Raw genomic sequence first — 126,524 nt, forward strand, 5'->3', positions numbered from 1 at the left:
CCTTCCTTCCTTCCTTCCTTCCTTCCTTCCTTCCTTCCCTTCCCTTCCCTTCCCTTCATTATTTTTATAAAACAACTCATGACAGCAAACATCTAACATACCTTCCTCTTCCTATCTTCCCCACAACAACCCCATGAGATGAGTTGGGCTGAGACAGAGACCCTCCCCCAAGGATACCAGCTGGCCTTCATGTCTAATGTGGAACTAGATCTCACAGTCGCCCGGTGATTGGGGCCCAGGAGACCCAGCTGGTTTTCATGCCTAAGGAAGGATTAGCACGGACAGTCCCCTGGTGATTGGACCAAGGGCACCCAACCAGCTTTCATGGCTAAGGTGGAACTAGAACTCAACATCTCCTGGTGATTGACCCAGTTTCGCCCAGTGGGCTTTCATGCCTAAGGCAGGACTAGAACTCATGATGGCTTGCTTTCTAGCTTGGCGCCTTAACCAGCTGACCAGACTATCTATCTTTTCATCAGGAAATGGAAACCAGTCTTTTTGCTCAAAATTGGAGGAACAAGGAAACCCCAACGGAAGAAGAGATCCTGCATAAAATTCTAATATGTGCTGAGATGGACAGGCTTACAATGATTATGAAAGACAAAACGGAACACGAATACTTCGAAATCTGGGGCAAATTTTACCGCTGGGATGAATTAAGAACTGCTCGGACTTCAAACTAATGGTAGAATTAAAAGATATACATAACTGTACATATAATTGTATATATAATTGTATTGTATAAAAGATGAGGTTTATATAGAGGTTAAGAACAATGTATAAATTTTTTGTACTATGATAGGAACTGATAGAAAAATTCACTCTGGAATGTCATGTTTGTCCATTGTTGTTTTAATTGTATTATGAATAAAAATTAAAAAAAAAAAAAAAAGGAAATGGAAACCAGTCCAATCTCCAGGTATCCTGGTGGACCGTGACTTCTTAATACGAGTTGTCACAGGATGAATCCAATTTGTCTTGCTTTCCTAAATTCTCAGCCTCTCCCGGCTGTCCCTTCCTAACCACCATCCAGAATGCTCATGTTGATGGGATAAAACAATCAAACCTGCAGGGTGAAAAAAATCTGTATAGAGTTATTCACAATAGCACACCATTGTTGTGGTGGGTACATAACCACTAAGTTGAATGAAAAGTACACCCCTCTGAGCCCTATTTTCCCCCTCCCCCTTCAACTTCCAGGAATATTTAATAAAGGTGAGTCTCTGAAGCAGCCCAAATAAGACCAGATGTTTCCGGAAATGCCGAGTTTATAAAATTTAAGCATCAACCGATGCTACGATATCGGCATTTCCACCAATATCTCCGACCTTATCAGGCTTCTGCCCCACTACTTTCATTATAAGCAGTAGTAATTGTTTGGAAATCTTAAAACTTACAGACACAGAGAGAGAGAGAGGGAGAGAGAGACAGAGACAGAGAGACAGAGAGAAAGAGAAAGAGAGACAGAGAGAAGAGAGAGAGAGAAAAGAGACAGAAAAAAGAGAAAGAGAAGAGAGAGAGAAAAAAAGAGAGAGAGAAGGGAGAGGGAGAGAGAGAGAGAGAGAGAGAGAGAAATTAGAGAGAAGAGAGGGAGAGGGAGGGAGGGAGGGAGGGAGGGAGGGAGAGAGAGAGAGAGAGAGAGAGAGATTCAAACTGAAACAAGAAGAAATTTCCTGACTGTAAGAACAATTAATCAATGGGACAGCTTGGCTTCTGGGTGCTCCTTTGCTAGGTGTCTTCATGAAAAAATTGGGCTGTTCATTTGTCTGGGATAGAATAAGGTGTCTTGCCTTGCACAGGAACTTGGACTAGAAGACCTCTAAGGTCCCTTCCAACTCTATGATTTTATCCAATGTGTAAAAAGGTTCAAGTCTGATTCGGAGACTCATCTTGAAGTTTTCAATCATTTAAGTGGCCACCCCCCGCCCCACGCGATGGCAATGCAGCCTAGCACTGAATTGGGGTAATGATTTTGTGAAGGGGGACACACCCTTCCCTACAGCAGTCCTGTTGTGATAACACCTGCAAACACGCTCTGAAAAATCTCAGCAGTTCACCCAAGCTTGCTCTAGGTGGTAAGTGCACTTTTGCAAAGTGTTCATTGATCATTCGGGCCCTAGGTCCCCATTGCTCACTTTTGCGGCGGCCACACTAATCGCCTTAAGAGCTATTTTGAAGGGATTGTTTCCTGTAAGTCTCATTAAATCCAAACACCTCTTTGAAGCTTTATACAGCCCTGCTTTTTAAAATCTATTTGTACTGAGCTTACAAAAGATGCCTTCTGAAACAGCTCCAGTACAGCTAGGTGATTATGCCTCCAGAGCCTACAGTAGTTCCATCCCCTTCCCTTCCTTGATTTCTGCCTTGCCATGACTGTGATCTCCTTCTCTGAAAGCTTCAGCCAATTTCTAAAAAAAAAGTTAGATATGGCTTTGTGTTGCCAAAAAAAAAAAAAAAAAAAACCCAGAATACAAAAAAGGGGAAATCACTTTAGCTGGGATTGTACCCAAATCTACATTTCCAACCAAGCTGGATCTGGTTCCTTGTCTTCTTGCTGGGTGGTCTTGAGAGTTAAGTGGTTCATCTAAAGCCACAAGGAGATTATTGCGTATCCTCAGTCAGGGCAAATTATAGATAAGCTGTGCCAAAATGTTGTGATTAGAGGGTTCAAACAGCAATGGAAGTGGGGACCCAAAAATGGAATAAGAATTCATAAAGAATAACAAGGGAGGAGGAGGAGGAAAAGGAAGGAGGAGAAGGAGGAGGAGGAAAAAGGAAGGAAAAAGAAGGGAAGAAGAAGGAGGAGGAGGAGGGAGGAGGAGGAAGGAGGAGGAGGAGAAGAGGAGGAGGAGAAGAAGAAGAAGAAGAAGAAGAAGAAGAAGAAGAAGAAGAAGAAGAAGAAGAAGAAGAAGAAGAAGAAGAAGAAGAAGAAGAAGGAAGAAGAAGAAGAAGAAGAAGAAGAAGAAGAAGAAGAAGAAGAAGAAGAAGAAGAAGAAGAAGAAGAAGAAGAAGAAGAAGAAGAAACAACAAAATTATTCAACTTTCAACATCTTCTCCACAATGGTACATCACCTTGACAAACATAAATCTCTCTAATTTCTATACTTCCAAACTTGGCTGACTCCCTCTAATAAAAAAAAAAATGACTCTAAAGATAAGGAGAAATCGGAGGTGGTTTGTGCCATTATTATTTTTTGGGTAACCTCCCAATTCTTGTAGCAGATGCCTCCATACCCATTGGGAGGAAGAGTTGGAGAGAAAGGCTAGAGAAAAAGAAGGGGAAAAGGAAATCCGACTTTATTTAGCCAAGTCTGGTTAGACACACGAGAAATAATAGGATGCTGCTGAAAAACAGTTTGTTTCCACGTGCTGGAACTGGGTAGTTTTCCTCCCTATCCTGGATTGCCTTGTCTTTTTTAAAACCAGTCCTCTCTCTCTCTCTCTCTCTCTCTCTCTCTCTCTCTCTCTCTCTCTCTCTCTCTCTCTCTCTCTCTCTTTCTCTCTCTCTCTCTCTCTCACCTCGGAATTCCAAGAAAAAGATATTATCCTGGTGAGCAAACACCTGGGCATATCATCAACTTTTACCAGTATCAGGGGAGAACGCTAAATTGTCTTCAGCTTCAGATTCCTCATTAGCTATCATTTGGCTTCATTAAGACATAAAATGGAAGATTAAAGGCTTTGCAAAGGAATTTGTAAGGATGCCGTGCATATTGAACAGTTGGTTGTGCCAGGAAGAAATAAGGCTGTTGCACGCTCCAGGTTGGATATCTCTGGGGTGACTTTTCTGTGGATTTCATCTGTGGATTATTATTTTTTTAAAACAAGAATAATATTCTTGCAGAAGTGGCCCCTGGATACTGCAGGCCACTTGCATATATTTGAGAGACTTGCTCAGCTTCAAAATGCAACAGAGGATGTCAAGTAAATAAATTAGTCCAGAGCAGGCAGGCCCTTGTGCAATGTTTTGTTGTTGTTTTTTTAAATAAACCAAACAGAATTTGCTTTTCAAATTCCGTTAAAAAGACCCTTTGGGGGGGGGGGAAGTCCTCAGGGCTGGATAGCCACGGCCTTCCACTTACCAAGTTACAAGGTGACCAACAGTCCAGAAATTTGGAGATGGACTTGGAGAAGGAATGAAGATGTCAAGGAATTGCATAGTCCAGAGACTGAAACAAGGGTGAGAAAGAAGCTCAAAATACATCCATTTTGTTTAGAATCAAATAGAACAGACAGAAATTTGGATAGGCTTTCAAAAGTGTGTTACCTACAACAATAAAGCATTATTCCTGGAATTGTTGTCAGGTCTGTTTTTTTAAACCTGCCCTATCTCAAAGAGTAATAGTAAACATAAAGATGCTGAGGTCACAATTGTGATGGTCCAGCAGAGCTTTCCTACCAAGGATAACCTATTGTCTCTATTCCAGAATGAAGCACAAAATATTATATAGTCCACTCTCAACTCTTAAAGATTAATTTGAGACATGAATGTAGGTATGCTATGGAAGGTAGGTTTTCTCAATGCTATATCTGTCTTTGGCAATATCATTGAACTACAGCTGAACACAACATGATTGAACTATAGCTCAACCTTGTAATCTGTTACCAACTTTGTGGGCAGAAAAACTGGGTGGACAATTATTACAAACTTTACAGGATTACGAGACTGCCACAGGACTTCTACATTTGGCAACACGCTGTAAGAGAAGGAGTGGCAGAAGCAAAGGTTGGAGTAAAAAGAGGCATTTGCCTAGAAACCCTACATAACCACAAGCAGATTAAATCCAACCCGCCTTGAATTCCATGGACTCGTATCTAACTCCAAGCAAGTGCTAACATTTAGTTGATTCCTGTGCATAGGCTGTTTGGTTGTTTAGTTTTTCTAAACTTATTAAACTATTTACTTTTAATTGGACCTTCATGGGTGAACCTCGACTTTTCCACCTGATGCATACTGGACAAAACAAGCTTTGGATACATCACAGAGAAACTGGGTGGACAATGAACGTCTACAGAACAAGCAGTATCTGTTCCCATTTCTAATGGACAAGACCTATTTAATTTTTTTAAGGAAGACACATTTCGATTTCCCTAACTTGCAAGTGTTCTTTCCTGGCGTGTTTTCTTGAGCCTGGTATCAAATATCTGGAGAGAGGATTGTAGAATGAAAAGCAGGACATTCACACCCACACCCAGCATTTTTGACACCAGAAAGGTGAAGGGACACCACTTTCTACCAGTAAGAATGTCTCCAACTGTCTCTCTTCTTTGAAATAATTTTTAAAGCCAATTTTCTTTCCCCAAACCAGATGGCAGCTGTCAGCCTGATTGGATACTTGTCTTTACTAATATAAGTATGTAAAAATACCAGTATGTCAGATGCAGTTACATAAACTAAAGTATATCTTAGAGAAAATGACAAAGACAGGCTCTTCCACAAACCATGAAAATGTGTATTTGTATTGATCTGTTGTTTTCTTTTAGCCAGTTGTTCTCTGTACACTGCTCGCAGCTATATAACTCCAACAAATAACAAAATGAAGATAGAGTAGGATAACAAATGGAGATGTTGGTAACTTCAGAACTGGGATTGGATCCTTTTTTTTCCCCATAATTTTTCATGACAGATTCAGATTACCACATTTAATGTACCTCTGAATTTTATTGCCATGTTTTTGTTGGAGAGAGACTAGCCAAGCCAGGGGGAGGAGTCAAATGGGCAATTAGTCTAGAATCCTTATATTGACACCGGATGGTAAAGCCTGACTTGAATGACTTGAACCTTATCTTATACTAATCAAGGAGAGAAGCAACCTAGAATTAAGGAGAAATTTCCCAACAGTGAGAACAATTCACCAGTGGGATGGCTTGGTTCCCGAAGTTGTGAATGCTCCATCACTGGAGACTTTTAAGAAGAGACTGAACATTTGTCTGGAGTGGTGTAGGGTCTCCCGCTTGAGTGGGAAAAGCTCCAAGGTCCCTTCCAACTTTGCTATTCTGTTACCTAGTCTGGCCCAGGTGCAAATTTACAGTCTGGAAAAATTCCTGTGAAACAGCCATGAATAATAAAGTTCAGGTAGTCCTTGACTTAAGACTGAACCCAAAATTTCTGTTGCTACGTGAGTTTTGCCCCCCATTACGGTCTTTCTTCCCACCGTTGTTAAATGAATCACTGCAGTTGTTCAATTAGGAACACGGTCGTTAAATGACTCTGACGTCCCCATTGATTTTGCAAAAGCAGATCACGTGAACCCCCGGTACACTGCAACCGTCATAAAGACGAGTCAGTTGCCAAGCATCCGAATTTCGATCCACGGGGATGCTGCAGTGGACGCAAGGGTGAAAAAACCGGTGATAAGTCACTCTTTTCGATGCCGTTATAACAGTCACTCAATGAATAGTCCTAAGTGACTGTTGTTCATTGAGTTTTTCATCCTGAATCAGGTTGTCTGGTTGTCCATGCCTGACAGATTTCAACCTCCCCGTGGGTTTTCTTTGCAGTCCTTTCAATGCATCCGTTGAGCCACGTTCTTTCTTCCTGGCTGTATCTATTCTTTCCTCGGTCAAGCAAAAGATAAATGAGGAAAGGAAAAAAACCCTTTGAGGAATTTGTTTTTTTTTTTTTTACTGCTGTTGGAACTGGAAGGATGCCTCCCTTCCGTGTGTATTTGAAACAAATAGATACAAACGTCCTTTGATGGGGGAGAGAAAGGGGGAGGCGGGAAAAATCAATCAGGGCATAGTCCGCTAAACAAAAACAAATGATTGCAATGTCGTGGGGGGGTTTGGGTGTGTGTGTGTCTCATTGTTATATGAAACATGTATTAATCTCGAAACTGGGTGGAAAGGAGGAGGGAGGGAGGGAGGGAGGACGTGTGACACCAAACGATCAACTTTCCGTGACATTTTTCGCTCCCACAGCAGCCTTCTTGGAAGTTTATTCTTCTAATTGATTTATTCTGCTAGTAGGTGGCGTGTTACATTTGTTTGAAATGCCTCTAGTGGGTTCATCCAACAGCGTCCAGGCGTGAAAGAAACCAGACACGTTTGCTGGGCACAGTTAGGTGGGGAATGGACTTAAATTCTGCAGGCAAAGTTCACTGGGTTTGGGGTTTTTTTTAATTTTATTTTTTTTATAAGGCTCCCGGGAATCAGGAAAAATTGGATGGGCCTTCCCTTTACATACCTGTCAATGCATTTCCTAAATATGCCTGTTATTTATAGTTTAGGAGCCCCTCTGTAACTTTTCATGGTGCAACAGTCTTTGCTTTCCTAGTCCTGGAGTGGCTGTTGGGTGTTTCCAGATGTGGCCTTGCTGCAACATTTTAGAATAGAATATAGAAAAGAGTATTCGTTATTGGCCAAGAAGGATGGGACACACAAGGAATTTGTCTGTGGTGTGCAGAAGCTCTCAGTGTACATGCAAACTACACAAGGATAAATCATAAGATGCCAATAGGAGAAGATAGTAGGAAAGATGAGAAGGATAATAACAATACAGCCCTATTACCTGGCTGAATGTCTTTAGGCCTAAGACAGTGTTGTGTGAATTAGGTGTTTAACAGAGGGATGGCATTGGAGCAAAATCTGTCCTTGTGTCTAGTTGTTTGGGCATGCAATGCCCTTTTAGCAGCATCCTGAAGGGAGGGTTGAAACAATTTGTGTCCAGGATATGAAGGGTCTGTAGATATTTTCTCGGCCCTCTTTCTGACCTGTGCAGTATACAAGTCTTCAGTGGAAGGTAGGCTGGTTGAGATTGTTTTTTCTGCAGTCCTAACTATCCGTTGAAGTCTGAATTTGTCCTGTTTCAGTTGCTGTACCGAACCAGACAATTATAGAGGTGCAAATAACAAACTCAGTAATTCCTCCATGGAACTGTATCAGCATCTCCTGGGGCAGTCTATATATTTGGGTAGTCTATTTATATTATATTATTATATAGAATAGAATAGAATAGAATAGAATAGAATAGAAAAAAGGAATAGAATAGAATAGAATAGAATAGGAATAGAATTGAATAGAATAGAATAGAATAGAAAAGAATAGAATAGAATAGAATATGGAGAGGAGGGGAGGGGAGGGGAGGGGAGGGGAGAGGAGAGGAGAGGAGAGGAGAGAAGAGAAGAGAAGAGAAGAGAAGAGAAGAGAAGAGAAGAGAAGAGAAGAGAAGAGAAGAGAAGAGGATCTGGTATAAACAGGAAGACTTTAGCAACTGAGAAAAAAATATCTTTTTTTTATTGCTTATTTTGAACAAGAGCCATTCTGGACAGGCAGAAGATAAAATGGATCGCTGCATACTTCCAGGGAGATATTTGTCTTAGATGAATATCGAGCCCACTGAAGGTGGGAGTACGTTCAAGAAAAGAGCAGGATGCAGCCCCAAAGGAAGAGTGAATAGCTGAAAAGATTTATCACCATCAGAGGTCACTTTCAGGAATTGCATTGCAACTTGGAGCCTTAGAAGCATGAAATAGACAAAGGACACCGTGTAGTGAGGTTTACTTAACCATTCAGAAATCAGGCCAAGAGTTGGGTGGTCCTACTTCAAGACAGCCTTGGTGGCCTCATATCTTCTCAGTCGCTTTTTATGGGGAGGGCTTATCCTTTCAAATAGACTTCTGCAGAGATTCTAGACAAATAAAAGTAATTAAACAAAGGTCTCTCAGCCAACATCAGCGAGAAGCTGCTGCTGGTGGTTTGTTCTCCAAACTTGTTCAGTTTCCGAACGTCTTGTCACCAGGCCAGGTGACAAAGCCATTGAGAAGCTTTAGATGATACAGAAGATAGCAATCTGGTGACACTCGTGTTCTTGAGCCCATGATGCCTGTGTTTTGACTCCTGAGCTGGCCAACCTTACCTTCCAACGGCAATTGCTTTGGACCTAAAAAGAGACCAGTGGGACATGTAGTTCCTAGGGAGAACTGTGGATAGTTCCCACATACTTTTTCTTTTTTAAAAAATGATTAATCCAATAATTGTCTAGGAACAGACAGTGTCCCTGTGCGTCAGGTGCAAACAACCAGAAAATCTCCATAGACTTTCCATGTTGATTTTTCTTTCATCTACCCGGATAGCTCTCTCTGCGTCTTTTTACTATCACCTCTACCCCATCCCCATCCCCACACTTCTCAGTTGCCTTTTCCCTCTTTTCTTTTCATGTTTTTTGCCATCGGTGGATAAACTTTCACCTTGATTCCATCTCCTGCCGGGCAATGTCCCTTGGGGATCAGTCAAATATTTGTCTCCCACCAACCTCTGCCTTGAAAGACAGGAGCAACGGAGCAAAGAGGGGGCAAAACAGGGTGTGGGGACAGAGTCAAATGGTGTGAAGTTAGCACACTGGAGGCTGATGCCATCAGCTGTGGATTCTCAGCTGCCTCTTGAAGAAGGAAGGATGATACATATTTTATATATAACAGAACAATTGAGTTCGAAGGGATTGTGGAGGTCTTCTAGTCCAACCCCCTACTCCAGCAAGAGACCCTATACCATGGCAGACAAATAGCTGTCCAGTCTCTTCTTAAAAACCACCAGTGTGGAGTTAGGGGCCCTTGGTGCTCTCTGAGCTCGCTTGTTTTCTTGCAGACATTTCATTGCCCAACTAGGTAACATCATCAGTGCTAGAGAAGTTGTTACAGGGAGACTTGGTTTCCCCTCTCTCTTGATTCTTCAGTCGATGGGTACAGTACCCTAACCAACTGTCCTGCCTCAAGTTCACACCAGGCAACCTTCTTTCCAAAGAGAGAACATGTCACCTTTCAAAACAAGGGGTCATCCCCATTGTCAATATGACTATCAGTCAAGAGGAACAATGGCTCCCATCCAGGGATTGAGCGGCCAGCGCAAGCAGCCTTTGATAATGGCACACATGTTTTGTTTGTACAAGGCCAAGAGGGGAACAGAAGGGGAGGCTTTAAAAGAAACCACAGGCAGGCAGCCTCAAACTAGAAAAGAGAACACTGTAAAATGAGCAAACAGATCAAAAACAGGGAAAGACGTGACCCTTACTCCAATTCAAACACGAAAAGCAAATCAAGGGAAGTCCAATAAATGGACAATTCAGAAGCAAAGTGAGGTGATATAGATATAATGGTGGGACCAAATAAACTTCTCTATTTAGGAAAGGGCTGGATATCGAGAGAGTGGTCTTTATAGAACGTAGGATAATAAGGTAGGAAGGGACCTTGGGGGGTCTTCTAGTCCAACCCCCTGCTCAAATAGGAGACCCTATACCTTTCTTGACAAATGGCAGTCCAATCTCTTTTTGAAAACCTCCAGAGATGCAGCACCTACAACAGGGGTCTTCAAACTTGGCCCTTTGATGACTTGTGGATTTCAACTCCCAGAATTCCTCAGCCAGCATGCCTGGCTGAGGAATTCTGGGAGCTGAAGCCCACAAGTCATCAAAGGGCCAAGTTTGAAGACCCCTGACCTACAACATTGTTAATTATTGGTGGTTAATTGTTTTTACTGTCAGGAAATTTCTCTCTAGTTCTTTAATGATCTTCCACCTGTTACTTCCTCAGGTCCTTTGGAGGTCAACCCTGTGGCTGTCCCTTAAGTAATGGAAGATAGTCATCATGTCCCCTGCCTAATTCTTCTCTTGGACAAGCTAGATATATCTAGCTCCCTCAACCATTCATCATACAATTTAGCCTTCAGACCCTTTATCATCTTTATTGCTCTTCTCTGTACTCATCTTTTTTATATTATGGTGACCAGAACACAACACAATATTGTAAATGGGTCGTTCATCCATCTAACTGTAAAATCCAGGTATCAAAAACTGGCACTCCAAGTGACCAAGTGCCTTAGAGGATCATCATAACAGATATTGGGAGACCAGGAAATGAAAACATTATGGAGCTGGAGTTTCTAGTTTTCTCTTTCTTCTGACTTATTCAACTCTCTCTCAGATTCTGGAGAGATTTTTTTTGTTTTGTTTTTGTTTTCTCTCTTTGTGCATAGGTAGCAAAAGCTTTCCCTCTGATGTGGCCACCACTATATCTAAAATATTTTCAGAAAGGGAGAGAGGAGAAGATATGGAGCATCACAAAACCACAGGGTACTATTTAGGTGAAAAAAAATGGGCACGTTCTCAGATGAAGGACAGGCTCCGTACTCAGTTAAAGAGACCACTTTTCCATTTAAGATAAATGCATATTTTAAGTGATTGTTCTTATGGAAAAACACTCTGTGATTTGGATGACTGCTGCTCAGGTATTCCAAAGTTAATCTAAATACTAATTTTGCTGGGCAGACTCAATACTTCTGTTTCTTTCTTTCTTTCTTTCTCTTTCTTTCTTTCTCTTCCTTTCTTCCTTCCTTTCTTCCTTCCTTCCTTCCTTTCTTTCTTTTTTCTTTCTTTCTTTCTTTCTTTTCCTTTCTTCTTTCTTTCTCTCTCTCTTTCTTTCTTTCTTTCTTTCTTTCTTTCTTTCTCGTATTTCACTTTTCAATCAGACCTGAAAATGATAATGTTTCCAAGAGGGAATGCTTCAGGAGGGACAGAGATAGTCATCCCAGTAGAACCTAGAATCTAGAATCATAGGGCTGGAAGGGAGCTGGGAGATCTACTAGTCCAACCCACTGCTCATGGCAAAAGCTTTATATCATCCCAATCAAATAGCTGTCCGCTTCATTTTTGAAAACCTCCCGTGATGAAGCATCCGCAACTCCAGGAGGCAAGCTGTTCAATTGGTTAATTGTTCTCACAGTCAGAAAACTTCTCCTTACTTCTAAGTGGGATCTCTCTTTAATGCTCTTGCATTCATTGCTTCTTGTTCTACCTTCAGGTGCTTTGGAGAATAAATCAACCCCCCCCCCTTCTCTGTGACAGCTCCTTAGATATTGGAATACAGCCATCATGTTCTCCCCTAGCCTTTTCTTTGATAGGGTAGATATACCTAGCTCCCTCAACCATTCATCAAGGCTATCTTGATGGAATAGCTAACCTGGCCACTCTCTGCACTGGGCATTACAGCTGTTGAAGATTTGATTTTCTGGCAAGTGACTTTGTTCCTAACTTTGTGAGAAAAGGCCCTATTGCCTGCAAAAACTAAGGATATCAGAAGAGATCAGCTTGATGACACCCTAGACTTAAGTAGTTCACGTTTATGTATCACATCGTGGATACTTTTAGGAAGTATCCTGTTGGGAGCCCATAGTCCCAATCTCTTGTCAATCCCCACCAATGGATTGAAAAACGTTATTTCCTGAAGGAGAGCCGACTTGAGGTAGTGGTTAAGGCATCAGGATAGAAATCTGCAAGACCCTGAGTTCTAATCTTGCTATAGGCATGAAATCAGCCAGTTGACTTTGAGTGAGATAACGGGTTACTCTCCATCAGCCTTAGGAAGAAGCAAGCAAGGGCAAACCACTTGTCCAGTGCTGTCTAGGCAATCACCAGGAGTCCACACCGATTTGAAGAGAGAGAGATAGATAGAGAGAGAGAGAGAGAGGGGGAGAGGGAGAGAGAGAGAGAGAGAGAGAGAGAGAGAGAGACAGAGAGAGAGAGAAAGAGAGAGACAGAGAGACAGAGAAGCAGAGAGACAGAGAGAAAGAGAGACAGACAGAGAGAGAGAGAGGCAGAGAGAGACAGACAGACAGAGACAGAGAGAGAGACAGAGAGAGACAGAGAGAAAGAGAGAGAGACAGAGAGAGAGACAGAGAGACAGAGAGAGAGAGAAGCAGAGAGACAGAGAGAGAGAGAGAGAGAGAGAGGCAGAGAGACAGAGAGAAAGAGAGACAGAGAGAGAGGCAGAGAGACAGAGAGAGACAGAGACAGAGAGAGAGACAGAGAGACAGAGAGAGAGAGGCAGAGAGACAGAGAGAGACAGAGAGAAAGAGAGAGAGAGAGAGACAGAGAGAAAGAGAGAGAGAGACAGAGAGAGAGACAGAGAGAGAGAGAAGCAGAGAGACAGAAAGAGAGAGAGAGAGAGAGAGAGGCAGAGAGACAGAGAGAGACAGAGACAGAGAGAGAGACAGAGAGACAGAGAGAGAGAGAAGCAGAGAGACAGAGAGAAAGAGAGACAGACAGAGAGAGAGAGGCAGAGAGACAGAGAGAGACAGAGAGAAAGAGAGAGAGAGAGAGGCAGAGAGAGAGAGAGAGAGAGATTTCCTTAAATCCAGCAGAACATAAGATGGTCTTACATCCATTCTCAAAGGATACAGGATAGAGTTGGAAGACTTTGGAGGTCTTCTAGTCCAACCCCCTGCTCAGTCAGGAGACCTGTATATCATGCCTCCTGTCATGAAGCACCCACCACTTCTGGAGGCTTCCACTGACAAGTTCCACTGGTTAATTGTCCTCACTGTTAGGAAGTTTCTCCTTAGTTCCAGGTTGCTTCTCTCCTCCAGTGATTCCTCTGGAGAGATTCTTCGGTGTCCCCCCCCCCCCCCGGGACTGCCAAACTGCAAGTTTAGGAGGAAATCACGAAAGGCTCTCCCCGATAATCACCCTCAATCATCCCAAAAGTGAGATGGCAAGCTGAGATGCTGGCACTACTCAGAAAGACACCATCGCCTCCTCTTCCTCCTACTCAGCCATTCCATGAAATCAGCTGCTGACCAAGAATATACAAATCTGCCACGTAGGAGCGCAAAGGTTATCGCCATTAAGTTAGTGGCTTTTGATGGGTGGGGGGTCTTTACATGCCTTGCACCACCTTTCCCTGCACATTTTCTCAGCTCCAATTCCCTCCCTTGCTAATGCAGCAACTAAGAACTTCCTGCCTGATTGGTAGGAAACAGGCCGGGTTAAGTGTGCTAAGATTTATTTCATTGTCCGGCTATTAGAGATAAAGGCCCAACTTAAGCAGATGGTCTGTTGGAGTGAAAGCTTTTATGCTTTTAACAGAGGTGTTGGTGCACGCCAGCGCTGATTAGAATTTAAATAGCAAGGATGTCTTAAAATGTAGGCTGGAAATAAAGGCTGGACGTGTTTGGTGGCTTAAAATGACCTCTCTCCTGTTGAGAAACACAGTGCAATCACCAGAACCGTGATTATAACTGTTCTGTAGTTGCCCCTCCACATCTATGTACTCACCACAACATCCATTCATTATGTTGCAAATAAAGCGTTAAGGAACCAAATCTTCTAAACTAGAAAGCAAACCAGCTGTTTGGAAGAGAGTCTCTAGAGTCATGGGCTTAAATTTGCAGAAAAGTTCATGCAGGCCATTTGGATGGCCTGGCTCCAAACTTGTCAGGCTGTTCAGCTAGTCCTCGAATTGCAGAGGTTCATTTAGCAACCGTTCAAAGTTACAATGGCACTGGAAAATGTGACTTATGACCGTTCTTCACAGTTACGACCTTTGCAGAATCCCCGTGGGCACGTGATCAAAATCCAGATGCTTGGCAAATGGTTCGTATTTACGATGGATACCGTGTCCCGGGGTCACATGATTCCCCCTTTGTGACTTTCTGACACACAAAGTCCATGTGGAAGCCGGATTCACTTAACATCTGGGTTACTGATTTAGTTCTCATCAGAATGTCAGCTGTTACATCAGCGTGCTTAAGAGCCTGTTGATTGACACTTGTCAATCCAAGCCAAGGTAGGGGAGATCAAGGAGGAACATGTAGCTCCATCGGGATCAAGGAATAAACTTACCTGATCATTTATTTTAAGGTAATCCTGCACTGTATTACCTATTAATATTTCTATGTATAGCCAAAGACCCGTGTGTGTGTGTGTGTGTGTGTGTGTGTGTGTGTGTGTGTGTGTAATGTAAAGGCCAAAGTGGTCCCAGTTTTAGTAAGAGTACTTGGGGCTGGGACCCCTAAGCAGGAAGAAGGGATCCAACAGATCCCAGGAAAGAATGTCAGAGCCCTTTGTGAAGAAGAGTGCACAAAGGAACAGACAAAACAAAATTAGACATGTGTGTTAGTTAAAAAGACATGGTCTTTCGTGGTTCTTGATGGCAGCTTCCAAAATTCATATCCTCCTGGACGGAAGGGGGAAGGCAACCGGAATGATTTACTGACCGTCAGAGGTAGGATAGGAAACCAGATTGAGGAGGAGGGAGGGAGGGTGGGAGGAAAGGAAGTGGCTTGGGAGTTTGAGAATTTGAGCAGACGGGTACAAATGGAACTCCTCAAAATCTGGCACGTGGGAGGAAGCAAAATGACCCCCTAGACCTCCTGCTCCAAAGACACCTTCCTTTCTAGCTACCTCTTCTTTCATAGGGTTCCCAATATGTCCACAAAAGTGTCTGTTACAAGCAGGTCCTTTGCAACACGCTCCTTTCTTTCCACGACACTGAAATTTTCATTCTTTCGGTCAAGAATGGGTTCCCTTGCACTAATTGCTAGTGAAAGGACAAATAGTATTGTCAGTAACATTTTGCAAGGGCATTTTTTGCATTTTCTTCGGGATTCTCACCTCATCTTTTAGGATCTCTTTGATATATTTTCAATCAGTTATCCGTGATCATTGATATAACTATTCATAACCAAGCAGTCTAGTGGTCAAGGCATCAAGCTAGAAAGCAGGAGATGGTGAGTTCTAGTTTCACTTTAGGCGCAAAAGCCAGTTGGATGGCTTTGAGCCAATAACCAGAAGACACTGAATTCTAGTTCTGCCTCAAGCATGAAAGCCAACTGGGTGACTTTGGGCCAATCACCAGGAGACAGGCATGACTTATTGAATTGACCAGGTTCCGTTTACCTGAACTTCAAGCAAGGGTAAGCATAAGGCAAGGTGGACAACCTTTGAAGAGGTCTCTTCTGCTGCTTCTGGAATGAAGGAGAGTTTTCGATAGACATGTGCAGGGAAGGAGCTAAGAAAGGATTTTTAAAAAATGAAAAAAGGCTGAACTGGTGTGTCCAATCCACTCTGAATAGCCGATCAGAGCAGGAGTGCTGCAGGGCGGTGTCAACAGCAATTTGTTGTTGGTTAGCTTGTGTCTCCATGAGAGAATCAGGCTGCTTCAGAGTGGGTCGACCACCCAGAAAAAGCCATTGCAAAGAAGATTGCAACTATGAGGGGGAGCAGCAGATAAACGTTTAGGCGATGCAGAGTTAACACAGGGGGCAGATCTTCCGTGCACATTTCATCCAACTTCTTGAATGGATCATAAAATGGGTTCAGCCAAACTAATTTTGAAATCAGATTCTAAACTTAGCAAACAATCAGGAACAGTTATATAGATTTTTGTCATGAGATGCATTTTGGCTGGTGTTTTATTTAGCATGGAAATAATTGCATCCCAGGTCTTCCTTGATTCACGAACACCACGGCTCGCTTAGCAACATAAATTTTGGGCTCATAAGTTGAGGACTGTTTTTCAGTAAATGGTCGATCCTTTTCAACAACAAGGCAAATAAAGTAAGATTAGCCACAGTGATGCTATGGAAGTCTGTCCTGCCAATGTTTGAGGCCTTGACTTGATTTATCTTGAAGTCTGGTTGAGTTCCTTGCGTTTGGAGTAACCTTTTCACCTCATTCCACCCGTTTTTTTCTTTTTTAAGGTGACTGACTGGTTGTTATAATTTATCAGAGTGCATCTTGTTGCGTTCCTCTCTCCTCTGAGCAGAGCAGCCGGTCTTCAGGAGGTCAACCACATTATTCCCTTTCCACCTTTCTCAGTTTCCAAAATAGATTTGTCACTTTCAAAGACCGTGAATTCGGGATTTGATGCCCTTTAATTGATTTCACCCTCAACAAGTCAGACTGTCCATCACCCGTTTCCTTCATTTGGCTGGCGTGTGTGTGTGTGTGTGTGTGTGTGTGTGTGTGTGTGTGTGTGTGTTTTCCCTTCTTCTTCTTCTTTTGTCCTTTTATTTTGGGGTCATGTTTTTTCACATAAAATCCATGGCCCAAGCTAGGAGCTGTCCCTAATGGTCTAATCCCATTTGGGTAACTTTCAACTTTCAGTCTTTTGCCCTGAGAATTATTTCCACGTTGTTGTTGTTTTTGCCAGTGATCTAGGAGTGGATTAGGGAGGGTTAGTGCTCCAAAATTAGTGTGCTAGAATTCTCCCATTTTCAGAAATCAGTCATAGGGAGTTTATCTATTTAGCAATAGCACTTGGAGGTATATACCACCTCACAGTGTTTTTACAGCACTCTCTAAGCAGTTTACAAATGCCAGCATATTGCCTCCAACAATCTGGATCCTGGTTTTTTTTTTTTTTTGCTGACCTTGGAATGATGGAAGGCTGAGTCAACCTTGAGCCAGTCAAGATGGAACTGCTGGCGGTGGGCTATGAGTTAGCCTGGAATACTACATTCTAACCACTTAAAACATTTACAAACAGTCCTTGACTTACAATCACTTTTCTGGTCATAAGGTGTTGTGGTTGTTAGTTGGGGCACCATGGGATAGGATCAGAATTGTTCAATGCCTTTTTTGTGATGGCTGTTAAGCAGATCTCATGGTCGTAAGTCGAATCCGCTCTCCTGAATGGGCATTTATTGTGTAAATGAAAAGCAGGAGTTAAAAAAGGGGGGAAAGAGAAAGAATAACAGAATAAGAGAGTTGGAAGGGACCTTGAAGGTCTTCTAGTCCAACCCCCTGCTCAGGCAGGAAACCCTACACCATTTCAGACAGATGGCTGTCCAGTCTCTTCTTAAAAACCTCCAATGTTGGAGCATCCACAACTTCTGGAGGCAATTTGTTCCATTGGTTAATTGTTCTCACTCTCAGGAAATTTCTCCTTAGTTCCAGGTTGCTTCTCTCCTTGGTTAGTTTCCACCCGTTGCTTCTTGTCCTGCCTCCAGTCCACTAATTATCTTTGTTGCTCTTCTCAATGTGTGTGTGTGTGTGTGTGAGAGAGAGAGAGAGAGAGAGAGAGAAAGGGAGGGAGAGAGAGAGAGAGAGGGAGAGGGAGAGAGAGAGAATAGGCACCCATCATGGAGGGAGGAATTGAAATAATCAGAAGTTTGTGTGTGTGTGTGTGTGTGAGAGAGTCTCTTTCTCTCTGTGTGGGGAATGACTGCATCAGATATCCTGCTCAATTTGAGATGTCCCATTTGGCCAAAGGCAGTTTTAATAACCAATCTAAACCAAATGTTCTCATATCAGCACCCCGGGAGGGACTCTGACCCTTTCTGTTGTAACAAATTGGATGCCATGTAGGTTCCAGGTGCCCCAGGAAGGAGCCCGGAGGAGGCAGCGGGGTGAGCAATGAAATGGGGCTAACATTACACAATTGTTCTTTGAAACCCGCAGCCTCAAGGGCAGACAGTTACTCTAGGATTCCAGGTCAACCCAGCAGCAGAAGCTGGCTTTGGTTTGTAAGGAAATCAGAACAAGCCAAGCCCCAAAGTCCACGGGACAGCCAGAAAACTGAGAGGGCGGTGAGGATGTAGAATTGTTTCCACATTGGACCAAACACTACGGTGAGGCTTTGATTTCAATTTTCCATAATTTAGCCTTCAGGGCAAGTTGGTAGAAAATCTGTGTCACACACACACACACACACACACACACACAGGCACACACAAAAGAGGGCTGGAGAGGGGTAAACCTCAGCTTTTCTCTTTAAACGAGGCTGAATCTTTAGCTTCTTGATCTTCAGATCTGCTGGACTGCAGTCTTCATGTTGGCTGAGAGAATGAAAGATGGAGTAGATGACCTTGGATCCCTGAAATGAAGAAAGGAACAATCATGATTGGCTGTTGGACACAGGCGACAACTCTAGCTTTTGGCCATTGGTTGAAAAGCTCGGAGGTCACAGAATGTGTGTGTTTAGCTTGGAATGCAACAATGCTAAAAGGTGTGGAGGCTAAGATCCAGAGGTTTATTTTGCTAATAAGGTCCTTTTCAACTCTGTCATTCTATTATTCTGTTATGGATGCTCCATCTTTGGAGGTTTTCAAAAACAGACTAGACAACCATTTGACAGAGATGGTATAAGGTCTCCAGCCTTGAGCAGAGGGCTGGATTAGAAGTTGAGCCCTATGATTCTATTTTCACTTGCCCTAATTCTGCCTTTATTAACTTCTCCTGCCTTTAGGTTTTCTAAAACCACAAACTTGCCTAGATATATCAACTGTACCTTCTTTTTGGTATTGCTGTTCTCCTTCAGTTGGTTTTTTACCATTTTACCAGAACAGCCCACCCCTTTCATACAGTTAGGTGATCTCCTCAAATTCTGAGAAATTTGTTGGCAGTCTGAGCAGCAAAAAAAGCCAGGTTGGTTTATTTTTAAAAGGAGAGGAAAAAATTGAATTGCCACTCAGAAGCAACAACATAATCAAGGGTACAATCCAATAGCTGCCGATTTGAAAGTAGGTTCCATTAATCGTGCAGAGCTTATTTCTAAGCAACTGCCTGCTGCATTTGATATTGCATAAGCCCCTTAAAAGTACCCAGTCTGAATTGCGAAAATAAAGAACAGCCTTCAAAACAAACAGATCATCTTTTGCAAAGGCTATCCATAGGCGGGGCAAGGAGGTCAAGAAATCAAGGTGAGCTTCCTCTCCCTTCCTTGTTCTTAATTAAAAACGATCCAAAAGCAAACCAATAAGAAATAAGTTATCTTCTTTTGTCGCAGATTGAAAAGCAATAAAAATAAACAAATAAGTGTTGTGTGGGATGGGGAAATTAACAATAAAATCATAAAGAAGGCAAGTGTTCCCAAATCTGATTTCTTGCTTTTGGAACCCAGACTCTTTTTTTAATCATAACATCCAACATCGAGAGAAAAATAGCTTCTAACCATGCAGAGGTTTTTTTTCCTGATGTTCTGAGTTGAAAAACAAGGAATGATGGTCCACGCTGCAGAAAGCTGCTTGCATTAATGGATGGGAAGTGCTAAGGGTTGTCCATGTGGAGACTTCAGGACATATGCAGTTTCACTCTAATGTTTGCAAAGCACTTTGAAAACTATGTGCTGTACTATAATTAAAATGGAAGGCCATTGTTGACCACAATATATTAAAAAAAAATGATGTGGGAATTGGAGCAGTACATGGGCAATGGGAGTGAATAAGATTAATGGGAAGGAGAAGGAGAAGGAGAAGGAGAAGGAGAAGGAGGAGAAGAAGAAGAAGAAGAAGAAGAAGAAGAAGAAGAAGAAGAAGAAGAAGAAGAAGAAGAAGAAGAAGAAGAAGAAGAAGAAGAAGAAGAAGAAGAAGAAGAAGAAGAAGAAGAAGAAGAAGAAGAAGAAGAAGAATTTGTTTATATCCGATTTAAGGGTGGTATGAAGCCCAAATAATACTTAATTATTTTCCTACAAACCAGGACAAACAAGCACCCCTCCTCCAATTAAATTTACAACCCCCTTCTCAACATCCATCTCGCCTGCAATCCTATTTGAATTTATTTCCCAGGGAAGTAAGAAATCCAGGCAAAAAGGAAAAACGTTCCTGTTTGGGTTGGATTTATTGCCCCCCCCTCATTTTTTTTCTTTTTGTATTTATTTCTTTTAAAAAAATGAAGATTATCCAGGCTGCATCGTAAACCCAGGTCACCTTTAATTTTATAATTGTTGGAGGATATTTCCTTTGCCTGCGATCGGCGGCCTTGCTTCTAATTCTGCAATTTGTCCTCATCTGCTCACCGCCTGCCCATCAAGCTGGCTACGAAGACAATTCCATTTCCCCATTTCTTCCTGTTACACAAATTAGAGACAAGGGACTGCAGGACAACAACGGCAGGAAATAGAATTAGGGGACCTATTAATTGGAGAATCAAATAGGGTTTGGTTCCAGGCCGTTTCCTCCCATAAGGCATGTGGATGCTCCTTGTGGGCATCCCTGTTTTTCATTAAAAATATTCTTTAATGGCAAATGTTGTTTATGCGTGGTACAATTATGGAATGATGTCAGTCCAGGACTAGCAGAGACAACAACAAAAACTCCGTTTTTTTGCATGGAGGGTAGCAGTAAGAAAATTGGGAGGGGAGGGACAGGAGTGATATTGCTCCCAGCAGCCTTCTTTCTGGTTAGGACTGTTTTCTTGGCTCTTCGATTGTTGCTTTCCATCTTTGTGATGTGTTCCCAATGTGGAGTGGGGGAAGGTTGATATTGTGGCTGTTTCATAATTACGGCTTCCGTTCTTCCATTATTCACCCCAGTGTCGGTTGCGAAGAATCAGGACCCCACATTAAGTTCTAATTAAACTGGCCGTGCCTGAACACAAGAATCTAGTCAACACTAAGTTGACACTAGGTAAGAATGAACAGAATTCAAGACAGACTGGATTTAAACCGCTTGTCGGAACGTAAGGATTCTAGGCTGATTCCTCTCTTGACTTTGTCCCCAAGCTCTGCCTGTCCTTCTCCTATATCACTAATGTCAAGCACAAACAATCAGGATCATCTGTTAGGTTATTTTAATCTTGTATTTTATATTTTAAACATTACATCATATACTATGCCTTATTTTAATTGTGATGCTTCTGAAACAAATAAACATCTCTTAGGTTAATAATAATAATAATAATAATAATAATAATAATAATAATAATAATAATAATAATAAAGTTGGAAAGGACCTTGGAGGTCTTCTAGTCCAACCCTTTGCTCAGGCAGGAAACCCTATCCCATTTCGGACAAATGGCTGTCCTGTCTCTTCTTAAAAACTTCCAGGGTTGGAGCATTCACCGCTTCTGGAGGCAGGTTGTTCCACTGGTTAATTGTTCTAACTGTCAGTTCTAGGTTGCAGCATAGAAGATTTATTCAAGCCTATACAGAAGAATCTGGTCAACTAAAGTTTCAATACTAAATTAGTGCCATATAAAGGTCAACAGAATTTAGGAAGGGTTGACCTGGAGCACTTGTGGGAATGCAAAAGCTCTAAGCTGATGGCCTGTTTTATTCCACTTCCCAGCAATGCCTGCTTTTCTCCTACCTCATCTCAGGGACTCATCCTAACCTGGTTCAGAAGATGATTTTAGGAACTTCTCAAGGGCTGCATCCAGAATCCCATCCTGACCTATCTCCATAGGATGACCATTGGATGTCAAAACCTTCTCCATTCTAGCAAGTTTTTGGTCTCCTAAATCAATTATAGTTTTGCTCCTAAAATACAAAACGTTCTTCATCTTAGTTATTGTCAGTTTCAGTGAACAATTGTTTTGACCATTAGCTGTTGTTGTCTTTTTTGATATTTCTCCCCGCAACCCGTACACTCTCTCCTCCCCATAAATGTAAGCCTATCCTTCTCATTTTGCTTGCCTCTCAAAACATGGTATTTCCCTGCTAAGTATTGACTTGCGCTAGTCTTGTGGTTCCAAGAATCTTTTTGGATAAAATATGCCTTTGTGAAAGTCTCTTTGTGGTCTTTTTACTGTTTACGAAATGACCAGGAGAACAGATAGGGCAACAGGAGGTGAGCTGCATGGGTGGCCAACCGTAATCGCTGATTTGTATGTTCAGATGCAAAATAACATTATGTTAACTAAAGACAATCATGATGTTGAGATGAAGAGAACCAAGGAGAAACCCCTATGGTTATTTATGAGAAACTCCTATGGTTATTTCTTTGCAACCAATGATGGGCCTCCAGATGTGGGTCTAAGGGACCATACCCTGAAGCATCTGAAGTTTAATTTGATGCTTACAATTAAAAAAAAAAACCAGCAACAATACACACATGTGTGGAAAGAGAGGAAGCTATGCCAAGAAGGGGAAAGAGAAATTGGGTTGAACGAAGGCGTGGACATACAAATACTCTTGTCCAAAGTCTTCTCCATTTGAGCATCAGTACTTTTCAGAGGTTGCAGAACACTATAAAATCCAGTCAAGGAAACGATAAAAGTAACGGAACTGGCCTCAAATGCTAGTTCACAATAAGTGATTTCTGCCAATTTTTCCCAAAAAAGGAGAACCTTTTCCCCAGCATTGCTCAATGAAAGGATTGTAGCATTGCTGCTGTCAAAACCTTCTGGAGATGTCATTTCCACAATGGAAGATTGGTTGAAAAAAACTGATGGAATTTACAGAGGATTAATTGACTGCCGTAATCAAAGGAAAGAACACGTTCAACTTTGTTTCCACTTAAAAACGACTTCTGGATTTTGTGCTTAAGATGGGGAAAAAAATATGAAACTTTGACTTGGGGTTTTGCTGATTAGATAAATGTGTCAATGCAGAAATAGCTAGTACCTATTAAGAATGTAAAAGTAAAATCTTGAGGCTGTAACGTTACTATCCTATTCTGTTGTTCTAAAAAGAGACGCCAATGCTATTCTTCCCCCCCCCCTTTTTCCTACACTTTTTCCCTTCCCTTTTTCCTCCCCCATTTTCCCACTATTTTCATTTTCTTTTCTTATTTTGTATCTTGATAAACTTAATAAAAAAAATAATGCACACAAAAACCGGTGGAGATGTTATCTACTGAGGTCCCTCCCTCCCTTAGTAATTGGTGGCTGGTGGTTGGAGAATTTTCTGTTACACATTTTTCCACCAAGTAAGCTACCAACCCACTTGTAATCAGATGGACGACATATTAATTTAAGCTACTTCTCATTTCTGTATGTATCATCAGCCAGAAACCTGATGTTCCAGAACTGCAATATATCCAAGATGTAGGGAGAAAAGCAGGCAGAACTGGGGTGGAGGTGGAGTTAAGCAAGTCCTAAGGTTAGAATCTTTACATTGCCACAAATGGCAAGTCGAATCCTTCCTGAATTCCATTGCCAATTTAGTGTTGAACTTTAGTTGATTAGATTCTTGTGTAGAAGCTGGAACAAATCTACCCTGCAACCTAACGGATAGTCTTGATTCTTTCCACTTGGCAATTTAGGGTGAAAGGTGGTTGGGGAATTCTGGGAGTTGAAGTCCACAGGCCTTAAAGTTTGCAAAGTTGAGAAATGCCAGTCTATAGCTTAAACCATAGTTCGGTTCTCCTAAATATTTGCTTCCTGTTTTTTTTTTTTCCTCTTGGCTTCTCCAGAACAGCTGCTACAGCTACAGCCTCAGCCATGACAATAAATCAGTTGAAATGAAGTTGCCCCCTCATCCATAAATTTTCTTCAAAATTCCCCTCTGTGAATCTGGCTATCAAGTGTCTGCTGAGTGTTCTGTATCCAACACTCCGGCTTGCTTTCTTTGACATACACCTGGATTCGATCTATGATAATCCTTGATGCTTAAGTGCTAGTGAAATTTAATCTGTGACATTCAAGATTGGATGACCTATATTTTACAGTCAGAAGAATGCAATGTTTGATATACATTCTGGAGTTTCGTTCAGTGTATTTGGAGCTGGGCTGATTGTTGTCCGATTTCATGTTTCCTTTCCCCGCTTTCAAAATCGTATTAGCTTTATCCAAATATGATATAAAATACAAAAATACAAAAGAAAATCATAGAAAAGCAAGGGGGGGGAAGGGGAAGGAGGAAACCTGTAGGGAAACGGAAGAAAAAGTGTTGACTTCTGACTTCTTTGGGTGCAGTAGAATAAGGGGATAGCATAAAATCTCAACATTTTACTTTTAGATAATAATATACACAGGTAGTCCTCAACTTAAGGCCGCAACCGAGACCAAAATTTATATTGTTAGCAAAACATTTGCTAAGGGAGTTTTGCCCCATTTTACGATCTTTCTCACTGCAGGTCTTAAGTTCGTAACATGGTTGTTAAATGAATTCAGCTTCCCCATTGACTTTGCTTGTCAGACGGTCGAAAAAAAGGGATCATGTGACCCCTGGACATTGCAACCGCCGTAAGTACGAGTCAGTTGCCAAGCGTCCGGATTTTGATCACGTGACCACGGGGATGCTGCAACAGTCGTAAGTGTGAAAAATGGTCATAAGTCACTTGTTTACAGTGCCATTGTCACTTTCAACGGTCACAAAATGAACTGTTGCAACTTGAGGATTAGCCACTGTGGTAACAACAAGCCTATCTAATCAGCAAAACCAAAAATCAAAGTTTTATTTTTTCCCCCCCCACCACCTCTAAGCAGAAAGTTCAGAAGCGGTTTCACGTAGAAACAAAATTAATTGTGTTCTTTTCTTTCATCAAAACGGCCATTTTAGCCCTCTCTGCTAACTAACTTTCATCCATTGTGGGGATCAAAGTGTCCTTCCATTTTTATGCATAAAGTAATCTTGCGGCCACCAACATATATAACATCAAAGTCCCATTTTTTTTTCAAATCCATTAAATGCAAAAAGAAAGAGTCTCTGATTTTATCTTTATACTCACTTTGAGAATCTTCTCTATTAAGATGTGAATCCTACTCCAATCATTTCATTTTTTTCGTGGAAGGGAGAAATTAAACAATAATTCTCCTAGAACTATGGGAATATCATAGCATCTTATCTGAAGTTGCTTTGTCAGAGTTTGCTCCCCCCCCCAGCTATTATTTAATTGCTACTTATTTAATTACCAAAAAAAGAGAAGTCTTTCATAGCATCTTATTAGAAGCAGACAAAAGTAACAATGCTCCCCAATTAATAATCTTCTACACCTCTTAAACTGCCCTAAGGTGACATAGAAGATGCTATCCTGACTCCAGACGTAAATTACTCAATTCATTAGGTTACTCAGTTTAAAAAAAAACAAAAATCCTTGCATCCACTGAAAAGTTGTTGAAATCAGTCCAGCAGATATGTTTTAAATGTAACAGTAAAATGGAGTTATTTCGAGAATCTGCCAAGAAAACGACCGATTTTTTCTTCTATATAAACCCAGTGGAAATTAAGGAACATTATTATTATTTTATTGTAGTTACAGGCTGTCTTTTTTCTTCCTCTGCAAGGGAGCGTGCATGGGGAGGGTTTCTTGCCCCCCATTTTATCCCCATTGTAACTGCCGTATGGGGTGTCTATGGAGATTCTCAGTCATCCAGCTCATGATTCTCCCAAAAGTGTTTTTTAAAAGGCAGCTGGACTTCATTTTTCCTTGAAGATGTCTTCACTTCTCATTCAAGAACTGAAGAAGCTTCTCCGAGGAGAAGTGAAACCTCTTCCAGGAAAAACAAAGAACTGAAGAAGCTTCTGGGAGAAGTGAAACCTCTTCCAGGAAAAACCAAGTCCAGCTTATGACCATTTTTCACACTTAATGACCGTTGCAGCACGCCCATAGTCACGTGGTCAAAATTTAGATGCTTGGCAACCGACTCACATTTATGACGGTCGCAGTGTCCTGGGGCCATGTGACCGTCCTCTTTTGCGACCGCCTGATAAGCGACGTCAAAGGGGGAAGCCCGATTCCGCTTAACATCCATGATGCCAACTTAACATCTGCAGTGATTCACTTAACAAGTCTGGCAAGAAAAGTCCTCAAATGGGGCAAAACAATTGTCTCACTTTGCAACAGAAAAGTTGGGCTCAATGGCAATCGGAAGTCGAGGACTACCTGTATTTCTTGCAGAGATAATAATAGTAGTAGTAGTAGTAGTAGTAGTAGTAGTAATAATAATGAATCTTGGAGGTCATCTAGTCCAACCCCCTGCTCAGGCAGGAAACCCTATACCATTTCGGACAGATGGCTGTCCAGTCTCTTCTTAAAAACTTCCAGTGTTGGAGCATTCACCGCTTCTGGAGGCAAGGAGTTCCACTGATTAATTGTTCTAACTGTCAACTGTCGTTCTAGGTTGCTTCTCTCCTTGATGAGTTTCCATCTGTTGCTTCTTGTCCTGCCTTCAGGTGCTTTGGAGAATAGCTTGACTGCCTCTTCTTTGGGGCAGCCCCTGAGATACTGGAAGACTATCATGTCCCCCCTGGTCCTTCTCTTCATTAAACTAGACCCTGATGAACCAGAAAATTGTCTTTCTATCACATCCTGCGTTCAGCTCCGGGGATCTTCAGCTGGGCCTCAGTAGCACTTACGTCCCCTTCTCTCTTCTGCCAACTCTAGCTGGTATCATCAAAGGCTTGGCCACAACCAGCCAAGTAATCGTTGTTTGTAGATGTCTCAATCTTCACAGTCTCGTCCATCAGGGCTTATCTCCCCTGATAAGGAAAGGACACATAGAACATACAGCTCTTATCTTTAGTCTAACCGGATGCTCTGCGTACCTCACCCAAGGTGAAGACAGGGGAAACTTTAGCGGACCGTTTAGCAACAGTCAGAGAAGAGGCAGCTAAACCTGTAGCCAAAATGAGGACATGGGAAGCCTCTCACGAGAGACCCTCCCTCGTTTCTAGGGCTGTAAAAGTGGGGTGGGGGGAGAAGAGAGAGATGTACTCTGCAAGATTCTGTTCAGGTAACCTTGCAATAAAGTTAGCGCTAACTCTTCTGGGCGTGCTTATTGGCTGGACTACTTTGCAAAGCTGAAAACATCATCCTGACTCTCTTGCCCACATCCATCTTTCATTTTTTGGAGGGTGCAGGAGACTTTTGCCCCCACCCTTCCTGTTCTGAAAGACTATCAGCTGCCACCTTTTGCTTGCTGTGCTTCGCTGCTAGGCGGTGACAGACTGCCATGAACTGTGGGGAGTGGAAAATGAAGGAGAGAATGCTTGGGAAATAGAAAGTAGAAACTGCCCTTTCTTGAGATGCTGCTTCAAGGTCACCCAGCTGGAAGAAGGAAGGAGCTTGGACTGAGTGCAAACTGATTGGTCCCACCGGGTGGGCAACGGAAAGACAGCTAAGGGAGGGAAGGTTGAATGTTGGGGACTTTGGTGAGCGATTCTCAGTTCTGGCTTTGCATTACCGCAATACACATATAATAAAAATATATCTTTCTCAGCCGACGAAGCCGAGGATTGTTTCCATTTAGAGTTATAATGGTTATTTTTTTAAAAAAAAGATTTATTAAGTACAAAGAAAAAAAAGGATTAAAAACATTGAACATGGCAAATCATCTTTGACTAACATCTCAGTCCATATTGTACATTAATTACATATAATATACCTACATACAACTATACATTTCTAGTCTCTATCTCAATTTATGTCTTTATTTGTGACCTCCATTTTTCTTTCCCTCCATCTATAAAATTTATTCCATATTTGATAAAATTCTGTTTCTTCCTGATTTTTTTAATCTTTTAGTTATTCTATCTAGTTCTGCGCAATACATAATTTTCTTTATTAATGCTTCCCCACTCGGTACTTCCATTGCTTTCCACTTTTGAGCAAATAATATCCTTGCTGCTGTGACCACACATGGATAATTAAATATGTGTCCTTTTTATTTACATTTTTCTCTAGTATTCCTAATAGTAATGTCTCCAGTTTGCATTGAATGTTTTGCCTAGTCATTTCTATTGCCCAATCCTAGACCATACGCCAGTATTATGACGGTTATAAGTCCAGGACTACCTGTAATTGTTCTGTTCTACCTTGAGCTGATCAAGGTTCCTACTTGGCTTTCTCCAGTTCAACAAGGACAGATGTATATCTAAAGAAGCTTTAAGACAGATCTTTCTATCAAGGTGATGAAGGATCTGGAACCGAGCCCTATGCGGAACGGTTAAAGAATTTCGTATCTCGTATGTGGGGAGATACGATAGCAGCCTTCAAATATCCGAAAGAAGAAAGCATGATCTTATTCTCTGTTGCTCCAGAGGGCAGATCCAGAAGCAGTGGATCAAAATTGCAAGTAAGAAGTTCAGGCTCCATATCTAGACTGATTGGGTGAGCTGTCAGCCAGTAGGATCAGCTGCCAAATGCAGTGACGTAATGGAATGTGTGTGTGACCTTGGGGGATGAAGACAAGAGATGCTGCCTAGGGAATAAACAGACAAGAGAGGGAGTGGCTTAAGACAAGCAAAAGAAACTTAGGAAGGATCTGCCCTAATTAATCAGATGGTTAAAAGTGGGAGAGAGGCATCTGATACCTTCAGACTTGCAAGGTTCTGTTAATGTAGCCTTACAGCAATGTAGAGTTAGCTCATCTAGACATGTTTCCTGTCTGGTTTACCTAGAAGGGCTGACAAGTGATGGCTTTCTACCTCCCTAAAATGTTCAAATTGAGGCTGGATGATCATTTGTTAAATATGCTTTAGGGGATCTTGCACTGAGCGAAGTGTTGGATCTGACAGTTGGATCTAAATCCATCTATGACCGTAGGAGGTATGTAGGTTCAAATTGTGGGAGGAGAGGAAGAGGAGGAGGAGGAGAAGGAGGAGGAGGACTGTGGGATCCTTGGTGCTCTCTGAGCTTGGTGGCTTTCTTGCAGATGTTTCATTATCCAACTAGATAACATCATCAGTGCTAGAAGGGAGTGGCGTTTGTGGAGAGGAGGAGGAGGAGGAGAAAAGGAAACATGGAAGAAGAAAGGAGAAGGAGGAGGAAACAGGAAGAAAGAAGGAGGAGGAGGAGAAGAAGAAGATGGAAGAGAAGAAGGAGAAAAGAAAGAATGATGGAAGAAGAAAGGAGGAGAAGAAAGGAGGGGAAGAAAGGCGAAGAGGGAGACATCCTTGCAAATAAAGATGACCGTGCACATCAGCCCCTTACTTTTCAACAGGTCAAGGTTTTATTTAAACTCTTAAAAAGAAGATTAAAGTATTAATCTTTATTAATTGCAATATTTAAAAAAAATCAGAGGACGAAGAAGAAGCTAGAGAAGTCTCTCTGGGTGAGTGGAAATCTTTTGGATATCGACACCTAATTTCAGTACCTAGAAATAGGTAGCAAACATTCCTGGGAATTAAAGATTGGTGGATATGTTTTATTTATTTTTTTTATTATTTTTAGAAAGAAAGAATTCAAGGAAACCTTAGAAAGAAACATTTCTTTTTAGAAAGAAAAGACAGGTGGCTTGCCAAAAGCCAAAGGGGAAGTCGGTGCACGGGGGAAAGGGAGGGAACTAAGCAAATTGGTGATCAATGCTGTGAGTGTCTCGGCTTCGTGGATGCTCAGGCCACGACTCCAGTGGAGGAAGCAGCCCCTGGATCTTATCCAGAGAGAAGGGGCCTGGCTGCCAACAGAGATTGGCACCCTGATAGGAAGGCTTTGAGGAAGTGTCCCTGTAAACAGCTGGTTCAGGCTGATGTTCCCCAGTCTGGGCAGAGTCCCAAGAAAAAAGCACAATGCAGAAAGAGCATTGTCTCCCTTGTTCCTGAGCCTCCTAGCTGTGAAGAGAAGCAGATCTTTTTTAAAAAAAACCAGGTGGCCTATTCAGTGGTGTGCGTATTAGAGGTTTATTTATTTATTCTCCTCTTCCTTATCTTTCCTCCCTCTTTCTTTCTTCTTCCTTCTTCCGTTTTCTCCTTCTCTGTCCCCTTCTTCGTATTCTCCCTCTTTCTTTGTCTTTCCTTCTCTTTCCCCTTCCTTCTTCCATTTCTCTTCCTTGTCTCCTTTTCCTTTTCCCTTCTTCTCTTCCACTTCCCTCTTACTCCTCCTTGGATACTTCCTTCACCTCTTTCTCCTTCTGTCATCTTTCTTCCTTTTCTCCTTCTTCTCTTCCTCCTTTTCTTCCACCTCCTTTTTTTTCTTCTCCTCATTTTCCTGTCGGTTTCTTCTTTCTTCCTCTCTCCTTCTTCCATCTTTCTTCCTTTCCTCTTCCTCCTTCCCTTCCTCCTTCTCCTCCTCCCCCTTCTTTCTTCCTCTTTCCTTCTTCTCCTTCCTTCTTCTATCTTTCTTCCTCCTCCTCCTCCTTTCTTCCTCTTTCCTTCTCCTTCTCTTTCCTTCTTCCATCTTTCTTCCTGTTTTACTTCTCCTCCTCCTCCTCCTTTTGCAAAAGGCAGCTTGTATCAATACTGCTATTCCTTCTGCATTTGTTTCGAAGGCAGAGGGGTGCAGAACGCGCACCGGAACGGACTTAGGAACCAACCCACAGGAGACGGGCCAAAATGTGGTTGACCCTCCCCATCCCTGATGGATACAAGAGAGCGACATGTGGAAGGAAATGCCAGGGAATCATTCTCTAAGTGGAGCAGCTGTTGCAGTAAGGACGGCCTTTGGTGGTGTAGGGATTGGGCCAGGGTTCCATCCACCCAAACGCTCCTAGAGAGGGAGGAACTGAAGAATTGCTTCTCTCTCTCTCTGAAGAGTTTGGTAACAAATGTGCATTTCATTTTCTGAGCATTTCATGCTGAAACCTAAAACTTCTCCAAAATTTGGGGGACTGGGCTGTTCAAGGGATTAGTAACAAGATCTGGAGTCTTTCATCTCTTAACATTTGCCTTTTCAACTCCCATTCAAGTTGATACAAATGACAGAGTGGTTAGTCTCCAATGAAATGGAGGGGCTTATTTGTAATGGGTTGGGGCCTCCCTCCGTTTCCTGGCTGAAGGATTTCTCTTCTCCCCCCCTCCAATCCCCCCCAAACCGGTTACTTCTTCTGGGCAAACACACCATCAACTCTCTGAGATCGGCCAAAGATAGGAAAGAGTCCAAAGGTGGAAATTGCTGGCACAAGAAAACCAATTATAGCTTTGGTTCTCTAAACAAAATCTACATTAGGGATGGACTATAATTAAGTTCAGCTTCTTTCTCTCTTCTGCCTTCTACTCATCTCTAGTTTTCTTTTTTGGTAGAGAATAGAATAGAATAGAATAGAATAGAATAGAATAGAATAGAATAGAATAGAATAGAATAGAATAGAATAGAATAGAATGGAATGGAATGGAATGGAATGGAATGGAATGGAATGGAACGGAACGGAACGGAACGGAACGGAACGGAATGGAAGAATAGAATAGAGTAGAATAGAATAGAATAGAATAGAATAGAATAGAATAGAATAGAATGGAATGGAATGGAATGGAATGGAATGGAATGGAATGGAATGGAATGGAATGGAAGAATAGAATAGAATAGAATAGAATAGAATAGAATAGAATAGAATAGAATAGAATAGAATAGAGAAGAGAAGAGAAGAGAAGAGAAGAGAAGAGAAGAGAAGAGAAGAGAAGAGAAGAGAAGAGAAGAGAAGAGAAGGACACACAAGGAATTTGTCTCCGGTGCATAAGTGCTCAACATACTTGCAAAATAACAAAGTAATAGTAATCATAATATCAAAGTAAGAATAATCATAATAATGATACCAATAAGAGAAGGTTGTGCAACAGATGAGAAAGATAAAAGTAACACAGTAGTACTACATAGGTAAATATACTTAGACATAATACAATACAGTGTGAATTAGTTGTTTAGCAAAGGAAAAAAAACTGCCTCTGTGTCTACGGGTTTTTTTTTGGTTGTTTTTTTGTTTTTGGTAATTACTAGTTGTTTTAGTCATTCTCTCCCTTGTACACACACCCACATGGCTTCTTCCTCCCATTAACAGCAACAATTGTACTGAGCAGGGGGAGGGAAAAAGAGGCATCAGTCATCTTTTTTTTTTTTTTTGTCCCGGTGATGTCACGAAGACATCAGGAAAGCTGGCTCCATCAAGGTTTATAGTAGCATACAGGAGACATGTCACTTACCCGCAGAGAATGGGATGGCCTCTGCTTCAAGCCAAGCCACTCGAAAGTGAGGGTGGCTTTTGTTTATCCCTTGGCACACAATGAAATGATGGGAAAACTCGCTGTGGTCCACTGCCGTTTGGAAGGTGGGGCTGGGCTGGGTAGGAAAACGGAACGAAGCCTTTGAACGTCAGCCAGTCCAGATGACACACGGGGTTCTGGACAGGAGGTTGGCGACGTGACCTTATGCATGCAGCAGCTCCGTGTGACCTAAGAAAAGAGAAGGGCTTCCCACGGCCAAGGGCTACGAAGGAAGGGAATGGTCAAAAGGAATATTGAAATCAGATGTGATGACGGTCCCCAGTTGAGATAGTTTTAGAAGGAACTGGATATGTTCATGGAGAGTTGACCTGTTGTTGGCCAACTCATTGTGACAATGGGATAGACCCTCCCAAATTTCAGGCAGTTAGCTTTATAAACCAGTTGCTGTGGTCCTTGATGATTGTCTTGCTTACTTGGGGGAGGAAAGAGAGAGAAAGATAGATAGATAGATAGATAGATAGATAGATAGATAGATAGATAGATAGAGAAAGAGAGAGAAAGAAAGAAAGAAAGAAAGAAAGAAAGAAAGAAAGAAAGAAAGAAAGAGAAAGAGATAGAGAGAGAGAGAGAAAGAGAAAGAGAGAGAGAGAAAGATAGATAGATAGATAGATAGAAAAAGAAAGAGAGAGAGAGAGAGAGAGCTATTCTACCTTACATTTTCTTTTTCTTTCTTGTAAAAAAGTTGCTACACTAAGTACTTCCTTGCAGTAGATAACGGCCACTTTACATATTTATTATAGCATATTTATTATGGGGTAAGCATCTCAGGATCCATTGTTTTTCCTCTGCGATTTAAATACCTACATTTGCTCTCTCTCTTTTCCAGGGGTATGGCTAAAGCTTCAACCCATTAATTGTGGCCACAAATATTCAGATTAAAAAAGCATGTCTGATGGATTTCCCCTGCCCCAAATGACAACGTAGCTGAATTTGGCTGGAAAAAAAAGAAATGCGTGCAAAGACAGATGAGACGAAAAGGCGTGCAAAGAAATGGAAATCGGAGGGGGTGGGGGGAGTGGGAATGTGACTGCTTATATAAATTAAAACGCCCATTTATCCCAGTATTAGTTTTCAAGCAGGTGCATTTTCGAATCAAAGACCGATAGAAGAGTGATTCATGGTCACAAATGCGAAGCTGATATGGACGGAGTCCAGATGCCGTCATAGGCATGAGCCTCTTGAAAAGGGATACAGGTAAGTCCTCGGCCTTCAATAGTTCATTTAGTGCCCGCTCGACGTTACCACGGCATTGAAAAAAGTGACATGATGGTTTTCTTCACAGTTATGGCCGATATGGGATATGCCGGATATTGATCTTGTGACCTTGGCCATTGAATTATGACCATTTCCAATTCTGCTTTGCATCAGAGATCGCTATTGATAAAGGGGAATATTTGTAGCCCGGGGGTTGACATGAGGGGTCCTTGGTACTCTCTGAGCTTGGCTGTTGTCTTGCAGACGTTTCATGACCCAAACTAGTCTATGCTAGTAAGGAAAGGTATTTGCTCTCAATCTGCATCCTAGTGTTGGTGGACGTGGTCTTGGAGCCAAAAAGGGAACACAGACCAAAATATCTCCCCGCCAACAATGAACATCCAGATGAGCATAGTTGAACACCAAGATTAACATTGGATCAACAGTCAAGAAATAAACAACAGCTCAGTCAAAGAACTGCCAAACAAGGTAGCAGAAAACAGCCCTCCAAAACCATACCCACCCACACCGACAGGGCAAGCCATTAGAATATAAATTGAGAGCAAACCCTACTCCTTTCTAGCACTGATGAGGTTACCTAGTTGGGTAATGAAACGTCTGCAAGAAAAGAGCCAAGCTCAGAGAACAGCCAGGACCCCTCATTTCAACCCTGAGCTACATATGTTCCCCTTTATCAATAGAGATCTCTTCAACCATCTCTGATGCAAAGCAGAATTGGAAAGGGTCATAATTCAATGGCCAAGGTCACAAGATCAATATCTGGCATCTCCCCTATCTGGGGAAGACTTTTTGAAGCTCAGGGAAGATGCTGGATAAAACTGAGACTCTGTTCAGCTTTGAACATCCCGTAAAAATAAAGTATGAACTCTATACATCCATATATTGAGTTACATCTAGGAACGTTTTCCCCTTTGAATGAAATTCTGTGTCAAATTTACGGTTAAGGTACAAAGTGGATGTTGGACATCAAAGCATACTTCCATACCTTCATGAACCATTATTTCAATGATGAAATCCCACGTTCCTTTTTTCTTTCCTTCTCTCTCTCTCTCTCTCTCTCTCTCTCTCTGGTCTCTATCTAAAGTCTCACAAAACATTTGAGGAACAAGAGAAGAGAGCAAATGACAGAAAGCCAAGATACTACTAAAAAGTCCTTTTTTTTTTAACAGAAGAATAATTGCAGGTATTAGTTTACCAGGTCTGAATTATTTCACCCTGCGCCCAGCAAAGTTATTTCCAGAGGCCCATTTGGTGACAAATTCTTCAGGAGTTCTTTAAGCAGGTGCCTTCTGACAGGTAGTCAATAGAGAGCTTCTGGCTAAACACCAGTATTCCACCAATGAGGTCAACACCAGAGGCCAAAGAGCATAGCTGGTGAGGTTGCAAAGGTCAGGAGCCATCAAACCAACAGATGAATCTGACGTCTCCCTTGGGGTCTCTTTGTCCAAAGAGGGAAACTCACATCTCAAAAGACCAGTCTTCTTCTTCCCTCCCTCCCTTATAAAAAAAAGTCCTCTTCAGAGAGCGTCCCACCTCTCTCAACTGGTCTTCATTAGTCAGAGAATACGGCTTAGGCCCGTTGCAGAGTAGGGACTGTCTCCATAGCTCTCAACTGTTCCTCATTAGGGAAAACAGTCCTCCATTGTCCAGCTTGAAGACATCTTTGTTTTTTAAATTCTGCAAGACTGGGAAATTAGAAATAGGATACGCACCGGTGCAGCCCTATTGATGGAGAAGGACTTGCTATTAAAATGAGCGTTTAACGGATGGATTTCGAGTCAACGTTTGGCACGCAGAAATGCTACACACACAGACACACACACACACACGGGGAGAGAGAGAGAGAGAGAGAGAGAGAGAGAGAGAGAGAGAGATCATGAGAGTATGGATGGCATATTTCAGAAAAGTAAAGTCAATTGCCCAAAGAGGAGAGAGTCCATCTATTTTCCAAAGCACCAAAAGGCAAGACAAGAAACAACGGATGGAAACTAATCAAGAAGAGAAGCAACCTAGAACTAAGGAGACATTTCCTGACAGAGCAATTGGCCAGTGGAACAGCTTGGCACCAGAAGTTGTGGGTGCTCCATTACCGGAGGTTTTTAAGGACAGCCACTTGTCTGATATGATACGGGGTCTCCTGCTTGAGCAGGGGGCTGGACTAGAAGACCTCCAAGATCCCTTCCAGCTCTATTCCAATGCTGATTCTGATTACCTGACTGTTGCCTTGGCTCTTCCATTACATCTGTAAAAAGAAAGAAAAAAAGAAAGAAAGAAAGAAAGAAAGAAAGAAAGAAAGAAAGAAAGAAAGAAAGAAAGAAAGAAAGAAAGAAAAGTATCTATATGAGTACACCACGCTTCCCCCTGAATATTTCTCCCTTTCAATATTTCAAAAGCAACTACGGTCCTATTCTCTCTGCAAAAAGAAAGAACAAGGGAGTGAAAAAAAAAAAGCCTTGCTCGGCCTGACACCAATCTTAAATGGTTTATGGATTTAAAGTCATCTGTAGCACATTGGATTGGTCTGAGAAGCCAAGAGGTAGACAACCTAAGTCTTTTAATGTCCATGCAACATGACTCCAGCCAGCTGTATTAGTTACAATCCTGACAGCCACATTTCTGCCAAAAAGCAAGCTACAGAAGTCAGATACATAAACAAAGCAGCAGATCAATACCATCATCTGTATAAAAATGCATCCTGTCCTGTAAAGGCTGATTTACTTAGCTACAATAAATCACCAGAGTGCCTTCTAACAGGGGGGGCTATCTCCTGTTTCCCCTTCCCAGCCCTTGCCTGCCTACCATCCCAAGCTTTATTTTTGTGGTTCTCAGATCAGTGCCGGGATTCACAGACACCAGCTACACGGATTGGCTTGTTATATTTATTTATTTATACATATTTAATGTCGGGCGCAAGAAATCAGGGGCCAAGGCGGTTCAAATGCAGGTTTAATGCAGATTTTCTACAAGAATCTGGACGGTTAACGGGAGAAGCAAATTGGGGGTAGACACGTGTCAAAGGAATTCAAGATGAGTTGGAGTTGGTTTAGACGCTTGGGGGGGGCCCAGCCGTTGTCAGAACGGGTCTTGTGAAAAAGACGCCATAATGGAGTTCTATCTTTAGTCACGCTCTGCTTTGTGAACACAGCTATTGTGTCTTGCTCAGCATTGGGATGTAGCATGCGAGGTGAAGCCGATGTAGATTAGGAAAAAAATAACAATCAAGAGATGCTACACTGACCTCTTTAATTATACGGCTGGTCCTATTTTTTTTCTTGAGCCCCTTTTGGAGAATTCCTCCTTAACTAAGGCGACCTTGAGTTTTTCTGCAGCCATTCAACTCAACTAAAAAGTTCTGCTCCTTGGGTACCTACTATCATGTTTGGTGGACATGTGCCGAATATGTCCACCATACGTGGTTAGAAAAGGTGTTGGGAAAACAGATAGGTTTTAAACCTGAACTTTTTTAAAATTAGGTATAATGCCAGAAAAGATTGATAAACAAAGTACATATTTGATTTTACATGTAATAACAGCGGCAAGAATTATATTCGCGCAATACTGGAAAAATGAAGAAATACCATCAGATGAAGAAATAATTTAAAAAAATATTAGAGTGTGCGGAGATGGACTTTGAGGTTGAAAGAAAAAAAAAAGAAACCGAATATTATCAAACTTGGGACTTATTTTATCAGTGGCTAGAGCAGGGGTTGGCAACCTTGGCTCTTTTATGACTCCAACTCCCAGAATTCCTGAGCCAGCATGGCTCAGCTTGGAAACCTCTCCCTTTCCCTTCAGCATGGCTGGCTCAGGAATTCTGGGAGTTGAAGTCCACCAGTCATAAAAGAGCCAAGGTTGTCTACCCCTGGGCTAGAGAAAAGAATAAATCATTAGGAATTAAATCTGTATTAGTGAATGTAAAACTCAGACAACACATTTGTTGAACAAGTACTATTTGAATGTATGAAGAAATCAATAAAATTTTATATATATATGTGTGTGTGTGTATGTGTGTGTGTGTACATACACACACATACACACACACACATATACATACACACACATATAAAGGTTCTGCTCCTGAAGAACCAGATTCATCCTTGGTTCCTTGACTTGGGAGAGCTTCGTCAGCGACTCTGGTTGCTGAAGAGAAGGAGGACGTTGGCTGGTGCTCAAGATCAGTAGGATAGAAGTATTGATGGTGTCATTGTTCTCTGGAAGTTCACTTTCTCAAGCCAGCGATTGACAGGACATTGGCGAAGGTGCCTTCGCTTTTTTAGGCACACATTAAAGAGAAGATGCCAACAGTTCAACTGACAGACTTGCATGGGCTTGCAGCCCCCAAACAATGGGAGCATAATCCGGAGCTGAATGTGCAATGTGGATAAAAAGAGAGGGAGGGAAGTGACACCAATGACTGATGTGTTAGTGATCAGGAATTAACACACCAATCAGAAACAGTTCCATTCAAGAAAGATGTAGACACTGCTTCTAATTTGCTTGTAGGCTAACAGACAAGGATGATCCATTGACGGTTCTGCTGGAAATCAATCAGCCAAGCTCGTGGTTTGACTGGTGATCATTGTTTAGATTTCTGGGGATCCCTTGTTGGTTGGTGCTGACTTGTTACGTGTCTAGAGATCTCTCCCACTCGCTTGTTACCCTCGCTGTGGGGTGGGTGTTTTGTGCCTCAGAACCAAGTGTGATCTCCTAAGGCTTTCTTCCACAAAGCGTGGCTTAGCTCAGTCTGTAAACCCTGATTCCACCTCTCCTCCTAATCTCACAGGATGGTTGTAAAAATGAAAGTGGTTTCAGAGGAAGAAAGTCACAAGTGAACCTCAAGTTTCTGAAATAAAAATCAGATATAAATGTACGGAGTGACCCCAATAAATATGATAGACCAATCTTCACAGCCCATCTTCTCAAGCTTCTTTTATATTACAGTAAAAGCTGGACTTTTACTTCTCTACATATTGTTCAGAACCAAACTGTTTTCTGTATTAAAAAATAATTCCCTCTTTCCCCCCCCCCTCCCTTTTTTTTTTTGGCTGAGATAGTCAGGCCTCTGGGCATAGGTAATCCCTCTTACCACTTCCATGTTAGCTTCTTGCTTCAAAGAAGCATATTGTTAGAGTCTTCTCTCTCCTGCTCTTTCTGGGACTGGGCTAACCATTTCCATGGTTTTGACAGGTGACTTGATGTCCCTTGTCTCAAAGCCAACCAGCCAATGAAGGAATGAAGCAAGCGGCAGAGACAAAGGGAAAAGAATGGAAGCAAAGGTGTCATAACCATCTTAGCTGGGATGACGGTGGAGCACTTCCAGAGCCAACAGAGAACTGAACACAATGAGAGAGTCTCATTCTCTATTCCAGAAGAACCACCAATATTTGAGAGTCCACCTTGATATTTCTCCATTTTTCAAATCCTCTTTGGCTTCTTTAGATGCAAAGACAGAGTTGGATGGATGGATGGATGGATGGATGGATGGATGGATGGATGGATGGATGGAAGAAGGGAGGGAGGAATGATCGAACGGATGGTTGGATAGTTGTATGTATGCATGTATGTATGTATGTATGTATGTATGTATGTATGTATAGAGGGAGGGAGAAATGGATAAATGCAGTTCTTTGCTAAATGTTAAAAATCTAGATGAAAATTGATTGGTCTCATGGATTCGTATTATTATTTTACAGAAATGGAGACATAATTTTTAAATAAATATTGATTTGTTCAGGTTGATGAAAGAGAAAACTCACCCCTAGGATTCCTTTTTACAGACTTTTCTCTTTTTAAAAAAACAAAACAAAACAATGCCTTGCTATTCACTTGCAGACTTATGCCAAATCAAATCAGCTGAAGAGAAGGCAAATTCCAAATAAAATAAAGCGGGCTATATTGAATTGTAAAAAACAGAAAAAAGTGAGATTTGTCCACTGTGCAATCACAAAACCACACTTCCCTGTTTTCTATATTTTTTTTAAAAGTCCAACATTTTTTTTTCTGATTTCTTGCTTGTCTCTTGAACGAAAAAAGCAGAAGGAAAAGCTACAAGCATAATGAACCTATTTGATCGTATTAATAACACGATTCAAACATCATTTCTTGTCTGACCATAGAAGAAGCTTCAATGCTGGGCTTTTCCACTTGCTGGAAAGAATTGTGAACTCCACAAGATGGAAGAAAGTTTCTAATAATTTCCTGTTTCCAAAAATAGGTTTCCAGAAATAGACACCCTGTACCTCCCAGTGTTTTATTTATTCTTATTGGAATAAATACAGGATATCCTAGAATCTCTCCCACTTCCTCACTATTTTTCATCTTTAGAATTGGCATAAATAAACCTCTTTCCTCTAATCCCTAGGGATAATTACTGCCAAAGCAACTGCAGTGACACACTTGGAATATCACATCCAGTTTTGATCACCTGGATAGGAAAAAACATATTGAGACTCTAGAAAGAGTGCAGAGAAGAGCAACAAAGAGGATCAGAGGACTAGAGGCTAAAACATATAAGGAACGGCTGCTGGAATTGGGGGTGTCTAATTTAATGAAGAGAAGGACTAGGGGAGACATGATAGCAGTGTTCCAATATTGGAGGGGCTGCCACAAGGAGGAGGGGGTCAATTTATTTTCCAAAGCACGGGAAGGCAAGACAAGAAGCAACTGATGGAAACTAATCAAGGAGAGACACAACCTAGAACAAAGGAGAAATTTTTTGACAGTGAGAACAATTAATCAGTGGAACGGCTTCCCTCCAGAAGTTGTGGGTGCTCCAACACTGGAGGTTTTCAAGAAACTAGACAGCCATTTGTCTGAAATGGTATAGGGTCTCCTGCTTGAGCAGTGGGTTGGACTAGAAGACCTCCAAGGTCCCTTCCGATTGTAATTCTGTTAATCTGCTCATCAATGTTAAGTAAAATAAAGAAACAAATAAATAACAGAATAACCATTATTTAATAATAATAAGCAGAATGGAACAGCTCCTGGTGTTAAACAGCCTCAGAGTTGGGTACTCAATGATTAGAGATTTTCAAAAATAGACTGGACAACCTTTTGACTGGGATGGTATAAGGCTCCTGCCTTGAGCAGGGGGTTGGACTAGAAGATCTTTAAGGCCTCTTCCAGCCCGTTGATTCTATGATGTTATGGTTCTCAGTGAACGCACCCTTGTTACTTCATTGATTTGCTAATTGCAAATCCATTTAAATGAAGAAGCTGGAGGAAAGAAGTAGGTCAAAGAAAAGACACACGATATGCTTTTGTGGTTTATGATGAATCACCCTTAAGAGGCCATCTGAGGTTAAAGAACCTGGGTTTTTGGACACAACCGATTCAAAGCCCCATCAGGAAAGTCAGCTGCCTGTGTTATTTATTTTTCACCCTTGCATTACACAATATGACTCACCGGGCCATAAAAGAGATCAAATAACTTTGCTGCTAATCATTATTTCCTTAGGTTTGGCACATCTGGTTTGTAAACAGAACTTTTCAGGGGATGCATTTGAGGCAGCATTAGCACGTCGACGTGATACCTCGGTTGCATTAAGAGGGCAAAATGTTCGGGTTGAAATTGCAATCCTTTGAAGCAGGCAAGAAAAGAACCGAATAGCAGAGTTGAAAGGGACCTTGGAGGTCTTCTAGTCCAGCCCCCCGTGCTCAAGCAGAAGAGCCTATCCCATTCTGGGCAAACAACTGTCCAGTCTCTTCTTGGAAAGCTCCAGTGTGGAGCATCCACCCCTTTCAGAGGCAAGTCATTCCACAGATTAATTGCTCTCACTCAATTGTTCTCCCGTTTTCTTCTGCACTGGGGGAAATCCTTTTCTAGAAAATAACGAGAAAGGAATCAAAACAATTTTCGTGGGACTTTCCACACACACCAGGCCAAATGTTAGGGCATCGCCATTCAACAGCAGGCCAATGAAGAGGTAACAGAGACAGGATACAGACCAGCAATGTATAAGAATAGTAGGTTTCCTGCTGGCCTTGTTTTCTGCCAATGCAAGGATGGGTGAATTGTGCTTTCAACCTGCAGTAGGGAAAGGCAATAAAAAGATACGGTAACCTAGTGAAGTTGGCTGTGTGTGAAGACCACTGCAGAGTAACAGGTCAGGAAAGCCATTGAACCCAGGCCAAATAACAATGAATTGTTCTGACAATCAGCAGCTCTTATCTGATGATAGAGGAGTGGAGAAGGTGGCAGGGAAGAGGGGAGAAGGAGAAGGACAAAGAGAAGAAAGAAAAGGAGAAAGAAAGAAAGAAAGAAAGAAAGAAAGAAAGAAAGAAAGAAAGAAAGAAAGAGGCAAGGAGGTGGAAGAGAAAGGGAAGGAGGCAGAGAGGAGGAGGAGGAGAAAGAAGAGGAGGAAAACCAGAAAAGAGGAGGAGGAAGAGGAGGAGGAAGCAAAGAAGAAGAAGAAGAAGAAGAAGAAGAAGAAGAAGAAGAAGAAGAAGAAGAAGAAGAAGAAGAAGAAGAGGAGGAGGAGGAGGAGGAGGAGGAGGAGGAGGAGGAGAAGAAGAAGAAGAGGAGGAGGAGGAGGAGGAGGAGGAGGAGGAGGAGGAGGAAGAGGAGATGGAGGAGGAGGAAGAGATAACGATGATCATGACCAAGACTTCCACAAGGCAGTTGCCAACTAACTTCTTGACTTAGAAAGGGCTGAGCCTTCTTGGAATCCTACCTCACCCCCTGCTCTCTTGAGGGATCAGGCCAGTTGCCTGGACCCAAACAAAAACGCCTACTTTTAAAAAGCGGCTGTGTGTTCCACCGAGGGCAAAGACCTTCCGAGCCCCTTTCATTTTAAACCGTTTAGCAGCAGAGACTAGCCCGTGTTTAACGTTGGTTAGGTTGTTTATAGAAAGCAGGTCAACGGAATGGGGCAAACCAGTCCCTCCCTCCCTCCCCTTTTACCCTGGCGGGTTTTCAAAGACTGTTTTCCCCTTCTCTTCTCTTCCCTTCCCTTCCCTGGTCTGCCCGTCACATAATCTCTTCCTGGCCTTCGCCTGATCCTTGTTTACATCTAGTGCCATTATGGATGAAAAAACAGAAAAGAAAGATAGAGAAAGTAAGACGTACCCGGCACTTTCCCTGTCACCCATCCCAACCCATCACATTTTTCTGGCCCCTCCAAGGGGAAGAAAAAAAGAAAAGCTTTTAATGGGTACCCGGAAGAGCTTCAAAAGTAGGGCGTTTGTTTAAGAAGGAGAAAAACATTGGCCAGAGAGTTATCCTGCCCTTCCTCGTTTGTCGTCGTCGTCTTCTTCTTCTTCTTCTTCTTCTTCTTCTTCTTCTTCTTCTTCTTCTTCTTCTTCTTCTTCTTCTTCTTCTTCTTCTTCTTCTTCTTCTTCTTCTTCTTCTTAGGTAGCCCTGAACTTTTTCACCTCCTTCTTCAAACAGGATGATAAAAACGGCCTTTGTGCTAGAGGTTGAAGAGGACCACACAGGCAAAGTCCTAAGAGGGATTGGGTTCCCACCTAAGGGTATAATGACATTATGGATTTAAAGCCGTGATTTAATGATCATGGGCTGGAGGTAAGGTAATAGCCTAGAATTAAGGAAAACCAGATTCTCCCATCTATCCCAAAAGCACACTGGGTGAGCCAGGGCTGGCTATTATCTTCCAGCTTCGGTTATTTTACAGTTGGGAGGGTACGAGCCGGAGCAGACGAGATTTCCAGGCAGAGTATATCAATTAAACAAATAAAAGAGGTGTGGTCTAAATTAGTTCCAAATGAGTTCCAGCTTAACTACTTCTTCTTCTTCTTCTTCTTCTTCTTCTTCTTCTTCTTCTTCTTCTTCTTCTTCTTCTTCTTCTTCTTCTTCTTCTTCTTCTTCTTCTTCTTCTTCTTCTTCTTCTTCTTCTTCTTCTTCTTCTTCTTCGTCTTCTCCAGCTTGGTTGACTTCTACTGGATCAGGTCTGGTGGGGGACCAGATTAGTCCAATTCCCAGTTGTTCTCCTCCTCCTCCTCCTCCTCCTCCTCCTCCTCCTCCTCCTCCTCCTCCTCCTCCTCCTCCTCCTCCTCCTCCTCTTCCTCCTAACCTCACTCCCTTCTAGCACTGATGATGTTATCTAGTTGGGTCATGAAACGGCTGCAAGAAAACGATAAAGCTCAGAAAACACCAAGGACCCCACAGTCCTCCTCCTCTTCTCCCTCTCTTCCTCCTCTCCCCCTCCCCTTTCTCCTTTACATGCTACTATATTTGCAGAACACACTAAGCTAAAAATGGCTTATTCAATGTATGGTTCAGGTTGAGTTGAATAAACCACCTAAACCCATTACAATACAATAGAGCCAGTTTGGTTGAATGAATGAATGAATGAATGAATGAATGAATATTGGATCTGGTCATGTGGTGACTCACTTTTCAACTGTCATGACATAATACAAAATCTTGGATTCAATTACAGTTGTAAGTCGAGGACTCTGTGCATTGAAATGGAGATTGCAGAAACATGGAGATTGCAGGGAGCACCATAATCTAAGAAAAACTCTTGAGTAACACATAAATAATTCTACACCTCATCTATCTGGTATATATCTAGTATGTTACCTGACCTCTACTGTAAAAAAAAAAACAACCCACCCCTCAGTTATTCTCCACACCAACTTCTCTTCTCTTTCTTGACCGCTCACACGAATATATCTCTGCATCATGAGGGATGATGATGGGTTACAGGGACATGTCAACCTGGGAATGTTTGAAAGGTGACCTCCAGGCACCCAGGCTTCTTGTCAGCTTCCATAGTAAGCTCAGGCCTTGCTGCAAGCTTCCTCTTTTGCCTTTCTGCGTTGAGGCCTACGGCGATCCCAGCCTCAAATCAGCCGCAGCACATTGCCTCCGCCTGTGGATGGCTCCGTGGTGGCGAATCTCAGGAAACTCAGCTAATTCCACTCTAACTTTGCTCTTAACGCACGACGTTGCTTCTAATGAGTGCCGCCTGTTCCTGCCAACTGTCACTCTGAGTAAATGTTTACAAAGCTATTAACAAAGCAGATTTGTAAACTGTCCGGCTTCTCCTTTTCGGGAAACCATCGGGCCTGGCTTCCCCACCCCTGTTGCACCCCCTCGTTTCGAGCCATAATGATGCCATTCTTTCCCCCACAGTGACGCTTGCTGCTCCTTCTTTGAGTGATCCAGATGGATGGAAACCTTTGATCTCCAGGACCGTCTGGAATGGCCACCTCCAAGGCGCCTCTCTGATTAGTTGACCCTCAACATGTCTATGGAGGTTCTCAGTCATCCTTTTTCCTTGAAGACGTGTCGCTTCCCTTCCAAGAAGCTTCTTCAGCTCTGGCTGAATGGTGGGGGAATGGAGGGATTTATACGCCTTGCAGTCATCTGGTCATTAACACTCTTTCTGAGAGTTTTTGGAGGTTTATCTCTGCCCTCAGAGTCACCTTGCCTCTGGATGTTGTGGATGCTTCAACACTGGAAGTTTTTAAGAAGAGACTGGACAGCTATTTGTCTGAAATGGTATAGGGTTTCCTGCCTGAGCAGGGGGTTGGACTAGATGACCTCCAAGGTCTCTTCCAACTCTGTCATTCTGTTAACCTCATCCTACTTTGCTCAACAGTTGAAGAGTTCACTGGATTCACCCATCATCATCATCATCATCGTCACTCTGAATTATCAAAACACCCTTGTGTTTTGAAAACACCCACCCACCCCCAAAGTCTACAGAATGTTTAACCCCAAACTACCCATTTTAGTCTGATGAGAGTTGCACACAAACTCAATTACATTGCAGTGAAACTCGTCTTCTGATTCTTCCATGTTTTCTTCTCGGTTGAAAGAATCTTTTGTCGTTCTATTTTACTCCGGGTTTTTTTGGGAGGGGGGGTTAATTGTATAGGGTGGTGCTTTTGATCTTATTTAATAGTTGTCAGATGGCTGGGATTCATTTGATGTGTTTGCCTGTGTGTGTGGTGGGGGGGGAGGTCTGTAAATTTTTCCCTCCTTCTCTCTCTCCATCCTTCTACTAGCTTCCTTGATGTCTTGACATCCTGATTTAAAGAAAGCAATGCCCCCCCCATTCCCAACTCCTCATGTTCTGTTCTTGAACTTCATTCGTAATTGTTTTTATTACCCTCCTATTAGATTGGACTCCATCACTGGGAGGCTTGCAACAATCAAAATAGAGGAATGAAAAGAAGTGTAAACATAACAGTAGTAAAATAATGGAACAACAGAATAAACAACTGGTCTTAATTAGATTTGAGCCAGCAGTGTGTGGCAGTAGCCAAAAAAGGCAACAACAACAACAACAATAATAATAATAATGGTGGTGGTGGTGGTGGTGATGGTGATGATGATGATGATGAAAGGGACCTTGGAGGTCATCTAGTCCAACCCCCCTGCTCAGGCAGGAAACCCTACACCATTTCAGACAAATGGCTGTCCAGTCTCTTATTAAAAACTTCCAGTGTTGGAGCCTTCGCAGCTTCTGGAGGCAGGTTGTTCCACGGATTAATTGTTCTCACTGCCAATATATTCCTACTAATATATTCCTACTAGGTTGCATTAATAGAGGGATAGAATCAAAATTACGTGAAGATGTTAGTACCCCTATGCAAAGCCTTAGTAAGACCACACTTGGAATACTGCATCCACTTTTGGTTACCACGATATAAAAAAGATGTTGAAACTCTGGAAAGAATGCAAGGAAAAGCAACAAAGAGGATCAGGGGACTGGAGGCTAAAACATGTGAAGAAGGGTTGCAAGCATTGGGTGTGTCTAGTCTAATAAAAAGAAGGACCAGGGGTGACAGAACAGCAGTGTTCCAATATCTGAAGGGCTGCCACAAGGAAGAGGGGGGTCCAAAGCATCAGAACGCAAGAAACAATGGATGGAAACTAATCAGGGAGAGAAGCAACCTGGAACTAAGAAGAAACTTCTTAACAGGGGGAACAATTAACCAGTGGAAGGGCTTGCCTTTAGAAGTTGTGGGTGCTCCAACACTGGAGGTTTTCAAGAAGAGATTGGACAGCCATTTGTCTGAAAGGGTTTAGGGTCTCCTGCCTGAGCAGGGGGTTGGAGTAGGAGACCTCCAAGGTCCCTTCCAACTATATTATTCTGTTATAACAGTAGCAGAGTAATGGAACAATAGAATAAACCATGAAAAGAAAAGTACTGGCAGATTTCAAAAAGAGACTGGATAGATACTTGTCTGGAAGGGTATACGCCAGATCTCCCGTTGAGTACAGGATTGGACAAGAAGACCTCCCACATCCCTTATTCTGTATTCTGTAAAATTTAAACAAGAGGTGGACATCTGTAGCCCCAATCCGAATTATACTGTATTTATTTTGTGGGCTTCTTTTTTTTTTTACTTCATGATTTCTCTGGTCTTCCAGCTCAGATGGGACACAAGTGATCAGAAAAATGTAAATTCCACACCTTTCTGCCCTTCCCATCAGGACTGGTGCCCTCCCTTTTGTGTTTCTTCAGCTCTGTCAACTAATTTGCCCTAAATACCGGATGAAGAAAGCGTGCCTGCAGCCCTGGATTTCTGTTATTAGACAGAACATTCCTCTTTTTAACCTCTTGAACCCCGAGCAGTCCCACTGGGAGAATCCAGTCTCCATACATTTCAACTGGTCTTAATTAGATCGGACATTTTTCTTCCCATTGCATATTTACAATTTTGAAGAGGGGGTGGTGGTAGTGGTGACCTACCAAACGGATTATACTGGAAGGATTTTTCAAATTATGTCAGCGTTGACCTGCGTGGTGCAGAGTTTGCCGAAAGCCACAAATCTACACAAAAAGTTCCAACAAAATGGAAGAACTTCCAACAGTTTGTTTAGTGACCGTTTGAACTTAAAACTGAAAAAAGAGACGTTCATGCTTACAAGTGTCTCGTCATCAAAATTCAAAATTATTTATGACTGTTGCAGTGTCCCAGGGTCTTGTGATCCCCTTTATGATTTTCCGACAAGCAAACTCCCTACCAGCACTGATGTTGTTACCTAGTTTGGTAATGAAATGTCTGCAAGAAAATAACCATGCTCGCAGTTGCTTCCTAAGCGCCTGACATCAATAGGGAAACTAACTCTGCAAGGAGTGGGAAATCAAACAAATTCCTGACATGCCCAGCTGACAACTTTATCTCCCAAAATGTGGAGGAGGAAACTAGAGGGTCAGCTATGCTGGACTTAATTCTTACTAATAGGGATGAAATAGTTAAGGGAAAAGAAGTTGTGGGAACTTTGGGGGAGAGAGAGAGACCATGTCATACTAGAATTCATCATAATGCAGGCCCAGGTAACTGAACAAACAATGTTTCATACTTTAAGAGAGATGACATCAATAAACAGAGAGAGAGAAAATAGGAAGGATTCCATGGATGGAAATCTTAGAGGGAAAAACAGTACAGGAATCTTGGGATACTCTGAAAAATGAGATAACAAAGGGCCAAACAAAAGCAATACCAGGAAGAAAGAAAAACAGATGAGGCCATCATGGCTGCACAAAGAGCTTCCTGACAAACTGAAGAACAAAAAGGACAAGTATAAAAAAAATGGAAAAGGGGGCATATTACTAGAGCAGAATACCAGCAAATAGCCCAAATCTGCAAAGACAGAATCAGGAAGACTAAGGCTCAGAATGAACTAGTACCAAGGACCCCGCAGCTGGACCCTGAGCTACAAAAATTCCCTTCTATTGATACAATCCAACCTATTGAGAGAGCTGCTTCTCTACCCTTTATTTAGAAAACTGTTTTCAAAGCATGCTGGGGATCAGGCTGCTTTGCTGTGTAAGCAGCAGCCAACTTCAGCCTCTTGCCCACAAAGCGTTTTCCATCTGGACCAATTCTTGCTGGTGTTTTTTGGGGGGTTTTTTTGGTCTCACACACACACACGCATACACAACTCTCCGCTTCTCCTGTGCATTGTTTGAAGAAGGTTTTCCTCCTGATCTCCCATCACCCCAGTAATGTTATTATTCAATGTCTTTTCATTGCTGCTGCCAAACCTGATTTGAGATCAGAGCTCCGAGGACTTGGGGGTGCTCACCGCAGACGGCCAACTGGAGCCCTAAGTGACCAGCTCCCCAGGACAATCTAATTCTTATTGACATCTGTGTCCCAAGGTTCATCAAGACAGATTGGGCTACCAGGCCAAATCACGCGATTATGGGGAAGCGAAGGAGGAAGGGGGGGGGAATGTGTGTTCCTTCAGCTCCCTCCTTAAGAAAACATTGTGGAGGATCAATAGCCATATCTACCGAAGTCTGCCTTTCAATTGGAGTGTGTGTGCGCCTATGTGTGTCTACACAATGGTAGACAAGAAGGGGGGGAATGTCAAAGGGTGAGGAAACCCCAAGTGCATTCCAATTGCAAAGGAAGCCTTCGTTCCATTGTGTCCGGTTGTGTTGGATTGCATTACTCCAACAGGAGGGGTGAAGGGCGGAAACCAAGACCTGAGTGAAGAATATGGCTTTATTTGGAGGAAGAGGGTTAATTATATTAAGGTCATTTCACCTGTCAAAACTTTCCTTTTCATACTCTTCTTGCCCCCAAGATACAATCCAGCTTGCTTCTGAATGGCCCCTTCTGTTCCTGTCCAGGAGTTTGGGTGAGTAGGTCACAAAGTCACATGGCATAAAAAACAAGTCTCTCTGCGTCCTTTCTCCCCCACCACCACCACCTACCCTGCTCAGCTCTAATCTGTACATCCTTTTTGCAGTCTTCAACTTCTTCTCATTGAGGTCCGCAGAGAAGAAGGTTAAGGGGGGGGGAGAAATATGAGGGGTTTGATCATTCGCTGGTTTCCCCCCATCTCATTTCACTGTATGTTTGTGGGTGCGGATTTGGGTCCCTCTCACTTTAGATCAACTAAGCCTCTGAAGAGGGGAGTAATTGATTTACAAGTTTGCATTTTGAGAAACTAAACTTTCAAATAGTTTTTTATTAGTTCTGGTTGCAAAGAGAAGTGTGGCTCCATTAAGCACATGAAAGCATCTATAGTCTGTCTTTCCTTCCTTCTTTCCTTCTATACTTCCTTCCTTCTTCCTTCCTTCCTTCCTTCCCTTCCATCCTTCCATCCTGCATTTCCTTCATTCCTTCCTTCCTTCCTTCCTTCCTATCCTTCCTTCATTCCTTCTATCCTTCCTTCATTGTTCCTTCCTTCCTTCCTTCCTATCCCTCCTTCTTTCCTATCCTTCCTTCCTTGTTCCTTTCTTCCTTCCTTCTATCTTTCCTTCCTTCTATCCTTCCTGCCTTCCTGCCTTTCCTTCCTTCCTTCCTTCCTTCCTTCCTTCCTTCCTTCCTTCCTTCCTTCCTTCCTTCCTTCCTTCCTTCCTTCTATCCCTCCTTCTTTCCTTTGATCCTTCCTTTCTTCCTCTGTACTTCCCTCCCTCCTTTCCTTCCTTCTTTTTCTTGAGCAAAAATCAAGGGTTTCTTAGTAATTTTCACTCTCTCTGCTCTGCCAGTTGAACATAATTTGGCCCGCTGAAGTTTGTGCAGCTTTTGAAAACAGTGCAAGTCCCTTATAGTTTGGTTTGAATCAACATTCAGATTCAAGGGTTGGTTGAAAGTCTTTTCATTCATTATCCACTCTTTGTGGCTGAAATCTTCAAGCAGGAACTCCGTCTAAATTCCACTTCGGTAAGTGACCGTTGGCCTTACAAGCACCGGGCTCTTCTCCACGGTTGCCCCATTGTTTTGAAATACTTCTGCTCCTCGGTGAACGAAATAAATTCAATATATAGTTTTATTTTCCCAAGAAACCTTTGAGATTTTTTTCCCATTGGTAACCCTTGATTTCTTGTTTTTATAACCTTTTGTATTGTAGTCGGCCCTGGGTATTTTAAGCGGGAAGGGTGGTTTTCAAGGCCAGTCTGGAATGTTGACCTATTACAGGTAGTCCATGAGTTTCATCCATCCATTTAGTGATTGTTCCAAGTTACGACAGCACTGAAAAAAAGTGACTTAGGACTGTTTTTTACACTTGGCAACCATTGCAGCATCCCCCACGATGACAGTGATCAAAATTCAGCCGCTTGGCCACTGACTTGTTTTGATGACAGTCGCAGCATCCTGGGGGGTCACGTGATGCCCTTTTGCGACCTCCTGACACGCAAAGTCCAAGGGGGAGAAAGCAGACTCATTTAACAACCATGTGACTAGCTTGACAACTGCACACTTAACCGTTGGGCCAAGGAAGGTGACACAAATGGGGCAAAACTCCCTTAACTAGTGTTTCGCTTAGCGAGAGAAATGTTGGACTCAAAACCGGGATTGTAAGTGGAGGACTACATGCCTTTCAAAATGGTACGGACCGCTGAAAAACAGGCCAATGAATAAATAAATAACGTATACACAGAGAGAGAGAGAGAGAGAGAGAGACCCCCCCAAAAAAAATAATATTTCTACATCAAGGTAGTCAAACTTCTGCTCTCCAGAATAAATGCCTGTAATTTGGTGAAGGAGTGTGCTAGAGATTTGCGGACAATAGCTCTCATTCATAATTGTGCTGCCTATACTCATTGCCATGGAAACAACAAGGGTTTTAGAGATCAAAGGCCATTTGCAAAAAAAAAAAAAAAAGTTCCTGTCCAAGAGCTATGCAAATAGGACTGGATGGATCTGGTCTAGGACCATGAAGAGGTGCTTCTGATGTTTCTTTTTCAGATGAAGCTGACAGTTGAAGTCCTCGGTCCATTGTAAGATCTGGCGTCACTTCAAAGAAAAAAAAAATATTTGGATCCAGTGAAAGAACAGAGGAAGACGGATTTTTTTTTCTTTTTTTGTTAAAAAGAAAAAAAAAAGAAAAAGATGAACACTGTTAATTCATGTCTCAAATCTTTACGGGTGCTTGTGGGTGCCAAAATCTATGATTTCAGCCATCACGGCTTTCAATTTTTTTCCCCCTTGGACCTCAATGTGCTTTGGTTAATAAGGAAAAACATTTGGACCTACAACTAATAGATATGTTCTAACCAACAGAAAGGTCAGATAGAAAGTAGTATGGAGTATAACAAAATAACAAATTGGGAGGGAGGTCTTCCAGTCCAAACCCCTGCCGAAACAGGAAACCCTACACCATTTCTGACAAGTGACTATCCGGTCACTTCTTAAAAGCTTCCAGTGTTAAGAGCACCCACAACTTCTGAAGGCAACTTCTGTTCGACTGGTTAATTGTCTTCACTGTTAGGAAATTTCTCCTTAGTTCTAGGTTGCTTCTCTCCTTGATTATGGTAGTTGGATAGATGGGATGGGATGGGATAATAATGGAATGGAATGGAATGGAATGGAATGGAATGGAATAGAATAGAATAGAATAGAATAGAATAAAGATGGGATGGAATGATAGACTAGAACAGAACAGAACAGAATAGAATAGAACAGAACAGAACAGAATAGAATAGAATAGAATAGAATAAAGATGGAATGGAAGAAGAGAAGAGAAGAGAAGAGAAGAGAAGAGAAGAGAAGAGAAGAGAAGAGAAGATGGAAAAATGGGCAGCTCTATAAATGTTTTAAATAAATAAAATGTTTAACCCTTGCATCAGGACTGCTCGAATCTTGCTCAGATAAATACCACCCTACGTAGCTTGCATGTTGATCGATTTTGGGGGATGCAAAAAAAAGGGAACGGACCATAAAAGGCCTCATCCCCCCCTCCAGCAAGATTTCATTTTCTTCCAAAATGTTCCTTCCTTTCCTTCTTGATCTTTTATTTTCCTTTGGTGGAAGCACACGCTTCTGGTGACCCAACTTATGCTTCGCCCCGGGTGGTCATCTTCTCCCAAAAGAGCCTTACACTTACATACTCACATCCTGGCATCCTGACTCCTTTGTAACAACCCTGATTCAAAAGAGGGCACCCTTCTTTCCCGATCTCGGGCCGGTCGGTGGGCTGCAAAAATGAAAGAAGCCCACCCTGCGCTGAGGAAGGGCCTTGCTTCCTGCCCATTAAGAGAACGGCTAGCCAGCTTCGTTTCCAAATCTAATTTGCAGGCTGATTAGGAAGAGAGCATCAAATGACTTTGGAAAGGAATCTAAGCTGGTCTGCTTCCTCAGCAAGGAAAAACACAGCACTTTTTATAATGGAGACTGAGTCTGGCAGTAAGAGGGACGGGGGGAGGGGGGGAAGGGATATTGTCAAATGTCAGCATCCTGATAGGCAAGGGATCAAAGCTTGCTGTCGGCAACATAAGTTTATAGTCAGCCAAGCCAAACAATGAATGACTTTATCTCGTTGTGGGGTGAAAAACAGAGAGCAAAGTTCCAGAGAATTATGTCTGAACTAGCAATTGCGGATGTTTTATCCTTCAGAAGTTCTCTCTCTCTCTCTCTCTCTCTCTCTCTCTCTCTCTCTCCTCTCTCTCTCTCTCCCTTTCTCTCTCTCTCTCTCTCTCTTCCATGGAGGGGGTGATTAAAAAAATGCAATACTATATGCCCCCCCTTAAAAATAGACATCTGCCCCCGATTCTAATAGCAATGTGGCCAACATGATTTTGTACTGCAGTCCAAGGATCAAGGCTCTTGCTATTTTTATAAAACAAATTATGAAGACCATAACTCTCTTGAACTTGGGGTTCAGCTAAGAAAGTCACCCTATGTAGGTGGAAAGGGGGGGGGGAAACCACAGGATTTTAAGGTCCAAACAGGAGGCGAGAGAGGTTGTTCCCTGCTGAATTTTGAGATGTCCTTATACTGTAAATATGACAAGTTGGTGAACTGGCTGAATCCCACCAACTGGTGGTAAGTCAAGTATTACCCCTATTCCTCTTTTGTAGAACAACAGAGACCAAAACTCCTTGTGCTTCCACACATTTACGAAGGCCTGATCTACCGTCTTCCAAAATAGGGTCAGAGAATGAGATCAAGCTGACGACCTCTGATCTTCTCATGATCTTCTGGACCTGCCATGCAGAAGTAAAGCTGGGTAGATTTGCTGCTAGGGAAATTCCCCTCAAACAGAGGACTCTACCTCGTGGACAGCCAACTGCTTCAGAAGGATATTTTGGAGGAAAACACCTGAGGAAGGAAATTGACACCTTCTCTAAATGTGACCTCCGATATTTCTCAATCCTAGCCTTTCCGAGCAGGAGAATGACTGTCATAAAACACTTGTTCGAACTGTTCTCCTTCACCTGGTGGCCCTTGAGCTGCCAAAACATTAACAGGTCATAGTTCAAAGTTGTCTGGCTGGATTCAGGACAACAACAACAGAAGCTACAGCTCAATCCAAGGGGGAACGACTTGAGCGCTTTCAAGCTGTCACCTTAAGGTAGACCAGTGTTTCCCAAACTTGACAATTTTAAGGCATGAGGACTTCAACTCCCAGAATTCCACAGCCAGCAACTCTGGCTGTTGAATTCTGGGAGTTGAAGTCCACATGCCTTAAAATTGTCAAGTTTGGGAAACACTGAGGTAGACCAAACGTCAGACCGACCTCCAAGTTGTCTCCAGAAAGAGGCTGAATTTTCTGAATCACCCCCAGCTTTGAAAGCGCTATGCCTTTCCGTACTCACTGCTGGGGAACCCCAGTTGGGTGAGGTGTCTTCCTACCTATGTACAAAGACTCACTAGGAAGATGGAAAGAGGTGTGCCTGTGAATTTGACAGCCTTTGACTTAGCCTGCGTGGTTCTTTATAGAATCACACAATCCCAGAACTATGGAGTTTGAAGTAACCCCAAGAATCATTTACAATCTCTGCCACATCAATCATCTGTAATCTAGTCTTGAGAACTGGTGGTCCCACCATTTCTTGAAAGCCTTCAGAGGTGGAGAATCCACAACCTCCATAAGGAATCTGTTGTGCTGTTGAACCGATCCTACAGTCAAGAAACATCTTAAATCAAATCTAAATAGCTTTCAGGAGTCCGTATGGTTTCTAGATCTAGCTGCCGCAGCAACGGAAAAAGTTCCTGATCAATACTTGAAGGTCTGTCATAGGGAAGAGGGAGGGGTCAATTTATTCTCCAAGCACCAGAGCTCAGGACAAGAAACAATGGATGGAAACTAATCAAGGAGAGAATCAACCTGGACGTTCCTCGGAGGGAGGTCCAACCTGGAATAAGGAGGAATTTCCTGACAATGAAAATTATTAAGCAATGGAACCGCTTGCCTCCAGAAGTTGTGGGTGCTCCATCATTGGAGGCTTTCAAGACAAGATTGGTCAACTATTTGTCCAAAATGATATAAGCACTCCTGCCTAGACTAGAAGACCTTCAGGATCCCATCCAGCCCTGTGAGTCTATGATCTTCTCTAGGGTACTTTTTATGAACATGAACATTGGCCTTCATTTCTCCAAAGCAAACATCTCAAGATCTTTCAACCGCTCCTCCTCAAGCATATCCTTAAGCCATCCTCTTAAGTTATCCCATGCTTTATCCAGTGCTGAGTCCAAGGAAGACCCCTTTTTAGGTTCAGCCACCCTGCTGCCTCCAGAACTCCGGACGTTTTGGGGTAACCCACAATATTTTTCCTTTCTGGAAGAAAGGAAGAACAGAGGGATTACATTTTATTTAACGCAGAGCCCAGCTTTGAAGGAGTGGGGGGAGGGCGGGAAGGGAGGCAGAATAGGGAGGGCCATTCTCCTTGCTGGTGAGATGTCTGGCAAAGGAGCTGCTGTAACGCATGGTTCCAGCTGGCTCAAGATTAAAGCACATCTCTGCAGCTCCAGAGCAGTCAAAAAACCACACCGTGGCACTGGCAGGAAATTCCAACCGATGGGAGCCAGCCTAGAGTCAGTATAGCAGCTGAGGGAACCAGGAGGTGTTTCTATTCATAAAAAGGTTGGGGGGGGGTTTCTTCTGCATTTCCTTAAGACAGTGGTTCTCAACCTTTTTAATGCTGCGACCCCCAACCGGTCGTAAGTCAAGGACTACTCAACTGGTGCAGCACTGTTTGCAGAATGGGACTTTTGGTGGGCTCAGCAGGGCAGAGACAGCCTGGACAATTCCTACTGGCTTTTGAAAGCCAATAGAATTAGACTCTATTCAAGAAAGTCTATTCTATTGGCTTTCAAAAGCCAATAGAATAAAAGGGAGTAGCACAGCTAAGGAAAAGGGGGAAAACATGGCGGACTGTGTTGTTTGGCGACCCCCGTGAAATGGTCATTCGACCCCAAATGGGGTCCCGACCCACAGGTTGAGAACCACTGCCTTAAGAGGAACGTCAAGTCACGGGACCAGTGGAGATGGCAGTTGACATTGCCATCCATTTGGAAAGGAAACAGCTACAGGCACACACTACCTTGGGGCTCTAGGTTTCTGATTTGCAAGGGAGAAGTTGGCATAGACGACTAGGGGGTAACTGTTATAATGATATACTATATTTGGAGGTTTCCCCCCCCCACTGGAACATTTTTAAAGCACTTTTGTCATTGTTTCTTTCTCTTTTAAAAAGAATGTATATCTCTGCATTATAATTATTTTGATATTCTATTCCATTTGTTTGTTGGATTGTTTGTTTGGATCCTGGGATAGAGAGATGATAGAGATAGAGATAGATAGATAGATAGATAGATAGATAGATAGATAGATAGATAGATAGATAGATAGATAGATAGATGATAGGCAGATAGATAGATACACAGAGAGGGAGACGTGTGTGTGTATATATATATATATATATATATAGAGAGAGAGAGAGAGAGGGAGGGAGGGAGGGAGGGAGGGAGGGAGAGAGAGAGAGAGAGAGAGAGAGAGAGAGAGAGAGAGAGAAGGAGATATGGAGGGAGACTTTGATCCAACTGTTGCTTCAATGTCTCTGAAACAATGACACAACTGAAAAGACGATCCAGCAGGTCATGGGTTGTCTAGTAGATTGATAGATCGATAGATTCATAGATTTATTTTTCAACGGCGTGGAAGATCCATCCTTGGAAGTTTTCAGACCAAGCTGAGACAGCCTTTTGTCTGAGAAGGTTTGAGGATTGGACCAGAACACCGCAGGACCTCTTCCAAGCCTAGGATACTACGGGATTGCGGACTTCCCTGTGGCCTAGAAAATTAGAGAGAACAAGCACCATGTTATGTTCCAGCGCAAAAGTCAGGAGATAAGTCAGATCAGCGCACCACGGGATGGCCACGTCTTAGAGGCAAGGTCAGAGTTGGGCAGCTGAGTTTTTGACAAGTTACGTTAGGAGTGAGATGAACAGGAGCTGCATGGAAACTGGAAAGAAACAACTGAACTATGGAATCTCAGAGAGACAGACAGAGCAATTTCCATCTGTAAAGAGAAACTGTCACTGTTGAATTCTGGGCAAATCATTACCGTAACTTGATCAAGCCGTCAAGCAGATGGCTTCTTTGCCTTGGCGACACTCATCTTCGGTCAAATCTCTGCCAGGGCTCATGTACAGTTGCAAATTTCAACAGCAACAGCAACAAGAAAAAAAAGGGGAGGGGGGGAAAGGACAAGCAGCTGCTGAGGGCTGCTAAATACATTTGCAATAGGGAGGCTCAGAGGGATGTCTGCGTGCGTGTTTTTTATCTGTTTTTCATATGTACCACTTGTTGATGGAGTGCTGAGCATCACCCCTCCACTGGAGCGGCAGGGTAAAGTTTGAAAGTTCAGGCAAGGTAGGAAGTGTTCCACCAGCAGAGTCTCTGGAGGCAACCAAGTTCATCAGCCAGAAGGAAGGAGATTTATCTGCAGGGAAGGGAAAGGAAGTAACTCCCCCCCCATTCAAATAGCTGGGAGGAACATGATGGAAACAGGCTTTAAAATGAGAGAGAGAGAGAGAGAGAGAGAGAGAGAGAGAGAGAGAAGAAGAAGAAGGAGGAGGAGGAGGTGGAGGAGGAGGAGGAGGAGGAGGAGGAGGAGGAGGAGGAGGAGGAGGAGGAGGAGGAGATGTAAACTAAAGAAAGAGAGAACCAATCTAGAACTAAGGAGAAATTTCCTGACAGTGAGAACAATTAATCAGCGGAACTCCTTGCCTCCAGAAGTTGTAGGTGCTCCAACACTGAAAGTTTTTAAGAACACATTGGACAGCTATTTGTCCACTGGTATGATATGGTATTCCTGCCTTGAGCAAAGGGTTGGACTAGAAGATCTGTTATTCAGAGAGGGGGGGGGAAGGACAATTTACAAAAAAAATGGAAGATGGGAGCAAAAAAAGGGGGGAAGAAAATGATCTGGTACAATGACTTTTCTTTTTCTTTACTCTGTTTTTATTTTTCTTTCTTTTTTCTTTCCTTCTATTCTGTTTTTTAATTTCTTTTCCTTTATACTTTTTGCTGTTTCTATTGTTCTTTCTTTCTTTCTTTCTTTCCTTCCTTCTTTCTTTTTCTTTTTTCTTTCTTTCTTTCTTATGTTAGTTTTCACTATTGCAATTATAATCTTAATAAAACTATTCTTTTTTAAAAGAAAAAGAAAAAGAAAGAAAGAACACTTTTTGAATTTTGCAGCACGGTACTCCAAAGATGTCTGCGATGGGAACTGCATATAGAAATAGACATCGATAAATATGTTTACTGTTTTTCTGTTTACATAATGCCGAGTCTGGATGTGAGTCTGGATATTTTTGATGAATGCTTCTAAAGTTTTCTTTCCCTGGGAAAAAAGGCTTCTGTTTTCCTATATATATTTTTTTCTCAGTAGGCTTGAGAATTTCTTTTGCATTTCTCTTGAAGATATCTTTGTGCTGATTCAATTGTTGCAATCGCTGGACGGTGGGGAAGGGAAGGATTTCTATTCCTCGCAGACAGCTGGTCAATGACCATCATCCACCATCCAGTCAGAGCTGAAGAAGCTTCTGGGATGAGAAGCGAAACGTCTTCACAGAAAAACAAGACAGTCCAATTGCCTCCTGAAAAAAGCTCCTTTGGGATAACCAGGACCTGGATAGACTGAGCATCTCCATAGACATTTGTTCTTTTTCTTCTTCAAACACCCCTCCTTCTCTCTCTTAGGCCTTCTTCCTCTCCAGTCTCCTCTGTTTGGGTGTAAACAGATACCATTAAACTACCAAACACGGCAGGATCTAAACACAGAAGAAGATCAATTTCATCTCCTAATTGAGTTCATCTGCAGGGCAACCTCATTGGAAAGACTGGAGACCATTTTTTTCCCCCCATCCCAAAGCACCAACCATCACCAACCACTCCTTCCTCAAGGTCTCTTCACCTTTTTGCCAAACTCTCTTTCTCCCACACACATACCAACACGCAGGCACACGCAGAGAGATAAAACCTGCAGCGCACATCCTGCACACCCGTAGGTCTGTGCCGTCACTTCTGCCCCTTGCTCTCTATAAAAACCGTGGCACATGTATGGGGGCGAAAGGCAGAAATTTCACTTCTGTTGTTCATTATGCTTCACCCATTGAACGTCAGACGCACTTATTTCAGATAGTGTTACCTATTAGAAAAGCTTTCAAACCAGAGGGGTGGGGGGTGGGGAGAGGGAAGAAGTGATGGAAAGGGGGTAAGAGAAAACTGGAAACTTTGGAGCTGGGGCTGAAGGATGTGAATATCAGTTCTGCTAAGGGTTCTGAAAGATCCACTGTATTCATATTTAGGTTATCTCGTGCATAAGATTCCAACGTTCGTCCAATTTTTTTCAGATAATCTCTTACTCTTTCTCTCTCTCTCTTTCTAATTTTCTCTCGCTCTCTTTTTTCCTTTCTCCCTGTCTCAGTCTTGGTCTCTTTGTCTCTGTCTCTCATTCACTCTTTCGTTCTCTCCCTCTTTCTCTCTCTCTCTCTCTCTCTCTCTCTCTTTCTTTCTTTGTCTCTCCCTCTCTGTGTGTATATGTGTGTGTATGTGTTGCCTCTACGTTTCTACATTGGGAGACTGGGCAACAACTCAATCTTTCAAAAGTATTTCCCTGTCACTGTCTTTCCCATAACCCAGTTTTATGGAGGGGGAAAAAAACCCCACCCATTTTCTCCATATGTCAAAACATGGCTTTGATTGCAGGCAAGACTGTGGCTGTGCATCTGTGCGTTAGAAGACCCCTTGATGAAGAAGAAAACATTGTTGTGTAATCACTCTTTGAGCCATCTTGAGCAAATTGAGTTTGTCTAAAATCCACCCAGCCTTTAAGAGTTCATACAACGTGATTGTCTTGATGTTGCCGCATACTTTGGTGGGGGCAGCATGGAAGATGAGAACTTCTCTTTCAAAGGCCGTTGATCTCCTGTGAGGGAGAACAACAGTTGTTATGATCCAGAAAACTCCAACTGAACCCAATTAATCAATGTGGACTTGATTTGAATCATGTGCTACGCTTGGTCACCTCTCTGATATTCTATCCTTATCCTTCCCTAGACTCAACCTTGATTGATGTCAACTCTACGGCCCTATTCTTCTTTTTAAGTCTGTGGGATAGAACAACAATTCCTACATCAAAAGTTGGATTCTTGGCTCAAGGCGGATCATTTTCACAGAAGGGACCTGGGCGAGTCTAAGATTGCCAGGATATTTATGAGGGCATGAGAAAATGTGTCCTCCACCCCACCAATTCTTCCTATGTTTACCCAAGGATCTCAAATTTGTGTGATGCTGTTTCCATCCAGGGCAAGAAATGAAAATAAAATAGAGAGAAGAAAGAAGAAAGAAAGAAGAAGGAGAAGGAGAAGGAGGAGGAGAAGAAGAAGAAGAAGAAGAAGAAGAAGAAGAAGAAGAAGAAGAAGAAGAAGAAGAAGAAGAAGAAGAAGAAGAAGAAGAAGAAGAAGAAGAAGAATTTGTTATGCATCTTTAATTCAGTCTGATCTGACAAAGGTTTAAGCAATTGCTCTCTTTGTGCGCAAAGATGGGTTGCATTTTCCAAGTTACGAAAGTGGCTTCCCGCTTACAATGACCCTCCTTTTCTTATTCTTACTGGGCTGGGGCAGCACAAAATCCTGAATTTATTTTTGGGAGTAGTAAATGAAGAAGAAATTTAATAAACGGGGAAATGAGCTGTAGCAGTGATTTTCTCCCTTGGCGACTTTAAGACAGGTGGACTTCAACTCCCAGAATTCCCCAGCCAGCCTGTTATTGTTATTAGAATTACAGAATCAGAGAGGTTGAAGGTATCTCAGCTACCTAATCAAACTCTTGCTCAGTGCAGGATCCACTAATAATAAACCATTGTTATTATTTCAATTATTTTTCCAATAAAATGTTCATCAGACATTCAGGAGCATTGTAAAAGTGAGCGATATATATATATATATATGTGTGTGTGTGTGTGTGTGTGTGTGTGTGTATATATATATATGTGTGTGTGTGTGTGTGTGTGTGTGTGTGTGTGTGTATGTGTGTTTTCTGAGGTTTTCGCGGGTGTTTGTATGTAGGTCTTTGGTTGTTCGGGTTTTCTCCCGCGTAAAATTGGAAGTGTCTTGGCGACGTTTCGATGAAGTCTCATTCATCATCTTCCAATTTTACGCGGGAGAAAACCCGAACAACCAAAGACCTATATATATATATATATATATATATATATTTACAATTTCAGGTATGTTTTTTAGGTTTTAGTTAACCTTTTAAGGGAATTAGGCTGCCGGTTTTAGTTTCTGGGGATTTGTTCTGCTGCTTTTTAAAAGTTTACCTATTTATGTTGTAAGCTACCCAGAGCCATTTAGGAGTGATTGGCGTATGCATTCTGTAAAATAAATAAATAAAGCGAATAAGACAGCCAGCAACCATTTAAAAAGATACACACATTTAGTTCTATAAACTAGATTAAATTGAAAAGATCTGGCAACCCATTTCAACCCCACGCTGAGTGAAGTCAAAAGAGGGAGGGTGGGAAGCCATTGGCTTAACGTGGGAATGAACTGGGAGAGAGTAAGAGAAAAGGAGCATGGGGGGGGGGGGAAGAGAGAAAATGAGAATTATAAGAGAGAAAGAGGGCATAAAGAAATGCATGTGAATACATAACAGGGAGGGAGGGAGGGAAGAAAAAAAGAAAGAAAGAAAGAAAGAAAGAAAGAAAGAAAGAAAGAAAGAAAGAAAGAAAGAAAGAAAGAGGAAGGAAGGAAGGAAGGAAGGAAGGAAGGAAGGAAGGAAGGAAGGAAGGAAGGAAGGAAGGAAGGAAGGAAGGAAGGAAGGGGAGATGGAGGAAGAAGGGAAGGGAAGGATAAAGAAGGGAAGGAAGAGAAGGAGGGAGAGAAGGAATGAAAGAAAAAAGGACAAGGGGAGGGAGGATAAAAGGAAGGGTTAAGAGTGTCAATTTTATTATAGAATGGTTTTTCTTACTAAAGTTTTTTTTCCTAATAGAAGGCAGCTATAAATGCAGACAGTTGCCAAGTCCTGATCCTCAGACTCAACCAGAATAACACAATAACAATGCATTGTCAAAGCAGCCTTTAAAACAAAACCAAAATGAAAACTCAAATCTAAAATGGGCTGCAGGGGAAGCCCAGTTGGGCTATTTTTCAGAAGAAGGCTGATTTCTTAAGGTCAGGCTAGGCTACATTCATTTTTAAGCCTCCCTTTATTCCAAGACAGACTTAGTCACCAAGAGGTGAGGATGTGAGAAAGATTCCATCTTCCCTCTTTGTGGAATTCTAGGAGGCGCAAAATGTCACACAGCTGCCAACGTGACACATCTGGAAACTTCACATTCAGCCATGGCAAGGTTGCTTAAGAGCACTTGGTTTTCAAATCACGCCACCTCTGTAAACAGCCCACTAAACTAAATAGCCTCACTCATTTTATCTCCACCATTTAAACCGCCACCTCAGTTGGTACTCTATGCATCTGGTGGCAGTGAGTTCCCCAGCTTAAAATTATTTTGGCTGGAGATGCTAGCACCCGACTTACTGTTACCACCTCAAGCTCAGTAAAACAATTAAGCCTTTTCCTCCTTCCATCAAAGACTATTCTTGCTTTAATGTATATTGCCAGTCCAGATGCAAAAGCTCCAGAGCTTTATAATGCCCTGGTAAGGCCACACTTGGAATATTGCATCCAGTTTTGGTTGCCACGATATAAAAAAGATTTTGTGATTCTAGAAAGAGTGCAGAGAAGAGCAACGAAGATGATCAGGAGACTGGAGGCTAAAACGTATAAGGAATGGTGGCAGGAATTGGGTATGTCTAGTCTAGTGAAAAGACCGACTAGGGATGACATGATAGCAGTGTTTCCATATCTGAGGGGTTGCCACAAAGAAGACGGGGGTCCACCTCTTCTCCAAAGCGCCTGAAGGCAGGACAAGAAACAATGGATGGAAACTCATCAAGGAGAGAAGCAACCTAGAAGTAAGGAAAAATTTCCTGACAGTGAGGACAATCAACCAGTGGAACGACTTGCCTCCAGAAGTTGTGGGTGCTGCATCACTGGAGGTCTTCAAGAAGATATTGGACAGTCACTTATCTGAAATGATATAGGGTTTCCTGCTCGAACAAGGGGTTGGACTAGAAGACCTCCAAGGTCCCTTCCAGCTCTATTATTCTGTTATGGTATAGGGTCCTGAGCGAGGGGTCAAACGTGTCATTAGTCTTGAGTCCCTTCGTGCCCACAAGAGACCTAAGCCCAGCCCTCCTTGAATTCCGTTGACTCTTATCTACCGCCAATTTGCTTTGACCATTAGTAGTTCAGATTCTTGCAAAGACTAAACTTGTACTCATTTGAATAACCCTGGTTCCTGATTTCTTGTGCCTGATGTCATGCTCTTGGGACATCAATCCTTCCATTCCTCCCATCCATCCACCATTCCATTCCACAAAGTCTTCCTTAGCTTGATACTCCAGGAAAAGTGATCTTTCTGTACTTCTGCTCTGCCTTCTGGTGGATGTCCAGATTTTGGCAGCCCACATCTGAAAGCTTCTAGCCCTGGATCAATCCGCCAGGATGTTCAAAAAAAAAAATAAAAATGGAAGAATCATGGGTTAACCCATTAATCAAGAACAATTCATCAGTGGAGCAGCCTGCCTTCAGAAGCTGTGGATGCTCCATCCCTGGAAGTTTTCCAGAAGAGACTGGATAACCATTTGTCTGAAATGGTAGAGGGTCTCCTGATTGAGCAGGAAGTTGGACTAGGTGACCTTCAAGGTCCCTTCTGTTATTCTGTTAGATTTCTGTTAACCCTGCCTCATTCTTCAGGGCCAGGCGGAGAGCAAGGGTCTTGCTTCCCCTCCTCCCACTCCTCCCCATGGCAAATCAAATAAATGTCCTCGGAAATCAGTCTCATTTATTTCACAGAACCGCCTTTCAGATGCAAACGTGATGCATTGACTTGACTCCCGGGGGGAGGCATCGACTGCCTCACTCCTAGCCTCAGTGCTCCATCCGTAAAACGCAGCAGCCAGAAGCTGATTTCCCCCAGCCAGCTTTCAAAATGAAATTTACAAGAGTCCCAAGGACATTGTGGGGAAAGGCCAAGGGCGACTACGAAGCAGAGGTGGGCAAGGGAGGGGTGGAGGTTCACAAGGCAATTCAATCAGGGCCTGGCTGTAGCTTTAGATGAGGGGGGGAGGGAGGGGAGAAAGGGGAGGGGGAGTCTCTCCCATTGACCGCTCTTCAGATTAAAATAGATGGAAGTCATATTGGCCTGAAGGCCTGGAAGGAGCCCACCCTGGCCTGGGAATGCCGGAGATGAGAAGTCATCAAAGCTGGAGGAGTGGGCAAGGTAGAGAGGGCTCAAGAGAGAACTGGGCAGGAAAGGATTCGTAAAGGTCTGGGGAAGGTGTAAAACAGTGTTTCTCAACCTTTTTAATGCCGCGACCCCCAACCGGTCGTAAGTCGAGGACTACTCAACTAGTGCAGCACCGTTTGCAGAATGGGACTTTTGGCGGGCTCAGCAAGGCAGAGACAGCCTGGACAATTCCTATTGGCTTTTGAAAGCCAATAGAATTAGACTCTATTCAAGAGAGTCTACTCTATTGGCTTTCAAAAGCCAATAGAATAAAAGGGAGTAGCACAGCTAAGGAAAAGGGGAAAAAATGGCGGACTGCGTTGTTTGGCGACCCCCGTGAAATGGTCATTCGACTCCAAATGGGGTCCCGACCCACAGGTGGAGAACCACTGGTGTAAAAGAAAGGAGGGCAGAGTTGAATGGAAGAGTCCTTTCCCAGTTGTTTTGTACTGGGAGGAAGGATCTGAGTTAAAACGGATGCCGGATAAGGGAGAAAATGGAGCAAGGCAAAAGAGAAAATGAAAGCAAGACAATAATGGGAAGGAAGGCCCCAACCAAGAGCACATAGGCAGGGAAAGCTGTAAGGATTTGGGGACCTGATCGCAGTCAACAAGATCCTTCCTGCAGGTGTGAATAAATTCTGAGAAACTCTCATTCCCAATGGCCAAATCCCAAACAAGCTAAAGAGAAACCTGTCCCTTTTATGAAACATAATTAAAAAGATAATTATCACCCAAACCTTCAACGATAAATTGCTAAAAAATCTAAACAGGTCCAGTGCCCGTAGACTATTGAGTTGGGAAGTGTGTAGTAGTATTCAGATCCATATTTCTCAACCTTTTGGCACCTAGAAATAGGGTGGAATTCAATTCTCAGAACTCCACCTACTTTAAAGAGGCCGAGATTGAGAAACATTGATTTAAAGGATATGGCTTGACTGGCCAGCATGAAATATGGAAGCACTTCGTATTCCCACCTGAAATTAGCATTGGAATTTCTAGGTTCAAAAAAAAAAGGGGGGGAGGGGAATGCAAAGGGCTAATCTTCTAGAGCAGGGATTTTTAAAAAAATCAGGCTGTAGAACTTTTGTTGTTGTTTAGTAAATCCTACTACCAATAAAGGGGAATATTTATAGTTCAGGGTTGAAATGGGAGGTCCTTGGTGCTCATTCTATTCTATTCTATTCTATTCTATTCTATTCTATTCTATTCTATTCTATTCTATTCCATTCCACATCTTGTAAACATCTTGTTCCATTCTTCTATTCAATTCTATCAATTGTTATTCTATTCTATTCTGTTCTGTTCTATTCTGTTCTGTTCTGTTCTGTTCTGTTCTATTCTATTCTATTCCATTCCACATCTTGTAAACATCTTGTTCCATTCTTCTATTCGATTCTATCAATTGTTATTCTATTCTATTCTATTCTATTCTATTCTATTCTATTCTATTCTATTCTATTCTATTCTATTTCTATTTTATTCCATTCCATTCCATTCCACTCCACTCCATTCTATTTGTGCACTAAGGGCCACTCCGGGCTGAATAGAGAGTTGTGTGAAAAGGATCTGGACAGCCAAGTTTTGCTTCAGTCTGTTTTTGCCAGTCCTCATTCAGTCAAGTTCCCCTTCCATGGCGATAGAGACAGTGAAGAGATGACAGATGAGAATGCAAGCAGGGTTGCTAAGGACCAGGGAAAACAAAACAAAACAGATGCCTTTGAAGGAGCAGAACAAGAATGGGCACAGACCAGGTCTCCTAGATTGCCCTTTACACTGAAAAAATTTGGACTGGCTCCTTTTAAAGATATCACACACATACACCACATACCCACACAAACACACACCCCTTCCGAACCAAGAGGACCTCTGCCAAGCCCTGCTCCCCACCAAACTTTCACACTCAAAGAGAAGGTTTGGGTTTCCCAATTTGATACCCAACTTACAGAAGCCCTCACCACAGTGTGAAAATCCACCTGTTCAGGCAGGAAACCTGCAAGGAAAGGAGACCATGGAGGGTGGGAATTGGGTTTTCAGGTGAATTAAGCTGTGACTCAGTCTTCTCAGAAATTCTTGGGCGGGACAGCTGGGGAAGGAGAAACCAAAATGGCCTGTGTATTTAGGTCACAGTTCCCACCCACATTCTTTAAAAATTGCCAGGAGAATCAGTGCCAACTACAACTTCTCTTATCAAAACGGAGACCTGTAGCAAATTAACAATATAGATCAGACATGTCAAACACAAGGCCTGGGAGCCAGATGCGAAGTGGTTTCATGTGGCCCGCGAAGCCATCCTGGAAACAGTGAGGAAACGGCCCCCGCTGCCTTGGCCCTGGCCCTGGCCCTGGCCGGCTGGGAGCCACTGTACAATTTTGTGGTGGCCATCTTGGCACTTGCCCCGGTGGACCATGCCTTGGCACTTGCCCTAGTCCCACCCCCTTCTGCCGGAGACCTTCAGATCTGTCCCACTCCTGCCCAGGCCCCCATAGGCACCCTTGACGCGAATGATGTAGAACTGGGCATGCCCAGCCAGTAGGCCACACCCACTCCATCCACGCCCACCCAGTAGGCTGCACCCACTCTGGCCACCCCCACCCACCCACCCCCAGGGCAACTGCAATGCTGATGTGGCCCTCAGTGAAATTGAGTTTGACACCCCTGATATAGGTAGTCCTCGGCTTACAACTGAGCCCCAAAGTTTCATGTTTCTTGTAGCTGTGCAAGGACTCAAGGCTAGTTCCCTGCTTGACTCCTACTCCTTGCCTGGCTGGGAGCTACCTGACTGATGCACACAGATAAATTGACAAATGAACGGCTCATAATTCTGAAACTTCTTTTCGGAGGAAGGTCATAAAGGACAAAGAAAAAAATCACAAAAGACACGGGAAAGCTTCAAGAATTTCCGATGTTTTCCTTTTAGCAAATGAAAATGCAACATGATGGTGAACTTTCACAGAGTAGCTGCTGAGCTAATCGCAAGACGTAAGGGAACATCAAGAGGAATATGGTTCCGTCCCTGGATAGGATTGCATTTTGATGATGAAAACTTTTGACTCAAAGAGCAGATTCGGTTTTTAATCAAACGGTGCTGATTTGTTTGCCCATGACAGTGACAAAGCTCAGAGACTATTATGTCCTGAGTGCTCCTAGCCCTTATGAATGATAAAAACCATGATTGATATTTATGGTATTAGATGAATGCAGCGAATTGCAGGTTACTCAAAAAACTCTGGTTAAAGAAAAATAGCAACATGGTCATAAACAGACCTAGCCTAGACATGCTTACGGAACTGTATAAACCTTTTTGGAGGTTTACAGGCTATCAAAAAGTAAGTGATGGTGATGATTCCCAATGAAACAGAGATGTGTTTTGCATTAAGAATAATCACAGTATCGCTCTTAAGATGCAACGGGCAGTATGTTCTGAAGATGCAATAAACCTGAGCTCCTGAGAGCATGGATGAGACCGGCATGTAACAAATAAATACCTTTTAAAAAGGAGAATATAACAGCTCCATCTGAAAATGGTTTGCACATTGCTACACACTGACAGCATCCCTAATCATCTGGAAATTAATAGCTTACAGAAATAAATTGGTGAAATCAGAGGCTTTCTCCGCGGACAAAGAGATCCTTTTGTTGTGCTTGATTGCAGAATCCGATCTTAGCTCATTTTCACTCTTTGAAGAACATTTTCAGTCCTTTTGTGGATCGCAGAGTGGACCAAAGGACCCTTAACGTGGCTCTAGCAAGCAAGGAGAATGCCAAGAATTCTAGAGAGAAGGACAAAAGGCAAAGGATGAAATTCACCAAACTTAGAGATGGAAGGGAGGAAACATGCCGAAGTCATAATAGTCTGTTGAGGTTGGGAATGAGACAACTGTGTTGACAAGGAAGGTGGAGGAGACGAAGGGACCCTTTCATGGAGAATCTACCTAGGCATTCTGAATGGGTCTAGGACACCTCAGTCTTGGCCGTCTTGCCCCAGCTGACTCGCCCCAGTTGTCTCACTCTGGCCAACTCGCCATGGGACAATTCGACATGGGATAGCTCAAGAGAGGGACAAATGAATTGCAGTTAAATAAACTTGGGCACCGCAGAGAAATTTGGGGACGGTTGGAATCAGAAGTCAAAAATATTGATGGTCTCCTGGAACAGGAGATTCCGTAGTTGTTGAGATGTGAATGACTACCTGGAGGAACAAGAAGTTACTGCAGTCCAAGAAGGAGTTTTAGAGTCCAAAGTAGAGGAATTCTGGGAGTTGAAGTCCACAAGTCATCAAAGGGCCAAGTTTGAAGACCCCTGGTCTTGGGCATAAAAGCCCAGACTAGGAAAAAAAAAAAAAAACATTAAATGAACTTTTAAAACATGATATCATTATTTTGATATATCTGTGACAGCTGAGTCATGCATCAGAGGGCAAATTCCTTCCAGATTAAGGGTAGTATTCTTCTGAATGCCTCTTGCTGGAGAGTGACCTATTTATGCACTTTGTAGAAACATGATGCTGGCTTGGTTGGTTTTAGCCATTCAAGCAAAACTCTTAAAGTTATGCTACAAAAGGCAATAGTTGGAGTTTTTTTTTTTCATCTCCACTTTCCGTCTAAATGTGAAAGTGATGAGAGAGAGAGACAGAGAGAGAGAGAGAGACAGACAGACAGACAGACAGACAGGGGGGCATTTGGTATATATAAGTGGACACATGCATAAGACACAGAGACATAGAATAACAGAGTTGGAAGGGACCTTGGAGGTCATCTAGTCCAACCCCCTGCTCAGGCAGGAAACCCTATACCATTCCAGACAAAGGGCTGTCCAGTCTCTTCTTAAAAACCTCCAGTGATGGAGCACCCATAACTTTTGAAGGCAATTTGTTCCACTAGTTGATTGTTCACACTGTCAGGAAATTTTGTTTGATTCTCTGTGTCATGTATGTGTGTGTAGGTGGGGATATGCATAATGGTGTTTTTTTTGAGAGCTGAATGAAACAAAATTTCATTTTAATGTATGCTGATTAATGTGCATTTAAAGTGACAATAAAGTTGTTATTCTGTTCTGCTCTGGGTGGCTTTCTTGCAGACCTTTCATGACCAAACTAGGTGACATCATCAGTGCAATTGAGGGGGTTATGTAATTTGGTCGTGAAACTTCTGCCAGAAAACCACCAAGCTCAGAGAGCACTCTTCTATCAGTTCAAGGACTTGTACAAAAACCCAGAACAGGGGTGAATTCAGATTCTAATTCTAAATCAAATTAGAGAAACACAGCCAGTGCTGAGGTCGTAGAAAAAAAAATATGGAATTGAGAATAAACATGGCTCAGCAGTTTAACAAGATTTTCTGGGTAAAGCTCGTGTGGAATCCACTCAACGGATGAATCTGCAGAAGGCAGGCAGAGTCCCTGTCTCTCATTCTATCACAGTGTTTCCCAAATTTGACAATTTTAAGGCATGTGGACTTCAACTCCTAGAATTCCACAGCCAGCGTTGCTGGCTGTGGAATTCTGGGAGTTGAAGTCCTCATGCCTTAAAATTGTCAAGGTTGAGAAACACTGTTCTATCAGCTCTTTGTCTTGTGCATTTTCTCAAGGCTCTCTCGCGGGGTCCAAAAGACGGGGAAAAATTGCGGGATCTTTTTCAAGCAGGAGCTGGAGGGCCCAAGGCTCAGTAAAATCGGAGTGGAGGCCAGCTAAGCGGGTTGCTACAAGCTGGAGAGAAATGGGGCTGGGGGTGGTAGCAGGCCCTTAGGGGAAGGAGAATCTATTCGTCTCTTCCTTCCTTTCTCCCACCACGAGAAAGGTGATTTTCCTAGCCCGAATTCCTGGGGCATCTGGATAACATCTGTCAACAAGGGTGGAGAAGAGAGGCAGGGAAGCCAGACCCCTCCTCCAACCACTGAGTGGCAGACTTGCTGAGGTTGGCTTGAGGGCCAAGAGGCTGCAAGTTCAGGAGATTCTCTACCCTCCGGTGTCCCTTGATACTAAGGAGGACAGGAGTTGATGGGAAGGTGGAACTCTAGCTTTCCAAGGAGAAGCAAGCAGCATCAGTGAGAGTTAAAAAAAAGTTGGGAAGGGAGGGAGAGAGAAGAGAGAGGGAGAAAAATAGAGAGAAAGAGAGAAGAGAGAGAAAAGAGAGAATAGAGACAGAGAAAGGAGAAAAGAGACAGAGAGAGAGAGGAGAGAAAAGAGAGAGAGAAATGAGAAGAGAGAGAGAAGAGAAAGAGAAGAGAGAGAAAAGAAAGAAAAGAGAGAGAGAAGAGAGAGAAAAGAGAGAGAGAGAGAGAGAGAGAGAGAGAGAGAGAGAGAGAGAGAGAGAGAGAGAGAGAGAGAGAGAGAGAGACAGACTTGCATATCTGTTGGATCTCCTTCTGCCTGGAGGGTCTTTCCAGGTTAACCTGCTCCTTTCACCTAGACTGCCTGTCTCCACTGGTCATTTCTGGAGGGCTTTGACAGTCTCACCTGGAAGGAACAGGTGAGACGTTCCAGCCTCCCAACAAAAACTGCTCTCTTGCCCCCCCCCCCATCACCATCACCACCATCCCTTTTAAGGAAAGCTTCCTGTGGATTATGGGGTTTCTATGAAAGTCCACTAGCTGTTAACACCCAATAAATGACTTTTACCCTTAGGCTCCTTGTTTTTGTTTTAAATCCATTGCAGTAGGCTTGCTCTCACTCTCTTTCCTTCTTCCCCCTCCCCTCCCCTCCCCTCTCTCCTCCCTTTTTTTCTTTTTCCACTGATTTTTGCCCCCAGATCTGGGATCCAGAACATCACACCTCAATCCCCAATCTGAGAAAAGACAAGGGCGTTCACCTTGCAGGTAAAGCGCTGTGGAAGGTGTTCTGCTAAAGTGGGAATAGATGTCTTCACAGTCTTTTGGACTTCAGCCTCCCATCCTTCTTCTCCATTGCAACACCCAAGGTGGCTTCCAGTTGGCCTGCCATTAGCATTAGCCAGCCTGGTCAACGGTGAGAGATGAGGGGGAGTTTCAATCCAGCAGCTTGGAAGACCAGATATTTCCATGTTTGGCGTCTCCCTATCTTCTCATCCATCTATTTCCATAAGTTCTCAGTTAATTGGGAAGATCAAAAGGGAGGCTAGGGGATTTTATGGAAATCTTCTATCAGCATCCTGCTAAGGAGTCTTTCCCAGTTCAACAGTGTGGCGGGTTCTGGAAATAAGCTTCTGCAATTGGGGCTGGCTGTCATCTCCAGAATTGGAACATGCTAGTCAGCAGGCAGGTCCTTTACAGAGTCAACCCATTCCACTCCCTTTCACACAAACACCTCTTTCTTTTCACTTTGATCCAAATACCTCTTCCTTCCTTCCTTCCTTCCTTCCTTCCTTCCTTCCTTCCTTCCCTTTAATTCCCTTCCTTTATTTCCTTCCTTTTGGCTAACTCCATCCCTTCAGCTCTCTTACTTCTTCTCCTTTCCCTCTTCAATCTCCTTCCTTCCCTCTCTCCCTCCATCCCTCTCTTTGTCATTTCTCCCTTTTCCACCTTTCTTCCTCTTCCTTCTCATTTTCCTCCTTCCCACTCTCTATCTCCATCAGTCTCTCCTTCCTTCCTTCCCTCCCTCTTTGTCTATCCTCCCTTATCCACCTTCCTTCTTTTTTTCCTTTTTCCTCCTTCCTGCTTACCTCCATCTCTCCTTCCTTCCTCCTTTCCTGCCTGCCTTCCCACTAAATTCTCTCTTCCCTTGTCTGAGTGATTATTTTGCTGTCTATACAGAGAGAGAGACAGACAGACAGACAGACACATATTATTTTCAAGCCGAATATTTTTTACAGTTCTCCTGGCCTTCCTGCTCGGCCCTTCTCGAAGGCAAAATAAACAAAAAATAAATTTAATAAAGGGAGGAGGGCAAGGCGTATCCTTCGGGGCGACTGGAGCTGCCAGGAGAAGCCGCCGTTTGCTGGCCCAGTGAAAGTCGGATGGAAAAGGGCTGGCAGAATCGACGCCCTCCCCACCTCGACACTTCCCGGGCCAAATTCGCTTTGATGTTACCTGCTCTGCAGGTTGGTCGGCCTAACCCGAAGCCGCTCCCGGACAGCCCGGCCGCAGCGACCCGGTCGCCTCGCCTCCTTCCTACCCCCGCCCCCCGCCACCGAAGGCGGGCGCGAGCGGAGCCTAATTAATTTCAATTTATCTCGTCACTTGTCAGGCTGAGATGTTTAATCCTGCTTAGGAACCATTTCTCCCGGGGGAGGGGAAGAAGTGCTCGGAGTGGAGAGCTGGCTGTTCCTAGACCCTGGTTTAATGGACGCATAAATGCCCAAGGAGAGAAGCAGCCGGCAGGTTAAGTGGCAGATCCGTGCGGGCTGCCAGCCAGAGAGCCTGGATTAAAATCTGAGGCTCCCTGGCTCCCATTCCCCCCCCCTCCCGTTTCTTTCCCCCCTCCTCTCTTTTCCTTCTTTCCTTCCTCCCTTCCCCTCTTGAATTGCTTTAATTACGCCCCTTCCGCCCATCTTTCCTTCCTCTCTTGAATTTCCTTCTTCTTCCTTCCTTTTCTTTCCTACTTTCTCCCCCACCCCGCCAACCCTCTAGATTCTTTTCCTTTCCCTCTTTTCCTTCCTTTCTTTCTTCCTTCCTTCCCTCCTTCCTTCCTTCTTTCCTTCCTTCCTGCTTACTCCCTCCCTTCAGCCGTCTCGCTTCTTCTCCTTTCTCTCTTTGACTTCCTTCCTTCTCTTCCTGTTTCCTAATTTCTCTCTTTAATTTCCTTTCTTCTTACCTTCCTTCCTTAATTTCCTTCCTACTTGCTCCCTCCAACTCTTTTCTTCTTCTCCTTTCCCTCTTTAATTCCTTCCTTCTTTCCTTTTTCTTACCGACTTTCTATCTTTCATTCTCATCCTTCCTTTCCTGTAATTGTCTCTGAATTGCATCCTTCCTTTAATTGTCCAGGTATCCCCCCCCCCGAACAAAATTAAGGCCAGGCAGCTAATCCGATTGCAGCTGGGTCTCTCCCCTTCTGTCCTTCCCGCCCGCAGCTGCTTCAGGCCAACCTTGGCCACTTCGGAGACTGCGAAGCGGGTGCTTTGCTCCCTCGCCGCTTTTATTCTTCCCCAGCTTCGCTCCCGAGGTTTCCTGGGGGGGGGGGGAGTTTCTGCTCCCCTCTCCCCGTTCTCCCGCTTGCATCGCTCTTTCTTTCGGACCGTCCTTCCAGAAAATGTAACCCCACCCACCCAAGTGTATTTTCCCCCTTACAAGGCTCCCTCGAGACCGATTGCTCTCTTCGCCGTGCAGGGAAGGAAATAAAACTCAGAACAGGGAAAAAGTGGAAGTACCGCGCTTCCTCTCTCCAACCTGTTATCCTCCGGATCTCCACTCCCATCATCCCCGGCCGAATAAATATTATTGATGAATAGATCCCAAGCCCCAGCTCATGATCAAGAGAGGCGAAACCTAACGAGAGGTTTGGCGCTTGGAAGCTCTTTGCGTTATTTCTAAGCGAAAACCTGGAGAGAAAGCGGCCGAATCGGAAATAATATTATTCCAACGGGAGCAGGAAGAATTTTGTTCTCCGGTTCAAATCAGAATTTTTTTTTTCCTCCTGGGCCCCCCAATTTATCAAGGCCGCCGTCCCCTAAACGTGAAATGTTGTTTTAAAACGAGCATTTGTCTTAGACCGCAGCCAGCCTCGCCTTTCCAATTTCCCAGGACAATCCTGAGAAAGGAGTGTGTGTGTGTCTCTCTCTCTGTGTGTGTGTGTCTGTGTGTGTGTGTGTGTGTGTGAGGGACGTTTTCCCCACTTCCCCTACTCTTCCAGGCAATCTTGCAGAGGGAAGTGCAGTCACAGAGCCAAATAAATAAATCTACCAGCATGCCTAAATCACAACCCTCACCGCTTAACGCTTGTGAATGCAACCCTGGCTTTTAAAATTAAGCCATTCGATTTAATTCCGAATCATCGACCTGGGCATCAATTAATAAACGCCAATGGGAAAGCTTTTGGGGGGGGGAAGGGGTGCTTTTAAGTCGTTCCTAACTCTTGGGGATTGCCTAGTCAAGTCTCTGTAGTTTGAGGAGGCAACAATTTGCGGGTGCTGCTTATTTGCTCTGACCTTCTTCTTGCTAGACTGAGAGAGGAAAAGTGGTCCAAAGTCACCCCATTGATTCCTGTGTCCGAAGCAGAACTAAAACTCAAGTCTCTCTGCTCCAAGTCCAGCGTCCTAACCACTAGACTAAGCTGTCTGCCCTTGTGCTCCTTTCCTTATGTACGCGTTTGTTTTCTCTTCTGAGGGTTTTATAACTTGTGGATCTATCTCCATTGCAACTTTCAACTGCTTCTCTTTTCAAATGTTAACCGGGTCTTCATCATTCAGCTTCTTCATCTGTGATTTAATTTCTTGAAAAGCACTTCTCTTTTGTCTTTCTTTCTTTCTTTCTTTCTTTCTTTCTTTCTTTCTTTCTTTCTTTCTTTCTTTCTTTCTTTCTTTCTTTCTTTCTTTCTCCTTTTCCTGGAAGCTTAACGTGAAAATGGAGATGATGACTTGGTTATATTGAAGAAAGCTCAGATGAGAGTCAAAATCCCTGAAGCATTTTGCAAACCTTGAATTAGGGACCAGGTGATTATTTTTTAAGGGCTCCTGCAGTTTTTATATGAGTTTCATGGTGGATGTTTTTGTGTATGTGTGTGGTCGTTAAGAGTTGGCATTTGATGGCACGTACAGTAGTCCTTGAACTCAAGACTGCACGCCCCATGCTAGTCTAGGCAGAAAATTAGCCAGTTCTGTTACATTTAATTTTGGAATATGGAGCAGGAGGAAAAAAAATAACCATATTCCTTATTGGCCAAGTGATTGGACACACAAGAAATTTGCTGAAGCTCTCAGTGTATATGCAGAAGAACAAAGTAATATAAGCATGAGAAAACAATAGGAGAAGATAATAGGAAAGATGAGAAGGATAATAGTAAAATAGGATAATAGTAGGATAATAGAATGGTAAAAAAAAATAGCAAAGGGAAAATTAACTAACTTCTGAGATCTTGCTTACTAATCTATAACTTCCAACTTCTACTAGCCAAACGTTTTAAGACTGCAGTATTCTAAAATTCTAATAAAGTAGTAAAATACAAACATGGTTAAAGGAGAAAAAAGCTGGGAAATTACTGATCAAGTTATGGAGAGCCACAACTACCGTACTTTGCAGTATAAAGAATTCAGGATTCCAGATTCAGCCCTATCCCTGTTTACTGAAATGTAAATCTGTATTAGTCACAGGTTAACTCCTCTGAATTAAATGGAACCAGTCTGTAATATTTAAGCGATTAAAAAGTCCTGGAGAAAAAAACAAAACCACAAAGGCACCTTGGGAACAATATGCTTTCCAGATTTGCTACGGGGTTAAGGTTAACCAAACCATGTTCCCCAATCTTTGTAACTTCCAAATCTGTGGACTTCAGCTCCCAGAGGTCTTAGGGATGACCAATCTGGCTGGAGAATTTTGGGTTTCCCCCTAATCATTTTTGTTCAAGACTGTATTACGTAAATAGAACTTAAGACAACTACAGAATAAAGAAATATGTAAAAAAAAGAAAATTGCATTTTTTTAAAAAAGGAAATAAATTCTGACTGGAGAATTCTGGGAGTTGGTGTCCAGGTTGTTAAATGTGCTAGTAACCTAATCCAACACTCTGCTTTTCTCTCACTGGAGAGTTTTAGAAAGTGCGAATTAGTTTTCATCCAACGCTTAGGATGTGCTCCTGAAATACATTTTGCGAAAGATGCTAAACTTCAAGTTCTAATTCCATTGGCTGGCTAGTTTGTGGCTTAATTTAGCTTGTTGTGCAAACCTAACCCAACTAGTTAACCTATGCTTTATTATTTTATTGCACAAATTGAGAAAATAAGTTAATGAAATAACGAGGTTAAGCTGTTACGGGTATGCCTCCAATATCTAATGGGTGTGCACTCAGGAGAAATAACTGCTAGTGGATTATTTTTGTATTAAATGGAAAGTGCGGGGGGGGGGGGTTTAAAGGAGAGAGGCACTTCCTCTCCCTTCGTCCTGCTCAGCTAATCTGGGAAGAAGAATTTATGAGCTTTCAGGCCCAACAGAGGAATAAACATTGATTTTATTGACCTAATCGTGGACCGAGTGACCTCTTCCATCGATCAAACAAAATGAACTTGGAGAAGAAAAGGGAGGTGTCACCCAGAGACTAGCTGGTCTGCAAAGGAACATAGCTAGCTGATTTTCCAAGGGCCTCAGACTACACAAAGACCTTCTGGAATAAGAACCCTGAAGATGGGAACTAAATAAACAAGACTGTCCAGGTTGTGGTTGTGTCAGAAACACAATCCTGGCAAGGTTGATTACTTTATTTCTCGGTGGGTTTGCAGGGATGCGTAACTTAGCACCAGGGGTCTTCAAACTTGGCCCTTTGATGACTTGTGGACTTCAACTCCCAGAATTCCACAAGTCATCAAAGGGCCAAGTTTGAAGACCCCTGCTTTAGACCCAACTTCATCCTAGCAAATACACCTTGCATTGATTATACTAGGGCCAAGTTTGAAGACCCCTGACTTAGTACCTTGAGTGAGCCAACCTACTTGATCGTTGTGTGGTTTTCAGCTTTGTGGGTTCAACGACAAACTGGGCTAAGCCAGGGGTGGGAATGCATCTGTTATGACACCTCCACACTGTAGAGTGTGTCTGGCTAGGTGTGAAAGACAATCTCTTTCTGTTGTTTGGACCCATTATGTGAATTTTTCTATTTTGGACTTGGTGGCACGTCATCCATCCATCCATCCATCCATGCATGCATGCATCTCACTGAAGCTTGTGTGAAGCTGGAAAATGGCTTCATTTACCACCCAATTAGGTTCCTTGTGTGAATGCACTCTTCTGGCTATATTTGAGCCTTGGAGAGAGAAAGCCCCATTGATTTGGCTCTGAAAGAATGCTCAAAGAATTATCAACAAAGCCTTGGCTTACAGATAGAGTAGTTCTCAGCTTATGACCACAATTGAGCCCACTTAAGTGCTAAGTGAGTCCTTTGCCAAGTGAATTTGCCCCACTTTACGAGGGATTTTCCCCATTTGCCCCACTGACCTTGCTTGTCCCACAGTTGCAAAAGAGGATCACATGACCCAGGGATCCTGCAACCATCTGGATTTTGATCCCATGATCCTGGGGTTGGACTAGAAGACCTCCAAAGTCTCTTCCAACTCTATTATTCTATGATCTCTGATGGATTCCTTCAGAGAGAGAGGTGGACTCCATTCACACAGCCACAGAACCTGCCTTTTTTTCTACTGTTCCTTGATAGCACATGAACCCAGAGGAACCCAAAGAATGTTTGCAAATCTTGTCAGCCAGAAGCGTTAGCACTAATCAATCCGAGAAGGGCCCAGGGTGCGCAGTGACTTGGTGTTGTGTGTGAACTCAGGCACAAAACAGCTCTGAGGATGGGTGGGAGCAGATGGGTAAAAAAAAGAGGACCCTCTCTTCATTTCCCAGCTTTCCTGGGCTTTGGGGAGCCATGACAGAGAAGCAAGCTAAGGTTAGTCTAGGACACAAGAAGACCTTGAGAAGGGATGGAATATTACTAGGAGCGAATCTGGGATGGTGCTGGTGGACGCCTGTGCCAAGGTAAGCTTAAGGTCTGTTTTGAAATAGTGGGAGAGGACAGCTCCAGTTTATTTCAGCTTGCATTTCTTTGTGTGGTAGCTTTGCCACATCCCAGTGGCATTTGCCACATCCCAAATCCCACATTCCTTCCTTCATTCATTCGAGTCTTTCATTCAAAGCTGCAAACCTGGAGTGGCAAAAAGCTATGCTTTAAGAACCATCCAATCAGCATAAAACCCCTAAAAAATAATAACCCAAAGGTGCTTTTTTTTTCCCAAAAGGCAACTGGATTTTCTTGGTGGCTTTTTTTTTTCTTTCTTTGAAAACGTTTCACTTCTCATTCAAGAAGCTTGTTTAGTTATGTATGAACTGAACAAGTATGGAAAAACGTCTCTGGGGCAACCATGACCTGGATGGTTGAGAATCTCCATAGACACTCAAAATAACTCTTGGCTAGACCAAAATCCTAAGCCATTCCTGGGCAGCCATATCTTGTCCAGCCCATAATCTCCAGATTTTATCCTTGCCCTTCTATGAAGCGTTCTAGAATTAAAGAGAGTGGTGGATCTGCAATTCGACCTCGGCTTGGATTCACACAACTTTTGACCAATCTCCGACTCAAGGACAAGGTTTAGCACCTGTTAAACTTGTCAGCTTGGCTAGGGTCAACCCCTGGCTCTCCTCCCCCCCCTTCTTTCTTTCTTTCTTCCTTCCTTCCTTCCTTCCTTCCTTCCTTCCTTCCTTCCTTCCTTCCTTCCTTCCTTCCTTCCTTCCTTCTCTCGGTGGCTTAACCTATTTGAACTCAACCCAAGGGATCAATGTATGGTTTCGGACAAACGCAGAAGTGGAATTCAGGGTGTCGCAAAGTCAGGTCAGAGTTTCTCCGAAACCGAGATTCTAACCGCGATTGGCGCTCAGCTGGCTTGGAGAAGGCAGCGGTGCCAAGGAAGCAGAGAGAAGAAGCAGCACTGCAGGGGGGAAAAAAGGAAAGAAAGAGAAAAGAGATAGGGAAGAAAGAGAAAAAGTGAAAAGAAGGAGAAGAAGGAAGGAAAGAAAGAGAAATTGTCCACAAGGCAGAAAGCCTGGTCCGTTTTGTTAAAGCAGGAAGAAAAGAACAATGTATTAAAGCAGAGTTTTTGCCCGTTCCGTTGATCAACGGCCTCGGTTTGAATTCGGATTGCGGGGAAATATAAGTTCTCCTGAATTGAAGAGTTGGTGCGTTCTGCAACACAGAGGGGGGGGGGGCGTGGGGACCCCGTTTAGTTCAGCACTGAACTTAATCTGGAGGTAGGGAAGGCTGAAACGGTCTAGGTCTAGGAGAATTTCGAATCCGGAGTGAAACCCCTTCCATTTCCCTGGCTCGCTTCCTTGCAAAACGGAGCGAACTGAGCGAGTCCGTCCACTTAAAATGTAAAAAAAAAAAAAATGAAAGAAAGAAAAGAAAAAGGAAAAAAGAAAAAGAAAGAAAGAACCACGGCCTTTATTATTCACGATCCTTGTAAATGGATCCTTGGAAAGGGAGCTGGGTTTTCTAGCTCCAAAAATCCGGTAACGTGAGAAAGGGGATCGGGATAGACCAAACCGTGTGTGTGTGTGGGGGGGGGGTGTTCCCCGTTTTTATAGCTCCGCCCTCAGGGAGCCATGAAGGTCCCCCGCTGTTCGGCCGGAATGAAGCTGGAGGGGGGAGTGTCCTTCCTCCGTTTAGCCCCTTCCCAAGCGGCCTCTGGACTTCCAAAGCCGCGTGAAAATCTTTGCGTGACGCGAGAAAATAAGATCATTCGGAGTCTCTCTCTCCCCCCCTCTTTTTTCTTTCTTTCCCTCTCCTCCCTCCTTCCTTTCTTTTTCTTTCCTTTCTTTTCTTTCTCTTTTTCTTTCTTTCCTTCTCCCCTTCTTTCCATCTTTCTTTCCTTTCTCTTTTCTCCTTCTTTACCCTTCCTTTCTCTCTCCCACTCTCCCTCTGCCTCTCCCCCTCCTTCCTTTATTTTCCTTCCCTCATCTTTCCCCTTCCTCTGCCTCTCACCCTCCTTCCTTTATTTTCCTTCCTTCACCCTTCCCCTCTTCCTCTCCTTCGCCTTCCTTTATTTTCCACCAGCCTAATACACAGACACCCCTCTGTAAAGTTTGGGAGCCAACACAGGCTGCGATCTAGGAATTTTCCTTAAACGCTTTCTGAACAAAACAAGGACAAAGGCAGGGATGATCCAATTTACTGCCGGGGAATATTTTCCAGCAGAAGCTTGACTCAGAAGCTGGTATCTGAAATCAACTGAGCTATTAGGCCAAAATCTTCTCTAGCTCAGTCCAGAGGCACCATTTAACAGTTGTGTCCCATGCCAGTTTCAGCAAATTCCAAACCATTTCAGCCAAATGTTCAAGTGCAGGGGCAGTTTTTTTTTTCCCAAAGGAAAACTAAGGGGAGACTTTCTTTTTCCTAGTGTGTGTGTGTGTGTGTGTTACAATTGTGATTAGCAGACGCTGACCAGGTTCCAAGACACCGGATTTCCCTCCCCTTCAGCCAAATCTTAACGCCCCTGGCCATAAACGCACACTTTCTCAAGTCAAGTCCCCAAACGACACGTTCCCTTCGCCAGCCGAGGGACTGGGGTTGGTGGGAGCGGGAGGGGGGGGGGAGACAGCTTAGCCAGAATCCCAGAACAGCCTGGATGAGGGAGGGGGGAGGGCGAGTGTCCTCGCCCACGTGTGTCAAAGAGAGAGGACAATATTGCGGTTTCTCCCGGTGGATTTCAAAACGCTGCTAAACAAATCGCCCGGGAAAGAGGAAGGAGAAACGCGAGGAGCACAGCTCGTTGGAGCGCGGAGGTTCCCTTATCGCCAGCCAGATAAGCGGATGGAAGCCGGGACGAAAAACGCCTTCCAGGCGGCCTCCAAGCCCATAGGAAGGTGGGGCGCCGTCATCCAATCGAGCCTCCTTTTGTAACACAGACTCTTTCTGAACACCCGTACAGCTTAGACATGGCCCACTGGAAGCGTGTATACAAGTTCTAGGGTGCTTACGAAACCTAGACACCCACCCACCCACACACGCTCCATACTGCTCTCGATAAATATTCTGATTTATTTTCATACCCGGAGAGGAAGCCTCTGAGAAATTCCACCAGCTTTCACACAACCCACAAAATTCACGGGCTTCCATGTCCGAATTTTTTGTTTTTTTTTTTCTCGACCCAAGCTGCTTTCTGGAACCCCACGCGAAGCGGGAGGCCCTTTCACTCAATGGGCAGGAAGGGGAGGGAGGTCCCCGCCAACCAGCCAAGGGTGACCCCAACCAAGGTTAAAGTTAGCAGGTTGGGCCTGCCCCCTCCCCGCCTTCCCAGCCCCTGCTGGGCTGAGCCATTCGCACCGCGGAACCCTTTCAAGTTGACCTGCCCATCCTCCCTGCTTCCCCCCCCCACACATTCTTTTCCCCAAAAAATAAAGGTTCAGAAACTTCACCCATAAAAGTCAAGTGGGCGTTTAGTTTCCTGCTGTCAAAGGAAACTCTTAAGGTATAGGAACTTAGCTGGCTCCCACCAGACACGAGTTGAGACCTCTGTATAGGATCGCCTGGCCCTAGGCACGCTCGCTTTGGGGGGGGGGGGCTAGCTCTCCAGAAAAGCCAGGGACAAACCTAGCCTTGCTGATCCAGCCACCCCTTCCCTTCCCCCCCCCCAAGGGACCCACTTTGAATGTGAGCCTGCTTGGCAGCTGAACGTCTGAATGATCAAACTGAGTTTCCGTGGGAGGTGTGTTGTTGCTTTGGGCAATGCTCTTCGCCGGACACCCCCCCCTCCTGACCCAGAAGCTCCAAATTCAAATCAAGCGTCAAGCCCCACCTCAATCCCCCTCCCCTTAATTTTGGACGCTTTCTAAAGCCTTCCGCCAGGCCCCAGGGGTCTCCAGCGGGCTTCTTCCAGGCAACGAATCCCGAAACTCGTTTCGACCGGAGCTCTCTAAACCGACCAAAAAGGCGAATCGCCCTGTGATTATTTCCCACCCACCCGCAGGAGAAGACCCAACGCGGGATGGGAGGATCAGTCCCACAACTGCGGGCTCAAATCGTTGCGGGAGTCTGGCCGCTTCGTTTGACCCGGGCACGTGAGAATGGGGAGATTCCGGCGAAGGAGAAGAGTTGGAGGAAGGGAGAGGGGGGGATGCTGGGAGGAAGCGAGGCGGAAAGCGCCCTGGCCTCGTTTCCTGAATCAAACATTGTATTTACACCTGCGCTGCAGAAAGAGCGAAAGAGGGGCAGACTCCATGTTTGTTCCTCCTCAGTGGTGTAATTTGCAAATGCGTTCCTTATGGCCGAGCCTATAAGACCATCTGGGTTTAATAAAAGCCCCAACATCCTTTCCTGCATACGGGAAGGATACACATACAGAGAGAGAGAAAACACAACACAACACAAGCAAGGGCATAGATATAAATACTTGTGTGTGTGTATGTGTGTATGTGTGTCTCAGCCTGACCAGGGTGCTGCTTTTCCCAAACGTAATTCCGATAGCCAGTTTAATGGTTTGATCAAGGGACGGTGGAATGGGCTGGGTCCTTCACAATGTTTTAGCTGGATGCAACACAGCGTCCTGGTTTTCTATTTTAAGTAAAATTGGATTTTTTTTTTTAAGCGTAGATGGTAAGGCTTGTTCTTCTCACCCCTGGCTTTCCAGGACAAACTAAAACAGGGCAATGTTCTGACTGCAGCTAGTGTTATTGTGGTTCGTCAGATTATTAGTGCTTTCCCCCCCCCCTTTTAAAGAAAGAAAGAACTTTCCCCCCCCCCCGCCAGGAGGAGGGGGAACATCAGAAAATGGAAAGATGATTAATTTGGACTATGGAAAAAATAAAATGTCCCCGCACTAAGATGCAGCCACAGGTATAGAATCAATTTCTTGGAAATTCAGCAGGGACCCAGCCCGAGCACCAGACTGGATCTTTTCTCAGGTGGGGGCTGCTTTTTGACAGAGAAGAAAATACATCAACGTCCCAACTAAATGAAGGCATTGTAAATTTCCGTTTTCACTGTAAAGTGTTTAGGTAAGATGGAGCGGATGATCTAAACTGGATTGAGACTTCGAAGTGAGTTTCCACTGATGTGTAAACTGCATTCAAACAGTATTTGTGCCGACGTTGTTTGAAGAGATAGCGAAGAAGAGAGAGAGAGAGAAAGAGATTGCAAAGGAGAGAACACTCAAGTTCAATTCCTTCCTTCCTTCCTTTTTCCATTCCTTTCTTCTATACTCAGAAGAAAAAGGGAAGGGAAAGAGAGTAAAGGAAACCCAGAAACAAATCCAGTCTATCTTACTCCTGAAATGCTGGGGTATAATTACAATAAAATTCTAAAAAAGATTTGCACAGGTTTTCCCCCAAGAGATTTAAAACCAATGAGTGATTTTATACGCAGAACGTTGAAAGTCAGACGCATTAATAAAGGGTGCACATAAAACAAGTTCCTATTTACACATAGGTAGAGACAGCTGCGCCCAGCTGATTATTTTGGAAAAAAAATATCTTCATCTATGACCCTAGATGTACACAGCAGATGTTTCTATGAAGATGTATGGATGTCCAGGACACTGAATGTGAGAAGAAGGGTGGAGGAAAGGAAAGGAAAGGAAATAGAGAAAGGAAAGGAAAAGAAAGGAAAGGAAATAGAGAAGGAAAGGAAAGGAAATAGAGAAAGGAAAGGAAAGGAAAGGAAATAGGGAAGGAAAAGGAAAAAGGGTGGAGGAAAGGAAAAGAAATAGAGAACGGAAAGGAAAAGGAAGGAAAGAAAATAGAGAAAGGGAAGGGAAGGGAAGGGAAGGGAAGAAAAGGAAAGGAAAGGAAAGGGAAGGAAATAGAGAAAGGGAAGGGAAGGGAAGGAAAGGAAATAGAGAAAGGGAAAGAAAGGAAAAGAAAGGAAATAGACAAAGGGAAGGAAAGGGAAGGAAATAGAGAAAGGAAAGGAAAAGAAAGTCAAGGAAATAGAAAAGGGAAAGTCAAGGAAATAGAGAAGGAAAGGAAATAGAGGGAAAAGAATAAGGAAGACAAATATATCTGTTTATTCATAGATCCACTCCAACATATCAAAGAAACAACCAGATTGGAAGACTTGTCAGAAGAACGGAGCAGGAGTTTTGTAAAGCTACAAACGAACTTGAGCAGCAAATCGAAACCGAGGGAATCAGCTCCCTTGACTTGGCCGCCTCTTCCACCGCCGAAAAAGTGGGCCAAGAGGCTTCGGGATCAGCCCCAACCCCGGTAGTCCAAAGGGCTCTTTGCCACCCAGCCCAGCCCCGCGCCCGGGGTGGGGTGGGCGGCTCCGAGCAGGGACTCCAGGGCCAAGGGCGAGAACGACAGTCCCCCTCCCAACGCCGCCCCTCCAGACGTTCATTAACTCCCCTTCCTGCCTTCCCCTGGAGGGAGACGGCCGGGGGAACTTGGCTCGGGTCAAAAGCCACCCTGAAAACTCAACTGGCTTCGAGAAACCGGCCCAGCCTCAGCCGAGGGTCGCGGAAGTTAAGCCTCTTGAGATCAGCAGCCCCCAGGCCCCGTGGAAAAGGGTCGTGTGTGTGTGTGTGTGTGTGTGTGTGTGTGTGTTGCCGACAGTAGGCCGTCCAGGAATAGCACAAAGAGGAAGGGGAAAGGGGATTCCGGTTAGGATTGCGCCTTTGTTGCATTGGAGATGGACCTCCAAAGGCTTTTTGGTTTTGTTCTGGAAAAGTAGATCTTTTAGGGGAGCTGTTTCTCTCTTCTCTCCCGTGATTTACACACACAAACACACATACAGAGAGAGAGAGAGAGAGACACGGAAAGAGATAGAGAGAGAGACAGAAAGAGAGACACAGAGACAGAGAGACAGAAAGAGAAAGAGAGAGACAGAAAAAGAGACACACACAGAGAGAGAGACAGAAAGAGAGACTGAGAGACAGACAGAGAGAGAAAGAGAAAGAGACACAGAGGGAGAGACAGAGAGACAGAGGGAGGGGAGAGAGAGAGAGAGAGAGAGAGAGAGAGAGAGAGAGAGAGAGAGAGAGAGAGAGAGAGAGAATCTTTCTAGCCAAACCGACTTTTATTTTCTCTGCTCTTCTTTAACCGCCTAGCAAAGCGAAGTCAGAATTAAACCGCCAACCCACTGAGCTCACCTTCATCTTAAATCTTGTTTTAGAGTTTTATTCCTCCAACCAACAACTAAACGCCAACACCTGGAGTCTTTCTCAGCGGTGACATCTCTGAACTCGACTCCCTCTAAACAGCCGGACTACAGAGTTCATCGTTCCCAGCGCCCTGTTCGTGTTGAGACACTTAAGGACGGCGGGCCCAGCTTCCCCCCAACCCCAAGCGCGGTTTGTTTTTGATCGCAATAAACCCCGACATTTTTGGGTTTTTTTTTTTTTACTGGTCCCAATATTATTTTAAAAGTCGAAATTTCTTTTCTCCTACGTTACCCAGGGGGCTGTTGAAATAACTGGGGTAAAAAGGTTAGTCAGTAACAAAACAAAAGCCAGTAAAAAAAAAAAAAAATCCGAGTAGTTGTTTTATATAGGAAGATTGTACAAAACGAATAGGAACTTGAGGCGTGGGGGACTACAGACAAAAATCTCGGAAGAGCTGATCTGGTGAAGCCGAGGAATATTTCTCTTTTTCTTAAGAAAATGTTTCCTTCAGAGTTTATTTTGTCTGTCTGAGAGGGGGGGAAGAGAGAGGAGAGAGAGAGAGAGAGAGAGAGAGAGAGAGAGAGAGAGAGAGAGAGAGAGTGTTGGCGGTTCATTCATTGGGGGCCCGGCGCTTTTAATCTTTAGATTAGATAGAAATGTTTAGAAAAGGGACTCTGTCGAGTTTCTGACTCTAGTAGTTCAATGCTTAATTAAAATCAGCTTTTGTATTCTGGGTTTTATCTGCCCCGCGCCAGACCTTCTCCTCTCTGTAGCTGGACCGTAAATCTTAGATCTAAAAAAGCAGCAGAAGAGTGCTTTAAAAACAGCTACGCGTTTTAAAGACTAAAGACGTTTACAAAAACTGGGGGGGAGGGGAGGAAGCCAAACTAAGAATTGATTCAGCAAAGTAAAACGTTGGGGGTTTTTTTTTCTCTTTTTCCTGAGGGAAAGGAAATAGGGAAATGAAAGGAACTAGAGAAGGAAAGGAAATAGAGAAATGAAAGAAAATAGAGGAAAATGGAAGTAGGAAGGTAGAAGAAAGAAAGAAAAAAGAAAGAGAGAGAGAGAGAGAGAGAGAGAGAGAGAGAGAGAAAGAAAGAAGAAAGAAAGAAAAGAAAAAAGAGAAAGAAGAAAGAAAGAAAGAAAGGAAAGAAAGAGAAAAAAGAAAGAAAGAAACAGAAAGAAAGAAGAAAGAAAATAGTAAGGGAGGAGAAGGAAGGAAGGAAGGAAAAAGATTCAAAATGGAGGCTATCAGAATGCTGTAGTATATACAATCCACCTCTTCTTACAGAGATGTCACAGGTTGTCATGGCCCCATCAGCCAAAATTTTCTCTTTTTTTTAAAGAAGAGTAGCTGATCCAAGCGCCAAGAAAAGAGACGGGAGGAGGGGAGAAGTAGGAAAGAAAATAGGAAAGGAAGCAAGAGGCGAGGGGAAACCCAGGAATGGGTAGCAGTGGGGAAGAATGGCAAGAAGCCTTCCTTGGACCTGGATGAAGAGACACCAGAGCCCGGAACAGTAATTGACAAGGTCTGAGTGCAGCTGCTCCAAGAAACTGTCATTGACTCACCTCCGCCTGGGTTGTAAACAACAAGCAGTTGTAAATGTCAGACTCCATCCCAAGCCGGTCACCCAAAATCTGAATGGCTACTTAAGCTTTGGAGAGTCTCCTGTCTCTCTTCCCCCTTCAACCACCCTGCTCCTTTTTCATTTAAAGCAATGTTTTTCCATCTAGGAAAGACTCCTTCCAAAATGGATAAAAAAAAAAAAATCTATTAAAAAAAACCCCACAGGTTTAGGAAGACTGTCTTAAAGGAGATTCGGGCTTCAGAGGGAAAGGAAGTCTATAAAAAGCTTCTTTGGACAAGGAATAGAATAGAATGGAATGGAATGGAATGGAATGGAATGGAATGGAATAGAATAGAATAGAATAGAATGGAATAGGAAGGATGAAGAAGATAAAGAATAGAATAGAATAGAATAGAATAGAATAGAATAGAATAGAATAGAATAGAATAAGGATGAAGAAGATAAAGAATAGAATAGAATAGAATAGAATAGAATAGAATAGAATAGAATAGAATAGAATAGAATAGAATAGAATAGCAGAGTTGGAAGGGACCTTGGAGGTCTTCCAGTCCAACCCCCTGCTCAGGCAGGAAACCCTGTACCATTTCAGACAAATAGTTGTCCAATCTCTTCTTAAAAACTTCCAGTGTTGGAGCACTCATAACTTCTGGAGGCAAGAAGGCCTTGAGGAGAACTCAAGGCCTTCTCATTACTCACATTTGTGGACAGGGAGCCTCTTCTGGTCTCCAAGGATCTCACATAACATTTAAAGGACGCTGAAGGCCACAGATGGGCGGATGGACCTGGGTAAACCTATTTGCTGTGAAGGAAGATTGGAAGTTTTCTGACGAAGTTTTACCTCTTGGGTAGCTGCCTGTCTCAATATCTTCCCTAGCCATCTGTCTTCAGCAGTCAGAGTCAGAAAGGGCTTTGAAGATGAAAGAGAGAGAGATCCAGGGGTCACATGTAGCTGTGAGGCTGCAGGTTGGGAACCTGTGAAGAACAGCTTATGCTTTCTAGATGATTAAATCCCTGATTTTCTTCAAAGGAAGCTGGCTGTTCTGGTGAAACTCTTAGCTGATGGAGACAGCAGGGGCAACCTGATCACCAGAGATGGCAAATACCAAGCAAATATGGGCCAATTTAAAAAAAAAAAAAAGAGCTATGAACCGATCAGAGAGAATATTTGTAGCTGGGGATTGAACTGTGGGATCCTTGGTGCTTTCTGAGCTTGGTGGTTTTCTTGCCGATGTTTCATGACCCAATTATGTAACACTGATGATGTTACCTGGTTTGGTAATGAAACGTCTGCCAGAAAACCGTCCGTTCAGAGAGCACCAAAGAGCCCATGAAAGATTCAGACCTGTTTAAGACCCCAGGAAGAAGATTTAGACCTGTCTAAGGTTGGAGAAGAGACCAAATGGGTGATCGGTTGGATTGGCAACTTGGGTTTGTGTAGCCATCAGGAGTTGAATCAACTGTCTTAAAGAAACTTCACAGAAGTCCGACAGACTCATAAGATCCCATGTGGCAGCACTCATCACTTCTTCCCAAATTTATTCTATCTGTTTACATCTTTTATCTAATATCTCAAATTTGCGTGCAGCTCTTCTCACTCATTCTAGGAACTTAGTGAAGAAAGGACTAACCATTATTGGACAATTAGCATTTCTTTTATCTTCAAGACTGAACTCTCGGAAAAATGGGAAGATGGGAATCAGCGCAGTCTCAATGTTCTTTTGCTGATTTAATTGGTAGAATTCTAAAAAAAAAAAAATATATTTCCCCAATATACGTTAGAGTTAGATCATTTACATTCCACTTCCAAGGACTGAAAAAAGTGAATTATGACCCACAAAGATTATGAAACAGTAGACTGTAGAACAGCCTAATGTTCTCTAGTTTTTTCTATTGTAGAATAAGATGGTTACATTAGGAAAATTCATTAACTACAATGGCTGGTTGAATAGACAGCACTAAGCTATGTTTTACTTTAATGATAGCTAAGTTCTTATTGCCACTGAAGCCAAAACTTTACAAAACCAATTATGGCTTCCAGTTTGAACCTCCAAGAAATTTACCGGGAGTTCTGTTCCAAATATGTAACCAGGCCCGGGATAAAGAATTTAAAGCTAAGCTTGCATTAAATTCTATTGAATTGATTAAATACAGCTGATCATTTCCCGAGACTTTAAGAGTTTTCTATTTAGTGTCAGCATTTGATCCAAACCCCAAGTATTTGTAGGCCTCATGAATCTTAAAAATGCTACATGGGGCTCAAATATGTGCCTTTAAGAAATCCAATCCATTTTTTTTTTTTTTTGCTAAGAAAGTGGTTCAGTTAATGTTAAGCAACAGCCAACTAAGAAGCAAATAAATTAGTGTGTCACATATGAGTTGGAGAGACATTTTGACTCCTAATTTGGAAATGGATTTATCTCGGCACACTTCGGGAGAATCAGTGGCCATCTGTTCAACCTTCACCTCTAGGACAGTGGTTCTCAACCTTTTTAATGCTCCGACCCCCCACCCGGTCGTAAGTCGAGGACTACTCAACCGGTCGTAAGTCGAGGACTACTCAACTGGTGCAGCACCGTTAGCAGAATGGGACTTTTGGTGGGCTCAGCAGGGCAGAGACAGCCTGGACAATTCCTATTGGCTTTGGAAAGCCAATAGAATTAGACTCTATTCAAGAGAGTCTATTCTATTGGCTTTCAAAAGCCAATCGAATAAAAGGGAGTAGCACAGCTAAGGAAAAGGGGGAAAAAATGGTGGACTGTATTGTTTGGCGACCCCTGTGAAATGGTCGTTCGTTCGTTCGACCCCAAGTGGGGTCCTGATCCACAGGTTGAGAACCACTGCTCTAGGAGAAGAACCGACCTTTTTTCAAAGCCTTCAAAGCTTTACCTCCTAGTATAATTAATGCAAGGTGTACTTGCTAGGATGAAGTTGGGTCTAAAGCGGGGGTCTTCCAACTTGGCTCTTTTATGACTTGTGGACTTCAGCTCCCAGAATTCCTCAGCTAGCGTGCCTGGCTGAGGAATTCTGGGAGTTGAAGTCCACAAGTCATAAAAGGGCCAAGTTTGAAGACCCTGGTCTAAAAAGAGTCATCCTAAATCTGCACTACTCTTTGTCAGTCGGCAGAGATTCACATCCCCAGGAAATGAGGCCAAAGGGGAATTGTGGGAGTTGACGGTCCAACACATTTGGTGGACCCAATATCAGAGAAGGCTGCCCTACAGTTGAAATAGTTGACTGAGTAACAGCAAGTATAGGTCTCTTCTCAAGAGTTATCTCAATGGGGCTGAGGGCCATCCATTTCTCTGAGGCCAATGGGACATGTTCAGGGGAGATTCTACATCCCGATGAAGGTGGGCAAACTGCAGTTCTCCAGATGTTAGTGAACAGCAATTGCAAATTCCTTTGGCCATCATAATGGCTGAGGCAGCTGGTAATGGTAATTCAGCAAGAACTAGAAAGCCATTATGTTCCCCACCTCCACCCTCAAGCTATTTTGAAACTGTGAGAACATCCTCAACATTCTTTTACTCCTCCTGAAAGACCTAAACTACACCTCCTCTAGTTCAGATCAACTGCTTCATCTTCTTTCTTTGAAGTGGCTTTACTGATTTCCACCATGAGAAGAATGTCCTTCAGAAGAAAATAGCATTCATGGGTAATGTTGGGATGGACCATGTTTGTAGACCATTTCAAGGGACTTGACTGATTTCCATGATGAGCAGAATGTCCTTCAGAAGAAAGCAGCATTCAAGGATCATGTTGAGATAGACCAAGTTTGTAGGCATGTGTCAACTGCTGGCTTTGGCTTTAAGCATTGCTCCTGCTGACTATCCAAATTTAGATTGCAAAATTACTGTAAAATCCTGATCTGTGTAAATAACTCAAGAGCCAGTTTCAAGAAGAAAGAAGAGGTGGGTAGAGAGAGATAGGATAAGACAGCACATGAGCAGAAGTGCAGACAAACAAAAACACATTGAGTCACCTCTTTTAACAGCTGCAAACAGGGCATTCAGTCTCGTGAACCAACATGAACAGGGTGAGTGGCAATGCAATAGTAATAACAGTGGTAATAAGCCCTATTATTACTACACTGAACGTTTTTAATGACCTTTCTCCAGGGGTAAGGGAGTGAGGTGTTTACACCTGGGCAGGAAAAACCAAAGATGCAAGTACAGATCAGGTGAAACCTGGCTCAAAAACAGTAACTGTGAGAGGGACCTTGGAATCCTAGTGGACAATCCCTTAAATATGAGCCAGTCCTGTGCTCCGGCAGCCAAAAGAGCTAATACAATCCTGGGTTCTTTAAACAGAGGCATAGAATCAAAATCAGCATGAAGTATTAGTACTGCTTTATAAAGCCTTAGTAAGGCCACACCTGGAGTACTGCATCCAGTTTTGCTCACATTAAAAAAAAAAAGATGTTGAGACTTTGGAAAAAGTGCAAAGAAGAGCACTTTTTAGAGACTAAAACATATGAAGAAAGGTTGCAGGAATTGGGTATGTCTAGTCTAGTGAAAAGGAGGACCAGGGGGGACATGATAGCAGTGTTGCAATATTTGAGGGGCTGCCCCAAAGAAGAGGGGGTCAATTTGTTTTCCAAAATGTAGAGAAAGCAAGACAAGAAACAAGGCGAGAAGCAACCTGGAATTAAGGAGAAACTTCCTAACAGTGAGGACAATTAACCAGTGGAATAGCTTGCCTCCAGATGTTGTGGGTGCTTCATCACTGGAGATTTTTAAGCAGAGACTGGACAGCCACTTGTCCAGAATGTTATAGGGTCTCCTGTCTGAGCAGAGGGTTGGACTAGAAGACCTCCAAGGTCCCTTCCAACTGTGTTATGCTGTTATGACTTTATGGGCATCAAACCAACACAAAAGATTGTTGTATGGAGGGAGAAGGGGGGGTAAACATTCCCAGGTTGGGTTATACTTGTCAGTGGAAAGCTGAGATGCAAGTAAAGTAGCACCCTATCGCCATATTTTTCCCAGCTGAAATTCATCCTTGTCATTCCATGCCTTAAGGGTGAGTCTGTATGAGCATTGAACTGGTAAACAAGCAGATGGATTCATACTTTATCATTCTAGCAATAGATCTTGAGAAGTCCTGCTTTGTTGTTTTAAAACAGAGGCTTCTCATTCATCCTCTCACGCTCCTTTTTTTAATCTCAAGCAAGCTGTCATGAAGAAGAGGGAGATAGATAGATAGGTAGGTAGATAGAGAGGGAGGGAGAGAGAGAGAGAGACAGACAGACAGACAGACAGAGGGAAGAAAGGAGAGAAAGTACTTTGTCTATCTTCTATGTACTTTCCCTCTCTATCTCCTTGCATTCTATTCTATTCTATTCCATTTTCTATTCCATTCTATTCCCATATTCCTATTCTATTCTATTCTATTCCCTATTCTATTCCATATTCTATTCTGTTCCATATTCTATTCCATTCCATTCCCATATTCCTATTCTATTCTATTCCATTCTACTCTCTACTCTACTCTACATTGGCCATACAGCATAAGGCTGGATGGAATTGGGAATTCCACTTGTTTTAGGCCACGAATTTATAAACTTCTGCTGGCAAGCCGTTCCACTGGTTAATTGTGCTGACTGTTAGGAAGTTTCTCCTTAGTTCCAGGTTGCTTCTCGCCTTGATTTCCATCCATTGTTGCTTGCTTGTCTTGCCCTCCGGTGCTTTGGGAAAACAAGTTGGCCTCCCCCTCTTCTTTGTGGCAGCCCCTCAAATACTGGAATAGTGCTATCATGTCCCCCCCCCAGTCCTTTTCTCTTCCCCAATCCTGCAACAGCTCTTCAAATGTTTTTCTGTCTTAATTATCTTCTCTCCATTTCTCTCTTCCCTCCTTCTTTTCATGCTTCCTTCCCCCCCCCCTCCACGTCCCGCCAGCTCCTTACCCTTCTTTAAATATGCAGACCAGGCTTCTCTGTTAAGTCTAATACACACACACACACACACACCCCAGCCGGCCGGGCTAAGGCCAGCTAGGGAGGAGTTGTAAGCGCTGGCCAATATTTAACTTATATGGCTGAGCCGGCGGCTTTCTCCCCCGCGCCCTCTTTTCCTTCGCGCTCGCTTGTTTGCTCGCGAATTAATCATCCAGCGCGCAGTTGGCGCCAGGGCAGATTTATCCTAAGCAGGAGGGGGGGGGGACGTGAAAAGGACCTGGGGAGGAGGGGGCGCCAAGCCGCTTTCGCACCTTCCAGCTTTTGATCCGCGATTAGCGCAGCCTCCCCTTCAGAAGGCCGGTCTCCAGGGGGCTTAGCTGGCGGAGACATTCCGCCAGGCGGAAGTTTGCGCACCGCGAGCCAAGCTAGCTGCTCCGAGGCCTAATCCGGGAACCAGCCCGGGCCGTGGAGAGCGGGAGGAGGGGAGCCGGCTGGGGGGCTGGAGTAACCCCCCACCCCCCGCGTCTCCGTTGGGAAGAGTCAAGGACCCTTCTTCAAGCGAGTGCTCTCCAGCAGCGCCTGGCTCCGGCCATCCCCATAGCCACCCTCGCTCACCTCGATCTCTCTCCCCCCCCCCAGCCTTTGGTGGGCTGTAAATCCCACCCCAAAAATCCCAAGTCGTCTTGCCGGCTCCGTTTTGGGTGGGAGTGGGCGCGAGCCTTCTCTCTCCGCCCTTCCATCAAACAAAGTCGCACGGCCCAGCCGTGCAGGGAGTCTTGCCTTACCCACTCACCCCCCACGCGCGTTTTGAGTGATTTCCTTTGGACTTTCTCCAGGCTTCCCCGGGCTCCCTTTAGATCCGCCCAGGGTGAGACTTCCACCAGGCCCTTTGAAAACAAGACCTTCTTCAAAGGTGACTTTCCCCGAACCGCCGTCCTCCTCACCCTTTCTTCTCGCCTGAATTCCCTCCAGCTTTTCAGAAAGAGTGGCGGTTGGGAAAACGACGCCCGGCGCGTCCGCGGTCCCCTTGCACCGTTGGAGCCTCCTGGGGTCCCCTTAATCTAGATCAGTAACCCAGGAAGGATGCTTGGCTTCTGCTGAGGAAGCGAGCTGGGTGGGAGCTGCGGGGGACAGGGACGGGGAGAGGGGAGGTGGAATCCACCCGCGTGGCGGTTGGAAACCCAGGGAAGGTTTATTGATCGCTCGCAAAAGGGGTTCGCCGATTTGTTGGGCTGAGGGAGGAGGGAAAACTAAGCGAACTTTGGGGTATGGGTGTCGGAGCTAAGGCCCGGAAAGGAAGGAAGGGAGGGAGGGAGGGAGGGAGGGAGGAAGGAAATGAGAAAGTGGAAAAAGAGAAGGAAGAAAAAGGGGAAAGAACACGAGAAAGAGAAAAAAGGAGAGACAGAAGAAAAGATAAGAGAATGGGGGAAGGGAAGGAGAAAAAAGAAAGAGGAATATGAGAAGGGAAAAGGGAAAGAAGGAAGGGCATGAAAAAAGGGAAAAAATAGGAAGAAAGAGAGGGAGAGAGGAAAGGCATGAAAAAGGGGGGGGAGAGGAGGCAGGAAGGCCTCTTAGATGCCTGCAGTTGATTCAAAGGTCCGTCCTCAGGAGCTGAACGGCCTTTCTGCTTTCAACACACAGCTCTCAAAATCTATACGCGAGTCACCCATCTCCCCTTCCACACAACACCACAGCCCTCTCGCTTGAAAAAAACGGAATCCACCCAAAGTCCACCAGGGTAGCACCTGCTTAGTTCTTAACCAGGCCATTTCTCCGGGGAAGGAGTTCCCAAAACATCCTCCCCCCCCCAAAAAAAAAAATCCCTAAACAAATCCTTTTCCACCGCAGCCTGGAAAATCTCCTGAACTTCGCAATCCTTAGAAACTCAGCTCCCTTCCGGGTCAACTTTACAAAAGCTTTTAGGGTTGGGAAAGATTTTTTTTTTTTCCCCAGGGCCCGACATAAATTAGCCATCGACCCTCAGCCCCGGTTTCAAGGGTGTAAAATCAACCGGTTGAATTAGAACCCCAATACTCGTATCAGAGATTTGAGGAATACCCTACTACACGCTTCCTTCCCTTCGTGGCCCAGTGACTTCGAGGGAGACAAAGATCCAGATTGACACCGGGGTGGGATTCAGCGGAAAAAAGGACTGTATGGGGGAGAGAGGGAGAAAGAGAGAGAGAGAGAGACTGGGGTTCAAAATATATTCTCGGCATCCCGGGTTTTGTAGTTTTCTGGATGTGGACACCGGATTTGTAACGCCTATGGTAACATCTAGTCTAGCCTTAATATTGTGTGTATGTGTGAGAGAGAGAGAGAGGGAGGGAGAGGGAGAGGGAGAGAGAGAGAGAGAGAGAGAGAGAGAGAGAGAGAGAGAGAGAGATGCTGGGGTTCAAATTATATTTTCGGTGTAGTTTTCTGGATAGTTGGGACACCGACTCTGTAACGCTTTGGTAAGATCTAGTCTGGCCTTAATTGTGTATGAGTGTGTGTGTGTGAGTGAATGAGTGAGAGAGAGAGACGGCCGGGGGGGGGAGTTTCAAAATGTATTCTGGGTACCCGAATCTTGTAGTTTTCTGGATTGTTGGGTCTGTAACGCCAAGTCTTTGCTAACCTCTAGTCTAGCCTTAGTATTGTGTGTGTGTGTTTGTCTGCCCCCTCGGCTTCTTTCAAGGCGACCGGGAGGGAAGAGGGGTTTTTTGGTGGGGGGGGGATGCAAATGATCCTCGAGGCTGTTTCCCTGCACGGCTTTCAGCCCCCTGGCGCCGAAGAGCTTTTAGCCCTCGCTTCGAAAAATGCAACGTTGGGAAGGCTAATCGCGTTAGATGTTCCGCTTCTATCTTGACCACATTTGCGCCGCCGCCGCCAAAGCCGGCCTCTCGCTTCTCCCTCTAACTATACAAACGGGCCGAGTGTCTCCAAACACACAATCCCTTTTATCTCTTTCAAGAGTGGCGCAGGGCGGGGGTGGGAAGGAGACAGGGAGAGGGAGAGAGAGATAACGCCGCCCGGCTCGCCAGCCTTTCGTTTGCCCTTAAGTCAAGCCTCGTCGCCAATTCTCAAGAATAATGTACGGCTTGGTTGGCCTTGTAAATGGGGCCGATGGGAGCGCATCCCCGCGTGAAAAGCTTCCTACCGCAGTCGCCCTCTTCCTTACAACCCACAACCTCACAACGGCACTTCTCCGGACGCGTTTGCGTCTCGGAGCGTCTGGTTTCCCCGCGGGCGCTATTTGGAGAACTTCCCAAAAGGCAGCGAGGTCAATCTGGCCCTTTCTTGCGCCTAGCAAGAAATTAGAAGATCTGCGCCTATTTTAGGAGGCCGGCCTCTAATTGTGAAAGGGGTTCTGCCATCCCTTTCTCCGATCTCTGTCTACACACACACACACGCACGCGCACACACACACACACACACACACACACACACACACACACACACACACACACCGTCTCCCCTCACCTCCAAACGCACCAACCGTCTTTTCCGTACCTCTGTAAAAGATCAAACCAGGGCTGGGTTCAAGGCAGCATCTTGATGTGGCTGAATTAACGCTTTTGCCTGTGTGTGTTGTGGGCAACTGTCTGTGGAACCTTCCCACTAACCCAGTGGGCACGATTCCCAGGCTTCAGATGTAGACCAACATTTCTCCCCCCCCCTCCACCCCTAACCAAGATTACGAAACAAACTTGGCCTGCCCTTTGAAGCCGGCAAGCCTTTTAGGGGTCTGGTTAGGCGCGGAGAGCGAAGAGTCTGTGTGTGTGTGTCTCTCTCTCTCATTTAAACCTATGTCTCCATACATTTGTGTTTCCTTGTTTGCTTCTCTGAGTAGTGTGTCTTTGTGTGCGGGCGTAGCTCCCTTATTCTAAAGAAGTGCACCGCCATCATCCCCCGCCCCCTCCAAAAAAGGTGCCGCTGGAGCGCAGGATCCCAACGTGTCCAGCTGACGCGAGGCGCAGCCCCCCAGAAAAGGTTTGCGCGGCGCATCTTCTTTGCTGGCGGGGTCCCGCAGACAACGCGACAAAGGAGGCGAGGCCCGTTCACGGTTTCCCGCATCAGCTTCGGTTCTCCCAGAGACCTTCCCACCCGCGGGAAACCAGGGCACTCCGGAGAACAGAAGCTACGTCTTCGTGCTTTCCGTGGATTCCTCGGCCCCTCTCCCCACACACCCAGATCCCCAAAAGCTAGGGTCAGCCATGCAGCCCCGCGCCCACAACAGAGGGGATTTGGAAGAGAGCTGTAACCCGCTCTGCGCCGGCACGCTGCATACCAAGCAAAAGGGGGGGGGGCGGAGAGACAGAAAGCCACAGGCGCGCGCGCACGCGCGCAAACCCGCCTCCCGCTTGCTTCCTTCCTTCCCCAGACAGGCCGTCCTTCTTCCTCCTCCTCCTTCTCCTCCGTAAATGACTACAAGCCAGCGGCCCTTCAGAGAGGGCAATTCACACTCGGATCTCCAAAATCCTCCCTAACCAGCGGTGGAAAAGCAGGGAGGGCGGCCGGGGTTGGGAGACTGGCGTTTCAAGAGCGTTAAAACGCGGGCAGAGCAAAGGAAGGAGGCGCCAGGCCTGGAGGCGGGGGAGAGGGAGAAGCGAACTTGGTAGAGAAAAGCAAAAATCATTCAGACGCGTTTCACCAGGCAGGGATCCCGCGTTGTAAGGGGTCCAACGGCGGGGGAGGACCGGGGGGGGGGCTAGGTAGGCGCTAGGAGGGCTGAAACCAGACTGGCGTGAGCGCAAGGGAAGTGGGGGTCGGGGAGAGGTGAGCCGAAAACCAGGCAGAAGCCCGACTGATTCCCCCCCCCCCTTCCTAAAAACGCGCCAGGACCCTTTGGGCTTGTCGGAAGAGCTCGCCAACTGCGGAACCCCGAATCCGTGGCTATTACGGAACCTCTTAACGCGCGCAGGCAACAAACGCGGTGCGCTAATTGTAAACATTGCATTGGTTTTAACGCGTTTAAGCACCCACGCCACCCCCCCCCTCCCACGCGCAATTTCTCTTCTCCACTCTTCTCTCCAGAACGCCCCCCGGGCCATCTGTACTACAACTCCCATCCTCCCCCTTCTCCAGAACGCCTACTTCTCCTCTCCCCGGAACAACAACCCGTCCTAATTCCTGCTGCTTCGGATCACAACGCCCATCACCCCTGAAGGGCTGCGCCGGGCTGGCTGGAAGGGATGGGTGTCGTAGTCCGGGAGGGCAGGGCGCCAGGAAGGCGGAAGGCCCCTCATTGGCTTCCAAGAGCGAATGCAACTCGCAGGAATATGGAAGCCCTTATCCCATCCCTACCCCCCCAAAAAATACTCACAAGGAAGGGTTCAAGAGAGGAACGCGCGCGGGGTGCAGGCGTTCCTGCGGCGGCGTTCTCACTGAATCGGGGGGGGGGGAAGAGAGCGGCGCGTGTGTTTGTGCAACTGGGGGTGGGGTGGGGGAAAGAGAGACGGAACAGGGCTGCTTGAAACCCAACACAGACGCTCCGACGATAGACCGCCCTCGTCGGAGGCGAGAGCGACGTAGGCACAGACGCGCGTGGAAGCCGAGCCGAAGGGAAGCGCTGCCCACGGGGTAATTCTGGGCAGGCACGCGCGTGTGCTGGGGAAGCCAGGAGCAGCTGGCCCCGCCCCCGCGCGCCCTTTCACCTTTTACAAACCTCGCCGAAACACACGTGCCTTCACTCTCCCCTCCTCCTCCTCCTCCCACCAGCCAAAGAAAGAGGCGCGGAGAAGGCTCGCCTGGGGAGTCCCGAGCTGAAATCTGGGCCAGGGGAAGGGCGAAGAAAGAGAAAGGGAGGGGCGTCGCTTCAACCCCCCCCCCCTTCCTCCTCCTCCTCCCTCCCCCTCCCCCTTCGTTTCCTGGCTCCTTGGAGCTGGCTGAGTTGCTAGCCATGCCGTCTCTGCAAAGCCCCCTAGAGGCGTCCCTCCCTCCCTTCCTGGTTCCGCCACCCAAAAAACACACTCTTGCCTGTCTGCCTCCTCCTTTCCCCCCCCCCCCTCCGGTCCTGGTGACAGATCCGCCCGGCCCCGACCAGCGGGGATGCTTTGGCACTGCAGCTTCGCCGTTTCCGACACCTTTCTTTTTATAACTCGGGCCCCGTCCCCCTCCACACGACCCGTCGGAACCACGCCTCTGGAGCCAGACAATTGGTCCGAAAGCGTCAAAGGGCCAATCAAGGCGCCCGCCGAAGCTCGGCAGCCCCGCGAAGGCCACCATACAACCCCGGCGCAGCCAAGCGGCCGGCCTTAGAGGGAGAGAGAGGCTCACACCCGCGCGCACGCTCAGCCACACACCGGCGCACACTCACTCACTCACTCACTCACCCACTCACACATACACGCAAGCCCTCACTCACCACCGGCAGAGCGCGCGCGCACGCACTCTCCCTCCCTCCCTCCCACCCCGCATCCATCTAGACTCGCGAGCGCGCGCGCGCGCGCACACACACACATCCCTTCCTCGCCTCCCTCCCGGCGCGGGACTTGGGGAGGCCAACGGCGGGCGCTTCCTCTGCCTGGCTGGCTGGCTGGCTGCTTTGCAGAAGCCGAGGAAAGGAAAGAGGCGGGGGAGGGAAGCGCCCGACTTAGCAAAACCCGTTCCGGCTTCCTCGATTGCGCAGCTTGCAGAGCCGTCAAATTGACTTAGCAGGCTTGCCCTGCCTCCCGAGCTCTTTCCTCGCCGGGGAACCTCGGGGAGAGGGGGAGAGGTGGCTCTGTCTCACACGCACACGCGCGTACGCACACACACGCGCGCGCGTTACCAGGGGAGGCCAAGGCTAGGAGGCGACGCGGAGGTGGTGGGGTGGGGTGGCCAGAAGAAGAGGTGAGCCAGCCGGCTTGGAAGGAGAAGGAAGAACGCCGGAGACGAGGAGAAGCGAAGGCGGCGAGAGAGCGCTGCGCGAGGCTGGAGGAGGAGGAGGAGGAGGAGGAGGAGAAGGAGGCGCCTTGCCTTACTTTGGGCTGGCACCTTTGGAGGGTCCCGGAGTTTTTCCTCCTCGCCGCCTCTTCTGCTTCCTCCGCCTCGCTCGGGCAGCCGAGGAGAAGCTCCGCCGACGGATGCCGCCGCTGTTGCTGCTGCTCCAGGGTCTCCGCGCCGGCAGCTGGAAAAATAATGGCAAGGAATTGAAGAAGAACTAACAAGCAGGAGAAGGAGAGCCCAGCCCGGCGAGAGGAAGGAAGGAAGGGGAGGAGAGGAGAAGAGGAGGGGGGGGAGAAACCAGCAGCCCCAGACCTCGCGCGACCTCTGCGGCAGCAGGGACTGGCCCCGGGAAGCTTCTCCGGCCGGTCCACCCCATCCCTTCGCCTCCTTCCTGCTCTCCCCTCTGTTCGTGGACTCTGCCACCGTCGCCCGGCTAAACTTTCCCTCTGCTCCCCTTTCGCCGAAAGAGCGGCGGCGTCGGCGGCGCAAGCGAGCGGCTCCGATCCTTTGCCCTCTCTCCGAAGGAGACAATCTAGACCCTTTTCTCTTTAGCCAAGCCAGATAGACAGACCGACCCAGGGCAGGAAGACGGAGACAGCCGGGCAGAGGCGCAGGAAGGCTCCTTCTTCCAAGACTAGCAAGACGCAGCTGGCGACGAAGCGCCGGGGCGCGCTTTCCCCTTCTTCGCAGGGGCCATGGCCTCTAGCCTGGCGCCCTCTGCCTGGATTCCTCGCTGACTCGCTTATGCTCGCTTCTCACGACCGGCCAGCCCTGTCCTCTCCTCTTTGGCCCTCGGTCGTCTGGCGCTTCCTCCGGGCCGGCCCCCTCTGCCCAGCGGAGGAGGGAGTCGGGGCAGGCTCCGAGCGGCTGTTGCGAAGCCCCCTCGCAGGCGAGAGAGAGGAAGAAGAAGAAGAAGACGAGGAGGAAAAAGACGCGGCGGCGGCGGCGGGCTGTGTTGCATGAGTTTCCCCATGAGAGAACCCGTGGTTCCTGGGACCAGCATGGCTTATCACCCCTTTCTATCTCACCGGGCGCCGGACTTCCCCATGAGCGCCGTCTTGGGACACCAGCCTCACTTCTTCCCGGCTTTGGCCTTGCCCCCCAACGGGGCTGCTGCGCTTTCTCTGCCCGGAGCTTTAGCCAAGCCGATCATGGATCAACTGGTCGGGGCGGCGGATTCCGGCCTCCCTTTTCCCACCTTGGGACACCAAGCCGCGGCTCACTTGCGGCCTTTGAAAACGCTGGAGCCGGAAGAAGAGGTGGAGGACGACCCCAAAGTCCACCTGGAAGCCAAGGAGCTTTGGGAGCAGTTTCACAAGCGGGGGACCGAGATGGTGATCACCAAATCGGGAAGGTAAGCGGGCGGCGGGGTTGCCAAGCCAGCCTTCTCTAAGTGCTGGTTTTTCTAAAGGGAACTCCCGACTGTTTTGTGTGTCGGGGGGGGGGGGAAACGGTGGGGGAAAAAAGGGCCTCGCCGCTTTCCGAAGGACACAGTGAGCCCTGCCCTCGTCCGAAGCCTAAATGCACGCCAAAACGACCCCCAAAACCTCAGCCAGGTACCCCGCAATCTTGCCCACCTTCAGCCGTCTTGGTGGAACGAGAGAAAGCTGGCTGCATTCGGGATCTTTTCTTTCCTTTTAAACTTTACAACCGGATCCCTTTAGAAGAACCCCCGTCGGGTTCGGCTGCCACCAACAAGAGCTGGAGTTTGCTTGTTTCCTTCCTAGAAAAAACTGGAGAGAGAAAAAGCAAGGATGAACTCATGAACTCAGACCGAAAAAAAATTGCCTACAGCCCTTTTCCGGTCATAAAATATTTTTTGAGTTCCCCGGGAACTTGGCTTCCAAATTCAACTCCTCTATTTTCCAAAAAAAGAAAGAAAAGGGTCAGGAAAGGGGGGGCAGAGGGGGACAAAAAAATAGAGATTGTTTTTCAATAAGGTTAGCTAGGATCTGGATGACTGTTCCTTTTTTTAATCTGAGTTTTTTTTTTTTTTTTAAATCAGCCAGAATAGGCTCCAGCTCATTTAGGCCTCACTGTTCAATTCTCGCACATTTGGGGGGAAAAAAATATGGGAAGAACAGATTCAAATGTTGGAGAGAAGGATCCCTGTTTTTCTCACCGTAATCCTTGGCCCGTCCTCTTTTAAAACTTTCTGAACTGCCATTGCTTTTACATGAAGGGGGGGGTCCTTTCTGTTTAATGTGTGCCTTAAGAATTAGGAAAAAAACAGCCACCTTGAATTATCTCCTTCTAATGGTGCGAAGGACTGAAATATAATAATAGTTGGGGATGTTCTGTGGGTTATTGGGATTTATTAAGACCCGTTCAAAATGGTCTGAAATCAAACAATAATTAGTGAAAAGAAAAAGGCTCCAAAAACAGTGCAAAGGGATTTGCAGTAAATTGTGTGTGTGTGTGTGTGTGTGTCTGTTTTGGAGGATATGTTGTTTCTCAAAAGCAACTCAACAAGATTTCATGTAGAGATTTCTAAAAAGGGGTTTGGGGCCTATGTTAACTCTAACCAGCAAAAAAATGCACTTTTTTGGGCGGGGGCGGGCATTGCAGTTTGGAAATTACCAAAACCGAGGCCAAGTTGTGAGATCAATTAATTCTCCACCTGGTTGTTGTTGATATAGTATCATATTACAAATTGATAATATTGATATAATAAATAATAATATCCAATTTTTTTTTCCTCTCTCGAAAAGCAGTCAAACTCTCGAATGCTCAGCCTTTAAGGAACAGGGTTCCCAGTGAAACGCGTGTGTACTTGCACACTTTAACTGCTGAATTTTCAAATGATTCTAGGAGGGAGGGAGGGAAGGAAGGAAGGAAGGAAGGGAAAGAAAGAAAGAAAGAAAGAAAGAAAGAAAGAAAGAAAGAAAGAAAGAAAGAAAGAAAGAAAGAAAGAAAGAAAGAAAGAAAGAAAGAAAGAAGCGAAACAGAATAAAATAATGTATATAACATAATATTCACCTTGTTTGTCTCTAGGAGAATGTTCCCACCTTTTAAAGTGAGGTGCACGGGTCTGGATAAAAAGGCGAAATACATTTTATTGATGGACATTGTAGCAGCAGATGACTGTAGATATAAATTCCATAATTCGCGGTGGATGGTGGCTGGCAAAGCTGATCCCGAAATGCCAAAACGAATGTACATCCATCCAGATAGCCCCGCAACAGGCGAGCAGTGGATGTCGAAAGTGGTCACGTTCCACAAACTGAAACTGACTAATAACATATCGGACAAACACGGATTTGTAAGTGCATTTCATTCGCTTTGTGACTTTTCCGTGAACTCCTTATCCTGCCCCTTTGACATAACACCAGTTTTTGTGCAGATTGTTATTATTTTGATTGATCATTGCACAGACTGGATTTGGAATTTTCGTCTACTTATTGAGTCCTGACCAATGATAGGGAGATTATTATTATTATTACTATTATTATTATTATTATTATTATTTCTTCTTCATATGTTTTAGCCTCCAGCCCCCTAATCATCTTTCTTGCTCTTCTCTGCACTCTTTCCAGAATCTCAATGTCTTTTTTGTATTGCAGTGTGGTAAAGTAGGTGTGCTAAAGTCCTCCCCCCCCCCAGTAGGTGTGCTAAAGCTCACCCAAGCTTAAATGTATTTTACCCACCTTTATTTTTGGCTAAAAATATATTATTATTATTATTATTATTATTATTATTATTATTATTATTATTATTATTATTATTATTCAATTTGACTCACAATCTGGAACTGGTAAAAACTGAACAGTTCAAGTTCTAAGACCTAAAACAGTTGTTAAGGGAGTGTCTGAGTATATACACGCAGTTCCCAGCAGGGTAGTCTTTTTGCAAAGTCAAATATTCAGGTCTAATAAGTTCAAAATTTCCATTTATCTAGGCAGCCTTCTGGATATTGCTCCAAGGGCTCTTTACTATTGGTAGAACCTTTGGTTTCTTCCTCCACAGTTGCTCAACTTCAATTTGCAGATCGTGGGGTATTTCAGGGTATTTCGTTATTTTTCCCAGCTGTTTCTCTTGGTACCCCTTGGTATTGCAATATCAATAAACCAGATATTTTCTCTTTTGCCACAATAGTGATGTCAGGCATGTTATGGGCCAGATGCTTGTTTGTTGGGATCTGAAAGTCTCACAGGATCTTGACCTGTTCATTTTTGAGAACTTTGTCAATTTGGTGTTCCCAGTAACTTTTGTCAAAGTATTATTATTATTATTATTATTATTATTATTATTATTATTATTATTATTATTATTATTTTGCAAAATGGGGAGACTGGAAATTCAGACTTACTAGAGAAAAGGGGCAAACCTTTACTACTTTATTAGAAACGGTTGAAAATCTTTCTCACGCTTGAAATAGATTGTCAGTTGGTACATTCTAGATTTTTTTTTTTTTTTTTTGGTAATAAACTCCAGGTTTTAAAAAGAAGTTGGGGAGGGGGGGGTCAACCCTATGTTTTGGCCTTAGGATGACCGGTTAGTAATATTGTGTTTGGTTTTCTTAGGAAAGAAAGTTTGGTGCGGGAATGGGAGAGAAGAATAAGATTATGAGATAGGATAATGCCAGTGAGAATCAAATTGGCTGAATAAAAATCAAGATAATGCCAGTGAGAATCAAATCGGCTGAATAAAAATCAAATCACGGCGCAAATCTCAAGAGTGAAGCTATCCTAAAAAGGAAAGGAAAAAACTGAAAGGAAAGGAAAGGGGAAAAGAAAAAGGAAAAAAAGGAAATAGGAAAAGGGAAAGGAAATAGAGAAAGGAAAGGAAAGGAAAAAAACCTGAAAACCTATTGAAAATGATATAGAAAGAATGTATTTCACAGTTAGATTTTCTTTTTCAAAGGCAGCACTCAACTCCTATCACCCTTCCTCCAAATGCAATAGTTTCAATATCAAAATGAGGGAGCATGCAATGTTTTCCCTTTAAAATCAATTAACAAATCAGGGTTAGTGAATATCTATCTAATCAGCTATCCATCAGCTATCCTATCTCTCCTTCCTATCTATCTATCTATCTATCTATCTATCTATCTATCTATCTATCTATCACATTACATATATTCATGCATGGAGACATCCCTATTTCCACTCTGGCTCTCCATGGTTAGGAAGCTTCCCCTTGTTTTAGGCAAAATTTTATTTTAGGCCACTTGGATCTGGATTTGTACAAATTGTGGTTGGGGAGGGAGGGAGGACGAGGGCAAGTTGACTGGAAGTAGAATTCTTCATAAAAGCATCAAATATGCTCCAGCAGAGTTGAAGGCAGGCAATCTACACAGGACGGGTGTTAGATTAGAAAAAGCTGGATGTCCCTTTTGAAATATCATGCAATTGCAAAGCATGAGCAATTGCAAGTCCTCCGGGTTTTAAGTCTTGTTCTCCAAACTTTTTTTCCTTTCTTTCTCTCTCTTTTTTTCTCCTCCCTTAGACCATCTTAAACTCTATGCACAAGTACCAGCCTCGGTTCCACATTGTCCGAGCCAACGATATCCTGAAGCTCCCCTACAGCACATTTCGCACTTATGTCTTTCCGGAAACGGAATTCATTGCTGTAACAGCCTATCAGAACGACAAGGTAGGAGGATTAAGGTTGAAAAGGGAGGGGTGTTTGGGGGGGGGATGTCGCCCCTTGGCATGAACCTCAGATAAGGCTTTGATTCAGCAGGAAGAATTGGGAGATCTTTCCAATTCAGGTTTCAGAATCTGGGCTTGGGTTCCTCTCCCCCCCTCCATTTCCCCCCACCGCTTCAAAGAAACTATAAATTAAATATCCTGCTGGAAGCTGGGGCCCTTTGGTCAAGCTTATTAAGAGGAGTGGGTGTTATTATGGGGAGGGGTGTTAATTGAATTTGCTGTCCTGTGCCTACCTTGGACTGGGGACAGCCTAAGTGGAGGCCTGGACTCTTTCCTTGACGGGACGTGGGCTGTGGACCCAAAAGAAAGTTTTCGGTTTCCATTAATCTTTCCGTTCTTCTCTTTGAATTTCTTTTCCTTAGTGACTTGGTTATGTGTATATATGGGGGGGGGGTAATTTTCCTGGGGGCCAGCAGGGCAGTAAAGGAGTAAGGGAAGACGCTGACTTCACCAAGTCCCTTTGACAATATTTAGGGACAATCTTTGGAAAGATGGGATATGGGCTAATGGGTGGGTGGGTGACTTGGCTAGTCTTCCCACCTTGGTCTACGATTGCTTGTCAAGCTCCTTTGCAGAAGAGCAGGACTGAACAGGACTTCACCTGTCTAAAGGTCCACAGCTGTATCTTTCCCCTCTCCAGGAGACAATTCTCCTGCTCGTTGGCAAAGCCAAAAGTCTGAAAGATCTATGAATTGAAGCAGATGCTGAGAAGTCCATCCTGGTCAACTTGTCACTCTTCAAGACAGGACAGGAGCTTCTTGAAAGCAGAGTAGAAACGCAAGCTCCATCACAACCTAAAACCCGGGCTCCAACTTGCTTTGCTCCATGGCAAAGAAATTTGGGGCCCAGAAGCTTTAGGAGGGCCACCAGGGGAGAAAGGGGTTTGCAAGAGTCCTGGGTGTTCTTTGTACACACAAAGAAAAAAAAAGATGGCTGAATTTCCCATAAGAGTTGAGCCAGATCTAAACTCCATTACGCCCCATTGGGCTTGCATCAAATGGAGCCCTTCTAGGATTGTGACCTAAACTGGAAAGTGATGGGTTATAGCGAGAAAGTTTGTTTTTTTGCTCTGAAGTGACACTCAGTGGTGATCTTTCCTTCTTCTTCTTCTTCTTCTCCTTCTCTTTCTCCTTCCCCCTTCTCCTTTTTTCCTTCTCTTTCTCCTTTTCCTTCTCCTTCTCTTTCTCCTTCCTCTTCTCTCTTCCCCTTCTCCTCCTCCTTCATTATGAAAAATATTTTCTCCTCCTCTTCCTGTCCATTCTCCTTTTCCATCTCCTCCTTCTCATTTTCTCCTCCTCCTCCTCCTCCCTATTCTTATCATCCTATCAGCCAGGCGTCCTCCTCACCATTCTCCCCACCCTCCTTCTGATTTCAGCAAACCATGAGTTGCTTCACTTCACCAAACTTATTCATCAAATTTTCCCTGGCTCGACCCATTCCCAGCCAGCTCTGAAACGAAATCTTCCTATCGAAGCAAGGAGTAGAAGGTTGGGAAAGCTGGAGAAGGACCTGCAATGCTTGCACAGAAGACGGAAGGGCCCATAAGATCGTTTTGCCTAGCAGATATTCTTAAGCACAGAGAGAGAGAGACACGCACACCAGTTAAAAAAATCTAGATTCAAACCCCCTTACGTAGAAATATTTTACTTTAGCCAGGAGAGGAAGCCAGTCTTTTGCAAGTGAATTAAGGCAGGTAAAGTCTGGAGAGTGAAACCTGACTAATGGGCTGTGTGTTCCACTCATTCCAAGGGAAGACTAACAGTGCACTTGTCTGTGTTTGTGTGTCAGTGTGCGCGTGCACACATACACATTCAAGGAGTGGGGGGGGAGTTAGCAAAGCCCAAGCAGTTGCTAATTAGCAAAGACTGAGCAACAGAATAAGGAAATGACCACAGGAACTTCATCCCCCTTGGGGACCCCCTAATCCTCGCCCTGAATAGTCCACAAATTTGCAGCAGGAACTATCAAGCAATTAAAAAAAATAATAATAATGCCAGTCTGCTTGTGAGATCTTGCAGTCTCTCCTTTCTCTTTCTGCAGACAACTGGACGGAAATTTTTTTTTTCTTTAATTGGGATCCTGATTTTTTTTAAAGGAGAGGCGGGCAATGTTTGGTTTAAATAAATCAGGTTTCCCCCCCCTCCCCAGTCCTCTATGGATTCCCCCTCCCTCTTTCCTGTTACCCTTTGCGTGGCAGAGCTCAGAAACATACTGTACTCTTAAAACTCACCTCATGTCAGCACCCAAGGTTTAAGTCCTGGTCTCTCTTGCTAAGGCATTAAATTACTGCTGTTGTTCCAAACATCATTGTATTTGCAGTGTTCCCTTCTAGACTCTTACTACTGTTTTACAGCAGGGCAGAAGTAAAACGGCTCACCAGCAATCACAGGGACCATTAGCAGAGCAAATCCTTTGAATGTAAACTCCTTTGAACATAACTGGACAATAAAGAGATAAGAGGGGGGGAGAAACAAGAAAGGGAAAATTAACTAGGAATCTTTCAGGTGTAAATTTTAGTTCTGGCTTTGCTGTACAGTAAGTGTAACCGCTTGGTCTTTAGTAAAAAATATACCTTTCACATAAATGGAGTGGAGGGTCTTTTCTTTCCTAAGAACCCAAGTCAGGGACCGGTGTGACAGTTCCTTTCTTTGCCCTTCTTTTAACAGATCACCCAGTTAAAAATCGACAACAATCCTTTCGCCAAAGGCTTCCGAGACACAGGGAATGGAAGGCGAGAAAAAAGGTAAGAATATGTTTCAATTTTCATTTATTTATTTTGGGGGGGGAGAATCCTTGGGGGGGGAAACCTGCCCCCCAATAAAATAAAAACAGAAATCTTCCTTCTTTTTGGTTCCTACCTCAAAATAATCCATGTGAACATGGGGGCCGCAAACAGGATTGTAAAGTTTAAAAGAAGAAAAAAAAAAGCTTTTAAGTTTGCCAATGCGCAAACTTTGTGGTGCTACTCAAAGGAGAAACTCTTTGCCAAGGGTAAAAGTATAGTTGACTACCCATGGTCCCTGTTGGTGACATGACAAAGACAGCAGCAGAAAAAGGGTGGAGAATCGGCCACAATAGATAGCCTAACTTATTTTCAACAGATTTTGATGGCAGCTTCTATCCATTATTAGTAGGAATATATATTCCTAGGAAAATATTCTAATCTTTGTTTGTTTGCTTGATTGCTTCTAAAGCAAGAGTTACATCTTTTGTGTTTTTTAGTGGAAGAGCCCTTAAGGCTGGCCTTTCTAAGGTCTTCCCTGCTCCCTCCTTTTCAAATGTTACTTATTTATTTATTTTAATCCTACACTTTCGTTGCAATCTGCCTTACAGATTGGGTCCCAAGAAGGGGTAGGGATGGTTGAAATATTGACAAGGAGGTTGTGAATAAGAGGAGAAAGAAGACACAAGTTTTTTTGCTGACCATAAGAGAACCAACATCTAAATTCAAGGTGTTAAAGAAGAGTTATTTTTCTGGAAGTGATTAAGAGAGCAGATATTGGAGAATCTCCTGGATATTTGAAACAGTCAAATATTTAGGAATTTTGCTCCTTCCCTGCCTCTTTTAAAATTTGCATCACCCTCCACTGAAACAAATACATTTGGATCATCAATTGCTTCATTTCCATATGTTTTGATTGATTAAATCCACCATCCTGGGTGGATTTGACACTATTTGAAACCTTACAGGCGATGTTTACACAAAATGGCTAATCAGACGCTGCAAATTCCTGATGCTTTCCCCAATGCTTAAATTGTGGATTCGTTGTACTTGGCTAGTTTTAAGTTCAACAACAATCAGCTTTTTAAATACATGGACACATCAAACTGGCCAACCACATTTGAGTCTGGGACACTGTCCAAACTCAGTCTGCATAGTCAGTTTACAAGGCTTAGGATGTTTTGCAAATTCTTCTTTTCTTTTTAGAAAAGCTAATGAGATAAAGAATGGTTCAGTTCAGCATGGATGAAGGTCTCATGCAAGCAAAGTCATACCGAGTGCTGAAAAGATTTGGCCCGATGCTCTTCAACAATTTAAGACAAAAATAGGTGTCTGGATAATTTAGTCTCCAATTTCCATCAGCTGAAACCAGGATAACCCCAAATATTTTACAAGTCTGATTGTCCAACCTTGCTTTGAGAGTCTAATCCTACTGTCATGGTGTCACCCCTGAGAAAAAGGTTGTTTACTCATAAGTATCCTTAAGACCCCTAGACAACCTTATCCTTAGCCCATTTGAAAATACATGTTTGGCTGATTTGAAGATTTCTCGAAACAGTTCAGCTGACTTAAGACTGGAATTTACTGAGAAAAATGGAAGTCTCAAACACAAGGTTGGTCGGGATCCACATCTTAACCTTTAATGGAATTGGTTGCTTTTGGCTTGTGCAGCTGGCGATTCCAGATGCTGTGGTTCAAACAAGCCACACTTTATGAGGTTAGCTGCGTTATGCCTGAAACTGTTCACTTATGGCAGGTTGGACCTCGCCTGGCTAAATATGCTGGTCTCGGGACCATAATCAAGATTTAATTTTTGTTTTTAACCTGGCTAAACCAAGGGTGCTCTGCATGGTTGAGGAACCCCATCCCACCAAAACTCAGCAGGGGGTTTTAATCTCCTTTTCTTTCTCGCCCTAGAAAGCAACTGACTCTTCAGTCCATGAGAGTTTATGATGAGAGGCAGAAAAAAGAGACTTCGGATGAATCTTCCAGCGAGCAGATGGCTTTTAAATGTTTTGCTCAGTCAACCTCTCCCGCTGTGTCTGCTGTGGGTACCTCTAATCTTAAAGGTGAGCTGCTTTCCACTCTATTTTCCCACTGGGGTAAGAGTGAGCTGTCCTAACCTTCTATTTATGAATAGTTGTTTCCATACTATCTGGCTCATAAAAAAAAAAATAGGTTGCAAATCAACTCCTGACTGCAGAGGATTAAAAAAAAAAAACCCTCTGATTTTGAAAACTGAGTCTCAACTTTAAAATTTAACTTTTGTCTCCCTCTTTTATATTTTATTTATGGTTTCAGTGCAGACAAACTGGCTGGAACAGAGGACCAGAAACATAAACTGTGTGTTTTCCCCATGAATTAGGAATTCCCAAAATGCCCAGTTAAGGGTTAAAATCACTCCGAACATCCTTCCCCCCCCCCTTCTAAATCCCACCTGACTGCAGAGGTGAAGGGCAAGGAAGTCCAAATCTATGGGGGATATTTGGTTTGGAATGGGAGCTAAAAGGTGGCCAGTTTCCTAGATTTATGTCTCCAGGTAATCCTCAGCTTACAAGGTTCTAACTGACTGTTCTAAGTTAGAACAGCATTGGAAAAAAAGGAACTTGCGCCCATTGTTCACACTTACAACCCTTGGAAAATTCAGACATTGGCAACTGACTCACAGTTATGACGGTGATCCCCTTTGGTGACTTTCTGACAAGCAAAGTCAATGGGAGGGGGGGGAGCCAGCTGGATTCCCCTAAGAATTACTAATTTAACAACAGCAGGCAAGAAAGGTCGTAAAACGGGACAAAACCCGCTTAATGACTGTCTTGCTTAACGACATATATTTTGGGTCGTAAGTGGAGGACTATCTGAACTCGAAAGCAGGTCTCCCAGAGATCTGTGCCCTGACTGTCTTAAGTGACTTTGATTTTGCTAGGAAGGAATGCATTTTTTTATATTTGACACAGTTGTGTTTTTTTTTAAAACAAAAAAAAAGTTTGAACTTTGGCTCTGTCTGTCTGAGTGTGTGTGTGTGTGTGTGGGTGTGTGTGTGTGTGTGTGTCTGCAGCAGACACTGTCCCCAAATTCCAAGTTCATGATTCTTGCTGCGGAAACTAAAAATTGGAGAATTCATGCTATTCTCTCTCTCTCCTTCAGCTTCACCCCCGTACTTCAGAGGATGGTTTATTATAAAAATAAAATAAAATAAGAAGACAGTTAATTCCATAAGCCAGAACTAAATGAGCTAACAGGTCAGGATCAGCTTTGATTCAGGAAACCCTGAATTTTGAAGGAGTCAAGACTATTTATGATTTGTTTAGCCCACTTTTCTTCCTCTTTGGGTTACCCCTCAGCCAGGATTCTTTGTCTGTTTGTTTGTTTTAAGAAAATATCACCGCCTAGTAAAATAGTGGGCTGGAATCTCTTTCTCTGGCTTCCCTTCTGGATTAGGCAGTTGTACTGCCAAGGCCCAAGTAGATCAAACTTCAATAAAAAAAAAAAAAATTAGATCAGAATCCTGAGCTGAAGTTGAAAAAAACCTGGATGAGTTCCAAGTCAAGGAGAAAACTGAATTGTAAGCCCGGGGGACTCCATCTGACCTACTCAACTGAGTTAGGGAGTTTCGTTCTCAGCGGTTGGGGGGACAAGGGAAGGAGGCCATCTCTTCTGAGGAACATCTTGTGGTGGGCAACTGAGAGGGGGTCTTTCCCCTCTTTCCCACCATCTCTCTTTCTCTTCTCCTCAGACCTGTGTCCCAGCGATGGGGAAAGCGACTCAGAAAGCAAAGAGGATCCCATGGAAGCCAATGAAGTCGGGAAGATCTCTACCACCACAGCCAACATCGCCCCCAACAGCAGTTCCTCCTTGGGAGCAGGAGATGGGGCAGAGCCTCCTCGCGAAGGGGGGAAGAGCAGCCCTTCCAAGGCTCCCCCTTTTCTGCCGGACTCCGCCAGCAGCAGTAGCAGCAGCCGGGAGAGCGTGGCTAAAGTGCCTCCGGATTCCCAGCATAGTCCAGCCACCATCTCTTCCAGCACCCGGCATTTGGGCTGTGGTGGAGAAGAACTCAAGAACCCACCCCAGGAGGAATGCAGGATCCTGAACAAAGAACCCTTCACGCCCCTAACCATTCAGACTGACGGCCCTGGGCACCTGGCCCAGAGCCACCTGTCCAACCTCACCTTTCCCCACACCTTGGCCAGCCAGCAGTTCTTCAACCCCCTGAGCAACGGGCATCCCTTCCTCCTCCATCCTAGCCAGTTCACCATGGGTGGGGCTTTCTCAGGCATGGCTGGCATGGGACCTCTGTTGGCCACAGTCTCCGGGGCGTCTGCCGGAGTTACCGGACTAGACAACACGGCGATGGCCACAGCAGCTGCTACCCAGGGATTAAGTGGTGTTTCAGCAGCAGCTGCTGCAGCAGCCTTGCCCTTCCATTTTCAACAGCACGTCCTGGCTTCCCAGGTAAGTTACTGGTCTGTGTGTTTATGTGTGTGTGTGTGTGTGTGTGTGTGTGTGTGTGTGTGTGTGTGTGTGTGTGATTTCTCCCCTCCGTAAAGCAGGTGTGCAATGGCTATTTGGGCCTCCAGCAAATCACAACTTTGCCCTGACACCCCCAGCGTCCATGGATTCCTTGTATTCTTTGCTTTGCCCCTCCAACCTCAGAGGGACCACAGTAGCTTCATTTGTAACAACCTCTAGTTTGTGTGGGAAGCCCTGTGGGTTGGCTGTTCTCCTGGCCAGGGATTGTGGTTACACAACTGGGGCTTCCGGCTTGGACTGATGTGTGAACCCGGCCCTTCGTGGTTTGAGTCCTAAACTTTGGTGAAGGAAACCAACCATGCTTTTGTGGGATGGGTGGACCAGGCCCTACATGTCAACACTAGAGAGGGTGTCTGCCAGAGGTTAAAAAAAAAAGGAATTGAGAGCACAGTCCATTGTTGCTTGCTTAGGCAGAAAAAGGCCAGTGCAGTTGAAAAATAAAAATAAAAGCCAATTTGAAAAAAAAAAAGCCACCTAGTTAGTACAAGTCTTCCCGGGGAAAGTGAGGCCAATCTCCAGAATCAAAGCCCACAATTTTAAGGGTGATGTATGCAAGGGGAGGGGGTAAGTAAATGTGTTGCCCCACTTCTGTGTGGAGTTCTTAAAAATACTTGCCCCCTCTTCCAGTTCAGGAAAGCAGAGGTTCGCCTTTTGTTGAGGGAGGGAGGAAGGAGAAAGAGTGGAGGGAGCTTCAATTGGGAATTAAAAAATAAATTCTCCAGCCGGATTTACCTCCTAAACTAAACAATCCCACGCACTCACCCACTCCTCTCCGCATCCGTCCAACTTGTTTCCCAGGCTGGTGGCAGGGCTGTGGAGCAAATAGCAAGCATTAGATGCTTGGTAGCATTAGATATGTTCTCCACCCCGAGTTCCTTATGAACATAATAAACGTGGGATTAAAATATATATATATATATCTGTAAAAAATATTTAGTTTACTTAAGGAAGGAGGCAGCCTTGGCCCAGCTTGACTCCTGTTTAAATTTGCTTCCCTTTTTCTGCAGCTCATCCTTGGCCCGTCCCCAACAGCGGGGTGGGGGTTTATTTGAGGCTTCGGGTTGGTTTACAAGTCGGATTAAGGGCCCCGTAATCAAGTATCAGCTTGTGTGCCTTCCCATCTCTTAGGGCTAGGAAACAACATCAGCCTTTCTGGATGATCCTCCATTTCCCTATCTTCCACAGCTTGGCCTCCTGTTCTTCAGGATCTGAAACTTAAGTAGGGATTTTTCCAGAACTGGGTCAAAGGCCTAGCGGCAGGAGGAAGAACATGGCCAGGAAAGGCCCACTCCTGCCTGTATGTTTCCCCGCACCTATGCTTGGTTGCAGTCTTCTGGGCTGGGTGCAATTGTTTCTCCCCCCCCCCCCTGGCTACAGCTATGGACTGTTGGCCAAGCCAGCTAGGACTTTCTGCCAGCGAGTGAGCTCAGCAGCTTGAGACAGAGAGGAATGATTGAATGCGGGATCAGAGGGCAGTCAAACTTGGCGGCTGATCTCTCCGGCTGGGCCTGCAATCAACCAGCAAACTGTGGCTGCTCTCTCGTTAAGCCAGAAAATGAAGTGGGATTTGGCTGACGAAAGCGCCTGGCAAACTAGGCGCTTTAGCATCGCAGGCATATCCCAGGACACCTTTTAGGCAGGGCTGGGCCTTTCATTTTGTCTCCCTAATAACTCCCATCCCCTGTGGGCAGAGAGACCTGCAAGCCAGATTTTTCTTAAGGTAGCAAAGAGCTTTATCGCTGGGATACCGAAAGCTCTGCCATAGGGACCTCTCCCTCATCAGCGAGGAGGAGGAGGAGGAGGAGGAGGAGGAGGAGGCTGATGGGAACTGTAGTCTGGGAGCAGCAGGAGGGCTGCCCTCCTTCCAGAGGCACCTGGGGGGGAGGGGAAATGTATGGAACGTGTGGCAGGCCTGCAGAAAAGGAAGCCCATCCAGGGAGAATGGGAGAGTCTGGGTTTAGCTGCACTATAGCAAACTTCCAAACTTTTATTGAGACCAGAATAAAAATTAAAAGACTAAAATAAAGTATCAAATAGATTAATATCAATTTCTATATTATTATTAATAATAATAAATCACTCATGTATGTGTCTATGTGTATGTATAGTATGTCTGTCTGTACCTACCTACCTACCTACCTACCTACCTACCTACCTATCTATCTATCTATCTATCTCCTTCTGTCCATCCCTGGTACTCATGGAAGAGCATTCATGAGTATACCATGAATGCTAGGGATCTCGTGCTCCCAGAATCCTTAACCGAAGACATTTTGCTCCGATGCTTATTTTGTGGAACCAAACCGTGGTTTACTGGACTGGGATTCGTCGGTTTGGCCCCTGCCGACTGACCCCTTTACTCCATCAGCTTTAACCACCCCAGGGCTGACTTTGTACAAGAGAGCAGCTTCCCAAGAGGGCGGCTTAATGGTTGTGGGGAAAAGGGAAGGTCCTCGGCCGGTTGACCCCACTGCCTCTGCTGGCCAGGCTATATTGTGCATGCGGGGAGGGGGCTGGTTGGGAGATTTCTGCCCCCTCCGCCGCCAACCAGGCTCCACCGCTCCTCTGACCGTCTCGCCCTTCTTCTTTTGCAGAGCCTGGCTATGTCTCCCTTCGGCGGCCTCTTCCCCTACCCCTACACTTACATGGCGGCGGCGGCAGCGGCTGCCTCCACGGCGGCCTCCAGCCCGATGCACCGGCCCCCGCCTTTCCTGAACACCGTGCGCCCTCGCCTGCGCTACAGCCCCTACGCGCTCTCGGTGCCTCTGCCGGACAGCAGCGGCAGCAGCTTGCTCACCACCGCCCTGCCGCCTTGCCTGGGCGGCGGGGCGGAAGGCAAAGCCGGAGCTTTGGCGCCCAGCCCCGGCTTGGGAACGCTGGAGTCCTCCTCCGGGTCCGAGCTGAACAGTCGCTCCTCCACCCTCTCCTCCTCCGGGTCGGACAAGGAGGCCACCAGCGAGCTGCAGAACATCCAGCGCCTAGTGAGTGGACTGGAGCCGAAGCAAGACAGAGCCAGGAGTGGGTCGCCCTAGGGGGGGGCGAGGGGGGAGCGCCCTCTCCCTCCCCCTCCAGTATGGGGGGGGGCTGGGCACTTCCAGTTTCCCCCCCCCCACGCCTTATGGGCCCACCAGGCCTCTCCAACATGGGGAGTGGACGTGGGGCTGGGGTCCCGGTGGGGAGGGAAGCGGTGGGTGGGAGGGCCCGGAGAGCTGACCTGTGTGGGTGCGTGGGAAGCCTGTGCTACTGGTAGCTGCTATTAACCACTGTTTGGTCCACTGGAGGCAGGTGTGAATTCTGGGTGGGTGGGGGGGGGTCAGTTCTATTGGTCCTCTCCCTTTTCCCCCACCCCACGTTCCTTCCTATTTTTTTTTCTTTTCTTTCGTTTTTTTTCTCTCTTTTGTTCCTGCCTCCCCTTAAAGATCAAAACAGAGAAATGCAGACCCCTCTTTTGGGGACCCCATGGAGAATCGGCTTTTTTTTTTTTTTTTTTTTTGCATAGCAGTTCCTTCGAAAATCAAGCAAAAAAAAGGGGGGGGGAGAAAGGCTGATTCTTTTAATACTTTTTTTGAGGGGTGTGGCTATTTGTTTATTTTTGCATGGTTCCTTTTAAATCTCTTTATTTGGGGAAAGCCCCCATTTCACGAATGCTTGCTTAAGGTCCCCAAAGCATTAAATATGTACATGTGTATGTATATACATGTATATATGTACATGTATATATATATATATGTATGTATATTATACACACACATAAATGTATATGTGTGTATATATGTGTGTATATATATAGATATATATACACACACACATGCGTATATATATCTATATAGCTACATACATATATGTGTGTGTTTGTAGCTACATATATATATATATACACACACATATATACATATATGTATACATATTTCCATTTTTTGGTTTCTTTTTCTGATAGGAGCAATTTAAAAAAATGTAGTTAGAAGGGGGAAGCATTATAATTTTGCTGGCTTGTTTTAAAAAGACCCCTCCCCCAGTTTCCTTGTTTGTTTTTAATACTTTTTTCTTTCTTTTACTGTATATGCAATAACAAGGTTTATAAACGTAATAAGGAGAAGGGGGAAAAAACAGTGGATGCTATTGATAAAGTATTTATGTAATTAATGGATGACTTGTAAATACCTGGCCTATGAATACTCGAAATTAAAATTTAATTTATTGATATTGTATATATGTCTGTAAATATAGACCGCAGCTGTCTTTCTGGTTTTGGGTTTTTTTTAAACACATTTTCATTTCAAAGTCAGGTTCCAAGTTGTGAAGAGTTACAACTTCAAAAAAAGTGGGGAAAAAAGCAAAAATCCATCAGAGGAAGATCATGTTTACATTTCCGATGTTCTGTTTTGTTTCTTGTTTTACTGTGCCATTATAAAGAGAAAGGAATCGTTTTTTGTTGATTTGAGGGGGAGGGAGATGCATGCAAAACGCAGAACAATAGGATTGAAAAAAGACTGTACAATCGCTGGACATCGCTGGATGCTCCCTGATTCTACCATGGGTAGAAACGATTAAATAAATATGTTAATTAAATACTGTCATACTTCTCAAGTAGGTTTGTGAAGAGGGGAAAAAAATCTGGGAGTTTTGTTCACTTAAAAAGGAAAAAATCATTGCTATTTCTACCCACCCCCCATTGCCAATTGATTATGATTGGTTGCACTTAGACTGGATTCGGCATTTTTGTTCATCTATCCTTCCCAAGGACCTGGGATTGCCAGATGTGGATATTGGATGGTGTTAGAGATTTTGTCTCAGGATTTAAGCTCTTCTGAGTAAAGCTGCCTTTTGCAATTGACTGGTGGGGATTTTGTCAACGCGGAAGGTGTTCAAGTGTCACTCCAGATGTTTTTGAGATTGCACCCAAGGTGATTATCACTATTGGGACTATCTTTGCTTCTTCCACTTATATTTGCAGATCTTTATATTTTGTGATTTTCTTCTCTCCTCTCCATCTCTCTTCTCTTCCCTTCCCTTCCCTTCCCTTCTCTTTTCTTCTCTTATCACAACCACTATCCAGACTTTTTTTTCCTTCTTATTGACAGTTATTAAATCTAGGATGTTCTGTGGCAGGTTATTATTATTATTATTGTTGGAATATTGAGTCTGATATTTTTACAGGTTCAAAATTTAGTGTTGAGCATTGTTGAAACCAAAACAGAAATAAATAGATTTGTTGAAATGGTTCAAAGGCTTTCCCCCTTTCCTGTAACCTTCCTCTCCCTCCCAAGAAAGTTGCTTTTAAGATCATTACAATTTCAATCTAAGTATTTTCTTTCCATTGTGGTGTCTTTGAGGTTCAGCTGATGTACCTTGAGGGCGCCTGGGTCAAAAATATTTAACAAGTCTTTTTTTCAGATTGCTTTGAATCTGAATTGTTTTGTTTTGAGGAGGGGGGGGGTAAGATATATCCCTCCCAGAAAAAGCATTTAAAAAGCGAGGTGGTACCAGTACAACCAGATATGTGTTTACTGAGATGTAAATCCTGTTGACATCAATGAATGTGGAAGCTAGAAAAGGCTATATACAATCTCAGTTTTGGTTTCATTCAGATTTGCAAGGGGGCAAGTATGTACATGTGTTTAAACCTTCCATTCACATGTACTTGCTGGGTAGAGCAGAGTCCTGGCTGGGCCCATTGACATCAATGGGTTTACACAAAAAAGATTTGTCTTCATTACTTGCTGATTTTCCCCTGCCCTGCTCAACCCCCCCCCCAAATTGCCCTCAAAACTTCGCCATGCAAGCATTAAGCCTGGCAAAAAAATCAAGATATACACTATTCAAATCTCAAATCAAGATTTCTTTGCAATTTTGTGTATAAAAGGCTTCTAAGAATCAGCACAAAATCTGATGGGGATCTGGGCAGGGCTGGAGTTACAAAGTCAATCGAGGGAGTTAAACAGTTAATTTTATTTAATTATAATGATAATTCTGCCGAGGGAATAGAAATCAACCTAGCTTCAAACTTCTATCCGGACTCTCCTCTCCTCTTCATCTGTATTTATGATTAAGGGGAAATATTTATACAGCTCACAAGCCTCCGCCAAGCAGGGGCGGAGAGAATGAGAGTTGTAAATCTTGGGGGGGAGTTAAGAGTGGACTTTCAGCCTCCTTTCCACAAAACTCTGGAAGGTGAAACCCCCGGGACGGAGCGGACCCTTCACACGGCCTCTCCATCCGAGTCAGGTTCCAGCAAGTCCCGCTTTTGAAAATGGGGTACTGTAAAGACTCGGGCGACGCTGTAAATATCGGGGTTTGGGGGGGGTAGAATCTTCTTCCCCACCTCAACCCCGGTTCCATCCTCCGCCGCCGCCTCCCCACGTAACTTCCTTCTCGCCTCTGAATCTCGCGCGCCCTTCGGATCCACACGGATCTTTTTTGGGGGGAGAAGTGAGGCCGTCGAAATTCTGCGTTAGGTTATTTCTAAAAAAAAACAAGCAACGGCTCTTCCTCACCCCCGGACTCTTGCGACGCCCTTCTCCACGGGAAACGGGAGAGAAAACCTAGCTAGACGGCTGGCCCTTCTCACTTTCCAGCCCGCAGCTTCGCGCTGGTAGCTGCAAGGCAGAGCGACGGGAAAAGGGAGAATCTGACGGAGGACAAAGTTTCGGTTGACAAATGGTTTGTTTATGTACTCTTGGCAGAGCGGAGGGGAGAGACAGACTTTTAGTTTTTGCTTTATCTTCTCATTCATTTATTTATTTAAAAAACATGGGTATCCGTCTGTCTCTTTTTTCTGTCTCCTTTCTTTCTCCCTTTTTATTTATTTAATTTATTTATTTAATTTTATTTATATGCCGCCCAATCCTAAAGGACTCAGGGCGGCATATAAATATACCAAATATATCCCAAAGGACTCAGGGCGGCATATAATTCTCTTTCTCTCCGTTTCTCTTTCTCTCTTTTTTCTCTTACTCTCTCTGCCTCTTTCTCTGTCTCTGTCTTCCTCTTTCTCTCTCTTTTTCTTTCTTTCTCTCCGTTGCTCTTTTTTTCTCTTTCTTTCTCTGTCTCCTTTCTTTGTTTTCCTCTTTCTCGCTTTTTCTTTCTTTCTCTCCCGTTTCTCTTTCTCTCTTTTCTCTCTTACTCTCTTTTTCTCTCTCCTTCCTGTTTCAGTTACATTCCTTTACGAAATACAACACAGGCAGAAAGCGGCATCCCTCCGTGCCTGTGGGTGCGCCCGCGCGTGTAAAGATCTGTGTAATCCCCAAAGCCCAGCGAGCCACGAAACTTATTCCTCTGTAACTTTGCGGCGCATTAAAATGTAATTACATTAAAGTTCTCTGCCGGTTCACTTCGGAATTAGCTTAGCTTGCTAAGACGCGCACACCGAAGGCAGGGTGTGACTTATACATCCCACCCTCCTCCTTCCCCCCCCCCCGCAAAAAGAAACACTGAATTTCGCTCCTGTCTGGTTAAACCGCCCAAACGCAGGTAGAGGAACTTCAATCCCCGGGCTTTGGTTCCGAGTAAATTTTGAAAGAAGGCCGCAAAACAGCGCCGGACGAGAGGCCTCCTCGCTATCTATTCTCCCCGAACACCCCTGCCTCAAATTAACGGGCTGCTCTTTTAACGACGATGCGGGTCCTAAAACGGGGACCCCCGTCGGTAGAACCTGGGGGTTTTCTTCCCGGGCGCTGGGGGTGGAGAGGGGGGGCTTTTAGGCAGCGCTCGCCGGTCTTAGGAGCCGGAGGCAGAGCGAGCGATCCAGCCTCAATCGATCGAAGCGGCGTCTCTATATTTTATAGCCGGGATTGTTGGCTTCGATCGCAGATGGGCCGTGAAAAGAGGCTGGGCCAGGCCGAAGCGGGTTTGTGGACTCCGGGTGCTGTGAGGCTCCGGGCCTTACAAGAGCACCCGGTGGGACCCAGTCCAGCCATGTAGTTTAGGCGGGCAAGCCTCCCCCCCCCTTCGTCCCAGAAGCCAACTAGCCAGTTGGCCACAATTGCAAATCAACCAGCCGTTGTGGTACTAATTTGTATTCGCTTGTCCCCGTGTGCGCAGAGAGAGGGACCTGGCTTCCGGGCTGCACGGGAAACAGCCCCGTTCGTGTGGATGCCAGGGAGAGTTACTCCCGAGGAAACAAGTCTCCGAGATGGGGTCGCTAGGATTGAGCGGATTCCAAATTCCACTTAGGGATGAAAGACGCGGTCGCCTCTCCCTTGCCTTGCCTTTTATCGTAACGGGAGCCCTCGACACCCCTCTGCCTCCCCTCCCCCCCCGCCCTGCTCTTCCTCTGGAAACCCAGCCAGGATTAAGCGCAGGGCGGCTGGAAACCGAATTGCGAATCGACAACATTGCTTTTAAAAAGATAATTCGGAAATTGACGGGGCGCCGGGGACCACGGCTGTAGAATCGGAAAAACACCCTCTAATTCAAATTCGTTTCTAAAGGCCACACACGAGAGCGGCCGGTTTTCTTGTTTTAGTCCGCTTCCGCCTGCTTGGTGACCTCGGTGGGCTTTTAAGATGCTTTATGGCCGTCCATAAAACATATATTTTGTGAGGCAGGAAGGAGGGGGGAGAAAGGTTGGGAAGGAAGGAAGGAAGGAAGGAAGGAAGGAAGGAAGGAAGGAAGGAAGGAAGGAAGGAAGGAAGGAAGGAAGGAAGGAAGGAGAAAAAACAGCGAAGACCAGGAAAGGAGGGAGAAAAGAATGAAGGGACCAAAGGCAGAAAAAACAGAAGGAAAGAAAGAAGAGAACCAAAGATAGAATGCCTTAAAAGGAAGGGACGAACAAGGTAATTTGTTCGTTCGTTCTTCAACTTGGGAACCTCGCTTGGCGGAAGATGGCGGGAAGGGGTATTTACTCAGGGGTAAGTAAGTGTTCTGCTTTCAGTGACGCCGCTTCCGTCGCGGCTGGCACGGGGAAGGAGCCATGGACGGGAGTTCGAACCGCGTCTCTCTTCCAAATCCAGACAAGCCGGAGCGCTCCTGCTTCTTCGAGGCGCCCTCCAGTCTTCCTGGCCAGGCCGCGCCAGGCCTCCAGGAAAGTACCTGACCACGGGGCATGAAAGGCGCCGAGAGGATGTAGCCTGGCTCCTTTCTCCAGGCTCATCTCCGGTGCCGAAACGAAAACCGCTGAGCCGGGTTGTGTCCGACCTGTATGGCCCCCGGGACCCGCGCTTCAAAGGCAAGCGGGGTAACCCTGGTATACAGGAAAAGGGTCCCAAACTGACGGCGGTACGTGCCGGACATCCACGTGCCAACCTAGGTGTCCGCTGAACACGAAGTGTGGACGTGCCCAACTCTATCGACTCTTCCCCAGCTCGTGTTTTTGTTCTGTAATTGCGCCGTTTGCTGTGGGTGCTTTTCTAGTGTCTCTCGCCCGCCGTCTCCCACCACTGTGGCCCGGGTCGGAGTTGGACGGCCTTGGAAATTTGTTTAAATCAATAAATAACCCTCCGAAGGGATGAAGGGGAGAGGAAGACAGTAGGAAAGAGAAGCTGAAAGGAAGAAGGGAAGGTAAAAGGGAGGAGAAAAGAGGAGAGGAGAAAAAGAAGGAAAAAAAGAAGGCAGAGGAAAGGCGAAAAAAGAGGGTGAAAGGAAGAGGAAGGAGGCAGAGGAGAAGAAGGAAGAGGAGGCGGAAGAGGAGGAGGAGAAGGAAAGGGAAAAGAAGGAGGAGGAAATGAAGGGAAATGAAGATTCCAGACATTTACCCCAAAACGATTTTTTTCCAATTCCAAAAATGGGGGGGGGCCGGTCTTATCCTCCGGATTCCAACCTCGAAACCAACTTCTTTTTTTTTTCCAGAATATAAAATCAGAGCCTGATTTCCGCCTCCCCCCCCCAAATCACCTAGCCCACCCTGCAGCTCCCGTTTCCGCTGGAAAAGAGGAAGCGAAGGTAGGTAGCATCAGGAGAAACCTCCGAGGTCGCCCTGTCCACACTCAGGCCAGCCCAGGGACAGACCCACCCGCCGCCATTAGAACTGGACGCCCACCGCCTCAAATTCAGGCCAGCTGCTTTGTCGCATTTTGGAACCGGGAGAAAAAGCCTTCCAAAGGAAGCGCCTCTGCGCGCCCCGGAAAGCTGGTTTTAAGGTGATTACGGCGAGGCCCGTGGGGGAAGGTGGAAATGCTCGAAAGTGTGGCTGAAAGTGTGGGGCGAAAAGTCCCTTTGGTGTGGTTCTACGGCTCGTTAAGGAAGAAAAACCCGCACTTGGCAGTAATACTTAGTACCAGTGTCGGGCGAGTGGGGTAGTGTGAAGCAGCGAGTGGGTTAAGGGAGAAAAGAGAAAAGAGGGAAAGCAGAAGGAGGAAGAGGAGGAGAGGAAAAAGAAAAGGAACGGGAAAGAGGGAGGGAGGGAAGGAAGGAAGGGAGAAAAGGAGAAAAGTGAGAGGAAGAAAGGAGGGAAAGAAAGAGAAGGGAGGGAAAGGGAAGGGAAGGGAAGGAAGGAAAGGGAAAAAGAAGGGAAGGGAAGGGAAAAAGAAGAGAAAGAGAAGGGAAGGGTATCTTCAAGGCAGAACTCTCTCTCTCTCTCTCTCTCTCTTGACATAAAATAGTAACGTTAATGAGTAACTCTGGTGGCGCTTGTTGGACGAGGTAAACAGCGAACAATTCCCGGATTATCATCTTTATTACTCATCTGGCGCCTGGCTTGATACTCCATTGGTTTTATGGGTTGGTTAAGGTGGAGCCAGGCGGCCTTCGCCTTGCGTGGGGAGACAGCGCCACCTATCGCCAGCAGCGGGGAACAGCGCGAGCTTGCATTCGTCCCCAAACCCCCACCGCTCCACGGAGCGCCTCGCGTGGTTCCCACGTATCCTAGCACCTTCAAGACACGTGGAATGGATCTTTTGGAGGTGAATTTCTTTAACTGAGACAGGTTCAGGAAGTTAAACGTCCCTATGTTTACCTATGTTTTCTTGAAGTTCAATAAACCTCATTAAAAAAAAATAAACGTTCCTTCCTTTCTTCCTTCTCTTCTCTTTCCTTTCTCTTCTTCCTACCTTTCTTTCCTTCCTTCCTTCCGTCTCCCCCTCCCTCACTCTCTTCCTCCCTTTCTCCCTCCTTCCCTCCCTGTAATCTCTCTTTCTTCTTTCTTACTTTTTTTCCCATTCTTCCTTTGATGTGAGAAACCAGCTTCTGAATTATTTTTGATCTTTTTCTAACTTCTGAAGTGAGGAGGGAGGGAGGAAAAGAAGGAGAGAGGAAAAAAAGGTAAGAGGGAAGGAAGGAAGGAAGGAAGGAAGGAAGGAATTTGTATGTAACATTTAAAATTGTACTTACAAGTACTGTGAAGCAATTTTCTTCTGTTCCCTTTTGTTTTTTTCTGCCCTTGTAGACGTTCCTTTATTTTTCTGTTTTCTCTTTCTTTTCCCCTTGCATTAGTTCTTGTTCATTTTTTTTATCTTCTGTTTAAAATCTATAGTAAAAAAAAAAAAAACATGTACTGAAAAAATACACACACAATTTTTCTACTGCAACTGTAATTTCAACTGCATTGATTTTAAAAGAAGTCCTGGCCCTTTTCAGCATCCCCAGAGTCGTGTGACCCAAATTTATATGCTGGGCCACTGACTCGTCTTTATGACGGTTGCAGTGTCCTAGGGCCATGTGAAGACCATGTGTCAGCTTCCCTGCCAGCTTCCAACAAGTAGAGTCAATGTTTCTATCAATGTTCTATCATTCGATCAATGTTAAGTGGATTCTTTTAACAATTGCTTAATAAGCAGGGCACAGGAGCTCATAAAATCAGGCAAGACTTCTCCAGCATTGCTTAGCTGTGAAAATTCTGATCCCATTTTTAGTCATAAATGGAGGACTACCTGTATTTTGTCCGATCTTGAAAAGCTGAGCAGATTTATTTATTTGGATATCTACTCCAGTACAAGGAAATCCCAGGATTATAGACTGGAGCGGGTAGCTGGAAAGAAATCAAGGATAAACTTTCTCTCCCTTGGTGCCAAGAAAGATGCATGGATCTGAAAGTCCCCAGCTCAATTCAGCCTAAAAGGTTTGCCAAATTAATGGTGAGAAAGCAAATTAAACCCCTTCTTAAGGGCTTAGCATCCATTTAAAAGTTTAAGAAGGATCTTCCCTGCCTGCTTCCTTTGGTGCTTGTTCCAGAAACCCTTAAATTTTTTTTTTCAGCTTTAGTTTGCAGTTTCTGGAACCCAAAGAGGCTTTTTCAGGAGGCTGCTGGACTTTCTTGTTTTTCTTTGAAGATGGCTTGGCTTCTCAGTCGCTGTTTGGGACAACGATGACCTGGATGGTTAAGAATCTCCATAGACATTTGGGTAAGAGCTGAAGAAGCTTCTTGGGTGAGAAGCGAAACGTCTTCAAAGAAAAACAAGAACGTCCAGTTGCCTCCTAGAAAAGCACCTTTGGATGTCAGAGAATCTCCATGGACATTTAGTTTCTGGAACATGCTGAGACAGGAAGAAAAACCCGGAATTCCTATTCTGGAATAGAACATCAGAGTACAGGTAGTCCTTCATTCCCCACCATTTGTTTGAAGTTACAACAGCACGGAATAAAAGGGACCTATGACCGTTTTTCGCACTTATGACCGTTGCAAATCCCTCACAGGTTCGAAGGCCTGAACCTTTGGAAAGTAAAATGAAGGAAGACTGACAAGCATCAAGAAAGCCAGACAGATTTAAGGAACGTTTTCTTTATCCCTCCATGGCCGATGTGTTAAATTTAGTAAATAAATCAGGAAAGAAAGAAAGAAAGAAAGAAAGAAAGAAAGAAAGAAAGAAAGAAAGAAAGAGAGAGAGAAAGAGAAAGAAAGCAAGAGAGAAAGAGAAAAAAGAGAAAGGAAGCGAAAGAGAGAAAGAAAAAGAAAGTAAGTAAATAAATAAATCAGGAAAGAAAGAAAGAGAAAGAAGGAAGGAAAAAAGGAAGGAAAGAAAGAAAGAAAAAGAAAAGAAGGAAGAGAAAGAAAGAAAGAAAGAAAGAAAGAAAGAAAGAAAGAAAGAAAGAAAGAAAGAAAGAAAGAAAGAAAGAGCTTGGCAAATGGTTCATATTTATGACACCTGATCCGCTTTTGCAACCTTCTGGCAAGGGAAGTCAGTGTGGATTCAGTGAACAACCATGTTACTAAACAACAGCAGGGATTCACTGAACAACGATGGCAAAAAAGGCCGTAAAATAGGGCAAAACTCACTTAACAACGGTCTCGCTTAGCAATGGAGATTTGGGGCTCCCTTAAGGTCATAAGTCGAGAACTACATGTAGCCACAGATGGTGTAGCAATGTTTTGTCCAAAGGGGTCAAGTCCTCCTGCACCAGTGGCTTTCGGGATTCAGCCTGTCTCTGGCCACCCCACGCACTAACTCTGGCTCCCTGGGTTAACTCCTTTTCAGAGTTTACACAAACTCACTCATCCGGTTGGTTTAGCTTTTTTTTCTAGGTTCCTGTCAATCTTCCTGTTTCTCAGCCATCAGAACGGCATCAGTGGGCAGGGAGTGAGTGACTGGTGTTATCCCCAGGTATGGAACAAGGAAAGTCACGCACCACCACTGAAGTGTTTGCCTTGGGGATTTTAGAAAAGCAGTTATTTATTGTGACTTAACGGCAAGGGTCAGGAACTTGTCAATACTTTTTTTAGGAGGGGACCTTTGGAAAGTAAAATGAAAGAAGCCTGTCTAGCATCAAGAAAGCCAGGAAGATTTAAGGAACATTCTCTTTATCCCTTTAGGCTGGAAAGGGAACAAGAGCCAGTGTGTTAAATTTAAGAAATAAATCAAGAAAGAAAGAAAGAAAGAAAGAAAGAAAGAAAGAAAGAAGGAAGGAAGGAAGGAAGGAAGGAAGGAAGGAAAAAGAAAGAGAGAGAAAGAGAAAAAAGGAAGGAAGGAAAAGAAAAAGATAAAGAAAGAAAAAGAGACAAAGAGAGAAAGAAAGAGAGAGAGAAAGACAAAGAGAGAAAGAAAGACAAAGAAAGAAGGAAAGAACAAGAAAGAAAGAGAGTAAGAGAAAGAGAAAAAAGAGAAAGAAAGGAAGGAAGGAAAAGAAAAAGAGAGAGAGAAAGAGAGAAAGAAAAAGAAAGAAAGAAAGAAAGAAAGAAAGAAAGAAAGAAAGAAAGAAAGAAAGCTGTCTCAGAATCTTCAGAGTTTCTTAAAAACAGCCTGCTTATAACAGTTGCAGCATCCTGATGGTCACGTGATCAACATTCAGACACTTAGCAACTGACTCATAGTTATGACAGTCGCAGTGTCCTGGGATCATGTGATCCCCTTTTGCGACCTTCTGACAAGCTAAGTCAAGGGGGAAGCCAGATTCACTTAACAACCGTGTTACCACCTTAACAACTGCAGGGGTTCACTTAACAACCAAAGCAAGAAATGTCGTAAGATGGGGTAAAACTCATTTAACAACCGTCTCACTTAGCAACAGAAACTTTGGGTTCAATTCTGGTCGTAAGTCAAGGACTATCCGTAGAAAATGCTTGGCATTGCCTGCCTCCTTGCTGCCCTCTACTGGTCACCTGGAACTTTAATGG

General features: G+C 44.5%; 1 protein-coding gene and 1 long non-coding RNA gene across 2 annotated transcripts; one reads left to right on the plus strand and one right to left on the minus strand.

The window, feature by feature from the left end:
• Positions 1-57,920: 57,920 nt before the first annotated feature.
• On the minus strand, positions 57,921-99,282 carry LOC120303187. The gene is made up of 4 exons (XR_005555367.1): positions 99,172-99,282; positions 68,231-68,365; positions 67,624-67,811; positions 57,921-59,614 (listed from the first exon to the last, which is right to left on the minus strand). It is a non-coding gene; the product is annotated as an uncharacterized LOC120303187 (long non-coding RNA).
• On the plus strand, positions 99,046-115,556 carry TBX3 (T-box transcription factor 3). Its single transcript, XM_039332485.1, has 7 exons — positions 99,046-100,490; positions 102,131-102,398; positions 104,585-104,731; positions 107,457-107,533; positions 109,430-109,581; positions 111,249-111,964; positions 114,637-115,556. Exons 1-7 carry the CDS (start codon positions 100,096-100,098, stop codon positions 115,072-115,074), a joined length of 2,193 nt encoding a protein of 730 aa, XP_039188419.1. The 5' UTR covers positions 99,046-100,095; the 3' UTR covers positions 115,075-115,556.
• The last annotated feature ends 10,968 nt before the right edge of the window (positions 115,557-126,524 follow it).

Source organism: Crotalus tigris, unplaced genomic scaffold (assembly GCF_016545835.1).
Source record: "Crotalus tigris isolate CLP2741 ecotype Arizona unplaced genomic scaffold, ASM1654583v1 scf7180000024461.5605484, whole genome shotgun sequence".
Lineage (NCBI taxonomy): Eukaryota > Metazoa > Chordata > Lepidosauria > Squamata > Viperidae > Crotalus > Crotalus tigris.

Bases quoted from the DNA above. Each gene is read 5' to 3' on its own strand.
- TBX3 (XM_039332485.1), top strand. From the start codon at position 100,096: ATGAGTTTCCCCATGAGAGAACCCGTGGTTCCTGGGACCAGCATGGCT. The intron at 100,491-102,130 runs GTAAGCGGGCGG...GTTTGTCTCTAG, and splicing joins GTGATCACCAAATCGGGAAG to GAGAATGTTCCCACCTTTTA. The intron at 104,732-107,456 runs GTAGGAGGATTA...TTCTTTTAACAG, and splicing joins CAGCCTATCAGAACGACAAG to ATCACCCAGTTAAAAATCGA.